At 40.8% G+C, this 104,163-nt stretch overlaps 1 protein-coding gene across 1 annotated transcript; it reads left to right on the top strand.

The window, feature by feature from the left end:
- Window positions 1–26,269: 26,269 nt before the first annotated feature.
- Window positions 26,270–81,577, top strand: ajap1 (adherens junctions associated protein 1). The gene is made up of 5 exons (XM_085345015.1): window positions 26,270–26,367; window positions 65,899–66,641; window positions 79,702–79,789; window positions 79,930–80,172; window positions 81,505–81,577. Exons 1-5 carry the CDS (start codon window positions 26,270–26,272, stop codon window positions 81,575–81,577), a joined length of 1,245 nt encoding a protein of 414 aa, XP_085201141.1.
- The last annotated feature ends 22,586 nt before the right edge of the window (window positions 81,578–104,163 follow it).

The following is a 104,163-nucleotide window of genomic DNA, read 5'->3' as shown; positions in this document are numbered from 1 at the left end:
GGCAGTCTCCAAATTAAAGAAGGGAGGGGGATAAAAAACACTTAGACCTTATCGTCTCTTTACTACTTGTTATAAACACTCTCTGTGTTTCTGAATGAGAATATGGCATTTCTATATAGCTTTCTTGACATTTTTGTCCCAGGTATCTGAAGGACCGTTTAAAATTTGAGGATTCGTACCACTTACTGGCATCTTAATTTGTAAGGCTGTAGCAATCCAGGCATGTGGTAAATGTATCATAATCCCTAGAGATCTCAGTTCTTGACAGGAGACTAGCCAGGATCTTAACCCTGTAATCCATCTCAGAGCAGTTAATGTTAATAGGGACGTGTCACTTTATGTCAATACATGGCAAACACGTAAAAGACAAAAATTTCAGTATGTATGCAAGATTTGTGCTATATCAGCAAAATATATAGAGACATATCTAAATACAGGCTCTTGGTCACAGAGATGCTTTCAGCATGATACACATCTTGGATCCAGATGGCTTACTAGCTACTTTACTCTTCTTTTTAGAGCCACTGCCATCTACAAACCTTCTCTGCTTAGCGGTTTGGTGCATGGATCTTCTCCTCTCTCCTACCATGCCCAGTAAGCTGAGGGCTTTAAACAGGAATCCAACAGCAAACGAGACATTTTGCTCTCCAAATGGCTCGCTGACACCCACTAACCAGTCCCTTGAGCTTTGTGAGCTTCTTTTCAAAAGCCTCTTCCATGCGTTCGAACTGTCAGTGCTGACAAGTCCACTTTAGTGCACAGGTATCAAGGTAGTTGTCACAATGTATGTGGGAAACTTCATTCGGTGCTCAAGATCAACTAATAGCTGCTGGTCTCTTACGGAGATGGTTTTTCAGTCCGTCAGCTGTTTGCTAGCTCTGATTGACGTAATAGTTTGTTTGGATGGCTGCAACATTTCTCTGGCTCTTGTCAGTCTATGAGAACATGAATGGCAGTTGTAGCTTTTTGCCCTGAAGACAGTGCCTTGCAGTCTCATCCACTGTGTCAGGCTGATGACCTTCCTGTCCAAGATCTCAACTTTGGAGACGGGCTCTTCATACATGGTGAGTTGTCAAAGGTTTCAGGGAAGAGTGCCATACTGGTACAACTATGCTTTGAACGTCTCTAGCAGGCCAGAGTGGTCAAATGGCAAGCCAAATATCCAGCTCAGTGCAGACTGAATGGATGGGAAGTATATCCTATAGGATTACTTGCCTAACCTCTTAAATAGATTTTCCATGATGATTGACGCTGTTGCACCTGAAGCACTGAACTAAGGCTTTTTTCTCTTCTGAGCACCTTTGATCTTGACTTGGCTTACTTGAAATGCATCTGGGTTTGCTCCGCAAGCTTTTTGAGATCCTGCAGAATCTACTGACAGCCGTGAACTGAATCTGCGGTAACTGTGATAACATCCATAAATGCTCTGATAGGTTGCTGCTGTTGAACTGGTTTCCTTTGCACTCTGGTTCAGTAGGTCACTGAGATCATGAACACATCCCATGGTAATTCTCAGTCTTGTGCTACTTCACTTCTTTCATTTATCTTCTCCTGAAGAGACTCTAGTCAAAAGAAGGTCTCTATTTCTGCTGGTGACCTGATGTTTGTCATTGTGCTCTGCACCCATATTATCTATCCATTCCTAACTTGTCCCTTTCATGTTTATATGTTATCATAAATACCTTAGTTAATTTTCCTGTAAAAAGCTCATGTTGCCACATTCATATTGCTATGAATTGTAATGATAAAAGTTAAAAATGATGTAGTCTGCCCCTATAGGTTACTTAAAGACATGATGAATTGCGTTTAGAGAGACCTGTGGCACTCTGGACTTCAGATATACACCCCAGTTTGATAAATCTGATGTGATGGACAATTTCACAACAAGGTCACAGCTTCATTAATCTATCCATCTACCTGCCGACCTAAAGTAGCATTTTGCTTCAAATATTTTTTTCTTTTATTGCCATTTTATAGGAATGTATCACTATCTCGTGTAATTAATAAGTATGCAGTCGCTGCCAAAAACATATCACTTCATGCACTGTTACAGTGAGGAGGGCCTCTCGTTTTTGCTCCAGGCCATTTTCAGTAGTCTTATCCATGAGGCATGGTGGAAAATGCCAGCCAATGACATTCAGCTCTGTAAAGGGTACATCATTCCATCTGCTTTGCAGTTCGCAGCTGTCTGACCACTTACCAAACCCTGTCTAGGAATCATTACCATATGTTCGACGTTCTTCTGACAAGTGGACCCTATGTGAGGCAAATATAAAGGGAGCCCTGGGGTCATCCAAGTACCTGAGAGCAAACGGACAGCAGTAATGTGTGTTCAACGCTTTCTACTGTAGCTATCGGAGAGATAAGTGTCCAGACATGCCGTAATTCATTGTTTTCAGTCATGGGTCTGGCTCTGGGAGCTAGAGGGCAAAACATTATTTCAGTGTGGAAGCTAACTCTCGAAACTCAACAGAACTGCACCGAAAAACCTGTCAGTCTGTTTTATGCCACAAATATTTAGATTACCTCCAAAAAAAGCAAATAAATTATGTTTTGATCACTCTGGGAGCATTGACTGTAATATTTCAATCACTAAAAAAAACAACGTCACCATACCAGAGCTGCACTTTGTCAATAGGTTTCTTCAAGGATTCATTCCCCTTACACTGTCACCAGGATGCAAACGTATAAACTACAGAAGAAGATGTGTTTAGTGGGTCTAGGCGGGTGAATAATGATGCAATGTGGATGAGAAATTCTGTACTGTCAAACCAGTGGCGAGTTTAGATAATGTACCAGTTCCTACCTAACAGCGTTGCAGGATCTCCGTAGACAGAGTTTTAACGAAGTAGTGAGAAGATACTGTTTTTTGGATTAAATATATTCCCTAACATAAATCTAATTGAAACCTATCTGTGTTGCCTCTTTAAATCACTCTTTGACTGCTTGTGTTGCAAAAGAAGAGAAAATGGTGCAGCTGGCCAATAAATGATGCTTGTTTTTTTCATTTTGGTGGTGGTTCCTATAGCGATATGACATTAGCTATGAATAGCATCAGTAGATAAAAAGATTAACTTCTAATGAGCACTGATGACCTTTTAAAGTAATTCCATGGCATACCCCTCTTTTTAGGCATTCATATAATGTTTGTTCTTAAGGATTTCCACATATAGAATATTCAGATTTAGAGTTTATTCCTCAGAAAGTGAGGATGTAGTCTCTTTAAAGTTTGCAGATACTCAATTGCCATTTAACTGTAAATAGTAAACTGTAACCCACATACACTGCCCAGCATAGGTTTTCCAGCAAAAGAGGCTCTCCAATAGGCAAATTGCCACAGTACACCACAGTGTTACAAGGAAACTGAAGCAATGAGTAAGTGAAGGGGAGCTATAAATCTTTCAAATCACCCATCTTGAAACATAGAAGGAATTTATCGCCAAGCGTGGAATGGGATGGTAGCGTTGGCAATGTGGGAGAGGCAGCAGGAGTGTCTCAGTGCTTTACAAACCTCTCAATAAACATATGAATAATTTTGAGAGTCATCATTAGCGGCCCACTCTTGGTCCTAAATCGATACATTGTGGATAAATTAAAGCCACCGAGGGAGGAAAGAGTGAGCGATGAACGGAGAGCCAAACTCAAGCAATATTACAAGGTGATTAAAACAGCCTCTGTGTAAACTGATATGCCGGGAGGCTAGTGCACAATGAGGAATAAGGGTGTGTAAGACAGGCATCTTTTAGGCCGATTTGTTGAAGGCAGCATCTGTTGAAAAGCGTTGCTCGTGCCCAAGGGCTTGTGTGTCAGCACAATCCCAACTCTTAACTGGTTTCTTTGAACACACCGCTCCAGCGTTCACGAGAAAAAGCAAAAAGGTGAGTGCTAAACGGTGCCTAAAACCAGAGCACATATTGCTTCAGTGTCTGCAAACATATCGCAACGTACTACTACACACTCTGCAGCAAGCTGTCATGAAGTGCTGTCATTGTTTTGTCTGGATTCCGATGCTCCGTGTTGACAGGAAGTACATTTGGCCCCTGCTTTACACAAGATTAATCTAATCTGATTTGAGCCTGCGATGAATCTTATTGGATTTGTGACCCTCATTTCTCCGGCGATGTGGCATAACCCACACAGGTAGGGGAGTAGTAAGGAGGAAAGCAGGTGTGGAGATGAGAGGTAAGACGAGATCAAACAAATAACCCCAATCTTAAATGCCTCTCTTCACATCCAGGATGTTTGAACGTGCGTTATGTCTGCATTTACTTAGAGGACAGAACGGCGGGAGCATTAGGACAGAAAAAGGCAAATTATTTTGTTTGTACAGCAAAATCCTTTGAATTGCAGATGAAAGCAAGTAAAACCTATTAACTGCCTCATAATATGCTGGTGGCACACAGGCTCTTATCAAAACACACTATTATTCAGCCCCTGGCAGACAATAGCTCTGGTGTAGTATGGCCGGATATGTTACAAAGATGATTGCTGCTTTTGCTTCAAGGGTCCTGTTCTTTCCAAATGTCATATTTGCGTAGCTTGAGAAGAGAAAAGAAAAGTTCATAGCCAGAGTGTCTTTAATCCACTGGCTGACATTTTTTTCTTTTTCGTTTTTCTTTTAATTTTTTTTATTGCTCGGCTGCAAAGTGATTTATACCGTCCCACTAGTCAAGTCAAGTCAAGTTTATTTATAGAGCACATTTAAAAACAACCAAGGCTGACCAAAGTGCTGTACAGTAAATACAGATAAAAATACAATAGAACACAATTTTGTAATAACACCTCGCTGATAAAAATAAAATAAAAATATATAAAACAAATAAATTAAACCTTTCTAAAAGCCAATGAAAAGAGGTGAGTTTTAAGAGCGGTTTTAAAAGTTTCTAGGCTTTTGGAGAGTCTGACGTGAGGAGGTAAACTGTTCCACAGTCTGGGTGCAGCCACAGCAAACGCCCTCTCTCCCTTTGTCTTTAATTTATACCTGGGAACATCTAAAAGCATCAGGTCGGCTGACCTCAAAGATCTCCTGGGGCGATAAGTACTAAGGAGTTCTGACAGGTAAGAAGGTGCAGTGCCATTTAAAACCTTAAAAGCCAGCAATAAGATTTTAAAATCAATCCTAAAGGCAACTGGGAGCCAGTGGAGAGAGCAGAGAACCGGAGTGATGTGGTCTCTTTTTTTTGAACCGGTCAACAGGCGAGCGGCAGCGTTCTGCACCAGTTGAAGGCGATGTAGACAGGAACGATCTAGGCCAGCATAGAGGGAATTACAGTAGTCTAGCCGTGAAGTAATAAAAGCATGGACCACTCTTTCTAGATCGTTCCTGCAAAGGTAAGACTTGACTTTGGCTAAAATCCGCAAATGATAAAAAGATCCCTTAACTACAGAGCTAATTTGTTTATCAAGTTTAAAAGCATTGTCAAAAATAACACCAAGACTCTTAATGGAAGAAGTGCAATCGGAGGTTAGGGGTCCCAAAAAGTCAAGAGAGAAGTTGGGATCTTTAGGAAGCCCAAACACAATGACTTCAGTTTTGCTTTCATTAAGGTGTAAGAAGTTAAGAGTCATCCAAGTCTTAATGTCAGACAAGCAGGAGAGTAGCGGCTGCAAAGAAACATTGCAGTTCAACCTCAGAGGGAGGTAGATCTGAATATCATCGGCAAAGATGTGGAAGGACACATTATGTTTACGGAGCACATCGCCCAGAGGGAGCAAGTACAGAATAAACAACAGGGGGCCTAGTATGGACCCCTGAGGTACGCCACAGGTTAAAGGAGCTCTGGGAGATGACAGTTCACCAAGGTGAACAGAAAAACTCCTATTATTCAAATAGGACTGGAAAAACTTTAAGACAGTGCCCTTTAAACCGACACAATGTTGAAGGCGGGATAGCAGTATGTTGTGATCAACAGTGTCGAAGGCTGCTGTCAGGTCCAAGGTTACTAAGACAGCAGCACAACCAGAGTCAACAGTTAAAAGCAAATCATTAAAAACTCTCAGAAGGGCGGTTTCTCTGCTATGCCGAGCTCTAAAACCAGACTGGAACTTCTCATAGAGATTGTTATTGTCAAGAAATAGCTGGAGCTGCGTGAGGGCGGCTCGTTCCAGTACTTTAGACAGAAAAGGGAGGTTGGAAATGGGCCTATAGTTAGAGAGTAGGGATGGATCTAGATTAGGCTTTTTAAGGAGAGGTTGAACAACAGCGTGCTTGAAGGGTGTTGGAAAACAACCAGAACTGAGGCAGGCATTGATCAGGACCAGAAGGAAAGGTCCGACTGAGTCCAGAACCTGCTTCAGAAGCCGAGAGGGGATAGCATTGGTGGAACAGTTGGTAGTCTTAACCTTGCAGACTATTTCATGCAGCTGAGAGAGAGAGATTGGTTCGAACTGATTAAAGGCAGAATGGCACAAAGACAAAACACAGGGATTGGAAGGTGAAGATGGAATGACAGACTGCAGGGAGGAAATCTTGTTTACAAAGAACTTTAGAAAGTCATTACACTAGTGCAGCCGGAGGAATAATACCATCAATTTGCCCTAATTCAGTTTCAGTGACAAACCTCTCACACTGGGTAAACCTATTCCCCCAATCACCTCAACTGCTTAAGTGGCCAGCAGTTAAAAGCGGAAGTTTGCAGCACAAAGCCCAGCATCCCCCGCCATCACGGCAGCGATTTTTGAAGTCAGATTACTGTCACAGCCGGAGCTATCCCGCCAACAAGCGAGACAATATTGGGTATCATAGATGCGTGAAGGACTTAGAAATCTCACACGTTTAAATCAGCAAATGTAATGCATTCTATGCTGGCTTAAAAGTCTGGACTTATTACTTGGATCTGCGACACAGTAGCAGAGAGCGCTGCCTCACCCCGAGTTCCAGTTAGTAGCTGTTCCAAAGCTTCTGATTGCATAATCCTTATCAGCAAATACAAGCACACAAGTATAGTACTACAACTGTGCTACAACAACACACTGCTACTGAAGAGCATAAGATTTGATTAAAAAAAACAAAAGCAAAAACTCTCTGGAATACTTCACTGATTTAATGTAGAATTCCTTGTTATTAGATTTCTGTTCACTTGTATCAATAAAAAAAGCTCCTCAGCAAGAAACATTGTTGCAGTTTGGTGGCTTTTTTTAAATTAACGCTTTTGTATCTGAGAATGATCGTTTGCGACAACTTTGAGCAAAGTTCTTGAGGCTTTAACGTGTGCCAGTGGATTCCTGTAAACGTAGATGAAATCTCTCAGCTCTCAGAATTATTTTTTTGGAAACTGAACGTAGTCCTTTATCGTTTTTTCTCCGGGAAAGCCGAAAGCTGGTGCTCTTTTGCTCTGTCCACTCTTGCTACCCCTATTTCTCCATCCGCAGATATCCCGTCCTACTTAATACTAAAGCCAACCATGTGTGATATTGGTTGTGCTGGCTTTCCAAATGGCCACAATCCATCCATTGCACTCCAGCCGTGTGTTGCTTCACCAATGGCTAGCAAACTGTGGCTACTGGAGCTAAAATATTCTTACACCAGGAGAGCATTTTTCTAGGTGACGGAGGCTGAGAAGTGACTTGAAATACATCGCATTAACCTTTGTGGTCACACAAGTCATCGCGCCATTTGTCAGATGGTAAAGAGCTCGGCTCGCTGACCCGCGGAGATCTTGGCGGGTCCTGCTTTACTTTGTTCAGACTAATTTTCTCAACAAGATGTTCAGATTCCCAGTGAAGCAGATGTTACACTCTTAGAAGTGTTTTTTTTCTATCCCTGCAGGTGCACATCAATCAAATAAGAGACCATTCTGCCTGGGCTGAATTTGTTGTGGACATCTAAAGTCTAGCTTGACGCTTCTCCCCTCTGGCTTTTCTCTCGTACAACACTATTACCACCAACTTTTTTTTCTGCCTAGACACTGAGGAGAGAAAAAAAAAAGTGCTGCACAAGTGTGACCCGGGAGAAATGGAATGAAGGATTTCTCTGCACCATCCCTATCAACCAATCAATTAGAGCATTCTTTCTGCCACGGTGAAGTTTCTGCTTCTGGTTATGCCCTGCGTACGCCTCTTTTCTGGTGTTGTTATCCTTGTTTCCATAGCGATGACTCTGGTTGCTCCCACACTCGACTTCCAGGTAGGCTCTGCTGGGGTGACAATGCTTCACTGAAGAATTTCTCATCGTTACAGCTCCTCTGCTAGACTGAAGAGAGGTATTCTAGCAGTAAGTCAATTGTCCTTGAGTGTGCTCCAATAAATTTCCATTGATGTTTCGTTGAAAGGCTCAGGCGTTAACGTTCGACATAACAGAGGGGCTTCATAAAACACTTTACACTCTGTGTTAAACTGAATTAAAAGGGTCACAGAAAACGAGACGGCGGTGGCTCTTTCTTTTAAAACCAACACATCATAGATATCAAGATCAAATAGGAATGATATAATCGATGCCTTCAGGCATTACGTTCCTATGCAGAGCAGCCAAATGTTTTTGTATCATTTTCTAATAGTTTTCATTCAGGGCAACAAACTTTCACATTATGCTTAGCTCCTGGATATTTCTGCCCTCCTCTGTGCTCGGAGAATGCACAGCCTAACTGGAATTTAGCCCGCACCGCTAACAAATACGGTATTCTTCTTCAAGGTCACCCCCCCCCACCCACCTCACATTTCACATCACTACACCCACCCCCTCTCCCCCTTCATCAGGCCCTGCTGACGTTGCTCAAATTCTGATTTATCTTAGCTGCCTTTGTATGATTCAACAAAATGACCAAAAAAAGTAAGCGCTGGAGCAGGAGAGACGTACATAACAGTCTTCCAGAGCCATGAAGGGATATTGCCTCTGTGATGGAGAAGGAGGATTTTTTTTTTTTTTTGGGATAGCCATTTTCATTTAAGCATGGGAAATACTTGCAGCCAGAATGCGCAGGGATAAGGGTCTCACAGCCAGTCAATTAGTAAATCAAGCCTGATTTAATGTTCCCTCCACCATCTAATCATATAAAACACTTGAGCTCTGTGGTGATTTATCATGTGCCAGTCCTTCCCATTTCCAGAAAGGACCACACGGGCAGGGAATCACATAATCACGTTGCTTTTTAAAAAAAAATCTGTTCACTTATCACAGGTAAGTGAAGGAATCCACTACCATCCATGGGATGCCAAATGAAAGAAGCCCATGTAGCATGAACTAGTGAAAATCACTCTTCCTTATTATATACTCAGTTGCAGTTTACTTCTTTTCAGCTTTGACTTTTCTTTCCCCAATAAAATGTCATTGTGTATTTGATTGCACTCAGAGAAATAAGCTTAATTCTGAGGAGCCTCATTGTAGTATCAAAGTCGGAGCTCACGAGCGGCGGTGCGAACTTGTTTTCTTTCAGGCCGACAAGTGAAAAGTCAGTGCGACTTCGCTGCAGCTGTGTGAAAGCACACTAAAGAGTTGAAAGCACTGAATCAAGTAGACGCTCGTCGTTACAGGCAGGCAGAGCGCATTCTATGTGCAGCACAACATAAACACATTTTGTTTTCCTTTCCACACCAAAGACTACATGTAAATGAAAAGGTGAATGTGAGTTGAACCGTCACCGCTGCTTGTCTTTGAACTGAGAACATATGACATTTCCCTCAAAATAGTTCAGTGGCCCTGGGCACCAGCCCAGTGTGCTGACAGGGTGTGTGTATGTGTGTGTGTGTGTGTGTGAGGGGAGGGTGTGTTTAACAATTTAACAAGAGACAGATAAAGCGAACGTCCATCTTGACACTATAGAGTCTTGCAGGCAGCGTGTCGGGTATCACAGCCTTGGATGGCAGGAGATCAATGGAGATGGCTCGTCTCCGCACTCAAACAGCCGCCCTGCTCGCACTTACTCATACTTTTATCGGTTTCACAGACCCTGTTAGGAAGAAGTCACCGAAATTATGTCAGATGAATCTCAATCAGCAAAAAACGTCTGGAAAAAAAGTCAGGTAGATGCAACAGAATGAAATATTAGTTCTCCAAATCTTTTTTCCCTTCTACTTGAATTCTGGTTCAATATTATTGGAAATTCTCACAATTTATAGTCATTTCTTTGCCATCATAACAGACTGCATGGGTATTTTCAATTTGCAATGGTACTAATAAAATAATAAAATAATCATTCTGTACATTCGATAATCTTTAATCCTACAACTGTTTACAACTTGCATAGTTCCCATTTCTGTATAGCTGTATATCTCAAATTCTGTAAAGTTATTTATTTCATATTCTGTATAGTTTTTCATATTTATATCCTGTTCATAGCCTGTACATAGCTTGTACTCACTACAGCCTGTACATACTTATAGTTATAGAATATTCACAACATACTTCATACCGTGTACATTATAACATACCATAATAGACCCATTTCTGTAATATACTCACATATCTATATTATTGCTAATATATATTGTAATATATCTATATCACTAAAGCACTTCTGGATGGATGCAAACTGCATTTCGTTGCACTGTACCTGTGCATGTGCAATGACAATAAAGTTGAATTCTATTCTATTCTACTACAGCAGTTTTACATGGCTGCCGAATTTGATAAATAAATAGTCCAAAATGAGCAGACCTGGGCAGCATTTACTTTTAATGGAATAGAATATACGGTAGTTCTTTTTAAACACACAGTGGGATGTTTGTAGTGTAGAAAAAATTAATCTGAAACGTATAAGTGAGCTCAGAGGTCAAATGTGACATGATATTTGGATTTGAACTATAATGCAATATTTAAAACCCCATATACCAGTATCATTTTCCAAATGTTCCCAATAGAAACAAAGGCAGTTAAATTTAGGATCATTTCTTAAGGCAAAAGATCAGTGTTGGGGAGTAACTTAATACATGTACCGGCGTTACGTATTTAAAATACAAAATATGAGTAACTGTACTCAGTTACAGTTTAAAAAGGTGGTATTCAGAATACAGTTACTTTGTTGAAATAAATGGATTACACTTCTTTTCCTGTTTCATACGTTAGGCTATGCCCTCTTCTGAAAATTCCACGCCGGTGGAAACCTGAACAAAACACGCATTAAGATGCTCTAATGCGTGTGTCGCAATGTCACCTCGACTTGCGGCCGCATAATGACGTGAAGAAATATTTTTTAAAAGTATTATTATAAAAAGTATTTAATATGAAGGAAATAAGGCAGAGTGTTACATGCATTGCATGTATGAAGCATGTAAATATAATAATAACCACTGCAGCCAAAAAGAGTGCCTGACGAGCCCAGTTGTATATAAGCTATTAAGACTCGCCTGTACACTGTCTTCATGTTTTCCTCCGAAACAATAGGTTCTGTTGAAGCAGCCTTTCAATGCCTCTCTCTGCCTCTCACTAGCAAAGTTGATCCAGACAACAAAGTAAAGCTAGTTTTCAGCTACGAGCCCAACACGGAACCCGACGCATTAGCCAGAGGTCCCTGTACTACGGTTCGGAGCCGCGGACCTGTTTTATATACGCGCAGAATAGTTTTCCATACGAGATCGCTGCAAGAAGTGCAGCCTTACCTAATGTCCACCCTACTGTTACTTATTTTATATTAAGATTTAAAAATCTAGTTGGTATTGGTATGGCGAGTAACCTTCAGTAATAGTAATAAATCACACAGCAATAGTACATTCATGCAGTTGTAAAAAGCATGATAATATATTAAGTAATCCAAAGTATTCTGAATACGTTACTCTCATTGAGTAACGTAACGGAATATGTTACAAAATACATTTTGGGGCATGTATTCTGTATTATGTAGTGGAATACATTTTAAAAGTAACTTTCCCAACACTGCCAAAGATATTTGAGCGTTTGACCTTATTTGACCTTCAAGAAAAGGTTAGAGGTCATATTTAGAATTCCCATATACCTTCCTTATATGCCAGGAGCATACAGGAATATATATTCTATTATCTATTCTCATCAGTATAACGTTATAGCAGTAAGAGAAATAGTTTATTATCACTTAGACCTTCTATTGACCTGGTATGAGAGGTGTGACATATTTTAAATCTTTATATGGTGCTTTCTACGTGTCCACTACACACCGCATGTGTAAGAATCATAGTTTTTGCATTATAAGGCTTTTTGACCAATAAATCGTTAAGCTGACATTAATGATCTTGGTGGATGTAAAACAAATTTGAATGGATTGCTAACACGACCCCACTCTACACTCACACAAAGTTTTATCAGAATTCATTCAAAACTTTTCGAGCTGTCGTGTTTACAGACGGAGTGACGGCACTACTAAAAAAGTAACCTCCTTGGTGGAGGTAATAACTCTTCGAATGGCCATGTGTTGATGAGTTCAAAACAACATCCAGGGAAAATTTGTGTGCACGGGGCGCTAGCAGACAAACACGGATGGAAAACGAATCTCCCATAAGCATAAACTCAGTGAGCAAATAACTATGCAATGGCTAAGCTATTTGTGTTCATCATATCGAAGCTGCTGCTTGCTGATCATCCTACCCTTAGTCCCTTTCACTCCCCTTTGTTACTCGTGTAAGACCAGTGAGTAAAAGGCCTTTTACATAACTTGACCTGCTCAGCCAGCTGAGTTTGTTTTTAGTGCAAACATTATCCACTGACATGAAATAACTCCTAAATAACACAGCTGTAGCCAGTCGTTCATTATTTAACGAAGCAAAGGAAGTTTGGCAGATGAAATGCTGACACTCTATCTCAACACTGCTTCTCTTTCACTCTTGAAAGCCAAAGACGTATATCCAGCTGTTCACAGTCATACTGCACAGCGTCAGAGCCACTATAATCAACATAAATCCTGAAATATAGGTTTGCTGTTGCAAAGCTGCCTTGTACATTGTTTGATCAACTACTCCTTGAATGCAAATATTTTATTCTGATGTTGTTCTTATAATGCATAAAGGGGTGCACAGAATTCTAATCCAGCAAACACCAAAGGAACGCTCTTCCTTTAGAGGCCACAAGTTTGTGATGTGGTAATGGATAACACATACATTGCAAGGTATTATTAAACCCTCCCACATATGTTGCTTGATCCCCACTAACAGCCCACGCATGCCCTTCATGTAGGCAGAGTCAGAAGACATAGAAGACGAATTCAAGGAGATGAACTGAAATGTGAAGTCACATGTTGGGTGTCTTGATGTGAAAATCAATCAAGCTCATATCGGGGAGTTTAAAAAGTGCCAAAAAAGAAAGTGACTGGTCAGTTAGCAGTTGTTTACTCTGGCATCAATGACTCAATTTCAAAGTAGGAGATGCTTTCTTGCACCTCTTCTTGGACGATAATGACTTTTCTTTGCATTTTGTGTTGGCAATTTCACACTGCTTTCCTCTGGACAAGACTGAAATGCAGCACACCTCCTCACTCTGTTTTCTGTGCTGTGACTTAATTTAATGTGGTGTGGATAATTCAATTCACAATGAAAAACCGAAATGTTTTTTGAGTTATTAAAGACAACGGCTTGATTCATTGTCCTTCCCAACACGTGTTTTTTTCATTCATTAGTCATTAGCATGCCAAATGTTCCATACACAAAGAGTACATTGATCAGTTGTGTCTCCTTTAGTTGAATTGTGCTCTAAGAGGAAGTGGATGAGAACTATGGATGGCCTGGAGTCAAGGAGCAATATATATCAATAAATATCTAACATAAAGTAGTCTTTCTGAGTAGACTGTAAGCGAGCTTCACTTAGCTTCTCTTACAGTCCAGTGAGTGTGCACTACATAATCCAGGCAATACCTTCTGTTATTTATAGGAAAACTCAACCCCTGCTTTCAATTGAAATATTCTAATTAAAGTATTGCATGTTTTATGTCTCAGACTGAATACTAAAAAAAAGTGGAGTGGACAGTTTCCACCAATCCAATCATAGCAGAGTGCCAAATCGGATTCCTTGGCCACTCCGCATGTGGCTCAGAGTTAATGCCTAAGAGCTGAGGAGAAGCAGGACTATATTGCTGCCCTTTAACAACCGGTCTATTTATAGATTTACAGACTAATGTTAAAGAATAACAAGCAGCATTTTAAAAATGTTCTTTTTATTTGGCATTGTTTCTTATTTGTCAGCACAAAAATATGATCTCTGGTAAGTTAGACTGTTAATCCCAGCTGCCACTAAAATGTTCATCCAAATGATGTTGCCATAGTAACATCAGCTTTAGTCTCAGTCGAGCCTGCACATATTTGACCCACGAGATGCTGTGATTGTTAGATGTATGGTTGACATGCTAAAGAGTAGCTTGTGGATGTGTGTACAGCTTATCAGAGTAAGGAGACAACACATTAATGTGGGTTCAGCTCTGCATGTCCTCCATCCCTGAGAACTGAAGGTGGGCAACTCAGCCACTCAGTGTACTGCCATCTACAAAATAATAATAATAATGATAATAAAATAAAACATTAAATGTAAACCTTCAAAGGTCATCTCTTTGTCTTGATGTATTTTGGCAACATTTAAAGAACAATTTTCACTCCCGAGTGCACCTTTTATTCAGAACACTGGACATAATTAAAGTTGTAACATAGGAAAAGTATATCTACACCAATATCATAGCTTACACAGCATTTTGCGATTAAAAGAAGCCAGTACAACCTTTGTGATGTAAAAAGTTGCTTGAAGAAATCCAGAGACTCCCCTGATAGTAACTCTTTTCCTCACAGTCTTTTGGGCTATTCTGGGAGACATGTCTGCCGGCTGATTCTGATTGGCACTACTTTGCCTACTAGTAGCATGAAGAGGAAAGTAAAAAGTGCCTATGTTGCAGCACTTGCAATATATTTTATCTGTGCTTGTGATTTCAGTTTGAAATTCCCACTAGCAAAGACGTTGACAGGAGAACCTGAGATGAAATTTTTTTCACTCTTTGATTCATAACTTTCTGTCATACAATGGAAGAATAATTTAGAGTGTTGTGCCAGGATTTGTGGGGTATTATACATTTATAGTTGTTTCATACAGATGTTTTTAACTTGATTTTCTTTCTTGAATAATTTTCAGCTGCAACAAAAAGGTGAAAACTTGATTTATATATCAAACTGTTAGATTATTAGATCACATTTTTAAAAGGAGTTACATATAATATGAACATTTCAAATGTAAATGATTAGAAATGTAATTGGATCTGTCTGTGATTCCCTATTTAAAACATGAGCACTTTGATATTGATGAAAGGGATTGATGCTTAGTTTAATGTGGCTTTGAAGATGCAATGAATAAAGAAATACATAAATGAAAAGTTGGTGACTAGTCTCTTCTTTTAACATTAGGAATGTTGGGACAGATACCTTATAATTTTGCTTGATAAAAATGTGTTATCTTCTCAGTCTTCTGTGTAACTCAGTGATATAACCTCTGTCCACGAACATAGTCCCACGTGAAATGTGAAAAGGTTTTATTCTTGATTTAAAAAAACCCCCAAACCTCTGTATTATACAGCTATACAGCCACACTAACATTAGCATGGTGGTTCAGTTGCTAGCACTGTTGCCTCACACCCAAGAGGTCTGGGGCCTTTCTGTGTGGCGTTTGCATGTTTTCCCCATTCTTGGGTTCCCTCCAAGTACTCTGGCTTCCTTCCAGAGTCCCACATGAATGGGTTAGGTTCACTGATTATTCTAAATTGGTTGTAGGCATGAATGCGATAGTGAGTAGTTGGTTTACGGGCGCTCTGTTTAAGCCCTGTGACTGACCGGATGTCCAGGATGTAACCCACTTCTCACCCTATGGCAGCTGGAATGGGCTCTAGCCCCCTTGCAACCTTGAGCCTGATAAGTGGAAGAAAATGGACAGATGGACAGGTTGCTTGGTGCTTGGCCTCAGCGTTAGAGCACCACTGAAGACTCATATTCCCAATCATCAACTTGTGCCTGGATCTGATCCTTTGGCCCAAGGCAGCATGTCCTCACTGTTGAGCCGACAGCCCCATGGGAGGAGGTCCTCCATGAGGAATATCAAGGGAACTATTATATGCACACTTGGCAGCTGTGGCGAAGGTGTGGGGCTGGAAGGTGAAGGTGTGGCCAGTGGACGTTAGCTGGAGAGGCTAACTAGAAGACTGCTGAAGGAAGTCCACATCAGAGGACAGACCCATCAGAAGGCAATTAAGGAACTTGACACTGTCACCGACATAAGCACGTGGCGGACCTGCCTTGCCCGAGGATGTCATGTAATCAAAGGCTCGAACACCCAGTGTGGCTGGTGTATGCAACTGAAGATGTATTGCAGTGGTAACTACATGAAAGGGTCAGGAGGATCTTTCCAGCATCACTCAGAGCAAGTGCTGTGATGAATTTTCAGGGACTGTGACACCAGGTCAGATCAAGCAAAGTTATATAAAAACAGGACCAAAAATCTCTATATGTTTACACTGAAATAACATAATGCAGTAATGTTAAAGCAACTTGGAAACTCTTTCTTTTTTCCTTAGTGCTTCCAACAATAACTCTAATAAATGCAAACATTGAAGAGCAGCTAATTAAATAAAAAAATGTCTTGTCTACCTTTCCCATCTGTAGCTCAAAAAAGAGAACGGAAACAAAAAAGTCAAGACGGTAAGCAACAAAAACTAGTAAAGTTTACTGGCTGACAGTCACTCACAATAACTCATGCTGATGAGAGGGGATTTGCTCCATGTGGTCAAGCTCTGAAACAGATTACTCAGCAGGTTTTGGGACTCTGGATAGGGGTTTCGATTTGTGAGGGAGAGTTAAAGTTATTTGACTTCCTGATTTAAGGGGCAGTGGTGGAGCATCAGAGATACGAGCTGTAATTAACATATCGCTGAAATGTTTGCTTTGTACTGATAATCAAACCAAAATGACTAATGATGACTGAATGATGAATATTTCCCTGTTTAAGGAAGGAAGAAAAGTGTGCACACTTACAATATAGTTAAGCTTTTAATTTGACTAACTTGTGGAACAGAGTCTTTTAGCCAGAGCCGAATAGCATTTTACTCACTATTTCATGTTTCCTCATAGCAGAAGGAGTTTCATCACATTTCCCTGCATGTGCATCCTTTAATAGTATATTTAAATCCTGTATACAGACACAGTTTCATACAACTCATTTTTGAAAAGCTCATTGTGAGAAATAAGTGAAATAAGTGAAATAAGTGTAACGTTTACCGAAGACGGTTGTCTTGCTTTAATCTTTGTAAACTGATGTTTGTGAGCTCTGCTTCATACTTGGATTTGTTTTTTTCTTTTAGTAAGTTTACAGTTTGGAAAGTAGAGGACGCCGTCCCCTGCAGCACCAGATTCAGTTTGTGAAAAAACAAGTGAGGGGCAACCAATCAGAAGAAAGCCTACAGAGACTGTAGCTTTAAATTGAGACACTTGTTTCAGACAGGGTATTAACTGAGCATCCGGCGTAAGATAAATGAGGATTAGTTTGAACTATGAGTCATGTAAAATTATTCCAGTGGAGTCCAAGAATAAAAATACGGAGACAGCACAATAGGTCTACTTCACTTTGTGAGCCTCTGTGCGCTTTCCGCTTCTGCTTCCAGTCACAGGAAACTTCTATTAAAGACAGAGCGAGTTAACTAATACATTATAAATAAACTGTACATAATTATTATCGTTCACTGGAAAACCAAATCCATCTGTGTGCTTACAAGCTCTTTTCGTATTCTCTTAAACATCTGTGCTTGTGGCCGTTTGTATAAACCTCTTAAGATTTCACTTTAGATTAAAGCCTTGGGCAGTTCAATTCAGTTTTATTTGTATAGCACCAAATCACAACAGATCTGGCTCAAGTCGTCTCAAGGCGCTTTGCACAGTAAGGACAAGCCTTCACAATATTATAGAGAGAAACCAAACAATTCCCTTTGAGCAAGGACTTGGCAGCAGTAGGGAGTAAAAAAAACAACAACTCCCTTTTAACAGGAAGAAACCTCAGGCAGAATCAGACTCGGGGAGGGCGGCCATCTGCCTCAACCGGTTGGGGTGAGGGAAGAGTGAAGAGCGCAAAGAAGAGCACTGAGAAGCAACAAACAACAAATACTCACCAGGTTGCTGAGGCCAGTAACAGATCAGAGACATGAGTCGGAAATACCCGCAGAAAGGTATGGGGGGGGGGCACAGGAGAGAGAAGACACAAGAGACATAAATGGCCTCTTCCTCAGGGAGAGACTGTATGTTCTCTCCGTGTACCCCCAGCAACACCACAGCTTTAAACTTCTGCAGCATCAATTTCACCCTTGCACACTTAACTGTACCCACAACTGCTGTTCAGAGTGACTCAGTCCAGCTTAGCAGACACACAGCAATACCCAAATCCCTCTTCCTTTTAATTCGCACTCTCTTGGCGGGGTGTTAATGGCTTACACAACAGATGTTTAGTATGCTGCGTTTAGGTCCATGTGAGCCCAAGCCACCCGCAGCCTTATATATGACAACCTGTGACTCTTATCTCGGAGGCAAAATAAGCCCGTTAACACTTTACTGCACATATGCTGCTCGCATGAAGTAACAAAGGCAAAGGCACGTGCGAGTGCGCACACAAACGGGAAAGGGAGGAAGACGGCATGCAGAAACAGCGAGTGTGGGATATGGAGTGTGAATGAGAAGGGATGAGATGGAGGAAGTGACAGAGAGAAAAAGAGTGATGACAGCTTCCATCTGCTGCGGAGCCACGGACCGCTTCCTCAGACAGAGATACCCACTTGGATCAGTACGTACGTATACACAGTAATGGAGTAATGAGGGTATTTGACAGAAGTGTGCTTTATAGCAACAATTAGTGGGGGAGGAAAGTCGCATCTTCGCGTATAGAGCAGTTGTTACGGGTCCCAGATGTGAAGACCACAATAACAAAAAGAATACAAATCTGTAAAAATAAAGGTAGAGTCTCAGAGAAAGAATCACAGGAGCACTCGTGTCTTTTCCCGAATTGCATCTCTTATTTCAGATCAACAAATATAATTTACATCCAGTGCTTTCACTTGTCAGATATGCTCAATAACTGTAAAAGGTAAATAAAAGGCATTTGGCAAATATATGCATCTATGGTCATTACATTTCTCCAGTTTACACTGTTAACCACACTATTCCTTCACTCATTTACATCAGCAGTGCAGATAGCATATAATGCCTTAAACGTCTTATTGCTCTTTCTCACATATAGGGCAAACTCAAAATAGCTTATCCACAAATCTGATATAAGTGCATAAATCTTACTAGATTAGACAAAACACACCTGGATGTATTACTTTGCAATGTAACAACATAAATGTACATTCATTCTTAGCTTATTCTTAACATTTCCACATCACTTGAACCATAAAGTATATATAAGATATTTTAATCTCAAATAATCTGATGTCAGGGCCTTTACAGTTAAATTGGAGCACCACACACACATATTTGCTTGTTAAATGGAGTTTACCAAGTTTAAATACATCCCGCGGGCTGGCGAACTCTCGCGGTAACTCTCGCGAGACTTGGGGCTGCGCGGCTCGGCTTTACCACCGCTGCGGTGCCGCGCTTCAGTAATTTTCAACTAAACCCCACTTAAGGTTACATCGGCGGTGTCAACATAACTCTCAGTAAACACCGAAGTAGAACAAGGCACAAAACCCTCATACACTGTATTTTTAAGACGATACTGACCTGTAAAAATAAAGGTAGAGTCTCAGAGAAAGAATCACAGGAGCACTCGTGTCTTTTCCCGAATTGCATCTGAGAGGACAGGAAGTTGGTCCGCTCTAGGCAACCGCGGGCGAACGACTACAGTGTCAACAGTTCCGCTTATTATTTCTCACTTTTACTCTCCTCAATTGTTATGGACTACACGTAATGAATGTAAAATAATAATTGTCTTAATTGCTGACATGTGTTTTTCTTAAAAATAATAAAATTTCCCAAAATGTGGTAGCACATTTGTGTTCACCACACGCTCCCCAACAGCAAAAGTGGCTCCTGACATTTATAAAAAAAACCTTTAAACTAACAAAGTCTCTTTACAGAAGTCCCTGGAATATTCCTCTTGCCCAGGTGTCCTTAGACTTCAGGCATTCTTCTTCCTGAGATTTCTGTTCGATTCAATAGCAAGGAACAACATATGAAACAGGTAAGTAAGGGCTAAGGGTGAGGGGAGAGGGGTAGGGGGGTTGGGAGTAGAGAAGAGGGTAGTAGAGGGAAGGATATGGCGAAGGTTGGACGTTGATGGTGTTCACCGCAGGATGGAGCCTGATAGGCTGGTTGACCCAAGGATGGGTAGGTGAAGAATGTGGTGGGACGTCTCTGCCTGCTGGACTGCCTAAGATGAGATGGTGGCTCTGGATGGATGTCATCCCCTGGCTCCACCCTGGGTTCTGGCTCTGGGTCAGGAAGCTCTACTGGATCAGGACTGGACTCAGTGACGTCAACTTCTTCTTGAACCTGAGGCATCTCCTGATCGTCACTTAGTTGAGGTAGGTCTGGGTCTCTTAACACAATTAGATCCTCTTCCGGAACCATGGCACTTTTTTTTCTAGGTTGGACACGAGCCCTTAAGACTTGTCCTAGTTCACTTGGACCGGAGCTCCGTTGCGCTCCACTTGGAACTGGTGTGACTGGAGAATGGCCCCCTCGAGGGTATCTGGGTACACCAAGCCAGTACAATGGCTCACCCTCTTCCGAGTCAGTTGTGTCAGGGTTCGGCTCTGGTGTCATTGGTCTTCCGGTGGACTTCTTGTTTCTCTTGTGTGGTCTTGTAGCCTGACTTTGGATAATGTCCACTGGCAAGTCATTCACTTGTAACAACAAGTTCCTGTGCAAGGTGCGAACAGGACGGCCTCCCGCCTCTGGACTCACTTTGTAGACGGGGTTGTCGCCCACTTGCTCCCTCACAATGTAGACCGTTTGCTCCCAGTAGGGTCTCAGTTTGCCAGGGCCCCCCCTTTCACTCAGGTTTCGTACCAGTACTCGGTCTCCTGCCTGTAGCATTACTCCTTTGCATCTTTTGTCATAGTTTGCTTTGCCTTTGGAACTTGACTGTTGACTGTTTGCATTTGCAATGCGGTATGCTTCTGTCATCTTCCCTTTCCATCTTTCTGCATACCCATGTGGTGTCTCAGTGTTGTTTTCTGCCATGAGACCAAAGAGAAGGTCTACTGGAAGACGAGGGTGTCGACCATACAAGAGGTAGTACGGAGAGAAGCCAGTCGATTCATGCTTGGTACAGTTGTAAGCATGGATAACATGGGGTAGATGTTCCTTCCAATTTTGTTTCTCCTTTTCTCCCAGTGTACGCAGCATCTGTAACAGGGTGCGATTCAGTCTTTCAGTAGGGTTGCATTGGGGATGGTAGGGGGATGTCCTTGAGTGACCAACGCCTGCGAGTTCTCTTAGGGACTTGAATAACTGATTCTCGAACTCGCGACCCTGGTCGTGGTGGAGCTTGGAGGGGTAGCCGAATTTGGGAATGTAGTCATTGAAGAGGCGGTCTGCCGCGGTCTTTGCGGCCTTATTCTTGGTGGGATACGCTTGTGCGAACCTGGTAAAATGGTCTACAACAACCAGTATATATTCAAACCCACCTTTACAAGACTCTAAGTGCAGGAAGTCAATGCAAACAAGCTCAAGAGGGGAGCTGGATGTTATGCTACCCATGGGTGCTCTCTCGTGTGTCGTTGGCTTCTTCTGCTTGATGCACTGACACTTCCTTGTGACGTACTCTTCAATTTCTCTCTTCATGAAAGGCCAATAGAACCGCTCTCGAGCCAGGTTCAAGACTTTCTCCACGCCGACATGGCCCATGTTGTTGTGGAGGTGTGTGAGAGCTACCTGTCTGTAGAGAGTAGGTAGGACCAGCTGCTTGCGTCCTGTAGTCTTTCTATAGAGAAGGTCATTCTCCATGTGCAGCCGACTCCACTCTCTCAACAGTCTCTTTGTGTTAGTGTCAGCCTTGTCATCTTCTGTTGGTCTTATGTCCTTCTCTACCATGTCAATGACTTTTCCGATTGCTGGATCTGCTCTCTGCGATTGTACAAGTTGGTCATGACTGATTGACTGTAGGGGTTCTTTGATGGGTAGGTTTGGTGCGGTGAGGTTAAGGGCTGCAATCCATGCTACGTCTCCTTGCTTCGCTCTTCTGCTCCCTTCCCAAACTGCACATACGGCTTCCTCCGACAGTTCCTCTGAGCACTCTCCCATGAACCTCTCAATGTCAAGTGGGCAACGTGACAGCACATCTGCATCAATGTTTACTTTTCCCGGCCGATATTTGATGTCGAAGTGGAAATCTGCCAATTGTCCGACCCAACGGTGTCCAACTGCATTGAGCTTTGCTGTGCTGAGGACATATGTCAAGGGATTGTTATCTGTAAAAATGGTGAAATGTGGAGCATAGTAGAGGTAATCCTTAAACTTGTCACAAACTGCCCACTTGAGGGCGAGAAACTCTAGTTTTCCGCTGTGCAAGTGGTAGTTTTGTTCAGCAGGTGTGAGCGTGCGAGACCCATACCCAATCACTCTCATCTTGCCTTGTTGGTTCTGATATAGGACGGCACCAAGGCCCCTCTGGGATGCGTCCGTGTGCAATATAAAAGGGCGGGTGAAATCAGGGTACGCTAACACTGGTGGCTGAGTGAGCATGCCGATCAAGCGCTCAAGGATCTCTTGGTGTTCTTTGTTCCACTGTATCAGGGCTCGAGAAGGCTGCTGAGTGTGTTTTGCTCTGCCTCTAGTTGGCTTTGGTGGCAGTGTGTTGGACGGGACTTGGAGCAAGTCATACAACGGTTTGGCTATGCGGGAGAAGTCCTGCACATACGTCCGATAGTAGCTTAGGAATCCCAAAAGCTGCCTGACTTCTCCGACGGTCTGTGGCCTTTTGTGTTTGAGTGCCTGTACTGCCTCGGTATCTTTGGGGTCCACCTTTACTCCATCTGCAGATACCAATCGGCCGACATAGCGAACCTCTTTACGGAACAGCTCACACTTCTCGGGTTTTAGCTTTACACCATGCCGTTGTAGGGCTTGAAGGACTTTCTGTAGCACTTGGACATGTTCGTCAAACGACTTGGAAAAACAAAGCACGTCGTCAAGGTAAGGGATACAGCACTCGTCTCTGAGGGTGTCAAGCATTTCTTCCATGCTCCGTTGGAAGGCTGCTGGGGCATTAGACAGTCCAAAGGGTATCCTCACCCATTCATAGAGGCCCCACGGGGTAGTGAATGCCGTCAGGTACCTTGAGCCTTCTGCGATGAAACCTTGATGATAAGCTTTACCCTGATCCAGGATCGAGAACCAGCTGTAACCACCTAGTGAGTCTGTGAGATCCTGGATCCGGGGGAGTGGGTGTCTGTCTGGCACAGTCTTGTTGTTTAAGAGACGATAATCGATGCACAAACGTAAAGACCCATCCTTCTTCCTTACGCAAATGACTGGAGCAGCATACGGCGACTGTGACTTCACTACCCATCCCTTGACAATCAGCTCTTGAATATACTCCTTTACTTCCCTGTAGAGGGGTTTAGGGATAGAAGCATAGGCCCTCTGGACTGGTGTATCATCTTTGAGCCTGATTTCCATTTGTAGTGAAGGGATACAGCCTATGTCTGTGCTGCTACGAGAGAACGCCTCACACTCTTCCCTTAACACCTTTTCAACTGACTTCTGTTGGTCCGGACTCAGGTGGCTAAGATCAACTGGGGGTAGCCATGACTCAGTGGACAGTTCAGACACAGGGGTGGCTGCGCTTACGTCAGCTATGGTGATGGGGCTCTGTGTGGGTTGAGTCAGCTCTGATGTGTTTGTGGGTCGGTCTGCCTCAATAACTTTAGCGACATGTTGAATAGTACCCAGGGCTGTTCTCTTCGGTAGAATTATTTCGTGTTTGGAGTGGTTAGAGATGGGGACCTTAACAAATGGCCTTTGAGGGTTGTTGATCTCAAGGAGCCCTTCCCCAACACTCAGGTGTCTCAAGGCAGTGTTCTCGTCGGGTTCGTACAGCACCAGGGGGTCACAAATGTCAAAACTTTGGGGTACTCTGCACCACACTTGGACTGCTTTTCCAGCAGGAATGGTCACATTGCTCTTCCCAATTCTCACTGTGGCTGGGTCACATTCTGCTCTTTGTGGTACTTGTATGAAGTTTACCATAGCCATCACTTGCTCTTCGTCTGTACCAAAAGCTTTGCGTAGGAGACTATACAATAGAGCACTGGCCTCTCGGTCTGACTCTTGTGTTTGGATAATGGCGCCAAGCACGTTCGCTCCCAGGAGGGGCTGAGGGAGTGACAGCTTACTGACAAGGAAAGGGGCTTGCACAGTAAGATTGGGATCTTCGTGACCAGCGAGAGTGACTGTAAGTTCAACCCACCCATCATAAGGAACTGCTTGTCCGTTAACCGCATAAACTTCAAGTCCATCATTTAACAGCTCTTGGAGGGGTCGCACCTGATAGTTAGGAATAAACCGCTGAACCCACTGTCTGTCCACTAAACTCACTTGTGAGCCGGAATCAAATAACACTGTCACTGGATAGCCACCAATCAAACACTTGAGGAGGCTTTTCTTTCCAACTAGGGGGACTTTACAGCTGTTTGGTGTTAAACTTTGGCAAGAGGTTACCTGTTGCTTTCTCTGGTCTCGCTTTGGCTGCTTTCTTTTTAGCTTACTGCGACGTCTTGCACACTCAGTAGTAAGCTGTGCAGAGGAAGACCTTACTGGCTGGGACTGTGACTCTGCGCCGGCCTCTGGCTGTCCCTCGACAGAGACCAATTCCAGTTTCCCTGAGTTTTGGTCCGCTTTAAACATCCCACCGCTCGGTGTCCTGACTCGCAGCATACAAAGCAATGACTACAGTCCTGCAAGTTCTGTTCAGTACACTTTGGACAAAGGAACGCTTTCTTTTGAGGAGGTCTGTTGGGGTTGGCTGGGGTTTGGAAAAGCGGGTTGGGAGGTGGTTGTGGGGACAGCTGGCAAGGCTTTGCCTCCTGTTGTTTAATTAGGCTGGCGACCATGTTAGTTAGAGTCTCTACTTGGGCGGCGAGTTGTTTGATTGTTGGTGAGGATTGTTCTTTGGCTATCTTGTTGTTTGCTTCGATCCCAGCACTTTGGGCTTGTGCACTCTTTTGGCGGGCGACTTGGCCTAACCTTCGCTGGTGTTCATTTTCATCACTGATAATCTTTGTGACCTCACTAAGAATCTCTTCGTCAGTGACATTGTTGTTTGAGGTGAGAGGTCTTAGTCTTTGTCGCAAGTCTGCGTACTTAGCCCCCAGGCCTTGATAGATTGTGTGGAGGAAAACTTCCTGGACAGTTCTTGGGTCATAGGAGATCTCAGTGTTGGCCTGCTTCGACTGAAAAATAAGCTTCTGTTTAAGTCCAATCATGCGATACAGAAACTGCTGGGGCGTCTCTTGTTCACTTTGTCTAGCACACATTAACTCCTGGAGCATTTCAGTTGTCGCTTTTTCTCCGAGATGAGACCTCAGAAAGCCCTGAAGTTCATGGAGAGACAGGTCATCTTTGAGCATTAACATGTCCCGGAAAGTGCCAGGCTTCACAATTCTCAACACACCTCGAACAATTTCAGCCTCCACAAATCCTTCTTTAACTCCTTCATTAATCTGCTTGGTGAGACTGTTGTAGCTGATTTCGGAACTGTTGTCTCCAATCTGTCCCCCAAAAACTTTGAATTCTCTGCGTGGTAAGTACGAAAAGTCTCTTACAGTGACTGGCTGCTTAGGGCTAATCTGTATGATTGGTTGTGGTTGCAAATTGCTCTGCTGGCGTGCTACAGCAGGTGACTGGGCCCTTACAGTTCCACATAGTCTTAGCCTCTCACCCAGTGTCTCATACGCTTTCCTCAACTCCTCTAACTGTTGTGTTTCTGCGTTTGCATAGGGGTTTGGTGATATATCTGGTGGATCTTCCGGCGGTTGTGGGTCTAGCACGGTATTGGATGGTTGTGGACTGGGCATGGCATGTACTTCATTCTCACCAGCTGTTTGCACGGTAGGATTACTTCCCTGGATGACTAGATTAATCAAATCATTCAGCGTCAACAAATGACTCATGCCCTCATCTTCAAGTTGCAGTAGTGTGTTTGACTGTATGTAGGAGGTGATATAGTCCATACAACCTTCTTTATCATCCTGACTGAGCTGTGTAGTGTCTTTGTTTTCTGATGCGAGGCTCTTAGCGAGTTCGAAGAGGTCTTGACCTTGGAGTGAAAACAAGCGTCTCCTGATATTCCAGGCGAGTTCCTTTCTCTCGGTCGACATGTTGTATGTATTTCTGATTATCCTTCAGCTCGATAGTGACTAGGATGCGTCACACTCCCCTCACTGAAGTACGGTTCCACGTTGAGGCAAAGGTCCCCTTTTCACCTCACTACCTGGACACCTACTCGCTGGCTTGGCTGGAGTAACGGCCTTGTCACGATTGTGTTGTGGTTCTGGTATCACTGGATCTGCCCTCGACGACTGTAGAGGAGAGATCCCGGACGAGCCCCCACAGTTTGTTACGGGTCCCAGATGTGAAGACCACAATAACAAAAAGAATACAAATCTGTAAAAATAAAGGTAGAGTCTCAGAGAAAGAATCACAGGAGCACTCGTGTCTTTTCCCGAATTGCATCTCTTATTTCAGATCAACAAATATAATTTACATCCAGTGCTTTCACTTGTCAGATATGCTCAATAACTGTAAAAGGTAAATAAAAGGCATTTGGCAAATATATGCATCTATGGTCATTACATTTCTCCAGTTTACACTGTTAACCACACTATTCCTTCACTCATTTACATCAGCAGTGCAGATAGCATATAATGCCTTAAACGTCTTATTGCTCTTTCTCACATATAGGGCAAACTCAAAATAGCTTATCCACAAATCTGATATAAGTGCATAAATCTTACTAGATTAGACAAAACACACCTGGATGTATTACTTTGCAATGTAACAACATAAATGTACATTCATTCTTAGCTTATTCTTAACATTTCCACATCACTTGAACCATAAAGTATATATAAGATATTTTAATCTCAAATAATCTGATGTCAGGGCCTTTACAGTTAAATTGGAGCACCACACACACATATTTGCTTGTTAAATGGAGTTTACCAAGTTTAAATACATCCCGCGGGCTGGCGAACTCTCGCGGTAACTCTCGCGATAACTCGCGGTAACTCTCGCGAGACTTGGGGCTGCGCGGCTCGGCTTTACCACCGCTGCGGTGCCGCGCTTCAGTAATTTTCAACTAAACCCCACTTAAGGTTACATCGGCGGTGTCAACATAACTCTCAGTAAACACCGAAGTAGAACAAGGCACAAAACCCTCATACACTGTATTTTTAAGACGATACTGACCTGTAAAAACAAAGGTAGAGTCTCAGAGAAAGAATCACAGGAGCACTCGTGTCTTTTCCCGAATTGCATCTGAGAGGACAGGAAGTTGGTCCGCTCTAGGCAACCGCGGGCGAACGACTACAGTGTCAACAGTTCCGCTTATTATTTCTCACTTTTACTCTCCTCAATTGTTATGGACTACACGTAATGAATGTAAAATAATAATTGTCTTAATTGCTGACATATGTTTTTCTTAAAAATAATAAAATTTCCCAAAATGTGGTAGCACATTTGTGTTCACCACACAGTCACTGTTCTGAAACAGCTGCAGTTCTGATTGGGAGATGAGTGACTTTCTTCATGACTAGATGCTGATCAAGGCAACCCCAGACAGGCACGCCAGAGGCAAAGTCGGCCTCGGGTTTAGACACTGAGAATTGGAGTGAAAAGCAAATTTAAATTCAGTAAATACAATGGCTATACATGCTTTTTTCTTCTTTTCCAGGAAATTCTAGAGCGGCTGCAAAGGCTAAAAAACAGGTGTGATGCGTTCACCAGTTTGACACGTTGACCCCGAGGTGTACAAGAAAGGCCGGCACATCCCCTCTTTCTCTCACGCAAGAGCTGGTCTTGTCATGGGTAATATTTTCACCTATCTCGCTGTGCGGTCACATGAGCACAATGATTCTAATGAAATTGGATTTTGCCTACCGCTGATATCTTGTAGTACAGGTGTGCAAAAAGCCCCCAGGTTGACAGTTTAATGCTGCATTCGTGTCATATGGGAACGATGGTAGATATAAGCCCCTCACTAGAGAATACCTGTCGCTTTAGCTTCAGCACTCAGCTAGCAAATGTTACAAGGAAAGAACATTTAACCTCAGATTGTGGAGCTATTCCAAAGCTCAGGTGATGTGATTGATCCTGATGTTCAGAGCACTTCCTGATATCTGACATCTCATTGTAGCTATCTCTGTTTATACTGTGTATTGTACACTATGGACCTTTTTGACTTGTGGGGCAGGGAGTGTGAAAAGCACTGACAACATCAATCACAGGTGAAAAACACATGATAATCAATTTGATTACATTGAATGATGGATGAGATCCCACATTTCTAATGACAAACTGATCTAACAGAATACAGAAATGTGTCTTTTTTCTGTCTCTTTTGAGCCTTTTAAAACAGTTAAAGTGTTACAGACTTAACTGTAACTCTACTCACGTGTTACAGAGTAGGGGACCCTTAAAGTCTTACTTCTTTGGCATACAGTGAAATAATTCCTGCTCATTGCCTGCTGTTGCCATGCTTTCCATAAACAGAAACTGGTTCTCTGGTGAAGGACCATGTCCTAGTGGCATCAACAGGAACTACACATTCTGGATCATGACACCTGTACCAAGGAATATAGGAAGTATGAGCCAACACCAAACTGAAAAAGGATGGGAGGTGGAATACAAATTATGAATAATGGTATAAAAACGTATTTCAGTCAGGCAAGTTCTAGTTTGCTTAATACCACTTTCTTACAAAAGTAAGAAAGTGGTATCTTACAAAAGTAAGAAAGTGGTTCCATTATTCATTCATTCCATTATTTGTTCCATTATTCGTTCCAGTTCTTTGGTCAATTTACACCATCAAAATAAATCAAATGAAAAAGGTTTGAAACTTCAATTTTCCATTTTTTGATTACTTCACAAATGGGCTTGTCCGTGCCTCTGGTTAAAATGTTAATGTTTCATATTGGGCTGTTGCTTCAGAATTGGACTTTTGAACAAAAAAAGGGACTCTTTTTAATTTTCCGGGCACTCCTTTGTGGTTGGACTGGATCATTAGAGCATTCGCAGAGTCTAGAGCCAGTTCAGCAATAGACCCTGTAATACAATTGCAGTATGTATCATATAGGCCAATATTACCTTGGCTAATTTATTATCACACTGTGTTAGACATGCATAAAATGTCTTCAGCCACAGGTCAATGTATTGTTGTATTATACCTTACATGTGCTGTAGTAGACTGTGTCATTGATTGGCTACATATTTATTAATCATTTTTATTTATTTCCCAGAGATTTTTTAATCCAAAAATATTGCTTCAAAAATTTATAAAGCAAATAAGAAAAAAACAACTTCTTATCTAAACTGAACAACAAGTTTTGCGGCTTCAACGAAAGACTGTATATAAAAAATGTATCTAGTTACTGTGATGCCATCTATTTCAGCTTTTTGAAACCAGATGCTGAAGAGTATATGTGATTAAATCAGCAATCCCGCTCCATCACAATTCACAGGTTATTGCTATAAAAAAACAACAAATGCGACGTTGAACACGAACACAGTTGGGGTGAAGACCCATTAGGCAATCATCGTGTATAAGTTTCAATAAAATCTCTTTTCAGAGTAAAATCTATTCTGAAGGGAGTAGCAAGTCTTGTAAAATTGCCCATAAAACAATAAATATGATTTTGACCTTGACAATTCAGATGGCTACTCATTAGATAATCATTGTGTAAGTTTGATTAAATTCTGATCAGTAGTATAGGAGGAAGATTAGAGGAGAGAGGATGATTTTGACAACCTCCTTTTGCAGCCAGACGCATTTATGCTTATTGATGTCCTTGTTGTGTCCATCTTTTATATACAGTCTATGGCTTAAAAAAAGAAATAACAAGAATAACAAGCAGTTTGTGAGCAAGCTGATATTGAGCAGTGTTGTCGATCTGCCTGGCAGAACATAGCAACACCCAGGCTAAATGAACTGGGTCGTTTCTATTTTGTGTCTCATATCATATAAAATATAAATTATTTTATGATATGCTATCTTACAGGCTACAAGGTTATTTGGCAATTCCCTTAGCTGGCTACAAAAGTGCAGATATGTAATGGTCTCACTGTTATATGGTCTTCCAACCATAGTGTGCAGCTCTGCACACTTCTGTACTCTACTGGATTTGTCATACCCAGTCTTGCAGTCATGAATGTGCACCCATATGACGTGAGACACTCCAGCACATGACATATTTGGCTTTAAAGTGACGTCACGGCAGCGTGGGGCTCAGCAGGCAGATCGTTCGTCAGTCTGAGAGAAGAGGAGCAGCAGGAGGAGACGTGCCGGTCTCCTCTCCGCTGTAATGACAAGCCCTCACAGCCACTCTCTCCAACTCCTCTGAAACAACCCTCAGCCTCCAGGATTTTCCTCCGCCGCTTCCCCTCTTCCTTTTTCTTTTCAGTTGCACCTTATTTCATTTTACTTTCATTTATTTTACTTTATCTAACCTCTCAACCACCCCCCTCCACAGAGATGTCAACAGATAATGAAGATCCCCTGCCTCTGGTGACTTGAATCCTCCCTGCTTCAGAGAACTGAACATTCTCATTTTCCGCCCCCCATTTTTTTTTCCAATTTTCTTTTTTGGACGTTCATCTGCCGTTCAGCAATGTAGGAGAAGTGACGGCGTCATTTCAGCAATGAGGATGCCAACTGCATGCCCCGATTTCGGCTCTCGGCATCTTGCATCTTTGCCTTTTCTGCTGGGGCGACTGAAAAATGAACGATTTGCGTGAAGGCAAAGTTTGAGGGTACCTCTTTCGGTTTCCCGCTCACCTGTCCGCCTGCACGCGCCTACCCCCTCTCTCTCCTCTCGGCTGGTGAGCAGGGAGAGCAAATCATCGCCAACAGAAGAACTGACGGACAACTTCAAAGAGACCCGACAATTGTTCTGGTATTTTTAGTGGAATTTTTTTTGTTTGTTTTTTTCGGCAGTGTTTTTTTCCTCCTTCCCCCCCCCCCCCCCCTGTCCTTTTTTTTGGGAGGAATTTGATGTGCGCAACGTAGAAGGATATGGCTTAAATGATGTTTGCGTTGACAGCTGGAGTAAGGTCCGTAACTTGAGTGCTTTCTTCTCATCAGCAATTGCCGACTTTGGTGGAAAAACCCATCCAAATGGGAGGATACCTGGAGGACTGAGTCGGTTTTCGACAGTCGAGAGAGAGAGAGAAAAAAATGTGGATAAAACGGAGTGTCGCGCGCAGGTAAGGCACAAATTATTTTGTTCAGTAATTACTTTGTACTTAAATTCTTGAATGATTAAGGGGGGAAAATGTAGACTGTGATTGTGCATTGTAATTTCTCTTCAACAGCGTGTCTCAATTTTTTCTTTTAAATCTACGCCACTGCAAGTTATTAGAGTCTGCTGGAATTGATGAACGAATAACATAGATCAATTGGACTGTGAAAAGCGCGAGGCTGTGGCTGCCGCTGTGTTAGAGTTATACACATATTAGCTGCTTTAGTGTTGGTAATAAAGAATATCCGGGTACAGGCTTTCTATAGATATGTTGTGTGATTTTTAAAAAAAAATTTAAGGAAGAAAATAATTGGAAAATTTCACATCCTGTACGCTGGGGGTCGCCAACAGTACGGCGCAAGCGACGCACATACATTCGCAGATAACAGACGCGTGCTCAAAGCGACACGTGTGTAGACACACGCGCGCGTGCGCGTGCACAGTCTCAAGGTTAGGTCTGTCAATTCCTCCCCACTTGTGAGAATAAACGCGTCCAGGTGAGCTCCACGTGCAATTCGTTGGCATAAAGTGAAGGTAAAATGATGAAATAAATAAAACTGAGAAGCTTTGCCCCCAAAATATTAAAGCACTTGGTGTTCTGATGAGTGCGTATCCAAGCACAAGGAGAGGATGGCATACAAAATATCTGTGCGCAGGGGTCAGCTTGATCACACTGAACAACACATCCCTTATCTTTTTAGGCTACATTAAAGTCTTTTTGCCTGAGAAATAGTTTTTTTTAAATGATAGATATGATAGAACTACATCCCTAAAGTGAAGATATAGAAAGTAGGCTTCAGACTTCAACTGATGAGTGAGGAAGTCCAAACAAAAGCCCTAAGTGAGATCATTCATTTGCCCCAAAGTGGGTTTATAGGTAATGACACACTGCAAAATGAGACCAAGTCTGTTTTCTTGCCACCTGCTGGATCCCATTCCCACCGGCAGCTCATATTCCTGCCCAGTTGCAGCCGTACATTTGTTATGCATGACACACGCTGTACATCTTTAGGGCTGACCTCGCAGGGTAATGGCAATGCACGTCTTAGACAGTGCAGTTGTGCGAGATGATGAAATGAAATGCCATGCCTTTAGATGGATCGGCAAGGGGCACAGAGAAACCAATTTCCATCATCGGGAATTTCCTTGTCACTTGCTCACACAAACTGGAATGTCCAAATGGGACATTGGACGATCTGCAGCCGCTGTTATGGACTGAAGTCGCTTGTTATTAGCAGTAATGTACCCTGTTTTGTAGTCAGGTATTTTTACTGGCTTGGGCCTTTTCAGGGCGCAGAAGTTATTGTGCACACAGGAATCTGTGCACATGCATTAAAGGCAATAAAGTTGTTTATGTGACAGAGATCTGTCCATTTTCCTTTAAGTTAAACCCCAATTATCAAAACTCGTTAAAGAATATTAAAATGCTCTCGGTAGTTCAGTAGCTGTAGCCGAAGCATCTTCATGAGGTGCCCATGGTTACTCTGTGCACGAGAAACCCCGCCACAGTCTAAAGTTTTGCAATGCTGTTGCTGATTATCAGACATTGATGGCAGCAGTTGGTGGCGGGGCTTTTACTGGAGTGATTTCCTTCCCTGCAGTATGGGTGGTGAAAATATTTACTTTCCTTTGTTTGAAAAAAAAAAAAGGATGGATGAACTGAATGTGTACAGAGAAAGCCACTGTACCTGTTGGAAGAGACAAAGAACAAACCACCTACAGAAAGTAAATATGTGGGCGTAAATGCAACCGCACTGGCTTCAGTAGACCAGGAGAAAAAAAAGGGCTGATGGAGAGTTACAGATACAATTTTAAAAAAACAAGGCTTCTAGAGATGACTACAGTAGTTACTCATCGTTCTGGGCAAACCGTCTCATTAAGACAGCCTGTGGGCTAAGGCTGGGCTTTAGTGATTATCACTATTATTTATAGACTTACTAAAAAGACTGTAAAGATGTGATGATAACATGGGAACGAATTGTAATTGGGTTCTTATTAAAGTAGCCATCCCAAATTGTAAACCAGCTGTTTGTTGGTGTGCATTCAGTTTTTCTCGTAAATGGATAACAATGAACGCTCATGACCTGCGACATGCTTCACTGTCTGTGATGTGTGAAATCTTCCAGTCAAAGCTAAATGCTGGTAATTTGCAGCGTTATAACGAGCTTGAACCAGAGAGCATCTGACTCGAGGGTTAACCAGCGGGGATTCGGCTCTCACACACTCGGGATCTCTGGGCTGAGCCTTTCATGGATGTCACACAGTTTCAGGTCCCCCATGGCGAGCTCTTGTACAGCTGAGGCACCGGAGATGCTATCAAGCCTCGGCACACTGCGGCAGTAAAAAGCGTTGCTGACTGAGACACCAGTTGCCTTTTACGAAGGCTTTATTTGTCTTGTTTCACTTGCCTGGCAGAGGATTGTAAAGCATAGATGGCTGTGTCTTTGTATGTTTAGCCTTTTCTGCTCAATAGGGATACATTGAGTTAGAGCTGGGCGATATATCGAGTTTTTAAAACATATCGATATTTTTTTATACGAGATATAAGATGTGACAATATCCTTTATATCGATATAGTCTATGTTACGTTATAATTATAGTTGTGGAGCCGCAAGTTTGCCTCTCTTTCGTCCACTTTTGTCTCTACGCAACGTTACTCCGCCTCGCCTTCACTGAAGACAACTCCCCCTCCTACCCCATCGCTTCACGTGCAGGCAGCGACAAGACGGACACGGCAAATCTCCGTTAACGAGTTACTGCGCATCGCCCCATGCGTGGGGCTGGACGGCGTCAACGTGCTAACGAGCTAAACATGCTAACGAGCTAACAGCGCTAACCCTAAAATCCTTTCATTCTCTCAAAAGTTGATAGCGCACCTTATGTATGAATTCTGGTTGTGCTTGATGGCCGCGAACCGATTTTATGTGGTACACGGCGCTCAGCAATCTGTCACAAATGTTTGAGTACGACTTTGGTAAACTACGGAGCTGCACCGCTTGATAGATTGTCGGCGCATTACGGCTACCGAAGAGCTTCGCGGAGTGATACGTACTGTGCTTCAACGTAATATTACCGTACTGTGTGTGTATAAGGACCATAAATGGCACCTGTAAGAGACGTGGTTATGAAGTGGATTTCAAACTCCAGGCTGTCAGTCACGCAGTAAAACTTGGAAATAGAGCTGCTGTGAAATCTGTCTGTCTTTGTTATTACGCTCAGCGTCTTTTAGTTTACATTTTGACTGCACAATTGTGAGCTCTTTGTTTAGCACAAAAACAACCTTGTTTTCTTTTATTTATGGAGCATGATTATTTAATGAATGCTCATAATTTAATTTTGAGTAATTTTTCATGTACATCTGTGCTGTATGTTAATAAAAGTGCCTGTGTGACATCTGGGACACAGCTTTGACTAAGAACTCTCTTTTTGTTCTTACTTTATGGCTTAAAAAAAAATATATCGAGATATATATCTTATATCTCCATCCAGCTAAAAAATATCGAGATATGAATTTTGGGTCATATCGCCCAGCCCTACATTGAGTGATCAAGAGTGATACATCGAGTGAATTTGACAGTAGTGATTCAGATATGCACTAAAAAAGAAAAGAGAGTGGTTTTAATGAGCTGTGAGCTGCCTAATATTGCTACACCTGGTGATAATTTCTTTGGTATTTTGCGAGTTACTCCTGTGTGAAAACATGGCATTACTGTGTTAGGGGCCATCAGATATTCAGATATTCCTATGATTTAGGTGCCATCTTAATAGCCTCTATGAGGGTTATTAACTGGGCCTCTCTGGAGTGTGATTAACCTAATTTGCAGTGAAATAGGCTGTGTTGCTTCTTGGAGATCCTATCCTCTGGAGGCGTGTGTGTCTGTGTGTATGTGAGAGTGTGTCTGCATGTGTGTCATTAGCACCCTGTGCTCAGCAGGAATCTGTTAGATCCAGAAGGACCGGTACAGGTTGTCCCTTTCTAATGACATAAAAGACAAAAAAGGCATGGACGCTGTCCATCTAAACCTTCTGGAAATACCTCTGAGAAAGAAAGAGAACAAGAGAAAGGCTAGCTGTTGTTGAAGACGTGGGTGAAACATGAACGACCTGTCACTGACTGGCATAGCAATTAGCAGAGAGGAGTCAAAGGCAGAATGGGACCGTAACTGCTACTGTGCTTTAATTTCTTACTGCAACACATGAGTGCATATCGGAAGCTTGAAATGAGAAGCCTGGAGTTTAGCTCATTAAGTTTTTTCTTTCTTTTTTTTTTTGAAAACCGAACACTTAAAATACTTGAATTTATGCGCTGGTGATCAAAAAAAAAAAAAAAAAAAATCAATAGCAATCAGAATAAGTGTTTTGCTTTGTGGAACCGGCTGTAGACCGCCAAATGACAGTAAACCTCAGAATAAAACCTCCATATTCAGATCTCATGAATTTATAGTCCGTGTTCTAACTTTATTGGCAGCAACCTTCAGCCTGATTGTGTTTAATCACCGGCTTGTCCGCTTTGTGCTACATGAAAAAAGTGTGCGTGTTTCTATCGCACTGGAGCACAACCATCCACAAAGTAAAGGAACTAACAGCACAGAACTCATACTTGATTCATGTAGTGAGCTTTTGCTGGATCAATACTGCCTCTACAAAGGATCAGACTTATCCGTCATGGCCCTTCCCACTAACTGGCCTTCTCCAGGCACTGGGGTGCCTCTCAGAGGGCCATTTTCTACTCCTCCTCCTCCACCAAAACCCCAAACTGCCACCTGCTTTATTTTGTGTTTAGCTACTTAGTGGTATTTGCTGTCAAGTTTGTCACAAGAGACAAACAAGACTTAAAGACAGTAAAGGGCTGATATGACCAAAGCATTGTCCTGTTATTTCCTTTTTCCACCATGTTTCTTTACAGCCCTGCTTATCTTTCTGAGCATGTGGGTCATGTACACTCTACTGCAGTGGGAGTAATTAATGGGATGATGCAACACTCTTGGCTGTTGCACCTTAGACCCCCCATATACACACATATACACACTCTGCCCCACCCATTTTCTCTTTTGTTTGTTTTCCTCGATGAATTATGTTCTGACCTCAGCAATGCAGCAATGTTTCTTACACTACGGCCATAGTAGCAGCTGCTGCAGCTCAGCCTTTCAGGCATGGATGGAGTCTTATTTGTGTGCATATCTGTTTGTGTGTGTGTGTGTGTGTGTGTGTGTGTGTGCGTGTGTGCGTGTGTGTGTGCGCGTTGCACACTACCAAAACATTTGGAGGATTTCATACAATATTTGCCTCCCAGAGGCCTGCTGCACCGAGGCAATCCATAAATCTCTGGAACTCTTTGGAAAGCCAACTGTGGTATTTATCTCCCTAATACTGGATATCTACTGAGGACAGCTTAACTCCTACACCTTGGAGCCTGCATTTTTACGAGCAATGCAAGCACATGCCGCTGAGATCCCTAAAAATAAAATAGCTAAATAAATAAATATAAACACAGCAAGCATCTAGAGATAATCATAAACAGTACATTTTGATTTATGATGAGAAGAGCTAGGATTTATTTTAGAAGTAGAGTGGGGAAATAAGGGATGCACTGAGGCATTCGGGCATCATCCAAAGTAAAAGGTCATAACAGAAGTTCATGTTTCTACACAGATGATCAGTATCTTCCTACCAATGTTTCTGACCTTTCAATTTGATGTTCAAGATATTCTGGAACAAAGCTCTCATGTATTACAGATAACATGGAAAGGTACTGTATGTTCACTATCAGTAACTAAGGAGGGTCGCTCTGTATTTCTGGTAATTTGGAAAAAGGACAAAACATTTAGTTTCCTCAGAGTCAAGATGAAAGCCGGGCCACTGTGGAAGGGAAATTGTTTGTATAACCTGCATCAAAGCAGACAACTTGAGTGATATGCCTTTTTTCTTTTATTGCTGATCAGTGGGATATGTCAGCGGGGATTGTAAACATCTGGCAAGTCTCAAAGCTAATCACATTCATTTGATACTAGAGGCATGTTACTTGGTTAGAGTGGCATTGAGGAGGATTTAGCCACCACAGTCAACAAATTAGAAACACAACGTAGTGGGAATAAGCGATTTGGTTCCTGTGTATCTTGGCAATTGTGCTTGCCAATACAGAGCCATTTCCATGTAGGTATGTTAGTGTGTGTGAGTGCGAGTGTGTGTATACATGCTGGGTTATAGTTGCCCCATCACTTAGTCTGAGAGCTGAGAGCTTGAGCACACAGCCCTTTTCACTTTCCAACAAAGGCGTGATTGCATATTCAACAGGCTGCAAATACAGACTCAGGGTATCACGGCTCTTCCTTTAAGTGGACAGAGGATGAACCCCCTCAGGTCTTCTGGATGAAATGCAAATGCTTCTGCAATTGAAATGCAAACAACGACCAACAACCATGGTCTGATTGTCAGTTTAAGTATGTGGTGTTAAGCTGAACGGGAGGGTTAGAAAAAGTGCAGTACATAAATACACAGGTCAACTAATTAAGGTAGGCTAAGCTATCATATGAATCCAACTGTAAATCAATTCTCCCCTTCTGTTATAGATACATTTTACTTCCATATTCCACTTCCCAGTGTCTCTCTGCCTCTGCCTTCTCTCCTCCTGTGTGCACATACGCAGTCTTGCTGTTCTGTCTGTTCCACCACACAATTAGTGATTAGCGCTACAGCAGGTAGCTAGTGCTGTAAAAATCAAGTGCAACATAAAATTGTACCCACCCTCTCCAGTCACATCTAATCACATTTATATGAAAAACGTGATGCTCTTCTTCCATGTTTCTGCACTTATGTCTTCAAAATAAATGACTAAATAATACAACTGTTATTGTGGGTGTTGATTTTTATTCCACATATTAATTTGTAACATTTATATGTGGAATATTTTAACTATAATACATTAGAAATACTAATTTTATACATTTAGAGCCATAATTTGTTTGTAAATTAGACCATTTCTGTAATTCTGTACCAAGGGATTTTCTATCAAACAATCAAGATGTGATTGAAGTTAAAAAGAGGCTATAAATTAATTGGAAAAACTAATCTGATTTTTACATATAACGACTGTATTTATTACTTGGATTCTTTGACTGACTTGGCCATTGAAGAGTCCTAATTTTCTTTATCTCGACAAACTTCATTTGCACTGTTATGTACCATCTAATCAATTTTGAAGCATTCGAAAATCTGAACAGAATATATACTTCACATTTCTTCCTGCTACTTCTGTCAACAGTCACATCATCAATAAACAGTGGCGCCCCGGTACCCCTGGCAGCCGTACAGCCACACCCTGTCACATTGCCTCCATCATGTTTCACAGATAACGTGGTATGTTTAGGATCATGAATTGTTTCTTTCCTTTTCCAAAGTTTTCTCTTCCCATCATTATGGCAAACAGTTTTCTTGGTTTCTTCCATTTTTCTTTGTTTTTAGAAGTTGCACAGGCTCTTGTTTTCTGACCTGGCCTTCCTGTTCTTGAGTGTAACCAGAGGTTTGCACCTTGTTGTAAATAAACACTGTAATATTTTACGAATGAATCAGACTGTTAATGTTGCCACTCCTAAAAGTTTTGCTGTCCCTGTGACAGGTGTGCTCTGTTTTTCAATGTCATGACGTCTTCTGTCCCTTGGACTAACATCTTGTGGAGCATATATTTAAAACGACAGCGAAAAGCTATAAAATACACATCCAACACTGTGAATCGACTTCACACATTCTGATTGTTTTGTCATGAAATAACAAGAGAACACAGGCTAGACCTGGCCATGAAACTTCCTGGCCAGTTAATGTTGAAGCTGTAAAACTTTCTGAAATAAAGCTGAAAGTATGAACTTCAATTATATTTGATTATTTGTGTGTGGTGTGGGGCGATAACTACAAAAACAGGTTTTGTTCAAAATTTATGACTCTTCCTGTAAATGCAAAAATCTAATAAAACAAACCTACCTAAATAAAGATACAATACAATACAGGCATGAAACAAATAAGAATAAGAAAATCTCTGACAGCAAATAAACCACAGTTATTAAGAGTGAAATGGTACTTAAACATAAATACTGTTAAATGTGTGTAACATTGGGGGATGAAAAATAAAAACGGAAAACATGATGTTCATCATGAGGATCGCTTGTAGTTAAATGTATAAAGATGCAAAAACTCCCGTCCCACTAATATTCCCTCAGAAATAAAAAGGCCATTGGAGTCTTTTCCCTGAAAAGTTCTCTGCACATTGGGAGATAGTGGAGGGAAAAAAAGTGCCAAGCAAAGGGAAAAATGAAAAGTGAGCAGAAATGGATTAAAATAACAATAGAGCATTTTGCTAATAGTCCATTTTGAGCTGTTGCCACAATGTAATACTGTCTGTGAGAATTATGGTGGATAAGAAAGGTGCTGATGTCTCTAGAGACATACTAATGCTTTGCATGCCTTACTTTGTGAGAATGTTAGTGTTTGATAATGGATAATGCTGACTGTCATTCTTTCTCTAAGACACGTTGCCTATTAGCACATATTAAATCCTGCAGACAGTTTTAGTAAATGAGGCTTTGCTTTCTATTAGAAAAGAATTAACTTTTGTATTTGATAAAAATCTAAAGCACTATTTCAACAGTGTCTCAAAGTTCAGTGCCATAAAATGTTTCCATTGTGTCTGGGTCTGTGGGCCAGGTGCCAGTTAAAATGAGTTTTAAATGGAATAATGGAACGAACTGTGTAGCCTCATAATTCACAAATATCCTGTATGCAGCACCATTCATCAAAGCTGCAGAGAACTCCTTTCAGCATTTTGTATACCTTCTGACATTTTCAATTTGCATTATCATTAGCAGTCTATTGTGTTTATTGAACTGGAAAAGCAGGCCTGCCATATTTTTCACATGAATAACATTCATTTCTCTGAGAAGTTCAGCCTTTTAAATGGTCGTATATTTTCTTAAATGACAACTGGGTGTTTCTTTCAGGCTGTACGCATGATTACACACTGTTCTGCAGATTTTTGTTTCTTTTTCAAGAGATGATCCCAGTCAATTTAGGCATTATCTCCCTGGAGACACATTAGGCTCTTTCAGATATGCACTTCTTTGCAGCGATGACACTGCGCCTGAACTTGTCGACTTCATCCTTGCACTCTGGTCATGTGTCCATAAAAGCGGTGGTGGCAGTATTACTAAATTGGATTTAGTAACTATAAAGATGACACAGTATAGTATTGGCATATTTTTCAGTATTATACACTAAATATTAATATTTTCTTAAATAAATTAAAAATACTATGAACACAAGGTCTCATCTCTCTGATGCCAACATGTTGCCATCGGTCTGAATGAGTTTTTGTCAGGGAACACAACTCAAGGAAACTCGACTCAATTGGTTGTCAGTTGGTTGTTTACTGGTTATATTCATATAGAACAGGATAACCATCCTGTTCTGCTGAGCACAGGTGTACTAATTAAATGTGAATTTCTGTCTATAAAGAAAGATATGCAATTTTGATGATTTATTACAGTTAATTGCTGGATAATAAAAAATGGATTGAATGTAATTGCCAACCTTTAATTGGCATTCAGTTGCAGACTGATTGCAGTCTGACTCTGTCTTAGGGCAACATCTATGGCAGGTTTAAATGACAGTCTTGGTGTGCTTGACAGTAATTTTGCAACGAAAATGACATAACAAAAAATTCTGAAGGGATTTGATAACCTTTTCTTATTGGATAAAACAGACATTGATATGGTTTAATTTTAAGGACATAATTTGCAGTTAAAAACAAGGTCCCACCTCTTGTAGTAACTATACTGCATGCATTACTTTAAACACAATAAGTTTGAATACTTGCACTTGCACTAAAGAGCAGGCATGCACGGGGCATGTAACGTGTGCTGCATGTGCTCATAGTTTCTCAGTTTGATAAAGTTGTTTTGGAATAGCATTAAATACTATTAAGATTATAAACTATCTGTCTGGGAAACATATTCTTCTGCCATTTTTTTAGTAAGAAAAAAAAATCATTTAATGCAGCACACATGTACTGACCAATCGTGCATGTACTGTAGCTCTCTCCATCTTATCTGTCATGAGCAACATTAACATAAAAGAAAGCCCACTTTCACAGACTTTCACAGACTGATGAAGCCTGCAATATTATAGTATCAGCTGTATTAAAGTAACCCCGACTCTAGCTCTGATCTGCCTGTCAGGTTTAAGTGATCAGTGTACTGAGGTGAGATCAGGGTAGGCTCATAGAATACTGTGGCTACGAGTAACCGCTAGTTGCAGTGATATGACATAAATATTTTAGCTGTTAATGGCTTCACATTTTTACTAATGATGCCCTCATAATAGTAGATTTCATGCAAACCAGTGTAGAAGAATATTACTGTTATTGGAACCTTTGCATTTGCTTTATGTTACAAAATTTCTGCTCAAATTTGCTGGCAGCTTTTGAATTGATAGAGACTGCTTATTTTGCTTATAGAATGTGGTAGATTTAACTGACAGATAAGCAAGCTACAATAATGGTTAAATGAGATGTAAGTCAAATTCATCCAAACCTTTATCTTAGTCCATCAAACAGTTATAAAGGAAACTGAGTCTGGACTAACATGGTGGGCTGAACAACACACCAGTATGTGCTTATTAAAATAACAGATGCAGATTTAAAAGCAGTGACCAGGCTTATTGCCAGAAAGCAGTCTTTGTGTGATCAGTAGCAAAAGCACATTAACTGAGTAGTCTGTACGATAGGTCAGCTCTTCATGTAAATGGATAGGAGGATGAAAGCAAATAGCTGGGGGGAACAAAGGTGGTGTTATTTCTACCATAAATAAAGAACAGCAGATTTCATTCTTTTGTTTTTTCTTTTTTTTAAAAGGCAGAGCTAGTTTGATTCCACCCAGAATCGTGTGTTTTCTCCATTGTGTGGAGAAAAAAAGTGTGAGAGGAAAAAGAAAGCCTGAGAGACAGGTGTATTAAGGGCAGCAGAGTGGTCAGAGTGTATTTGAGTAAGTGTGTTTCTGGACCTTGTTGCGGTGAAGCTCCCACATATTCCCTCAGTCCCCCTGAGAGTTGTGCACCGTGTGAGCACTGTGCAAAAAAACAGCCTCACTTTTGTTCTATAACCTAAATGTCCCAAAGGTCTGCAGCCCTATCATCTGCTTCCCACCCCACACGCACACAGATGATGAAGCAGCAGTTTGAAATTAAACCTGTCTGAATACATTTAGTCTGCATCAGATTTATTCATGCACATAAAACGTCTGCTTTTATATATTCTAGATCTTGAGTCTATTTGCTCACAGTACACAGTAGAGGTTGGGCAATATTTTCTCAAAATGATATTACAATATTTCAAGGAATTTTGTGATAACGATATTTATGATGATACAGAAAAAAAATACTGAAGTGTATTTTCCACCATTCTTTTCAAATGAGCTCGTTTATGACACACTAACTGATTCAAAGTGAGAATCTTGTGCCCTCAGTTGTCAGCAGGAGCAGATTTATATTGCATTACTAGTGACATAGGAGTATATATAGCAACACAGGAAAGCCACAAAAGTAGCCAAGGAAATGTTATGTAAAAGTAAAACATAACTGCTTATCACTTTAGTTTAACAATAGCTAAAGAAACTTTACCTTTTAACTCTTCGGGAGTCTGGGATGTTGAGCTTTTTAACCAGCTGCTTAAAGTCCTGTTTTACCACCATGTAACCGCATCAGTAATTTTCCTTTACCTTTCACACAACTGGCAGATGTTCCGGCGTCGTCCAATCGAGTCATTTGTTAAAGCTCGGGTCACACGTGTACTTGATGGTTTGTTTGTAATGGTGAGCCAAGTTTGTTTTTTCCACTTCGGTGTTCCTGCATTGTAGTGTCTCCACCTTACAATATAAAGTGTCTTAATTGACTGTTATTGTGATTTTGTATAAACAAAATTATATTGAACTGAATTGAATTGAATGTTTTGCAAAGTGCTGTGTTTGGTTGAAGTGACTTCTTTACTAAACATCAATGGAGGCTGACACATGGCCTTTGCTGTCAGACAAATTTGGCCTTGTTCTGTGTGCTAGGAAATATTATTGTATCATTGATAGCGTGATACCACTACAACACAGTTTATCACAGAAAGAGTTGCATACATACAGTAAAGTATGTAAAAAATAGAAGCAAGTTTTGAAAAATAGAAGTTTTCATGCATGAAATACATTTTTAATCTTTGTTTGCAGTTGATTTCTCTGTACATCATTTTAATCATAATTTTAAACCCAAACATATTCTGTGAGTAGTTTTGTCCATTGTAAAATTGTAGGGCTGCTTGATTATGGCAAAAATGATAATCACGATTATTTTCACTGAAATTGAGATCTCGATTATTTGACGATATTTATTTAACAATAACAATGTATTGAATAATGACTTTAAAGATTGTCAAAAAATAATATAAAATAGTGTGCAATACTGATAACAGTGCAAATGTTTGCAATATAAAAAATAAATGAAAAATGTAAACATCTATGTTTAGTGAACTTTGCAGTGTTGCTCTGTGGTGCAGCTACGACACTGTAGCAAAGTTTACACACTATGTCTACTTGATCCACGTCTGACTCCGCGAACCCATAATGTTTCCGCACCACTGAAGTTTTTTTTTACCTCTCTTTTCAACCAACGGCAGTCACTCTCCTCTCCAAATAACTTCTGCTTAGCTTTCCGAGCATCCCTCGGGTCCTCTTAATCAGCGGTCCCCAACCCCCGGGCCTCGGACCGGTACGTAAGTTGTTTGGTACCGGGCCGCGAGAGTTGAGGCTCAGGGGTGAAATGTATAGTTTTCAGGGTTTTTAAATCGGTTTTTAGTGTTATTTTGTTAGCGTTTTTATTGTTTACTCTGTTTTCCTGGGTCTTTTCACGTGTGCTATGAATAAATTTTCTTTTTTTCGGTACCGGTACTAGTTTTATTTTGTTGTATTTATCCGCGACACCTTAAAGGCCGGTCCATGAAAATATTGTCGGGCATAAACCGGTCCGTGGCGCAAAAAAGGTTGGGGACCGCTGCTCTTAATTGTTGTGACACGTGTTTGAAATGCAGAGAGGTGTGCTCGATTTGCCACACGGAGCAGCGCGAGAGTAAAGCACGAGGGAGGGGCTAATAATCGGCTCAGTCATTTTTAATGATCGTTGAAAGCCCAGATCGTAATTGTGATTAAAATTCGATTAATTGAGCAGCCCTATAAAATTGTTGATTTGTTTACCAAACACAGATGAACTCATTTCTACACCGCCACATTTTCTAACCAGCAGTCTCTGAATATAAACTAGTACTGATACTAATATATGCACAATATTATCATCATCAGTGCCGTCATACCATGACTGACTGAGATTGACCAAGGCTTGGCTGTTGGCATGCCTCAAACTAGCTATAAAAGCACCATCTCTGATCTTACTGAACTTGGTGGAAATCTGACTGGACAGAGGTACTGAGATCAGGTGTTCTAACCTGAACTTGTGGCATTCTTGCAGCAGCAGTCCACCTTTCAGCTATTTCAACAGAAGACTGCTTGTTGCCACACTGCCAGAGTACACAGCAGGGCTTTCTGGATCCCAAACATATCTAGACACTTCCTTGGCCAGCTTTTATTTATGTCTGCTATTGAACATGCCTAGGACATGCTGGGTTGACATGTTCATCAGAAGTAGCTACAAACAATGACCACTACACAGCTGCAACGACAGACACTTCTGGGTGCCAACTTGCATAACGTCCAAGACCTCATATTAAACATCTTTTAGTCCAAGCTTTATCAAGCTAGTATCTATAATATCTATTTAAAATACAAATTTCTGTTTCTGTTTTTGACTTGCTTATACACATACATGGAAACAACTGTTTTTAGTCATGATCTACTGTATTTGTAGTCACTTGTCAATAATCACTAGTTGACATGGTTATTTACCAAAAAATAGCCAAAACAGAACATTTGTTATTATTTATGATACCAGGTCTGTTAAGATATTTTACTTTAAAATCCAGGTATGGACAATCATGGTAGCACAAATATATTGTAAATGTGTGAAGAGTCAAGTTGGTAGCAACTAAAAGTGAGAATCACTTGACACCCCATGGTATAAAATTATCACAATACTTGGCAAGATACCACATTATAGCAATTTTAACATTTTCCAATATTCTATATATAGTATTGCAATAACATTCATTTTGATTTATTAGCTTTTCTAAACTGCAAATTTTGTCCTCATAGTTAAACTTGGTCAGTGTCTGTTTTATCCACTAATAAACTGATATTATTTCACTCCAGTTTGACAGGCTACTAACACTATCACTTAAACCTGTCAGAAATGTTGCCTTAAGTTGGAGTCAGTTTGCAACTGAATGGGGTATAATTGGAACTTACATACAATCTTTTTCCAATAATACACCAGTTAACCGTGATAAACCATCAAAAGTCACATATCTGTTGCAATCTACAGAAATTCACATTTAACTACCACATTTGTGCTCAACAACCTTCCTGTTCTATAGGAATATAACCAGAATACAGCGATGTGACAGCCAGCTGAATTGATTCCTGTAAGTTTTGCTCATTGACAAAGACTCATTCATACTGATGTCCATGTGTTGCCAATCTGTGGATTTATAAATTAGACAACAATTATTTGTAAATTGTCAACAAGCTCTCTGAGGCTGATAGCAGTCGGTCCAACTTCATCAAGCTAAGCGTGTCCACTGTCGGATGGATTTTCCGTTGAGTTGACTTAATGCAAGTTTTCTCAGCGAACGTTATCTCAGGATCGTGATGCATGAGACGAGGCCTCTTGTTTGTTGTATTTTATTGCATTGAATAAAATATCGATATTTGGTGTCCTTATATCAATAAAATCTCACCACGCAAAATACGGCAATATTATGCCTTCATTTTTTACTCACGACTAGTAGTAAAAAAGTGCAGTTCCACCAATGATTCAAAAAAGCCTCAAACATTAGAAGCTTAATTTTATCAGTGGGGAATATGAAGGTTTGAGAGCCTCTTTATTACACACATGGATCAAAACAAAATTTAAAAAGGTTCATAATTTTACATGAAACTGGCTTTGTAATCATTCAACCTTTCCTTTTATCTTCCACCTGCTGCTGATGTGAGCCTGTCTGCTCTGGGTCTTCTGCTGGGGGAGAGCAGGATTTGATTCAAGTTCTACATAAAAAGCCAACTGTATGTCTGGTTATAAGTCAAAGCAACATGTTAAATCTTTCATGCACTTTTATTAATCTGTCTAAAATGAGCCAAAAAAAATTATCACAGGATGTGTTTTAACCCTGTCAAATTGTCTTTCTGGAGCATTTGGAATTTTCAGGAAACTTACAGCTAACAGGAAACATTTTATAAATTTGATTGTAGGGTTTAGAAAAAATAAAAGCTTAGCTGACTAAACTGTTTCCACTCCAAACTTCCTTTGCTTTCTTGAAGTGGGATTGTATAAGGTACTTATCCATAGTCAGAATATTACCTACTGTTGGCATGCCCTCAAACAGATATGGAGATAAAGCAAGGTATTGATGTAGGCGTGTATTTTAGCCACCCACTTACAGAAATCAATATTAGATTAGGCTTAGGCTATATTTAAAACAGGCTGTAAAACATTTTTCTGCCTTGCCGTCAGATGACCATTTCACAATCGGTGTAATCGCCTTCTAAAGTCACTGGACTTTGTCAACACAGTAATTTTACCTCGGAGAACGCTGCATTTGCAGGTCAACTGCTGCCTCAAGTGATTAGCTTATTTTTCTTATTTTCTGATCACACAGTGGTGGTCCAGCAATCCAGTGCTCTGCACGGTAAAATTGCAGTTTGTGTCAACGGAGCCTGTTGACTTTGAATCAGCAAACTTTGATTGTAAGATTAACTCTGTAAGCCTCCCAACTTTGAAATATTATTTATTCTTGGACGAGTGCCGTGAGAGCAGCCAGACATTCATGTTTCATACCCCAACGTCAGAATATGTCATTGTCAGCTGTAATTTCTTATCTTGTATCTCCCTTAAAAATCTCACCTTGACAGGGGAAGTGTATAACATTGATCATATTGATAAATATTAAAGTAAATACCCCAGAGTGCGATGCTGCCAAACCTTTGGTCCTGGCATTCATGTGGATAAAATTTCACAGTTTCAAGTTTAAAAAAACTTTGCTTGATTTTTTTTATCATCTTATCTTAGCAAGCTTTCCATGATGACTCCCCCCTCATTGTTGTCAGATTATCCTCCTAATGATTGGACTTTATGTTTGATTCTTCAGTAAAACTGTGAGAAATTCTGAAATACAACAGTAAAAATATTTGTAAGTTTGTTTTGATCATGTGTGGTGTCTTCTCCAGTAGCGCCTTTGTTTTACAGAGAGAGCCAGTTGTTTTGAGCCTCCCAACTTGAGGCGGTTTCAGCTGCACAGGACATCTCTGCTGACCTCCTCTTGAACACAGTGATTATTCTGGGTCAGACTCTTTTAAAGCTACATGCTGGAATTAATGGAACTGGGAAGGGCAAATAGGGAATGTTATTGTGCCCTTGTTTCTCAGTGCGCTGCAGCTGAAAAAAAAGACATGTTTTACCTCGCTAATCCTAGAGGGGTCAGTCATTTCCATTCATTGTAAATTTGTGTTTTCTGTAGGAAAGCACGTCAATTCCCAGTGTGAGAGTGATGGAATTATTTAATGTGTGTCGGCATTGTTTTTCATGTTCTAGAGGTCAGAATTGAGTCTTTGGGGAGATTAAGCAGCACTTTAGCTCCCCAGGGCTTCATCCACTTGTGGTTTTTATTGTGAGGCTAAAATGACATTAATCCTCTTATTACTACTACTGAAACTGGAGGTCTGTTAGCATAATGTGACAGTGCATGATACATTTTATGTTATACATTTCTATCAGTCCTACCTGGCCAGTGATCTCTGTGGCAAAGGATTGTTTGATGTTTGGTGACTATAGACAAGTTAAGTTCACTACCAAGATAGTGATATTGTGTTGTGAGGTCAGCAGTGACCAAAACAATAATAACAACCAATTATAATTACCACATAAAGATTTTAGGTTAACTGAGCCACAATGCAATGCCAATATGCCAATAACATGTTCATGTAAATCTAGAATTTATCAATATTCAGTTTGCAAGTAAATAAGGCCCTGTTGTAATCTGATACAGCAGTCAAATGCAGCTAGCTTTGCCAGTGCATCCAGTCTGCAAACCTATGTGCATTGCCCTTAGAGTAAGTCGTCCTTGTTCTGTGGCCTGGATGTTATCAGAGAGTTTTTACCCCCAGAGGGGTAAGACTACCACACAGCTCCTTCCCTGTTCTCTCCTTTCTTTCTCCATCTCTGTCACTCTCTTAGGGTAATTCAAATGCATACTCCATATACTCCCATCTCTATTTTAAGAATCTTCTCTCTCGTATGGACATGCTGTGCTTGGGGCTGGTCAAATTGGGGAAGGTTGAATGACTGGAAACAGACTGTATGAGCGCTCACAAGCATCCCACTGTCTTTGGTGTGTTCTCAATCCATAATCCTTTAAAGTTGTTCAATCTAGCAACATAGCCACTGGAGCGACTTAATAGTTGCCCCAAAGTGTATGACTTTTAAGGTATGAACCATCCACAAATCCCCTGCAGGCTTTTGCAAAAAGCCATGACCGTGTAATGTTTTTCAGACAACTTGGTTATAAATAATGTTAAAGGACTCAATACCAGAATTAATGCTTCTAAGGGAAAAAGTTAATTGCACAGACATAAGATATTAATTCACTGACTGATAATAACCTGGTGTTACTCTGCAAACATTACAGTAGCTATTATAACAGTGTTGGGAGAATGAGTATATGACCATGAATAATAAATGTGTCAACAAATACCTCCTTTTTGTTGATACATTTAATGTAAACAGGAAACCCCTAGGGACCTCCATCGAAACCCGAAAAAGCGATCAGTGTAAACACAGTCTACAAACTTGACATGCTGACTAATCTGCATTGTGCTGTTATGCTCAGTTCTATTGTTTGCTTTAGCCTAGAAGCTGAAGTATCTGAAAGTGGTTAGAATACAGCAGTTTAACACAAAGCATAAATCATGGATAAAGAGGTGCCTTTTTATGGAAATGTTTTAGTTTAAAAAAAAAAAAAAACCCTTTTCACCAAAGAAAATATTTAACAGTTGGAAATGGCCTATGACAGATGTCACCTACAATCCAGTTTTGAGATCCCTTTCCAGGGCCTTAACAACACCCACTCACATACGTCAGTTGAGCTCAGTAGGTCTCATGATATATTGAGGCAAGGTCTCATAATAGTTTCACCTGAAAACTCTGGTGATAATGACCCACACCCTTTTTCACACCTTGGCTCATGTGTTGAGGCACACGATCAATCGTTGGTCAATGACCCTCTTAATGGAAAGCTCTCAGTAGGACTGAAATACCTTTTCTTTACAAGCTCCTTAGTTAAACGAAGTTGTTATATTACTTTGCGTATTCCACAGATTCATTTGAGGTAATATTGAATTTTTTTTAAAATAAGGCTTAACAAGAAAACATTTATGGCAAAATGATGTCTTTACATAAGAGATATAAACTCCAACTGAGAAGCAAATGTTTGTGGATATCCATAACTGAATACAAATTGCGATCAAAAACTTAGCCATAGAAACAAAAATGAGACGTGATACGATGATACACAAATGATTAAACGTTGCCAGTTTCCCCATGGTGCAGCATGTTGTTGTGGTGGGTAGCACCATCACCTCACAGCAGTCCTGGGTTCAAATTTGCTTGCCAGCTTGGGCCTTTCTGTGTGCAGTTTCCATGTTCTCTACTTGGCTTCACTCTAGGTACTCTGGCTTCCTCCCAAAACATGCATGTTACATTAATTGGTGATTCTTAGCTGGCATGATGTGAAGGTGTGTGATTGGCTTTATGATAGCGCTGCAGTAGATCGGTGACCTGTTCAGGATGTACCCTATGACAACTGGGATAGTCTCCAGCCACACCACTCAGGTTCATGGAAGAAAACGGATGGATATCATCTTGATAAATACTATCAAATACGAAATTCTGTTACAAACTGAAAACTTGAAGGTGTGGCGTATCCTATAGTTTGCTGTTTATGTACAGCTCAACTTCAGTATTCATCAGATACTTTACTATTATATATGTCCCCAAGGGTCAAACTGCCAGTGTGTAGTTCTTCTGTACCATGCTGAGGCATCTAAGGGACAATGTTCAAGAAGAGCACACAGATTGAGATTTAACTACCTGCAACTGTATCTACTTTCAGTTGTCTCGATAATGGCAGGTGGGAGTAATCAAAATGAGGCCCAGGAGACCAGAAAGCGCAATAAAAGTACAAAAATCAGTCTTTGACCAAGATACAGTGGTCGGGAAAGTCAGCAGAGGAGGCTGCTGACTTAACAAGATTCAAAATATATCTTATTGTATGTTATTACCAAATTTCTGTGCAGTGTTTACATGTTTCACTGTAGCTGTATGTAGGACTCTGCTAATTTGAGATTACTGAAGATGACCACAACCTTAAGTGCAATAAAATCTCCCTAAAATCCTTGAGCTGATGCTACTGAATACCTTATTCAGCGATATCAAATCAAATCAAATCAAATCACTTTTATTGTCACATCACATGTGCAGGTACATTGGTACAGCACATGTGAGTGAAATTCTTGTGTGCGAGCTTCACAAGCAACAGAGTTGTGCAAAATACAAGAATGGCTACATCTGAAACTAATAAATATATGCACAATATATAATAGTATATGCATTTCTGGATGTGTATACTAAATATTTTTCTACGTGTGTGTGTGTGTGTGTGTACACATATTTTACAAATTAAATAGAGTAAACAGTAAATAAAATATATAAAAATATACAAAGTTGAGACATGTATTATTAGGATGTATGTATGTATGTATGTATGTATGTACATGTATTATTATATTAGGAATACTTTATTGATTTTCTGTTACAGCTTCTGCTCTCTACAAACATTATTATTATGTTTTTTTAAAGAAACCAATAAAAAAAGGCACACACAACCTCCACCACTACCCCGACTCCCTCTGCCCAGCCAAAGGGTTCTGTCTCGGGGAACAATATGAAAAAAGAAAAGTCAAGTTAGTTAAAAACAAGTATGATGCTGAGATGTTGTCCTCCAGTTTATGCTCATAGTCTCATTTTAACCGCTTGCTGCGCCTGCTTGGTCCAACCAGGGAAAACCACCCACTGCATTGTGAAACTTTCTGAACTGTAGCTGGTGAACCTTTTCCCCAGTGTATATATATATGTGTGTGTGTGTGTGTGTGTGTGTGTATTTACAGGTGCTGTTTTTAGAAGTGTGTGGGAGACACATGAATACCATAGTTCAACGTGTAAATACTCTATAAATTGCTTGTGCTACCCTGTATAACACCAGTTACTTTTTGTACTCTTGAGATTGTTCACAAAAGGCTGAATTGGAGCACTTTTCCTGGGGCATGCAAAGCCCCACTGAGAGGTTATAAAAAAGGAAAGGAAACCACTGGTTCAGTCTAAATCTTGTCTGGCATATAGCGTCTGCCATTCCACCCAGATTTTCAGCAGAGGTGGAGTCACCTTCAATAAGGCACCTTTCAATGGCCAGCCAAGAAAATTAGGTGTACTCAGTGGCAGGGCTGTCAAGACCATGCTGATCAAATTTCTATGGATGGCAGCCTGGGGATCCAGGTTGAAGGGATTGAAGAAGGCATGCCTTTTTCACCTCCCTCAGGTGGGAAGCCCATCTGCTGAGGCCTCAGATCTGCAAACTCCCAACAAGTTCTAATTAAGACCTACTTCGCACAAGTGATCACAGTGTGATGATGAACCAAGAAATGGGCCAGAGATAGTGCGCAGAGACAATTAGGGGCAATATCTGATTAGCTTCAGAGATAATAGTTTTGTTTTACTGGGTCTAACAGGGTGAAAAGGATGAGTTCAAAGAGTCAGATAATCCTTTACTAGGCCCTTGTACTCTCATGACGATAATTTAAGTACACTATAAGGAAGAAATTTTCCTCTAAATTTAGACTTTTTAAAATAGTCTGTGTGTAGTATCACTTTAATGTATTCTTAACTGTTTTATCACTCTCTGTTAAGCTTGACTTCTTCTGATTACTAAAACATCGAGGCTCTGTGAAGCATTATAAAAAGGCTTCAGAAGAGCCTTTAAAGTTGGCCTCATTCACAGATGCTGTTTCCTGCCCTTTGTTTCTTTGCTTATCCGTGTCCCACTGGCAAATGGTTTGCAGAATTGCTGCGCATAATAGCCTACACAGCACTCAACTACTTTGATCTTTTCTAGGGAAAGAGCGGAATCATCAGGCACCGGGCACTGCTCTCCTTTTTCAAGATGCTTGACATGTTGCAAGCCGTAAGGATGTGATGAGTTTCCTCTTCACTCGGATAAAATGGTGGTTGTAACCGGCCCAAAAACCGTCACGATGCTGACTGTCACGATTAGATTATTTATTTAGATTGTGGTCGTTTGACATATTTAATACAGCAAATCTGGCATTGCATTGAAATCCTTAAAAGAATTTGACAAAATAATACTGCAAATATGAAGAAGATAATGATGATGCACAGACTGACTTACAGTTTAATGTTATTAAAAAACCTCTAAAAATGCAAGCTCCTCCCATCATTTATGTATTTATTGACCTCATTATGTGCACACGTCTATTAAAATTTTAATAATGTACCAGTTCAATTATTAAGCTTTCAGATTTGCTTTCCACCCAGTTTATACTGTTTTTATCAGCTGAGTTGGTTATTAGTGCCTTTGTAGGTTCTCATTCATCCAGGTCATGGTAGTCTAGGGTCTCGCCTCTTAGTGGGAAAAGTTTGTCTTGTGCCAATTCAAGTGAGTCGACGGAAAAAACAAAATATGCAACTAACCTGATGTTTGAAAATATTTTATTTTATTAATGTTTTATTTTGTTTGACCATTAAAGGAATTTGAAAGTGTGACTTTAGACTGAGATGTTTATAAACTAAAAGAATTAATCTAGCTGACACTCAGAGAATTCAGACTGTGAGTAAAATAAAATTATAGTGTTTTTAATATATACAGTGGCTTGCAAAAGTATTCGGCCCCCTTGAACTTTTCCACATTTTGTCACATTACAGCCACAAACATGAAACAATTTTATTGGAATTCCACGTGAAAGACCAACACAAAGTGGTGCACACGTGAGAAGTGGAACGAAAATCATACATGATTCCAAACATTTTTTACAAATAAATAACTGCAAAGTGGGGTGTGCGTAATTATTCAGCTCCCTTTGGTCTGAGTGCAGTCAGTTGCCCATAGACATGCCTGATGAGTGCTAATGACTAAATAGAGTGCACCTGTGTGTAATCTAATTTCAGTACAAATACAGCTGCTCTGTGACGGCCTCAGAGGTTGTCTAAGAGAATATTGGGAGCAACAACACCATGAAGTCCAAAGAACACACCAGACAGGTCGGGGATAAAGTTATTGAGAAATTTAAAGCAGGTTTAGGCTACAAAAAGATTTCCCAAGCCTTGAACATCCCACGGAGCACTGTTCAAGCAATCATTCAGAAATGGAAGGAGTTTGGCACAACTGTAAACCTACCCAGACAAGGCCGTCCACCTAAACTCACAGGCCGAACAAGGAGAGCGCTGATCAGAAATGCAGCCAAGAGGCCCATAGTGACTCTGGACGAGCTGCAGAGATCTACAGCTCAAGTGGGGAAATCTGTCCATAGGACAACTATTAGTCGTGCACTGCACAAAGTTGGCCTTTATGGAAGAGTGGCAAGAAGAAAGCCATTGTTAACAGAAAACCATAAGAAGTCCCGTTTGCAGTTTGCCACAAGCCATGTGGGGGACACAGCAAACATGTGGAAGAAGGTGCTCTGGTCAGATGAGACCAAAGTGGAACTTTTTGGCCAAAATGCAAAACGCTGTGTGGCAGAAAACTAACACTGCACATCAGTCTGAACACACCATCCCCACTGTCAAATATGGTGGTGGCAGCATCATGTTCTGGGGTGCTTCTCTTCAGCAGGGACAGGGAAGCTGGTCAGAGTTGATGGGAACATGGATGGAGCCAAATACAGGGCAATCTTGGAAGAAAACCTCTTGGAGTCTGCAAAAGACTTGAGACTGGGGCGGAGGTTCACCTTCCAGCAGGACAACGACCCTAAACATAAAGCCAGGGCAACAATGGAATGGTTTAAAACAAAACACATCCATGTGTTGAAATGGCCCAGTTAAAGTCCAGATCTAAATCCAATCGAGAATCTGTGGCAAGATCTGAAAACTGCTGTTCACAAATGCTGTCCATCTAATCTGACTGAGCTGGAGCTGTTTTGCAAAGAAGAATGGGCAAGGACTTCAGTCTCTAGATGGGCAAAGCTGGTAGAGACATACCCTAAAAGACTGGCAGCTGCAATTGCAGCAAAAGGTGGTTCTACAAAGTATTGACTCAGGGGGCTGAATAATTACGCACACCCCACTTTGCAGTTATTTATTTGTGAAAAATGTTTGGAATCATGTATGATTTTCGTTCCACTTCTCACATGTACACCACTTTGTGTTGGTCTTTCACGTGGAATTCCAATAAAATTGATTCATGTTTGTGGCTGTAATGTGACAAAATGTGGAAAAGTTCAAGGGGGCCGAATACTTTTGCAAGCCACTGTATATACATATATACGGTACTACACCATTTCATGATCTTTGAAGCATTTTCAGTGTTGGTAATGCAGACTACTGGTGCAGAGAGTGTAACAGAGTTTTAAACAACATGATAAATCTAACATTTGCATAAATTCAGTTTAACACAGACCTGCTTAAGCATCTCTATATGATGCTTCAGCTAAGCCCACATAACATATGCTTGTATAAGAGGAAAGGAAATGTAATTACTTTAGAGTGCCATAGTCTCTGTGCTGCTGAAAGCAAGAATCCGCAAACGCTGCTCTGCCTGAGTTCACAGACCATGAAAGAGTAAAAAACAATAGGCGGGAAAACCAGTGGTCAAGCACACACCACAGTAGTCCACTTTTCATGTCAACAATCTGACATATAGGATGCAGACGCTGTGTCTGCGAGGCATAATGGCCCGTATGAATGGTCTTTTTTTTATTAACCGCTCACACCCTTTGCTTAAGCATTTGATTCAGGATTATGCCGTGAATCTTTTTCACAGACTTCAAAGGCTACTCTTCATTCATTTTGGTCTTTTGATGGTATTATGTTGGTTAAGCGAGGTTTCCAGTTTCAAGGACAGGTAAATGGTATTAAGTGCCGTACGCAATGGATTACTCTCTGTAATGTTTTCCTGTTTTGCGCAACAGCACTGCATTGGCTTTTGAAGAAGAAAGTGACAGAAAATCGGAAAAGAATAACGAAAAATTCATTTTAGTTCCAGTGTTAGTGAGACAGTCACGCTGTGTGCTGAAATTCTGCTGGCAAAGTCTTCACTTTGACATTTGTTGTTAGATTTCGGATGACCTTTTTGGCATTTGCACATTGGAAGCTTATGTATGGTTTACTAATAATATATTTGTGGCTGACTGTGATTTTGTGCTTATAGATCATCTGTTTAATTTGGTGTGCCTGTCAAAGAGTAATCCCCCCCCCCCCCCCCCCCCCCCACACACACACACACACACACACAGACACACTCACTCACACACACCACCCCCCCGACTGTGGCATTTGTAAAAAGCTGCAGAATAAGTTGGAAGTAGATTTACTGAATATAGTACAGCTTAAACTGGCAACGAGCAGAGTGAGAAGTCAAGCTTGGTGAACCTTCCTCCAGCGCTCTTTCATATTTGGTAATCTAAATATATTGCTCCAAAATATCACATCTTACATACACTGTTACATCACAGAGTTTCTGTTGAAATCCTACATCACTTGAGTTTGGTTAAGGATGATAGAGGCTTGAAACACACGCGCACACACACACACGCACACACACACACGCGCGCACACACGCGCACACACACACACACACACACACACTCCATTTCTTGCATTTTAGTGTAATTAGAGTCCACACATATAGCAAGAACCACGGTTGCTGGATTGATAAGGTACAAGAAGCAGTGAAGGATAGCAGCAAATACAGTGGGGCAAAAAAGTATTTAGTCAGCCACCGATTGTGCAAGTTCCCCCACTTAAAATGATGACAGAGGTCAGTAACTTGAACCAGAGGTACACTTCAACTGTGAGAGACAGAATGTGAAAAAAAAATCCATGAATCCACATGGTAGAATTTGTAAAGAATTTATTCGTAAATTAGGGTGGAAAATAAGTATTTGGTCACCTCAAACAAGGAAAATCTCTGGCTCTCACAGACCTGTAACGTCTTCTGTAAGAAGCTTTTCTGTCCCCCACTCGTACCTGTATGAATGGCACCTGTTTGAACTCATCATCTGTATAAAAGACACCTGTCCACAGCCTCAAACAGTCAGACTCCAAACTCCGCCATGGTCAAGACCAAAGAGCTTTCGAAGGACACCAGGAAAAGTATTGTAGACCTGCACCAGACTGGGAAGAGTGAATCTACAATAGGCAAGCAGCTTGGTGTGAAAAAATCAACTGTGGGAGCAATCATCAGAAAATGGAAGACATACAAGACCACTGATAATCTCCCTCGATCTGGGGCTCCACGCAAGATCTCATCCCGTGGGGTCAAAATGATCATGAGAACGGTGAGCAAAGATCCCAGAACCACACGGGGGGACCTGGTGAATGACCTGCAGAGAGCTGGGACCAAAGTAACAAAGGTCACCATCAGTAACACACTACAACGGCAGGGAATCAAATCCCGCAGTGCCAGACGTGTTCCGCTGCTGAAGCCAGTGCATGTCCAGGCCCGTCTGAAGTTTGCCAGAGAGCACATGGATGATACAGCAGAGGATTGGGAGAATGTCATGTGGTCAGATGAAACCAAAGTAGAACTTTTTGGTATAAACTCAACTCGTCGTGTTTGGAGGAAGAAGAATACTGAGTTGCATCCCAAGAACACCATACCTACTGTGAAGCATGGGGGTGGAAACATCATGCTATGGGGCTGTTTTTCTGCCAAGGGGACAGGACGACTGATCCGTGTTAAGGACAGAATGAATGGGGCCATGTATCGTGAGATTTTGAGCCAAAACCTCCTTCCATCAGTGAGAACTTTGAAGATGAAACGAGGCTGGGTCTTCCAACATGACAATGATCCAAAACACACCGCCCGGGCAACAAAGGGGTGGCTCCGTAAGAAGCATTTGAAAGTCCTGGAGTGGCCTAGCCAGTCTCCAGACCTCAACCCCATAGAAAATCTGTGGCGGGAGTTGAAAGTCCATGTTGCTCGGCGACAGCCCCAAAACATCACTGCTCTCGAGAAGATCTGCATGGAGGAATGGGCCAAAATACCAGCTACTGTGTGTGCAAACCTGGTAAAGACCTATAGTAAACGTTTGAACTCTGTTATTGCCAACAAAGGTTATGTTACAAAGTATTGAGTTGTATTTTTGTTATTGACCAAATACTTATTTTCCACCCTGATTTACGAATAAATTCTTTACAAATCCTACCATGTGGATTCATGGATTTTTTTTTCACATTCTGTCTCTCACAGTTGAAGTGTACCTCTGGTGCAAATTACTGACCTCTGTCATCATTTTAGGTGGGGGAACTTGCACAATCGGTGGCTGACTAAATACTTTTTTGCTCCACTGTATGTTGTTTACAAAACATATTGTGCTTTATGTGTAATATAATGGTAGAAACTCCTGGAATGTGTCTACGTGCTATACACAGCAATTTTGTTTTGCCTGATATGTCTGCGAACAGAATCCCAAGGTACCTCTTTCATCTGCTGTCTGTCAAGTCTTGGTTAAAATCATCATTCCAGCAAGTCTTTTGCTGACCTTCAAACCTGAGTCCTCCAGGCCAGCAGACATGCTAATTAACGGATTGGTCCGTAACTTCACAAAGCAATTTCATTCCCTGTATGTCTGGGTTCAAAAATGGGCCTGGCATACTGAGATTCAGGACTAAAAAGTATCCTGTAGGGTCACTGAATGATGCCTGAATAATGCATTTAAATTGGCTTTCGGTTAACTTCACCAAGTCTCCAGTAAACATGTGCATGAGATACTCCTTCTTGTGCAAAGACTGCATGTAAGAAGGTGCTCGAGAAACTCATTAGAGAGTCATTAGATGTCACAAGCTCTACTAAAGAGATTTCCTGCCATATCGGCAAGGCTTACCTATATTCTGAAGTTAGCATTGACAGTATGATAGAGCATGTGCTCATAAAATAGGACACCAGACACACAATCCAACCAGAAAGCAATCTGGTATGTTCATGCTGTGAAAACTGCAATTATTCCGCCATCTGTGCGGTATACTTGTAGATTATATTTTCATTATGCAGGATGTCAAAGAGTATTAGCAATTCTGAAATTATGCAAGTGCTGTTCTTAGAAAACATCGGTTGAAGGAAATTTATCTGTAGCATGTGTTGTTCTTGCTGTAACTTTTTTTTCCTTTTCTGTCTAATTCAACACCAATATCAACACATTGCTTCACGGTGTAGAAGGTATGTGAATGAAAGGCAAGTGAAAATACATCAGCATGTTAGTGAATCAAGTTTATGAACACTGCTTAATTTTAGATAAATTTTAGAGCAGTAATAACAGTATTTTTTAAAGATCTCTCATTATAGCTACTTTATATAAAACACTGGGTGTGACTTTTTTAAAAAGTTATGGTTTTGCTTCTTAATATTGATCAGACAGTTTAGTCAAAATAGGCTAATAAAACATAAACCTTGAAGTCCACAATGAAGTTAATCAGCCTATAGTTGACTTCTTATAGGTGCTCCTCCTTATGGTTCAAAGCATTTTGGTAATACATAATGCTCTCCTCTTTTTTCAAAGTAATTAAGAATGATTAAGCGAACCTACTGGACAACTCGGGGTTTAGTATCTTATCCAAGAATACTTAAACATGCAGGCTGGAGGAGCTAAGGATCGAACTGCCAGCCTAATGATTAGCAGATGACCCGCTCTAGCGCCTGAGCCACAGCTGTGATACTAAAGATGGTGCAGGCACAGAAAGAAGTTCCTTTTATTTTAGGAATAATGTTTGCATCTGTGCTCTCAATGTTCAGTTGACAATGAATAACATACAAAAGTTACCTACCACTCCCTAATGAATGAAGTTCAATACCCAGCATGAGCTCAGTATTTGTTGTCTGTGGTTGTTATTCACTTATGTACCGCTGGCAAAAAAGAACAACACTTCCATCTTACTCAATCATATCAGAGACTTGCGTGACTGAGATCATAAAAGTCCTCTCTGCTGCCTTTTGTAGGCATCTCTCCTCAGGGTTATTTTTGCTTACATTGTTCTGATCATGTTTGAGGTACAGCAAACAAACATGGTCAAAAAATGTTTACACCGCATTTTTCCATGCTGTAAAATAATAATATTCCTAACAGCCATTTTCCTTATCATGTATTGCCATAATTTGGATTGGAGTGTTAAAATTTACTCACCTGAAGTGTGCAGGTTGAGCAGGTGCCAAGGTCTCAGTCTGAGGTCAAGGCCAAAACACTCACAAGACAAATTATTATCCATATTTTTAACTGTCAAAAATCAAATGACCTTGTCACAGCTCTTTCCTGACCACATCAGTCACCATTTACAGCTCAATTAAGATGTCATTCTAAATTATTTATCAGTTAGTGGTCGGCTGGTCTCTCACACCTTAAAAATGGAACGCTGGTGATAATAAAAGCCTGTTGTCATTCTTCATGGGCAGCCTGTCTACATAATAATTGTAAAGGTCTCTAGTTAGCATGCTGGATTACCTTTGAATTATAATTGAACAAGTTCAAAAGGTGTGAAGCTCACCTCAAGTGACAAGCAGTGTTATAATATTACTGCCAGGCAGCAACGGTTTTATCTTTTAATATGTTTTTATGCCACTGAAGCGCTTTGAACCTTGTTTATAGCTCAAATCCAAAAACCACATTTTCTCTTCTTGTTTTTTACATTCGAGGCAACAATCTATGCAGAGGGTCAGGCGGAGATTAAATGTATGGGGACTGACATATGTACCGTCGCCTGTGAAATATACATTTAATTTGTTTTTAAAAATTGGTATTCTTAGTGAGTAGAAATGATTTAGCAAGGCTCTTGGCACGCTGTACTTATTTTGTCCTATTTGTGTACATGTGCTTGTAAGAAGCATTGTTTATGATCAAAGCAATTGTAGATACAACCTTAAAAAATTTAGTTTGTCTCATCAAATGTCACCGTAGTATAGTTAGTAGGGTCATCATGATACTAGAACTTTACACTCGACAAATACTCAATACCATTTTCCATCAGTGGGTAGAAAATTAAGAGTTAGGCAGAAATAGATTAAAACAATATTGTTATGTGCAAATGTATTTATCTACATCCCAGTTCATTCTTTTTTTCTGCTGGTGACTTAGCACCCTATTTTCATTGCTTATCAAATGCAGTTGGTGAGGTAGGCTGCCACTGTTTCTGTCACGCTGTTAGTAGACTTTTCTCTGCTTTGATCTGGGACTTAAAGGGAACCTTAACACTTAAAGTATAAATAACTGTGTTATACTATTCAACAAGCACTGCCTAGCTCCCACATAAAACCATCCGCGACGCTCTGAGATCCCGCACCGCTGCCTACAACACGGGACTCATGACGGGGGACATGGACCCGTACAAAGCCGCGTCATATAACGTGCGGAGGGCGGTGAAAGAGGCGAAGCAGCGCTACGGGAGGAAACTAGAGTCACAACTCCAACAGAGTGACTCTAGGAGCCTGTGGCGGGGGCTAAGGACAATAACGGACTATAAAGCACCAACAACCGGTATGACGAACGCGGCCGTGACTCTGGCAGACGAGCTGAACACTTTCTATGCTCGCTTCGAGGCTGCAGCTAAGGTCTCCAACAATGCTAGTGTTAGTGGCGCTAACGGCTGCAGACAGGAAGATACTGCCAGCACCGGAAACGTGCTCGTCATCTCCGAGCATGAAGTAAGGAGAGCCTTCAAGAGAGTGAACACCAGGAAAGCAGCAGGACCAGACGGCATCCCAGGTCGTATCCTCAGAGACTGCGCATACCAGCTAGCTCCTGTGTTCACTGAGATATTCAACATCTCTTTATCTCAGTCGGTGATCCCCACATGCTTCAAAGAGTCCATCATTGTTCCTGTCCCGAAGAAACCCCACCCTGCTTCTCTCAATGACTATCGCCCTGTAGCCCTCACCTCAGTAGTGATGAAGTGCTTTGAACGCCTGGTCAGAGACTTCATCATTTCTTCACTACCAGACACACTGGACCCACTACAGTTCGCTTACCGTCCAAATCGTTCCACAGACGATGCCATCTCTCATCTCCTCCACACATCACTCACTCACTTGGACACTAGAAGGGGGAATTATGTTAAAATGCTCTTCATAGACTACAGCTCTGCATTTAACACCATAATTCCCTCCACACTCACCACCAAGCTGGAGCATCTGGGACTCAGCTCATCTATGTGTCAGTGGATCTCCAACTTCCTAACTGGCAGACCACAGGCAGTAAGGATGGGCGGACATGTCTCAGCCTCCACCACTCTCAGCACTGGAGCCCCCCAGGGGTGTGTTCTGAGCCCCCTGCTGTACTCTTTGTACACATATGACTGTGTGGCCACTACCAGCTCCACCACCATCATCAAGTTTGCTGACGACACCGTCGTGGTGGGCCTGATCTCTGATAACAACGAGACGGCCTACCTGAAGGAGATTAGGAATCTGGAGAACTGGTGCCAGAGGAACAACCTCCTTCTAAACGTCAGTAAGACAAAGGAGCTGATAGTGGACTTCAGCACTAAGCAGGAGAGGAACTACCAGACCCCCGTCATCAACGAGTGCCCAGTGGAGAGAGTGGACAGCTTCAAATACCTCGGAGTTCACATCACGCAGGACCTGTCATGGTCCTGTCACATCAACACTGTGGTGAAAAAGGCCCGACAGCGTCTCTACCACCTCAGACGCTTGAGAGACTTCCAACTGCCCTCCAAGGTGCTCAGGAACTTTTACTCGTGCACCATAGAGAGCATCCTGGCGGGAAACATCTTAACCTGGTTCGGGAACAGCACCATGCAGGACAGACGAGCTCTAGAGAGGGTTGTGCGGTCAGCTGAGCGCACCATCCGCTCCGAGCTCCCTGACCTGCACTCAATCTACAGCAGGCGGTGCTGGACCAAGGCCAGGAAGATCGTGAAGGATCTCAGCCATCCCAACAACAGACTGTTCTCTCTGCTGAGGTCAGGAAAGCGATTCCGCTCCCTGAAGACCAACACAGAGAGACTGAGGAGGAGCTTCTTCCCGCAGGCGATACGGTCTCTCAATCACACCACCACACAGTACTGACCCACACATACAGTTCTTACACACACACTGGACTTTCTGGACTTTGGTTTTGCACAACACTGGTCACTATATTCTTCATTTCCGGTTAATACTTGTACAGCTGCTGTTATTGTGTATATATTTATTTATATTTAGATTTCTTCATACATTCTTATATAGTTCTATATTGTGTATTTTGTTGTACAGTTATTTTATTTTCAACTTTAATTTATATATTTTATCTTATTCTTCCCAGTTAAATTTACCCTTCATTCTAATTTGTGTTGTACAGTTATTTCATTTTTAACCTTAATTTATATTTTATTCCTTCCTAGTTAAATTTACCCTTTTTAATTTTTCATATTTATTTCCTATCTTATTCATAGCCTTTTCCTTTTTTGTTTTCTTTAGGTCACGAGCAGTTGTCCAAGCATTTCACTACATATCGTACTATGTATGACTGTGTACGTGACAAATAAAAATTTGAATTTGAATTTGAATTTAATGTCACTTTGTTATTATTGGATTTAGCTAGACACTGTTTTGATAATGGTTTTGGATTCAGGAGATAGACACTATCTCTACTGTTAAGATTAGGGTTAAAACTTTCCTTTTTGCTAAAGCATATAGTTGGGGCTGGATCAGGTGACCCTAAATCCTCCTTTAGTTATGCTGCAATAAGTGTAGGCTGCAGGGGGATTCCTGTGATGCACTGAGTATTTCATTTTCAGTCACCTTTCTCACTCAACATGTGTTAATAGACCTCTCTGCATTGAATCATACTTGTTATTGATCTCTCGCATCTTCCACAGCATGTCTTTTATCCTATAAACACATCTTCTCTCACCCCAACCTGTCGCAGCAGATGGCCGCCCCTCCCTGAGCCTGCTTCTGCTGGAGGTTTCTCCCAGTTAAAAGGGAGTTTTTCCTTCCCACTGTCACCAAAGTGCTTGCTCATAGGGGGTCATATGATTGTTGGGGTTTTCTCTGTATGTATTATTACCTTACTGTTGTTGTGATTTGGCGCTAGATAAATAAAATTGAATTACATTGAACTGAATTGAATAATAACCCATGGCTAATGTGGCTGTCGCATAATAGTTAAATGGCTTAAGGTAAAGTTGTGTGTCAACTGGAGGAGGCAAAGATGGTACTGTCTGTATTGAGACTGTTGCAAATGAGTATCTAATCCGGTAGTAGTTTTTGTATCGATTAGTAGCTGAGTGTTGATTATTTGGACAACTGTAATAGAAACATGATAGAGACTTTATGATTATATGATCAAAAGATGTCTAATGCTGCTTCTGACTGTTGACAGACCCGTTCAAACTTTCCCACCCATCATTACTTCTCCACAAAAGTCCTCCGTATGGGTTTAAATTGGCCAAGGACAGCAGAGATGAAAGCTGCCCATAATGAGGTTCCTCCCTTAGGATTCAATGTGTAGCTTTGTCCCAGGGGCTCCTGAAGGTTGTCTCTAGAATCAGTCTGCTATGGGGATCAAGCCCGAACAGCCAGCTTGTCTGTCACCTTGCCATGCAGTTAATGTTGTCTAGAGGTGAAGTTTACTTAGGGACAAAATCTATTTTTGGACATCATAAAATATGAAAAAAATGTACGCACATGTGATATAAGTGAAGCTTTCTGCAACGTAGTCATCATGCCTCATCTGAAAATATTGCACCGTGATCCACACTTTTAATTTGCGCCCTTGTTCATAACTTCTTCATTTAACTTCACCCAAGTTTGTCACTGTGGCTTTTTCCGCAGTGTTCACAAATGTGAAACAATAAGGCTCTTCATTTTTTGTTGTCATGAAAAGACTGCCATGACACCTCGCCTTATAGGCGATCACTGTTCATTCTGACAACAAATGATAAAGAAAAGCTGCCTTGTATTAAACTGTCTGCTCCAGCTCCTCTCCTCTCTGACTAGAAGTAGGTTTTTGAGTTCACCGGGCATTGAGCGGCTGCACTAGGAAGTAACCTGCTAACTTCTCCACAAAGCTAGCATAACTTGATTCCTCACGTAATTTTTTTCCACATGCGTTATCGGCATCAACAGTCAGTGAAAACATTAACATATTCTCACGGACATTTTACAGAAAGCAAGTAAAATAAGGTAAATTATATAACTAAAATGCAATAACATTTAAGTCTTGAAAAGACAATAAAGCATGTAAAAAGACAGACATAGTAATTCACTGTTCTGTATAAGAGGGCAAGGTAAGTAAAAGTTAATATCACTAGATATCATATTGTAAGCAGTACTCAACCTCAACAAAGCTAAAATACAACGTCAAACTTCAGTGATTCGATTTTATAATCCAGCCGCAAACTACGGAGACACCTGCGAGTCAAAGTGCACAGTGGTGCATATTAAGGCAGGACCCAGCGGGAGTTCACAGTGCCCAAAGCAGCAGAGAGGAGCGAAGGAATCTACGACTGAAAATAACAGCATGTACACACTGAAGCAGACCTGTTATATGTGAAGCTCACTTGTGCATTCCCATTATTGTTACACTAAACCTTCTTAGATGTTTCTCTGCACGACCAGATTTCTCTTTTGGGAATCAGATGACTTTGTGTTTTGGAGGAGATAATGCTGAAAATGATGATGATGATCAGTTAAACGAGGACTGACCTTGTGTGTTGTCGTTATCATCACTGGGTTGATGTGAATCTGCAGCTTCGCCCTCCCTGCTTGTTACAGTTGAGAGTGAAAAGAGCAACTCCAGAATCTTTCCCATGTTCTGCAACGTTTACCCTGCGTCTGACCTTTATGTTGTTATTGAAGAATCACTTTGCGAGGCTAATTATTATCATAGTGTAATTGGGTGTGTTTTCCAGAACTTGGAGTTAAGCTTTGCTAAGTGTGTAAATAGGGGATAATTACTGCTGTGCATCTTGACAAAAGAGCTAAAACTTGGTAGGATGGGAGACGGAGAAAATTTGATTTGTATTTTTTTAACATTTAGTGCTAAATCTAAAACGCTGCCTCTCATTTACTCTCTCTTTGCAGTCCGTCTGCTTTGAAGCCAGGCAGCTGTGTGGGGCATCGGGTGTGGATCCTGCTAGCCATGACTCACCTTACCTTGGACTTTTCTGTGTGCAGCCCTCTCAGTCAAGGTCTGGGGATCAAACTCACGCCTAAACCGGTGCCTCGCTCACGGCCTCGCTTGCAGCCCCTCTGGGATAAGCCTAACATGCTTCACTGGAGAACAGTGAGCCCGTTAGCCCACCGGCTCCTCAGCCCTGTTCCTCCGCCCCAAGACAGCAGGGCAGGAATAGTGCCAAAAGTTAAAGGTCAAAAGCATTGGAAGCCAGCACACAAAGGACAAGCAGCGTGCAAGAATTGCCGGCTGAGATACTCTCAAAAAGAGACGGGCGATCCTTTGGCTGTATTAGCAAAAGCTCCAGTTGCTTTATCAAGCGAGAGGTTGTTAATTAGAACCAGGAGGCAGCTCAAATGGGACAGCTATGACAAGTCTCAGGAGGGCCGGACTACAACAGTGGCTGGATTTATTGACTGGGGACCCACGGGGACTGATAGCATAGATGAGGATGGCAAAATGGAGCCAAACTTAACGTCCACCAGGGCTGCAACTACTACAGTGGCCACAACCATTAGCACTACAACCAGGCTCTCCCAAAGGACGTTCACTGTGGTGACCACAACAGAGTCCAAGAGCACCACCAAGTCCTCTATGAGCAACACGGAGTCTGTCAAACCACCAAAGCTAGACCCACCAGGGGACACACCAGGTAAGAGATATAAGATATATATAGATATAGATATGTTTTTTTTCTCTCAGTAACTGTTAAACAGACAAACATAGAGTGATGTGAAGGTAATTCTTCAAGTCAGCAGTGTCCAAACATGCTACTTAGATTTTCCTTTGCAGGTTGTCTTTTTAATAAAACATTTCTCAGGGGAACCTTAAGTGGATAAAGGTAACACATTTGTTAAATCAGCTCTGAAAACATTATAAATAAATTATGAATTGGCTTTTCTCTGCAGAGCTTTATTTTGTGATATGACAAGTTTTCCACAGTTGTGTTTACAGGTATATATACACGTAAAACAGGTTCTATAGGAATGAAACGTATGTTAATGACATTTCCTAACAAATTCATAATCTGTTTAAGCCCCAATGGATCTATGGATAATTGGCCACTCTCTGACAAACTGAAAATCAAATGAATCTGAAATATACAGCTTTGCTTTTACACTGAAAAGGGGTTAAATGTGTGACCATCACACATTTACCACCCTTACTGGTCTAGCCAGTAACGGTCCTGGCTAGACCCCCCATGCTTAAAACAAAGCCCTGGAATGGCGCGGCTATGTCTGCAGCCTGTCCGCAGCTCGGACGCAAGAATTTCACTACATGTTGTACCCTGTTTAATTGTCTATGTGATAAATAAAGGTTGTTGTTTGTTTGATTATAAGCCTCTATAATCACCTTTTCACTGTACATCTGATGATCTGCTTTCATGACTATAATATTGCAGCTTAGAGATATAGGCGCTGATACTGACAGACTATGCCCTCGACTATATTGTAGCCCTCAGGTCTGAAATACCGGTGGTGGGCATTTTATGGGCAAGGATTTTTATGGGCAGTTCTTCTGTAATGTGGAAACACAATCTTCTCCTGCCGGGCTTATTAGATTTAGTATGTCATTATGTCTATGAGGAACATGTTTTTTTTTATTAAAATGACCTATGTAAGTTATGTTTTAACAACTTAGGAACAATAACTGTGGTAAATTAAGTTTTCCCATTTAGTGCAGTAGCAAAAATGTCATAAAAGTATGCAAAGATAAGGAAGGACTTACTCAGTTTCAATGATAAATGTTAGAGGAATCAAGAAAAGTTCATCCTGCAGTGGGAGTATTCAGATAATGAACACTTTGAACTATTTGCTGTTACTCAGTGCTGTTCAAGCCCTATACTGGAACAACGATGCCTCCTAAAACAGCCTTGAGTGTTAGTGGCATACATATAAGTTGCACTGTGATTGAACTGTATATAGCTCATGCAAAATGAAATGGCAGGACATAATTATCTTGTCAGTGTTGTTGTGATCTCTTCATTTTCTCTTGATTGGGAGGTAAGTGTGAGACCACCTGTGATTCAGATGATGGCTTGTATCCTGGAGGAAATCAGTCACCACAGCTAACTGAGAGCTGATAAGAAAGGAGAGTTGAGACTTTTTCTCCCTCCAACTGGTTGAATATTATTGTATCAATAAGCACATTGTGTCTGATCAGAGCAGATGAAGAGAATCATGTTTCAGAGCAAAGAGTGGGTGTGTAATCGCAGCAGAAATTTTCCCTCTGCCTTCACAACACGTTAACCCTCTGCCTCATATTAGCCCCAAGGCAAGATGTAATTACCACACGAGCAGTGCAGCATTGGATTGCTGCTGAATTGAAAGCATTGCAGATGGAGAGGCGCTTCACTGTATGCCTGTCTCTTACTCTCATATCTCTGAATTGTCTTAGTGGATGCATACAAAATTTCTTAGTCATGATTGATGAAACTTGCAGTGGGATAACCTCTCACTTGCAAACTTAAACTGATTCTGTTAAAGTGGGAAAAGTGTTAATAAAATTTATTTTAATTTATCTAGGTTTCTCCTTCTCTCTTACCACTATCCCTCACAGGAAATCCTTTCATAGAAGGTTAAGATCTATCCGGTTGTTCAGTGATGACGCGACGAATCCTACTTCCGGGTCTAAAGTAGTCTGCGTTTAATATGGCTTTTGTGTTGTTAACATGTTTAATGTTATGTATTTTCTTCTATTTGATCTCAAAAAGCTCCTAAAACAGTCAGCGACCACTGTTGACCTCCCTCGGCTTTTATTACCGCTAATCATTTATTTAAGCTCAGTTTTTAAAACCTTACGATGTAACTACAGCCCAGCCCATGCAGCAGTATATGAATGACTAACCTCGTATTGTGGATGGATTATCTCAGTTGTTCTCCTGGCTGAAGTTTGGTCCTTTTACAGCATCCTGCCATGCGATTACATTTGTTCCTGACCACCGAGAACACTCACGGTAACTTTTATCGAGTGGAAAAAAAAGTTAGCTTGTTTATATTATGCTAACATAGCTGTGTCGCTAGCGGTCACGTAGCACATCATTATATACCAGCTAGCCCAACTTCAGTAACCCTACAAACGTCACTGCTGTTTAGTTTTCTGTCTTCATTTATGCTGGAAGTGATAGCAGAGCTGTACGTTTTAATTTGTTTCCAAAACCCCGCAGTCAGGACATGCTATATTGTATTTAGATAGAAGCTAGCGAGCTAACTCCCTGCTAACTTCTAACTCCGTTAAATGTCATAAATTCCGTTTTCATGGATGCCTGGATGTTAAACTCAATTGTTACACCTGGTAGAGGAGAAGGCTGATCATTTTATTAAAGATGAAATACTTTAGACAGTTTTTCAACTCTCAGTAATGCCATAGTGATCGTTTGATATATGGACCTGCAGCGGAGTTTAGACCCAGACACGGCTAGTGACGTCAGACTGAACAACCGGATGACTGCACTTCCGGATGTCTACTGTGTCTAACCTGCCCGCTGCATGCAATGTTAACTTTAACAGGCAGATGAGTTGACATCATCTGACAGCAATGCTAACAACGGCATCTAATCTGTCAGTGCCTAAGACATAAGGCTGCTTTGTCACAAAATAACTGCTGAAAGTAGGGCTGTTCGATATATCGGATGACGATATAAAAACGTCTATCGTTTCATTTTACGCTATCGTTTGTTTCGTGGTGTCGCAAAATAAACTGTTTACAGCAATATTTTTTCATCGTTTTGATGGTCACTGTAGTGGCTATATTAATTTCTTAAAGTTCTCTCTTTCTCTTATATTTTATATAACCACACTACGGACGGACAAGAGCCTGTTTTTATGCGTTGTGGTTAGCAACAACGACGGTAACAGCATCGCGTGTCCGCTTGTTTATGTTCCACGTAAACCTTTCACAATAAAGCTCAAGATCCTGTTGAGACTTTTCAAAATAAACTGAATCACGTGAAAGAGCAGATTATCTACGGATGAGAATTAAAAAAGAGCCGCCAGGTGCTAAAAAATAAACCTTAGACTCAAACGTTAGAACAGGCTTTTCCCCGCAGCACGCCGTGTAATAAATACAAAGAAAACGGCGGCCTTTACAACTTATGTCTAAAAATGTATGGTTCATGCATAGGTTAAAACACTAGACTCCAGCTAAATGACGCGCAGCTGGAAACACTTTCCGCAAGACGAGCTGCCCGAGATTCACAGAATTTACAGAAAATCTTACATTTTTGTGATTTATATCGTTATCGGACGATAGAATTCTTATATCGGGATATGAGATTTTGGTCATATTGCACAGCCCTAGATGAAAGTTATTTTTCATACAAGACCAACCTAAATGTCAGTGCTTAAACAGAGCTGTGTCGAAGTCCATTTAAGGTTAGTAGTGAGTAGGAGAGAAGCTGGTGCACATGCATGCAATGTAGATGCATTGCTCTGAAAAATGCATAACCAGTGCAAAAGACTGTGCATGCATCATGCATGCATGCAGAGAGTTCAAGCGCATTTGGCACCCAGCTGGTATCTGCTGAATGTACTTTTCGCTCCGTGGTTGTGCCTTGCCATCCTCGAAGCTTTCACTCACTCTGCTAAGTTAACTGTGGCAGTTATTTCAGGTGAATGATACAATATTTTCATGTACATGGAAGTGCCGCCACATTTCAGTTCACATTCAAAACATGGTCAAGTCATCTGCAGCCAGTATGAGAAGAACCTAAGAGACTATTAGTTTCAATGTTATGAGGATTTAAACAACTTATGCTGTTTACTAACCAAGTTATTCTAAACTAAACATTTTTAATTACTGTTGTAATTCTCCTGTGCTTGATTGTTTCCTATATTCACAGTATCAATAAGCATGTATAACCCCAATTCTGAAAAATGTTGGGATGCCGTGTAAAATGGAAAAAAAAATTAAGGTTTAAATTGAGAAAATCTGCCCTTTATTTATTGAAGAAAAAATATTAGCTCATTTTGAGTTTGATGGCAGCTCTTCTCAAAAAAAATTGGGAGAGGGCCACATTTTCCACTGTGCAGCACCAAGGGCACTCAAAAGTAACTGCATTCTTAAAGTATCGATGGAGAATGACAGTTAGCTCATAGCATGCATTCTGGATTCCGGGGTTCTGCCATCCATCCATCCCTCCATCTTCATCGATATATATACAATTTAGGGTCACGGACATTCTATAAAAAAATCTAAATTATTAAAAATGCCAGAAGTGTTATTTCAAGTTGGATGATTAATTACAAAAATGGTTTCTGCAATGCTCTGAATGATTGCTAAGAAGCTGCAAAATAGCTGAAAAAGATGTCTAGAAATTATGTATTTAACAGAGCCAGTTATTGACTAATTAAATATTCATTTGTTTGGTACATTCATCCTTGCAGTTACTTTCAGTACCTTCTTCTTCTCTTCATCTATAGTGTTGATGCAGTCTATAGACTTTCTAAGGCAAAAAGGTCCTCGCAGCATGGGCTGGTAGCACGTTTCCTAAAATAATTAGATACATATTCAGATCACAAATGAACTTCCTTATACTAAATCACTTAGTTGCTTTAGCTCAGCAGCTCAGAAAATGTCTATATCTTTGCTGCTTAGGCATTCACTGACTATGAGACCACAGTACAAGTAGAGATATGCAGCCATGCTTGCACAAACGCAAGTCGTGAATGTACTTGGTGTCATCCCATATGGCGTGTGTGTAACATGACTGTAATCATTTCAGAGTGTAATCGCTGTCAAACATGAATGCAAAGAGCAGAGAGTGGCAGAGAGTAGAGGAAGCTACTTTCGACTGCTCTCTTATTCACAAGGATTTGCCAGTGATAGAGGAAGTATCCAAAAAGCCTTTTTTTTAAATCAAAAAAGAAAGAAAATAGAAGTAATGTAGATTTTTTCCGACAGTAGTCTGAATGTTACATTCTGTTGCTTGACTGTGTTCCGATAAAATCATTAATACTTCAGGTGATGGTGAATTTCTGAACGCATGTTGCACCTGTATGACCACAAGGATAGAAAAAAATGTAGAAAAGCAAGCTCCACAGCACTTTGAAAACCAGGTTTATTCTGTCATTAGCGGAAATGTCTTCAGATATTAAAAAAAATTCCAACTTAACCCCAGGCTAAATCAAACCTAAGACTGCCATTACCATGGCAACAGGCAGTTACACCTGTGTTGACGATTGGGACTCGAGTCACAAAAGGAGGAAAACAGAGCTCATATTTTGTGCTTTTCTAACATTGATTTTGGTCACACAAAGCGAAAGGAAACTGTCCTGATCCTGACTGCAGAATTCACAGAACTATACTGAAACCTGAAAATAATCCCACCTATGCCACAGGATTGCACTGCGCTGAGCTTTTATGCAGCAGAAAGTTTTCTGTACTGTTTGCACCGTTGACTGTTGCTGTCAATTTTTCCCATATTTTTTTTTGTCATAATCTTTTCTGGATTTTCTGGAAGTCCTTATTATTCTTGAGAGACTGCAGCTCATTTGGATCCAACTACCATCAAAAGCTTGTTTCTTTCTATATTTATGTCAGTGTCCAGAAATGAACATTTGAGCTGTATTTCCTCACGCCTGCCGTGGGATCCAGTCAGTTACTCTGACATTTCTCCAACCAGTTTGGGTTGGTAGAAAAACCAGCTACGTAGTGACACAGGGAAAGTACACAACAGCTTGCCGCAGCTTGACTGAGTTGCACTTGTTGAATACAGGCTATGTGTCTTAACTCCCACTCGCTGTTGGCGTGGATGCACAGGACAACAAAAGAGATGGTTCTTTCTGGCACTGGTGAAAATCCAAATTGTTTAGACCGAGATAAAGAAGTGAATGTTGCCCTTAATCTGTGTGAAGGAAGTAGCTTTCGCATGCCTTCTGTCTCATTAACAGAGATTGAACTATTCTCATGCATGTCATCTGTCAGGGCATCCGTTTAACACCTGTGAAGTTTTATTGGCTTGCAGCCGTAGGTTTTTATGATTATGTAATTAAATGCTTTCTCACAGTATTATAACCTTTGTGGTTAATCACCAACATGCAATCTGTAGTTTCTTGTATTGAGACAATATGCCAGCATTGTGCATGTTACACATTTTACTTTGTTTGGATTGGAGTTTTTCGGGATACTGTAAGCAAACAGGCTCCTGTTGATCCTGCTCTCTCTGGCCATCATAGAGGAGCTGAGGGTAGGGAGCGGAGGCGGGTGGAGGGGGGGGTGTTATAGCTGTGGAGCCTCCAGATGCTCACTGATTGTTCCTGTTGTTTGTGCTGCTAGCAACTTCAATCCCCCTCTATTCCACGCAGATGGAGCTGTCAGCTCCATTATGGATATGAGATGATTAAAACTCCAGTCAGCAAAGCCACTACTGATAACTTGGGCCTTGTTAGATGATCTGAGGGTTGCAAGGTTAAATGTTGCAGTGTTATGTTGGGCCATCGAACGCCACCACGTGTTCCCGAACGGTCCCGTTGAGCCGTGCGGACCTGTCGGTTGCTTGTAGAGGATGTTTAAAATGCACAGAACAGCATTCAGCGTATGAATTCGAGGTATTTAAACTAAACGGATCCATGTGGTAACAAATCACGTCACGCTATCAAGTTTGTGATGGACGTGTGGGTAAAGTGGATGGAGTTTACATCCACTACGGAGCAAAGTGAGAGCATGTAAAATGTACGTTAAGCATCCCAGCAATCTATTTTTAAAGAAGGCAGCGCGGCGAGCATTGTAATGCAGATTTTTGACCTGTGCACACCCATATAGGCGTACAATGCAGCCTCTTCAACAATGAGAGATACACATAGAGACAGAGAGAAATCACTTCTCCCAACAGTTACCATGGCAATCCAATAAGGTTGCCTTTACTCTCTGTATTGACTCTCAATAAAGTGAGTAAAAATGAATCTCCTTTTCTCAAGCATTAAATCTGGACTTAAATGCTGATGCCCGGCGACAGGCGTGCAGAGTCAAACCCCCCTGTTCCTGATTTACAGAAATCTCAGCCAAGAGGAGCTGAGCGGGCTTCACTGAGCAGATGCTGTTTCACTTTCTGTTTTCTCCAGCTCTTTCTCCGTGGCTTGACACGTCCGCCTCAAGGAAGAAGACTACAGATGTTGACCGAGACACTGTTTTGGCTATGTTAGATTGTTCTGTCAATCAAAAGTGCTTAGGGAGAATTTTTAATATGACTTCTCCAAACTCTTATTTGTTTTATTTTTGGAGGTTTTGTTGGAAAAATAAGAGAGTGAGAGAGAGATATTGTATTGCCTGCCAGTTTTAGGTCCAATCGCCTGGTCAGCAGTTCAGCTAAGCTTTTTGTTTGGTTTACAAAAATGCCTCCTGTCACCAGCATGATAGTACACAGATTTTTCAGAAGGTTGTTTGAAACTGCCTCAGTAGCAATGCCATTTTACACCCTCCTGAAAATTGCAGTAATTTTCATTTGTTTGTTGTAGGATGAGCTCTTGTGTGCTCCCTGCTGTTTCTAATACAGAGAAGGACAGAAGAGGAGCGCATGTTTGTGGGAAAAAAGGCCTTACTGGAGCAATAGACTCTAGCTACTTTTTCTTTTTGGCAATGGATTGTTGCATTTGCCATTGAGCTTGACTTATGCAGCAATGCTTTTGACATTGAGAGAAAAGATCTGTAGACTAATTGTTTCCGATCTTTAGCTTTCTTCCTCTCCCCCTCTCGCTCTCTTTCTTCCTCTCCCTGCTCCTCATTCAGCTCTCTTGTCCGCTTCTTCAGTGAGCATTTTAGATTGCTCGGTGACTCTGTGGAAATCAGCCCTAGACTGACACTTTGACACCAGCATTAATTGGCAGTTTCTAGCTATCAGTAGGCAAACCTTTGATGGAAGCCCTCTCCTAACCTGTTTTGCTCAGTCTTGGAGGGTTTATATAGGCATGTATTGGGTATGCCAGAACAAACACACATTGCTCTCTGTGGAAATGAGGTTGCTCAACCTCTATAAGCTAAAAGTCTGGTTTACAAATGAGGACCCTTTCCTACATTTTTCAGGTGCTTTTAAGCAAATACTGCGTGGGCTTTGGTGCCATTACCTCTAAATCACTTTGCAAATAATGCCTAAACCCACTACATGTAGACGATGCAGTATACACACACACACTCACACTAACACAATAACTCATACATATGCACAGTGATTAAATATTGATTTTCTTTGTAGCACCATCACCATTGAGTTGTTGCATCATTCTAATTTACGAATGAAACAGCAGACAGACAGATCTTGCATCTCAACTACTGTTTAGAAAGGCTAAAGTAGATTCCTTGTGCATGGAGACGATTTGAATGGTGTTTGCACAAGAAGAAATTTTGATATGCCACTGAACAAATAAAACGACTACTGCTAATATTATCAAAATAAATGATGTCCCTGTAGCTTGCAGTCAGCATTTGCCTGGGTTGAGCCAATCCCAGGCCAGCTGTTTCATGTCAACATGCTGTTTTCTTGCTACACTTTCAGGTCTGACTCAACTGCCACTATTCAAAAGCTAAAAATAAATCTAATCTCATTTAATAACCCGTTAGCTATAAGGGAAAATAACAATTTGTGTGCATAACATTTTAAGCCAAAGTGATATTTCAAGACACTGACGGCTGAGGAGTTTTACCCATATAAATCATACTGGATTTTTAGAGAGAACTGCTGTGACTGTATTTTCCTTCATAAAAACAGCCATAACCATCACTCCACAACTCAAGAAATTGGTGACTTATAAATATAAATTAGTAAATCTTCTGATTAGAGATGTGATTCTTCAGATTAATGCAGCAACAGTGTAAAAAGTGGATGTTTTTCCACTTGGAGGCAGCAGAGTAAACACAACACCAAATTTTTTATACAATTGTAATGGCACACATGTCAATAAAATGTTTTTGCTTGACACTTTGAGCAGACTGAAAGTCCCATATTCACTAGTTTTGTGTCCACTAAGAAATGTGCTGAGAGAAATGCCTGGCTGTTTAGCTGCTGACTGTGCCTGATGTTTGGTGCAAAACAGGTAGGAAAAGCTAACTACGGCATCCAGAATTAGAGAAGATAAACTATGTACATAAAGAGAAAGGTTGATGGTTTAAAACTAGAAGAGAACCTGGACTTCACAATCCCCTATCAGTTATCTTGCACTTTTAAAGAGGGCAATCTAGAGCTGCACCGACATAGGCGAAGTTTTCTTTCTCCAATGCTCCACCACTCTGTAAAGGTGGGGCTGTTATTTTTGGTGTACATATATCTGTAAAAATGTTACTGTATTTTTGTTCTTTTGACCTTTTTGCTTTGATGAGACAGATATTTGTCTTCGACGCATTAACGTCACATTAATTGACTCCCCAGAGTTTTTGTGTCTAAGCTGTCGCTCTTTTATTAAAAATAGGTGGCAAGGGGAAATTTAATTTAATTGTACTTCTTTTTGTTGACATGTTCATCAAACTGTCATAGCAATGAAGGTGAAAAATCTCATTTATTCCTTGCTGGGAGCATTGATGGGAGCTCCACAGAGGTTACAGGCCAGCAGTCCCTTCCCTTTTGTATCACTTCATGTCCCTAGTTCCTCTTCCTTCCTCCCTCTGCCTGTGTGACTCTCTGCTGCTCTTTGTTTGGCAGTGATTTGACCAAACAAAATCTAACTGGGTATCTCTAAAGCAAGGTGACTGCCAAAGGTGATTTTTCAAGCTGACTGCCAGGACACAATGAGTTTTAGATAGAGAGGCCAAATTTCCCTCCCTCCAACTGGCAGTCGTGGATTAAAATAGAACTAGCCTCTGCACTCAGATTTGTCACCCGTGTCATTATCTGCTCCATTATTCCCACAGCCTTAAATGTACTGCCCTGAAAATCAAGATGCAATAGACTTAATGTTGTGTTTGTGTTGCTGGACCTCACATTCTTGGGTACAGTTGTTTCATTAAAGGACGTGTGATGAAAGTGTGCTTGTTTTGGCTCCGAATAGCAGCTGGAAGTAACTTTGATTTAACCCTCTCAGGCTCAAATTAAGTTTTTGTTGCTAATGCACAAAACAATACCTGCAGTGGTACTTCTGAGTAAAAAAAACTCATAAAATATGTATGTGGGATAATCAGGTTGTTAGCTTTTACTTGTTACAAATCTGCAACGCCTGCCTTGAGAGGGTTAAATAGCATTAAAAAATAGCAATAAGATGTAAAGCCGCATCAGTAAGCCCTGCACAGCATGTGAATGTTTGCCTAGCGTAGCCAATCACATTCCCCTCATACAAAATTATAGAATTCTGAACATGTTTACAGACATCAATCATCATATTTGTCAGTTAATGGCAGTTTGTAATTTACTAATTGAAGTTCCACTTGTTTCCTGAGCTGAGGAGTGTCCATAGGAGGCTGGAAAGGAACACAGCCTAATTCTGTCCCATAATGGGATTTAATCAGTAATGGCTTTACAAATCAAATTAGTGCAGCTTTTGATTTTAAAATCTACTGACTGGAAAGTCCCCCTCTTTCAGTCTGACATCGATATAAAATGAAGCAATCCTCAGTGGACAACTCAACTATCGATCAAGGTCAGGTTGGAGCTGTATTGTGCCTGAATTTGGACAGATGTTAATTTACAGCTGAACACTTTCAACTTAACAGCTTCAGCATAAGCCTGGCACAGGCAGAGAGGGGGGTTAGAGGATACAGAGGGGATATGAGGCAAATGCAAATGACTTGCCAGATAAGTTAATGTGCCTTTGCCATGGCAAGGGACCCTGATTGCACTGGGAAGGTAAGGCTTCCCTGAGCCAGCCGGAGATATCATTAATCCAAGGTTGACCTGGTATGTCTTTTGCATGGTCCTGCCCATCTAAGTTTATTGTCTAAGAAGAGGCTGTTTAGACAGTTGGAAGGCAGAGGAGACGTTGTGTGCTTTCTAAAATGACCGAGCAGCACTTCCTTTTGAGCGTTTCCCGAAGACAAATTGGCTTGGATCAGCAGCCAGGCAGCTGGCTGATGGAGAGGTGAGATGTATAAGGCCCACGTGGGCATTTTCATCATGACGGCTTTTCTTTCCCTTTTTTCTCTTTTTTTGGCTTCCTGCTGCAGTGTGTCATTGTGTCCTAGTCTCTCTCATGCTGTATCACTCACCCACACAGATACACACTAACCTTACAGTACAATGCAATAGGCTTGCACTAATCCTTACTTTAGACATGTCCTGGGCAGTTTTGTTTGGATTACTCTCCTCTGGCACCAGTGAGAGATCAGCACACATGAGTCTGAAGTCTTTAAGTAATAAAAGCACTTTTATACTTTAGTCATACAGAACATACAAATGTGGGCTTCATATATATGTGGAAGCTGATTAAGATGTCCTGCATAAACAAAAGGCTGAATACTTGTATGGCTTGGCACTGTCCAGAAAGCTTAGCAAACAATCGTAGTGATTGTGTGAATTTACAATGATATGGTTGCCACCAGGTTGACTTGTGATTATACAGAGATTTGCGGGTTTTATAATCCTCCTTAGATCAAATAATAATAAGCAGTGATTCATACAAAAGTGTTCTGTTCTAAATTGACCACTAAAGACTCAGTCCATATGAGTTATCATTTTGTCAGCTAGCAACCACTCTTTCCTTCTGATAGCCCTATAATTGGGGTTTAATTTTTTCCAATAATGATTTTCTAAGAGCAGGGAGACACGTCCAAATAGATCTTACTCAGCCCAGAGTATCATGAATATTAACAGTGAGTGGATAGGAATGTGACCTCAGAAGTCCTTGCAGTGACTGAGTCAGTGTTTACTGTGGTTCAAATTTTGACTTTATCAGTAAAGAAGTGAAGTACCACAGAAATGCAGGAGTATATATAACCTCAGTCACCGTATGCTACCTGCCCAGCACCAGACAGCTAACAAACACAGTTAGCAGCTAGTTGGAGAAATAGTGGTATATGTGACACCAAACTTTAATTTAAGGTTTCCAAAAACACCTTAAATGTGGAAAAATGTTTCAGTTTACACAACAAACCAAACATTCAAGTGAATGCAATCTTTCCTAGGCGGGCCATGACTAGTTTGCCATCTTAACGTGGTAGTACTTTTCTGCGAATTATATATGGTCATGTCTTGTTGCCCCAAATCAATTAATGATTCACATAATGTGCGTGTGTGTCTTTGTATGTATGTGTGTAAGTGGCCTTGGTTGTTAGCTGTGCAATGGCATGCCTCCCTTTAGAGCGTTCAGACTGCAGATCATCTTTCGATCTGTTTTTTTTTTCATGCATAAAAATATACATCTATAACATATCAACTTGTTTGCTCTCATTTAATATTTAAATAAAAGCCTTGGGGCAGTATCTACAAAGACAGCATTATGGAAAAACATGTCAGTTCTTTTTTGTAGAGCTACTGATTGTGAGTTTGGTGACATAATATAAAGTTCCGATCTGCAGATTAGAAAACTCACTTACCCATTCGAGTGGACTGTACTGTAATAGAATAATTTCTAATTCTCAAACTCAGTCAGTGTCACCAGTACACTTTGCAGCTTGTTATCCTCTACATTTTAAGAGGACGGCCTCGAAACTTTGTCAAGTGCAGCAAGTTTGTGCAGTTCAAAAAACAAAACAGAAGTGAAGTGCTTGGCCGTGTGCTGTGAACAACAGGGGAATCCATTTCCTATACAAATGATTGTAATTCTCTGCTCTCCTGCACATTTCTGCCCTTTTTACAGGTTTGGCAGTTCACCAGATAATCACAATCACTGTGTCTCTCATTATGGTTATCGCGGCCTTGATTACAACACTCGTCCTTAAAAACTGGTAGGAAAGATTCCTTTACTTTTTGCTTCACGACACGTCAGACGCGCACCCCCGTTCCTTTTCAGAAACCCTAATAGATGAACGAAGGTACAAGGTATGATTTTATGTTTGTTTCTTGTCTTTGGTGCGTGTTTTTGTAGCTGTGCGCAGTCTAGAAATGGTCGCCACAATAGCCATCAGCGAAAGATCCACCAGCAAGAAGAAAGCTGCCAAAACCTGACAGACTTCACCCCAGCTCGGGTGCCCAGCAAGGTGGACATATTCACTGCCTACAACGACAGCCTGCAGTGCTCGCACGAGTGCGTTCGGACTGCCGTACCCATCTACACTGATGAGATGATCCAGCAGACGCCTGTCTACAAGACTGCTTATAACGGAAACAGGTACTGACTGTATGACAGGTGGATGCACGCTTCCCAGTCATTCAGCACTTGGAAATCCACAGTGTGAATGTTATTAGCATGTGGCTTATATTTTATGAAGCTCCGTGCTGAGCAGCAAGGCTTGATCGGTTTAAAATAGGTTAAAAAACGTTCCAGTAACTCGTACTCAGGATTAAGAAGCATTAAGCAGAAACAGATGAGAATAAGAGCATTGAAATGTCGACCACGAATCCTCACATTCGTCTCCAAGCTCGTGTTTTTACCCCGCAGCCACAGTCAGCTTCAGTCGGTATTTTGCTCGAGCAAATCTACACATAAATTGGCGGACTGCTTCCCATCACCTCATCCATCTGCCGCATGCCTCAGCATGTTCAGGCTGCACACACACAAAAAATAACATGTTCTACTGATTTCTATTGGTGTAATGAGTCAGCTGATAGATGTCTTTACTGTGTCGTTTTGTGTCTGGCTCTTCATGGGAGTATTAAACGTTGGCACAAAGGTGTATGCTTTGAACTTCAATACCTGCAAGTTATGTAATATCAGTAAATACACTTTACATGCCCAAGTTTACTGAACATGTAAAGTGTTATATATACAGAGAAACATTAGGCGAGAGATGTGTCTTTGGTGAGTCGTTGGTGCGTTTGCATTCCGCTTTGCGATTTAACCGGACAGGTAGGTTTCACATCGAAATCGCACACACTTTGCATTGCCACGCCGACAATAAGTTGGTGGAGTATTCACAGTGTTTGCTGTCTGAGTGGATAACATAGTCATCTAAGCCGCAGGACCAGCAAAGATGGTCACACTTACTCAGTGAATCCAAACCCTGTAACAGATTCATTATGTTGGCAAGGATGGCGGGATAATTCATCTGCTGTAAATAGTCTGCTTTTAAATTACACAGGGATGGTTAGGTTTTTATAGCTTGTTTTTCACAGGTTAACCAACAGCACTGCTGAAAAATCTAGGATTTTTTTTATTTTTGCAGAGCAGCCGTCCGAGGCTGACATAGACCTTCACCCAGTGCAGGTCTCTGTCACCCCGCTTGTGTACGTGACAGTGGTACCGTGTTGATTTTGGCACTTAAGGCTACCAAGAGACATAATTAGGCCTTGTAGCGTGTGCAGCATAAAAAAGAAGAAGTCTTATGAGAAAAAGACACTGCTCACCAATGATAATTTTAGAATCAATTATAGGAGGTTTACTATCAACTAATATGTTGTGATGGTATCTAATATAAAAATGTAACCAGTCTGATTACATCATTTATATTCACAAGTTAACTTCTTGCAGTGTGACTCTGACTTCTTGCGTTTTGCCTAACAGGCCCTCACCAACTGAAAGACAACTGATTCCTGTGGCCTTTGTGTCAGAGAAGTGGTTTGAGATCTCATGTTGACGAGCTGAAGGCCTTGTTCATGTTCTGTGGGTGGAAGAGACTTCCTGAATTCACGCTTTGGTGGGTACCGCAGCACTTTATCCCCTTGTAAATAATCATCTGAGCCTTCGATCCCCATGGTGATGCTGCCCCACTTTGGGAATAAAAGGGAACTTGGCATATGTTTGTTATTTGTGACATGATTATGCTCCCTTTCCATCTTGTTCCCTTTTGATATAAAAAAAACCCAGGAGGAATCCGGTTCAATGCAGTAGCCGGGGTCTTTAGCTGAGATAAGAGACTAATTATGTGAATATCAGTACTATGGTCACTGTTAATTATTTCTCCTCTCACATCTGAAACATTTTCATTGATATTTTTGGTGCCGCTTTCATTCTTACACCAAAGGTGCATTGTTTGGCGCATTTCAAGGAGTAAGGGGCACTTTTGCTTGACTTGTGACACATTTTTATGCGTGGCTAAAATATGCCAGAATGGGCCAGCATTTGAAATTCAAAGCGTGAACGTTAAACACATGGTCTAGCCCCACAGTGTTGCTGGAAGGTCAAGAAGCGGTGTAATGTTTGCTATTGACCCAGATTTTTAAGAGGAATAGATTGCCAGCAGGTAACACAGAGAGGCAGGGACAGGGACCCTGGGTTATCTGGACACACATTAGTCTCACTCAGCTTAGCTTTCCACAGCTTGCTCCCTGTGCTGGAGTCATAAAAGACATAAGATCCCTTTTTATCTTTGCAAATCTTGTGTATTTTTTAGGCTTAAGTGTATGCAACAATAGACCTTAACTGTACTGATTTTTAATACAACACTGCCCTTTCATATCATGTAAAAAAGGCACTGGAGTCACATATTCTCCCTATAATAAGTCAGAAGCAGGCTAGCTTTGTGTGTGTGTTTAATTTTGCACTGGCAACATAATGAGAAGTAACTGGGGTTGTGTTCTCTGCATCTCCACAGGATCCAGTTGGAAACAAGAAACACAAAAAAACAGCTTCTTTTGTAAAATAGCGTGATCTTTGGACACTGGTGAAGATATTTATTTTTCTAGAGTTGACAAGCAGCAGCCATAACGCTGCGAAAACCATATTTCCAAGAACCTACGGTCATTTAGATATAGATTATATATAAATATATTTACAGGATGTATGGAACTAGACTGTGGACGTCGCGGATGTCTCAAGGAAAACATTAGCCCTATCACAGAGGAACTCAAGGAGCTTCTTCGGGAGGAAGATGAACTGTATTTCTGAACAATGTGCCAATAATGCCACTATGTGCCACAACCTGGATGGACAGAAGTTTCAACAACGACTGATGGACTAAAAAACAAGCCGACAAAAAAAGAGCGTTATATTAACCCTGTATCAACTGCAGTTACATTTTTTTCTTTTGGTTTTTGGTTTTTAAAGAAATATGAAAGTACAAAAAAATGCTAAATGTATTTGAATATGTTATGAAATAGTTTTAAGAAATGTGTTACAAAAGAGTCTAAAAGATATTTATATGAAGCACTATTCTATTAGCTGGGGAAGAGAGATGATGGAAAACGGTATATGCTTTATTGGACGGTTAATTTAAGAAAAAAAAGAAGAAAAAAAGTTGTTTCTACCGGTCCCATTTTAAAATCAGAATAGTCGTGTCTATTTTTTTACACACAAGAGTCTGCCACAGCCCTAACGGGGGAAGTCAGAAGCGCTTGGAACCACTTTTTAAATACTCCCACCTAAGCTGAGGTAATATCAAAGACAACCATCTGAACACATCTGGTCCAAGCCAGTACAGCGCCCACCTCGACTGCTTATTATGTAAGATTTGCATCTGATTTAGGAAAATGGAAAAATACACAAAAGGCTTCTGTGGCGCAGGCGTGTGTCCTCGTTAGATCCCACAGCGGCACATTCACGAGTGAGTACAGCCACAGACTGCATGGAGCTTGACAGGACATTCATACTGCCTCAGGTCTGTCTAGCTTTCTCGCACACCTTGTATCAGTCTCTTGTCTCAGCAGCTGTCTGGGATAAATCTAACGGTTTAGATTTTTATCCGAGCTCCAAATTAAAGGGTAGAAGAGATTTAATCTGAACCTCCTGTGTTCAAATAAATTGTGGTCATTTGCATAAACAGCAAAGTTGAAAAACGGATAGTAATTGAACATCCCCACCCAACTCCCAACTCTCGACCGGTTTGACAAATTAGTTGTTGAGCCTGAAACTCTTAAATTATAGGCGGAAGTCTATGTAATTCCATCGTCAACCGATTTGTTCAAGGTGGAATTAAACAGAAGAAATGGGAAGCTAAAAATGTGGTGTCCCTCAGGATCAAAATGCATGGTTTGTTTAACTGTGGAATGTAAGCAGGAAGGAATCCCCCATCAAACACAGTAGGTTTTTTAAGGGTTCGCTCTCTCCAGACCCAAATAAACTCTTGAGGACAATGTTTAAATCATTCAGTAGTTAAGCTATCACAGCCAGGATGTTTGGGGTTACTCTCGGATAATTTGTTTTAATTTGTGCCGTAGAAAGCTGAGCAAAAAGGGGAAAAAAAGGACAGAATTAAGAGGAAAAAATTCTATTTTGTACTTTCAAAGGCCTAAAAACACTCCCTCTGTGTTTTGTTGTAGTAAGGGGATTAAGACAAACCAATCTGCTGCTGCCAAATTGGTTTAAACTTCTGGTGAGGAAGGACAGTAAAGCTCTCCTGAGAGCTTCCTAGCACCAATACTTTTTATTATCATCTTCAAGCTCCTGAAACAGATTAGCTTTGTGCTACGAAGCTTTCGAGAAAGTTGTCTGTTAATCTACCTTTTTATTTTGCTGTGGGTTTGTACAAAGCACAACTACAATTCTGCAATTGTAAATGTTTATGGCTATAGACAGCAATATGTACAGATATAAATGATGGGTTTTACTAGGTATAGACGGTCGATCTCCAGTACTTCACTTGCTAGGTTTTCGGACTTGTACTCACTTCCTTAAAGGATTCAAGACAACAGGTTGTCCCAGTGATCAGTATCAGTACGTGGGAGCCATTCAGGAGGTGTCGAGATGGCTTGGGATAAACACTGTGGTGCAAAACTCCTGCTCTGGCCAATTCACAACATGAAACTCATCTCATGAATGACACATACCAGTGCAGCCTCACGATAGGCTGCGTTGCTTCTTTGACATAACATATATTTTTTTGAATGAACAGTGATATCTTACTAGTAAGAGGGTTATGAAACTTGCTGTAAATTATACACGTGTAAATGTATTTTCTATATATTTGCTTCTATTTGTGTACAGGTGTGTTCTATTTTTCAAGACCTCTCCCATTTTTTGGGAAGGTTTCAGCTAGGTCGGGGATAGTGTCTTTGTTTACATGTGTAACTATGGTATTTCTTTCAAAACACAAAAACTAACCTTGTGCCAAGCTTCTTACCTGCACTTTCAAGCAGTTACTTGTATTATATCTTTAGCTAACCAGTATAATACTTCAGTAGACGCTGCAATAGCTCAGAGACTGAAGAGTGATTTCCAGGTGGAAAGTAAAAACAGTACCGAGTGGTTTTAAACGGTGTTGTGATCATATCTTGGGTTCAGCTGTATCCATGGTTGGCTGGGAAACCAATGACTTGCTCTTCTTAACTATCATTTCTGCATCGATTTTAATAGACAGTGTATCATCACATGAATTAAAAAAAACAAAAAACAAAAAAACTGTTAATCCAACAGTAGCTGCCAAGAAACTAACTAAACTTGATTTAGACTGGATTGCAATCATTTGTCACCATCCTCATTTTGTATTTGTATATACATACTGCTACAACTGCCCCAGAAAATGTTATTTACTGTAATGACTCTGAAAATAAACCAATATCAGCATTTATTAAGCATATAAGAAAATCAGGGAAAGACATCTAAAGGAAAACTTTTGAAAGGAGGACCGTTCGTGAAGTACACTGTCTGTATTTTCCTTTTTGATGTGACTGCTAAATAGTCAGGGTTAAAAATACAAAAAGCCAACTTTAGCGTTGATAGGCAACGTTTTCATTTTCAAACTTTTTCAGTAATCCTGTTTTTATTCCAGCTTTGCCCTTCAGCTATAATCCCGGCATGGCTATGGCAGTGTTGGTTTCAGTCAGTATGCTAGGTGTACCTAGCATGCTAACACACTGAACTAGGCCAGTGAATATGACAAACCTTACACCTGCTCAACATTAGCATGTTAGCACTGTCTGTTTATGTGCTGTTTTAGCTGAAATCACAGCTGCTGTGCTTCAGTGCGGCCTCACAGGGCTGCTAGTTTGGTTGCAAATTCTTCTGCTTCTTTAGCTTTGGCCAAAATTTCTGCTGTTTATAATGACAATGTACTAAACAAGTAATTTGCCAAAAACTGGGAGCGCAGTCATTTTGCCTAATCAAGCCAGGTTATCAAATCAATTCAAACTCCAACTGTACAAAGAAAACCTCAATAATCAGACGGCCCCATTGAGCAAGCGCTTGGCAACAGTGGGAAGGGAAAACTCCCTGATAACAGGAAGAAACCTCCAACAGAACCTCAGGGAGAGGCATCCATCTGCCTCTCCCTGAGCCCAATGAGGCTGAGGGGAGGGAGCCAACAACAACAGGACAATGAACCTTCAAAGTGGAAAGTTTGTGAGATCATTTTATAATTTGCCCATTTCTTTCTCTTTTAAATGGCTGCCTGATGTAAACAATTTCCCAGTTACTCTGTTGAATACAGTATATTAATATTATTGAATGCAGTGATGGCCAAATCTATGTAAAAATCCCCCCCCCTAATTTCTAGCTGTGCTAAAGTTGACTGTCGTTTTAAGATTACATGCTACATATAAGAGACCTACACAGAAATTTGAACAACTTCTATTTTAGTCTCACAACTTTAAAACATTTGGCTGATTGACATTTGATGTAAACAGTTTCATCTGTTAACAACACCATATCTGATGATTGTGGAATATCAATGCAACTAGCTAGAATTTGCTGAAAGTGTCAGCTGAGATTATACCGATATTGTGGGAAAGATTCTGGATTCCTTGGAATATACTAAATGCTCTAATTGAACAACAGGAAACTTTAACTTTCTGAAGTTCTTTGTGTTTTAATACTTTGGGGAAAAAGTTTTTGAGCTTTTTTTTTCTTTTCAGGCATTGGGCGTGTTTCGGGCAGATCTATAAAGACTTGAAAAGCTTGATTTTAATGTTAGTATTTCTCTTTGAAATCATGAGGAGCTGCTAAAAGGAATTCTCTTTGCATTCCTGAAGGACATTTAGACAAAGAAAAATGTAACCAGCAGCTGTGATCTATATTTTAAACAGTCGCGGATGTCTGGAGACATCAGCATACAGCACGCTTCCCCCTTTTACCGCTGTCTGAAATCAAACTGATACGTAAGGAAGCGTCTTACTGCTTTCTTGCGTTTTCAGTTTACATTTCAGTATAGCAGATGAGTTTAGTTTATTATAACTAAGAGGCAGGAAAGTAATTCCACTCGGCCCAGTCAGATTTGATTGAAGAAATATTGTGTTGTTGTGTTAGGTGTGGGTGTGGGGGTTACTCGACATGCCTTTTTTTTCACAGCAAATGAATATTTTGCGGTTCTCCTTTCTGTTTCTTCAGCAGCCCATAAAACCTGTGCTCTCCTCGACATAAACAAGCTATCAATCAGCGAGGCTTTTCCTGTCAAGATGAACGATGTGCCACATTTACAGAGACTGTGATTCCTCTTTGCATGTCAGAAACTCAGAGTGGAAGTTATTGACATGTGTTTTGTTTGAATGACATGCTAGCTGAAGGACAAAGTTGTTTTCTTTCCACATATTAATGGAAGCATTCATACCAGAGGAACGGTCAGAGGAATCCGTGTATTGGCTATATTGTGGACTTATTAGCACACTGTGTGATAACAAAAATATCTTGTGGACGCTTTATCAATGAAAACAAAAAGAGACGTTTAATTAGAAGGTGAGAGGACAAACTGAGAGGAAAGGATAAAGTTTATCTTTGCAGAATGATATATATCCATCCTCGGCCGGTGTTTTGGCCTTTTGTGAAATAGTGACAAAATATAGTCCACTCGTGCACGGACACATCTTTTGTCAGTCAGCAGGATTTTCAGGCTAATGCTAGTGGACGTGTTTCTTTTGAAACTGTCCTCTGACAGGCAACTTAGAAAATTGGATATTTCCTAAACATATTAACAAAAAGTGTTTTGATCCAAATCGTGAGTTTTTTTTCTGAACCAAAGAAACCAAAATCAGCAAGTCGACAGAAAAGAAAAAATATATAAAGAAGGTGTAGACAAGTCTTTGGTGAAGGTCTGTTGATGCCTAATGTGTTGCTTTTTCAAAATGAAGCACAAAAAACAACTGTGACACAGCTCTTTTCTGCCTGAGAACTTCAATAAAAGTGATTATATTGTTGTGACTATTTCACAAACTGCCCCGAGACTGTGGAGGTATATCACTGGATCCATTTATTTCTTTTTTTCACTCCCAGTAAACTGTAGCTCCTCACTCCTCGCTTTTCCGCATCTTTTCAAAAAACTAAAAATCACGTACTGTGCGCTTACTGTATTTTAAGCGGAGGGCTGCGACTCTCCTCTCGGGTCATGTTTTTACTTTTTCTATTCACAAGAGCTAAAGCACTGTCACTGTCAGTGATTATCAGTGCAGTCAGACTTGAAAAAGACTTGGAGAAAAAAAAAACGACTTTGTTTGCAACATCTCAATTCTCTTATAATCCCTCTGCTAGAATGAGACTAGCAGCGTGACCCAAATCTGCTGTCGTGCCAGCTAATTCATGCAGATGGCCTCTAGCCCTGGATCATGCCTTCGCGAGCTAAGTGCAGGCCTGAAACGAGTGACACAGCGAGGGAATTCGGAATAGCAGGCGAATGGGATAGCCTGCGATTGCATGTTCTGCGAGAGCTGATCAAAGTAGATGGAGCAAAAACAGCAACAAAACTAAATATGAAGTACAGTAAAAGTTCAAAGGTCAAGTCAAAGGTCAAGGGGTGAGGAGCTTGTATAGATTCTTTTCTCTCTGGGGCAGGGGGGAGGGAAGGGCTTTTCACACACAGTTCATTGAGGCTGACTTACAATCATGATTCATACCTACCATGAAGGAACCTGACTCAAGTTGTGTTGTCGCCATAAAAATGAAGAGTTTGTACTTTGTGACTCAAACTTTTATATTTGTGTTTAATATATCAATGAGTACCTCTGTTAACTTTTGTATAAGACCTATGACTATAGTATATACAAACACACTCACACACACAAAACACACCTCCACGAAAAGGGACTCTAGTCTGTCTCTGTGACGGCTAAATGTTGTATAACTTTTATTTTGTGTCTTATGAACCACATCTCTTCCTTTTGTAGTTATTGGTAAATGTTACGATTTCCAGGTGACTTTGATTTGGTTACTCTTGTACTACTAAGCTCTGTATTTGCAAGCACTGTAAATGCGATTCTCATTGGACTCGTCCTCTGTACATTTAGTACTCTGATGTTGCTATTAATAAAATGTAAAACAACACGAGCACGTGCTATAGGGAGTTTGTTGGAATGAATCTGGGGGAGGGCAGCGATCTGGGCAAATGGCACGAAATAAAAGATTTTAATATGAATCCAATCGATGCTTCTGTCAAATCCAATGATGTGCAAAATTCTGAGCAGCTAAATTCTCAGCATTTTAATGAATAAACATGAGTTATCATGTCAAATGTGATACATGAGCATTAATAATGCTAACAAATGAGACTAGCACTCACATCCACCAGCATTTACACTATGTGGTATCAAGGGCTCAGGGTTCTTCCAGTAACCACAGTGGTAACAATGACTCATGCGTCGCTTTAAAAGCATAAAGATGACACCGTTGGCGAAATATATTAAACATGGTGAATATAATATGCGGAACTCAAACAGCTCTAATATTCTAGATGGAACATGAAAAGTATCATCAGGGAAAAACAAAAACAAGAAACATCCAGCAAGGCAGCAAAATTCAAGGGTAGTATTTACTTTTAAAAAACTAGAACTGTATTTTGGGGGCTGAAACATAAAAGGGAGGTTAGGGGTCAAATGTGAAATTATATTTGGATGCAGACTATAATGTGAAATCTCCATATACCGGGATCATCATATCAACTCAAATTTAATATGAACAAAGTCCTCTGCAAAAAAAAAAGAGTATATAGACTTTAAAGAACATTTTATGTATTTTTTATTGTTGATTTTCTTTTATTTGGTGTTACATTGTTTTCTCGATCAATAATAGAAACTCCCTCAGCAGTATTGTTAACACCTGCTCCAAAATCACGGGGGTCAGGCAGAGAGGTTTGTGTTCACTATGGGAAAACCAGGTGGCAACGAAGGCAAAAAACATTAATATCCATCCTGAACATGTTTTGTCATCTGAGTTCAGGAAGTTGCACACAGGTTACCTTTTACCCCAGAGTAACACAAACAGAAACTTAAAAGCCTTCATTCCCTCAGCCATTAGATTACTTAACACTGCCACGGCTCATTAAGACTAATTTTTCTGTGATTGTTTATTTTTCGATATTTGTGAGCTTGACCATGAAATATCTATCTTGATCATCCCAGATATGAAGCATCGATTTTTTAATTGATCTATTAGTTTATTTTTTGCTGTTTCCCTTGTAAACTCGTCATTCTCTCCATTTCACAGCCTTTTGGTGGTACGGTGTTACGGTGGTTAGCATTATTGCTTCAAAGCAAGAAGGGCCATTGATTCAAATCCACTGACCTGGTAGGAGTTTACATGTTCTCCATGTGCCTGTGTGGGTTCCTTCTTGATTCTCCAGCTTCCTCCCACTGCCCAGAGACATGCACATTAGGTCCACTGCTGATTCTAAATCGGCTGTGAATGTGAATGGTTCTCTTTCTAGCCTCCAGCCTGACTGTGACCAGCGACCTCGATGAGCAGAAGAGTCTAAATGGATGACCGCATTTGTGATCGGGTACATTATACATGCAGGATTATCTTCATAATATTAAATTAATAAATTGGACTCTATTTTGCGTTAATGACACAGGAAAAAAAATGCAGTATTTATTTATATTAAAGGAAAGTTAATGGAAAATTGAAACTTATGAATATCACACTATGTCACTGTTATAATACTAAGGTCAAGAAGCTCTCTTCATTGGCTCCAGTCAACAATTTCTTGTAAAATGACAAAAATAACTAATAATAACGTCCTTCGTGGCTTGCCTGGATAAAAGCCTCCAGAATGAGTAGTGACATATTTGCAGGGAAAGCTGTAAGCGCTCCAGTGGTTGTTTTTCTACCTGATTAAGGTGCGAAATGTCTTCTCGGCTCGCGTTTCCTCCTATCTAAACCACTCAATCATTAATAATAGCAATGATTAAAGCTTTGCGAGCGCGGGCCCTGTTTGTTCAGTATGCGCCACACAATGGTTTTTGAAGGCTTAGTGGAGAATCCCACTTAACACTGGCCCAAAGTTACAACCAGCTCACATGAAAAAGCAACTGACAACAAGCAACTTCGCACCAAGTGGTAATTATTATATATCCTTCGTATTCAGATTCAATAATCAGTTACTCGTCTTTTTTGTGATAAAACTAAAGCAATTTAGTATAATTTGTGAGCCATAACTTATGTATATGTTCTTAAATATCTTAACAACTACTGAATGGATTGCCTTTAATTTAAAGAAAATTCATGTTTCTTCCACTTCAGCCACACTTCAAAAAGGTCTAGGTTGACATATTGTATCTGTCATATGCATCTTTCCTCTTTGACAAAATTCACAGTGTGACAATAAATGCTAATTTATCTAAGCATTGTGATACTGCTCCTCGGTTTAACAGCATATCTTGTTGATCAGCGGCTTCTCTTTAGTCCTTGCTTTCTCACCCACGCTGTGCTTTTGAGATCACCTGGAGATACGGTTCTCCTCTCATGTTTGACGAATCGGCATGGGCAGAATGAGTCCTCCTCTGTACTCCCTAAAGCCAGACTCTGTCCTCGGGGAGGCCTGCCAGGCCGCATTAGCATGAGGCCAGTTGGATCAGTCTACACTGACTGTGACAGGAACGGAGCCCCTCTCGCTCCTCATACATTAAATAGAATTATGCAGCCCTGCCTGCACAGACGGACACGATCAATGGAGTGGACGGCACATGCCAACAGCTGCCAGGGAGATACTTCAGCACGGTGAGATTAATCCCAGTTGCAAACCTGCACCCTTCAAAGAGTCTCCTGCCGCCTTGCCCAGACAGGGGAGTCAAAGTTGATTAGCTCCTTAGTTGTCCAGTGGGGAGTGGAACATCCAGACCACCTCTGAATGGCAGCTAAGATAGTGTAGGACAGGGCTGAGAAGACTACTAAACTATTCTACTCACTTTTTCAATTGATATTTTAGAGTCTTTAGAGGTGATTGGCTTTGTCTACCGGGGTCAAGCCTTGTCAGTGTGAGTGCTTTTCCAAACCCATCTCATATTTTCCATATTTCTTGAAGAGACAGAATGTCTACTGTGCTGGAAAGAAGAGCCACACATGTCCTGCTTTGTGCCATAAAGTAGTCTTCTCTGTAGGAAAGAAGCAGTTCTTGTTGCCAGTTCTTTGGGCTCCATGTGAAAATGTCTTGACAGACTGTTATGCTCATGTTTCCTCCTTTGGCAGCTGGTTGGGAGCATGTTGAATAAAATCCGACAGTTTAGCAAAACAATAAAGAAATTCAAAATGGTATGCCTCAGGCAACTTGATAAGTCATAGCTGCAGGTGATGTAAGGCTGCCACTGTCTTGGTCTTGGCCTTAAAACAGTGGCTGCAGTACTCAAGAGCTAGGGGACAAAATGAGCCACTCCTGCAGGTCTCTAACCAATTGGAGGATCTGTGCTTCGACAACATGCAGTGGCAAATGACTCCTTTTGATAAGCTTACCACTTGTGCAGTATGTAAGGTTAGCTATATGGTGCACTACTTTATGCGCAAGCACTACACTGTCTGCCAGACAGTATTGCCTAGCTACTAGGTTTCTGCACTGAACGCCTGAAAGCAGTTTTCTGTTACTGCTGCCCTAGCATTGAAGTCTGTGGAACTAGATTGGAGTCAGCTTAGAATTTATGACCTGAGTAGAACTTTCTAAACTCTACTCCCATTCAATGCCATCTTGTGGATAGTGATGGTTTAAACAGACACCACCAAGAGTAGAAAAATAAACAGAGGGATCAACATTGGTTATCGTTTCTTTTAAATGTTAAAACTTACACACATACATATTGCATAATTATATTAGCTACAGTAGTAGCTTGTGAGGCAGTTTTTCAGTGTCTGCCTGAGTTTACTCAGATCTTCTTTGTTTATAAAAGAACTGAATCGCACTGAATCAATATTAAGGTCGTGTCTCAGTCCAACCAGAGTGCGGAACACTGATTAACACCTCACAAGACAAAATCATCAACTAATTTGCCTGAGCAAAATACAAATAAATGAACCCATCTAGTTCTTTTGTATTTTCATTCCCCAAATTTGTTTATTTATTTGTTTTTACACTGTTTTACTGTAGGGGGTGTTAAGGTTCAAAATTGAGGAAGGAGAGTACAAACCACCCATGGTCCAGAAGCTCTTGGTCAAACAATGATTTTTAATGAATACACACGTGTGGGAAGACACTCTGTACGCAGACAGCAATTGATCTTCGACTTCCTCAAAGCATACACAGATTTTATACCGTCAGGGCTTGATTTACTGACGCCCCTTCATGCGTCACAGACAGGATATATACACATACGTCAAATCAAAACCACGACTTTTAACACAGTTTAAAAAGAACATCGTCTTCTATCTTCATGGCTGGCACTTCCTGTCTACCTTTCAGTTCTTGTCTTGTTCCTCTTTCTTGCCGAGACAACAAGGAACGGTTCCTCTTTTACCGAGACAATTTTGCAGTTACAGCCAGACATGACTAAACTCTTTCCTATAAATAAATCTAACTAATGTGTGTGTGTTGACCTCACTCAGCCTCTATGTCACCTCTCGCACTTCTGACCTTTTACCAGACCAGAGGCTCACTGAGACTATGTATATGTCATCTGCTAAATAAATGTTTTAACCAAGAACCTCTACTAAAACCTTAATATAAAATGACCTGATATATAAGTGTTTTGTAAGCATGTATTGCAATTCCTTCTATGTTCTAGTTTTCCCTCAGCATGTATCACCTGAACAGTCACGTCAGTGAAGCTTAAGACCTTTAAAGAACCTGAACATCAACTCAAATAAGCACAGATATGCAATATGTATAAAATAGTTATAACTGCACCTGGAATACAAATTTAACATCATCATAAACATCTTAAGGCCATCTTAAAGCTATCTGTTACATTGTTAAAGCAATGATCATACTGCAGATTATATTATCAATGCAATGGTACTGATAATAATTATTTAACAATAACAGTAAAATAATTTCCCTGCTCCACATTCCCTCTCTCGACCTCTGGAACACCAGAGGTTGCAATACATTGTGTCCTCGCTCAGCAAATCAGACAACCTCATGTCATCTAATTGGTCCCGTAATAAACACCAGCTCCCATTCGAGAACACTCCATGTGTACGCTTAGGTTTTCTCGGTCCCTCTCTTGTGGTCCATTCACTCACATCCAGTCACACCATATATTTGCTAATAGTGGAGCTTATTAGCGCAACTGATCAGATTCTCCACCCTCAGCAAAATGAGCTCAGTCATTTTTTATTTTCCATAGGAAAATATTTCTTTATGCTTTTGGACTGGATTGACTCGCATAAAATCCTTTTTACAGGGACTTACGACCTGAATAGTCCCCACAGGTAGCTTTCTCCTCAGCCAATTGTAATCTGGAAAGCCCCCTTATATTTGCTCTTCCCGAGAATTTTCAGCGCCGTTATTCACTGTTGCAGGCCTCCCAAATCTGTACTTCTCTTGTCTGCCATGCTTCCTCTTCTGAAAGTCACTTCCTCAGTCACACACACACACAGGAAGTTCCTTCGTCACCACTCACTCCAACTAATTTGCATACTGAGTCATCTCTCAATGAGTTGCTGTAACAACAGAAACATATGTTTAAACATTACCAACTCATTAAATCATTTTATTTCTTTCTACAGTGATCACTACTTGATCACTCAGTACGAGAGAGCACTCCTAAGTCACTCTTTTTAAAACTACTTTAATCACTTTTATTTTCATAACTCCCTTTGTCATATAGCTTCTTTGAGTTATTCCTCAGCTTCAAACTCAAGTGTATTTCATTAACCATTCACACCATTCTACCACTCATACAAGTAGCAAACTGATCTTCATTGCGTATCTTTGTGTTCTAAGCCAGGTTTAATCAGTATCTATACAAATAATCATCATGAGCTTGTCTTGTCTTTATAAGGTTAATGCATTTTCTGTTTGTGTATGTTGCTTTTGCAGTGTGTCAGACTCCTTCATAATTCTCCACTTAAGCCGTCAGTTTCTTTCCCAAATTTACTAACCCTCATTTTGATTTCCCCTTAAATAACAGCATTCCTTGTCCTCAGCCAGAAGTTAGGGCTCCACTTGCCACTTACCCCCTCCGCCTTAGCCCAGCGGCTTTACCCTTGAGGTCCCGTCTTCTTCACTTCATCTCACCAGTGAGTCTGAGCCCACAGGGACTGAGTGAGGCCGAGTAATCGTGACTGTGCCTGCCTTAGGTTGTCCCAGGGTTTTGTCATGATTCGAGTTTTGAGGAGAAGACAAACGACTGCATGGTCTCAGTAGATGTCAGAATAGTGATCTTTATTACACACTTCTAAGACAGAAGCATGGGAAGACAAGCGTACAGCCACAGATCTCCAAAGAGTGGACCGTTCCCCATCCTTATATAACCCATGATGACATCACACAGTTAGACCTTACTGGAAATGATAACAGTCTCCCCATAGTCCAAAGTTCTCTTTATACAAACATCAGATGATACTTTAGAGAAAAACAAGTGTGTGACATGTCATGTTGTGCAGTTCTGTGAGCCTGTGTGTCCAACTAGAGAATGTCCTGACATGACCTCCCTGTGTAAATAAGGGTGAACGTGCGTGTTTACATAACTCTCTATGTGCATGTTCTGATGTAGGCCTGCAAATGAATTAGAACAAGGTCCTGCTGGACCCTCCAGTTATGGACGGTGAATACAATGCTGTGGATACCATTTGAGACTTGATTACAATGATGATAACCTGCATACATTAATCTTTACTCAGATTACCATAGATATAAACCAAAGATTATACTGTCATCAGATTCCACAATGGTAAATGATTAATGATTGATACTTCTAATTATAACTGTGATCATAAGAATACAAAATAAAATATCTCCTGGTCACATTCCTCCTCTTTGGGCTGGCTTGCCAGCCCAACTCACACCAGGATTTGTCTCCAAACCAAACAAACACGTTATAACACTTATCAACCCCAACACCTCCGTTGTTTTCCAATTTTCCCACAACCCAGCTGTTCTTTTAGCTTCAGACTCGAGTTTCAGCCTGTCACGCTTCAGGCCTCTTCGCCACCTCCTCTTGGAGTGAAGAAACACCCTCGGATTCTTCTTTCTTCAGCTCCCCAGGTAGACTACTGAGTGAGCTAGCCACGTTGCAGAGGATTATTCTGCCTCTGTTTTACCACCCGTGTTGTGACTTGGAATGAGTTTTCCCTGAGCTCCCCTCGGCTCATTCACCTTGAGACCACCGGAAACAGAACTATTACTTCCGGAGCTTGGCACGCTCCCTCCTTCTCCTGGAAGCTCAGTAGCACAGCTCTCTGTGCCATTTCCGCTGTTCTGCTCAAGATGATCCCTGACGCCTCTCCGCTCACGTCTCATCCAAGCATTCCCCGAGACCTCATTGTTCTGGTGTCTATTCCTTTCTCTGCAAGAGACAGAAAGCCAACACATCTCCCTCGCTGGCTCTCCTAACCTAATGTTGTTGACTTTGTTCATTCCAATCCTATGCTATGCCTATGTGACTGATTTATCTGATTCTGATTCTGATTCCGATTCTATGTGTGTACGCGTGCATGCATTTAACCCTCTTCACTTGAAGTCAATACCTCCAATATATCAATCCGATCCTTCGTCAACTGGACCATCCCGTCTCCTTATAAGCACATTTGCAATGTGTGTATAAAAGTGAACAACAGACCTCAAACAAATTGGGCATTCTTAATTCCAACTTAAGTGTAGTACTCAGTTTCTGATCATCTAATTATGCTTCTGACTGGTCCCCTAAATTGTCTAAAAACCTTTAATTTTGCCATACCTAAATTATTACACCACAAAGCAAATCATAGACCCCCTATATAGCTTTTGCCTTTATGAGCACACTTCAATAATGAGCAACAACCTGCAATCTGTACCAAAAATCTTCATGGTCACACCTGCAATTAAAGATCAGATGCATTTTATACCTGTTTTAATTCTTCCTTATATAGAACCTCCTCAGTTTCAGGTTAGTTGCGATTAGTCTCAATTAATCGTTCTAGTTGTATTTTGCAATTCAGCTAAAAAGCAAACCTGTTAAAGCAAACAGCTTATTTACAACCACCTGCAAATCATGAGAGTAATAAAAGATTCAGGACAACAGACAAGTATCATGTTCAGGATTTCTCTGATCATTAAATCACTATTATTGCCACAATTTGTTTTATTCACCCTTTGGGCAATGTTACTCCACTTGTGTATCCCTACCCAGAGCTCCCTAGTGGCCAGTTAGTGAGCTCTGTCAAACTGTCCCCAAATTAGTTATTTGTTATTATTACTTGTTTTCATGTCACTTGTCTGTTTTCTACTGCACCCTCCTCACACATTCTTAACACAGCAAAGCAAACATTAGCAGCACATCCACATTCCAGAGGTGCTATAAAAAGATTTCCTGTAAAAAGAATCACACATAAATTCATCCACCCTCTTGTTCTATCTCGGTGGAGGTTAACCTTAAGTCGTAGTCAAGTCTTGTCAGCTTTTACCAGTCAGTCCGTTTGTTTTATTTCCAGTCTTTCATCCATTCATTCATTCATCCATTTTTTCTTTCTTTGCTGATAGTGGAAACCATCGCCGCATTTAGATTTCCGCCCTCAGCAAAATGAGCTCATTTCAAAAAGAAAAAGAAGAACTTGAGATCGGATTACCTCGCTGAATCCTTTTTTGGGCAGGGACTCTCATTTTCTAATTGTCCCCATAAGTGGTTTCCTCCAGAGCCAATTTTAATGCGGAGAAACTCACTTACAACAATTTTCTCGCCGACGTGTAATGCTTGTAATTTCCGATGTGCAGATCTGCTTAAAGAAAAGATTCACAAACAAAAATCAGTGCACTGTTCAAAATATAAAACAAAATAAAATGAAAGATAACAAAAACAAAAATGCAGACGCCCGGGTCTTAGGACTTGTCACTGAATATTCCTCCTATCAGTAAAAATGCCAACCTAAACCTACACAGAGTCAAATCAACACCACCTCAACCTTTTCCTATTCCTAAACCTATATGTTTTGCGTTCGTGAAACAAAATAGAACCGTTTCCATATTAAGTAATTTGAGCTCTTGAAATGTTTTAATTCTCTTAATTCTGCCTGTTTATTTCAACACTTATTCAATGACTTTTATTCAACTGCTACTTGGTCACTCAAATCTTAGCTGTTCAAATTGCCTAGAGTTCAACAAAGTCTAGATCCCCGTTATCATGAAACTTGAACGGGTGTACGATGATTTACTTACAGTAATTTAGAATCATCACTCAACCTAGCTCTACTACTGGCACTGCGTGACTTTTCTCACACTGGAAACCAGAATTTAGTACAGAACTTTAATACCTCAGGCAATCGTGTTCAAGGGCTGCCCCCCCTTTCTCTTCTTCTTTGTCCGTGTGTTCCTCCTTTTATTAAATCTCCATCACAATGATGTGGCGCTCTGAAATAAGACTCACACTGTTAATTCATCGTTTTCACTCTGCACCACTGCTCAGGCTGTTTTCTTTTTTTTTTTTTTTAGTGTACAGTAAACAATTGAGTCGAGGCCTTAAGCCCCAGATATCTCGCACGGGCATCGTTTTCATAACCAAACCGCTCCGGACTCTGCTCCCCAGACCACACAAATGCCCTCTGGGCTTATTATTGTAGCAGATTCTGTATTTGAATTTGTTGTGTGCAGCATTGAGCCTTTGTCAGTAAAGCATTCTTCATTGCAGCAGCTTGGAGCATTGTGTGTCACTTCTTAGTGAATTGAATCAACATTTTGATTTTGGTGCATGGGTGTGTATCAGTTTTCACTCACTCAACGAGTGCATAAGTGTTCATGTGTGTGTTTCTCTTCATTCTAAGTCGGCGGATGCAGAAGTGTGTGTTTGTGTGTTTGTGATCATCACCTTCCTGTTTTGTTGTTTGGGTAAACCAGCGGCCTGAAGCATGCCCTGAGGTCCTGCCCTCCTCTTTGGGTCTGTTTGCATCCGTTGTTGCAGCTGCCTGCATCTTCTCCTTATAACTTGACCCTTTTGCTTCTGTAGCTCTTTCAGGGTTTACTCCTGCTGTTGGAGCTTTGCGTCAAGTCTGACGACCTCCTGCTCCAGCAAGCTTCCGCCTGATTTCAAGTCCTGTACGTGAAACTCCAAGTCTGACTGATGAGTTCAATTAGCAACCAGCTCCTCCGGAGCCATGCTCAATTTCTGTTCTCATGCCTTGAGCTCTTACTGAGGGCAAAAACCTCAGAGTCTTTTCCTTCCACGTCAGATCGGAGTCTATTTATGTTGTCCTTACTTTGCTCCACGGCCTTCTGCAGCTCTGCTGTTCGGCTCTTCTCAGAGGTCAGCATTCTTTTGCTCACCCTCCCTTTTCCTCCGGGCTTAATGCGCGTCTCGTCACAGGTCTGTCAGCTGACGCAGTCTGGGAATTTTCCCCCGTGTAGTGAAACGGGCTTTAGGTTTAGTGCTCTCCGTCTCTGCTGCATGAGATCGCTTTTTTGCAGCACTGTTGACATCCTCAAGTTGTTGTTGTGAGTCCAGCTGCTGTGGCCTTCAGGGGTCAAAGGGTCAAAGATGGTCGCGGAGAGGGCAACGATGGTAGAGGGGAGGGTAGGAGTCCAGGTCAGCTTCGGCTTTCAGAAAAAACAAAAACAAAACAAAACAGGCGAACAGGAAAATGATGTTGTGTTGGCTGTGTTGTGTTGGCTGTGTTATCCAGAGAGGGGAGAAACAACGGGGTCTCCTCTCCCCCCTTTTTTGTTTTTTCTCACCATATAATCAACTCATAACCCCCCAAGTTGGCAGGACAACACAGGTGCGTGTTAAAATTCTTAAGATCATGTTTAAAACCTAAAAAGGAATTTTCTGTCCTTCAGTAGTCATTTGTCTTAAACAATCAACAAAAACATGTCCCACTTCGACCCTTTTAACCACTACATTTGTCGTGTCCTCACTTAATCATCAGACCAGTGTCTTTGTCTTTTGACGTTAAGTTGTTGTCCTGCAACCCAGAGAGTTTATTTGTCAGTAGTGGATAAACTATATCATTTAAAAACAGGTGTATGTTAAGTGTCGCTACTTTAACCTTGCATGTACGTGCACATGTATGTAAGCTGTTTCTTCATTGCATGTATGGGTGCGTCTGCATGTGGGTTAATTTAACTTTTTCTCAAACGAGGCATTTCTCTAACACGCACATGTGTCTGTTCCTCACACTTCTCATACCTTTCTCTGGTTGTGTGTGGTTTTATTTGTTTCAGTCATTTACCAGGAACATCTTTTCCTTTTTTCCATGTCTTCCGCCAGAGGTTAACACTGGTGAGATTCAGGGACACAGCACCCAGAGCAGTTCAGCGAGAAAAACCTGCCTAAAACTACATTCTCTCTTTTTTTTCCGGGAGGGGTGGGGACAACTCTGGTGTCCAGCCGTGAATTTTTAGCCAAAGCTTGGCCTGTCTTCTGCTGCCGTACCCAGGTTTCCAGGTTAAGAAAAAACACCTGTATGAGGACACTAAACATACATTTAGTATTCGTATAAACATAACTGCCTAAATTATTGAACTCTTGAGGAGGGTTGATTTAACTCTTTACTAACTTTAAACCCCACCATAACAATTTCTCACTCACAAACTTCTATGCATCCATTTAAACATGTGAAGCCAGCACAAAATCACACCCATACCCCTACAGCAAAGCTTTAACATACCCACAATCCAACTCCTCCCTGAGGTGGGATCTTACCCGTCATGGGCTATCCAGCCTTCCATACTCGCCTGATACGGGGCCCAAGTGGGCAGGGGAGGGAACACACTGGCTCTGGAAATTAAAGGAGTGTAAGCTGCTTCCTTCATTGCATCTTATATTAAACTATCTCACTTCTGATTCCTTCCTAGAATAATTTCACATATGGCACTTTGTGTATGTGTGTTTTCTATTCATTAATGTAATTGTCAGTTATTTTCTCTCTTCATTTTACTTTTTATCTGTTTGTTTGTAACGTTCTACTTTAGTTCTACTAAATCTTGATGTAAAAACAATACACCCTTATTTCACGCACACACACTCTGCAGACTTCCTCTGTTCACACACTCGCCTATGAGTTATTATTATTAGTTATTTATTATTTTGTTCAAATCACACAGAATCATTCAAATCGAGTACTCACAGCATTCACATCACAACCTTCAACGTGCTCACTTTCAATCCTGCAAGACGCAGAGATGGACATCTCCTTCACCTAACATAAACTAAATTACCATATCAACATACAATTACTGAAATTCAGACTCAAATACACCGTCTGTTTTAATAAAGTCAAAGAGTAAACGGGTGTACCAAGTGTATGTACTTATGTGTTTTTAAACTGAAAGAAAAGAAACTCAAACTCTTATAACATCACTCATGCCTCTCTCAAATTAAAAACACTTTCAAACTTTAAAACATCCTACTTTACATCACCAAAGAAATACCTCTCACACCTTTATTCATCATTCAAAACCTTCTAGTCACCGCATTCACACACTTAAACTGTGACCAGAGTTGAGGAATATAACTCAAAACACACTTTCCTAAGAGTATTTTAGACATGCTTGTCATAATCAAAAAGAGCAAGTCAAAAACAAACAAACGAAAAATTGAAACCTCCATTGATTCTCACCGCACACACAAGAAATTGAAAAATAAAACACACCAGCAACTATTGCTGGAAAGAAGTAGTATGTTAGTTTTAAGTATATACAGTGCACTCAATATATTTATATATCTACATCCAACTTCAGTCAACTACTATACATCCACTACGGCAACTCAATACTTTATTTATAGTCCTCTAATAAACATAAATGGCATTTCAAACACACTCAACAATGTTTGCAGCAGTATTTGTGAAACCAACTGTGGTTTAAACAGTTCACTGCTTACTCATTTGCATTTTCACTCACACACACTCCGTCTAAAAATAGCTCCAGCATTGCCTCAGACTCCTTTCACACAGAGATCTCTTATTTTATATTACAAAGACATCTTATATTTACAACCACTGTCAGATCTGTCAGCTTTAGCGCCTACACAATTTCGACAAATTTAAAATAACCGCCCAGCGGATAAACTCCCTGAGTTTTTTGCGACCAATTAACCAGTATCAGACTTTAACTGTTTCTGGCCTCATCTCTAAAATCCCTAACTCAATTTAAAAGCGTCAACCAACCCAAACTTTGCCTGAAGCTCTATTTTTTGGCGTTTCCCAGCCAAGGCTTTCCCCGAAGTTTTAAGTTAAAGTTACACGCCCGAAGTCCAACTTCTTCTGACCAAAAAAGCGCAGGTACCGTTCCAAACGGTAAGGAGACTCTAACTCCTAGCTATTTTGGAGGTTCCCAAGTTCTCCCCGGTTGCCGACCGTACTAACCCTATTCGCCGATAGGTCAGGGCCAAGCGTCCTTGGCCGGGAGGGAGCGTTACCTCCGAGAACTGCACTTCCTAGCAGACTCTAACTGCCGTCCTAGAATAATTTATAATACTTTGAAACAACAATCAACACCCAACACAAGTGTATGACTGAGGCAGATCTACCCTGATGGACAATGGGGACTCTAACCCACAAAATGACCAACCAAGGTCTGACCTAATGACCAACCGGGACTTTAACCCACAAAATGACCAAATTCCCTACCAAACTACTTGAGACTCTAACTCAATTTCTTTGGGACTTCAACCCAGTATTTAAACTTTTCCTAGCAGACTCTAACTGCTTTAGCAGACTTTAACTGCTTCAACTTTTTCTTGGCAGACTCTAACTGCTTTAGCAGACTTTAACTGCTTCAACTCATGAGATTTTCCATCAAAATCAAAACAGACATCCACCAGTAATTTCAGTGAGTAGACTTAAATTTTATCATATCCAATTTGGCACACTTTGGAAATAATTCAACAGGTGGTGCCTTACCTTTGGATAAGCCGGCTTATGCCCACTCACTTCGACCACTGGAATTCATGTCTGCCCGTCAGACCACCTCAGACCATAGGAAAATATTTCTCCATCTACACCTTCAATTCTCCCTCCTCAACCACCGGACGAAGCCCCCAAATGTTAAGGTTCAAAATTGAGGAAGGAGAGTACAAACCACCCATGGTCCAGAAGCTCTTGGTCAAACAATGATTTTTAATGAATACACACGTGTGGGAAGACACTCTGTACGCAGACAGCAATTGATCTTCGACTTCCTCAAAGCATACACAGATTTTATACCGTCAGGGCTTGATTTACTGACGCCCCTTCATGCGTCACAGACAGGATATATACACATACGTCAAATCAAAACCACGACTTTTAACACAGTTTAAAAAGAACATCGTCTTCTATCTTCATGGCTGGCACTTCCTGTCTACCTTTCAGTTCTTGTCTTGTTCCTCTTTCTTGCCGAGACAACAAGGAACGGTTCCTCTTTTACCGAGACAATTTTGCAGTTACAGCCAGACATGACTAAACTCTTTCCTATAAATAAATCTAACTAATGTGTGTGTGTTGACCTCACTCAGCCTCTATGTCACCTCTCGCACTTCTGACCTTTTACCAGACCAGAGGCTCACTGAGACTATGTATATGTCATCTGCTAAATAAATGTTTTAACCAAGAACCTCTACTAAAACCTTAATATAAAATGACCTGATATATAAGTGTTTTGTAAGCATGTATTGCAATTCCTTCTATGTTCTAGTTTTCCCTCAGCATGTATCACCTGAACAGTCACGTCAGTGAAGCTTAAGACCTTTAAAGAACCTGAACATCAACTCAAATAAGCACAGATATGCAATATGTATAAAATAGTTATAACTGCACCTGGAATACAAATTTAACATCATCATAAACATCTTAAGGCCATCTTAAAGCTATCTGTTACATTGTTAAAGCAATGATCATACTGCAGATTATATTATCAATGCAATGGTACTGATAATAATTATTTAACAATAACAGTAAAATAATTTCCCTGCTCCACAGGGGTTATGTTCACTGGCAACATTATTGGAAAAAAAGGAGGGCATCCTTCAAAGGTAGTGAAAAAATTATATGTGTAAT

The sequence above is a fragment of the Diplotaxodon limnothrissa genome, linkage group LG20 (assembly GCF_057381915.1).
Source record: "Diplotaxodon limnothrissa isolate DT_005_m linkage group LG20, D_limnothrissa_male_GT1.1, whole genome shotgun sequence".
Classification (NCBI taxonomy): Eukaryota; Metazoa; Chordata; class Actinopteri; order Cichliformes; family Cichlidae; genus Diplotaxodon; species Diplotaxodon limnothrissa.
Note: the sequence above shows the minus strand (reverse complement) of the source record. Positions and strands in the feature narration are given on the sequence as shown.

Bases quoted from the DNA above. Each gene is read 5' to 3' on its own strand.
- ajap1 (XM_085345015.1), top strand. From the start codon at position 26,270: ATGCGTCACACTCCCCTCACTGAAGTACGGTTCCACGTTGAGGCAAAG. The intron at 26,368-65,898 runs GTAACGGCCTTG...CTCTCTTTGCAG, and splicing joins TACTCGCTGGCTTGGCTGGA to TCCGTCTGCTTTGAAGCCAG. The intron at 80,173-81,504 runs GTACTGACTGTA...TTTGCCTAACAG, and splicing joins ACTGCTTATAACGGAAACAG to GCCCTCACCAACTGAAAGAC.